Source organism: Mesoplodon bidens (assembly GCF_964165515.1).
Source record: "Mesoplodon bidens genome assembly, chromosome: 16".
Lineage (NCBI taxonomy): Eukaryota > Metazoa > Chordata > Mammalia > Artiodactyla > Ziphiidae > Mesoplodon > Mesoplodon bidens.
Genome location: NC_138173.1, coordinates 77,588,762 through 77,725,357, shown reverse-complemented (window position 1 = coordinate 77,725,357; position 136,596 = coordinate 77,588,762). Strand labels below are relative to the sequence as shown.

General features: G+C 59.5%; 6 protein-coding genes across 12 annotated transcripts; 3 read left to right on the top strand and 3 right to left on the bottom strand.

Moving 5' to 3' along the window:
• Positions 1-8,231: 8,231 nt before the first annotated feature.
• Positions 8,232-11,289, top strand: SCRT1 (scratch family transcriptional repressor 1; the record flags this gene model as incomplete). Its single annotated transcript, XM_081258798.1, has 2 exons — positions 8,232-8,346; positions 10,346-11,289. 2 exons carry the CDS (start codon positions 8,232-8,234, stop codon positions 11,287-11,289), a joined length of 1,059 nt encoding a protein of 352 aa, XP_081114924.1.
• Positions 11,290-17,678: 6,389 nt separating this feature from the next.
• DGAT1 (diacylglycerol O-acyltransferase 1) lies at positions 17,679-27,177 on the top strand. The gene is made up of 17 exons (XM_081258204.1): positions 17,679-17,960; positions 22,147-22,234; positions 24,327-24,367; positions 24,468-24,553; positions 24,636-24,688; positions 24,915-25,020; positions 25,166-25,279; positions 25,383-25,457; positions 25,540-25,643; positions 25,731-25,769; positions 25,872-25,913; positions 25,988-26,032; positions 26,109-26,221; positions 26,306-26,371; positions 26,469-26,556; positions 26,642-26,704; positions 26,798-27,177. Exons 1-17 carry the CDS (start codon positions 17,767-17,769, stop codon positions 26,951-26,953), a joined length of 1,473 nt encoding a protein of 490 aa, XP_081114330.1. The 5' UTR covers positions 17,679-17,766; the 3' UTR covers positions 26,954-27,177.
• Positions 27,178-28,578: 1,401 nt separating this feature from the next.
• On the bottom strand, positions 28,579-48,381 carry HSF1 (heat shock transcription factor 1). Of its 5 annotated transcripts, none has more exons than XM_081214364.1 (14): positions 48,256-48,381; positions 33,856-33,964; positions 33,418-33,554; positions 33,051-33,208; positions 31,672-31,747; positions 31,542-31,603; positions 31,358-31,454; positions 31,136-31,272; positions 30,786-31,055; positions 30,336-30,419; positions 29,499-29,604; positions 29,328-29,393; positions 29,180-29,249; positions 28,579-29,101 (listed from the first exon to the last, which is right to left on the bottom strand). In XM_081214364.1, the coding sequence occupies exons 1-14, from the start codon at positions 48,370-48,372 to the stop codon at positions 28,896-28,898; spliced, it is 1,695 nt and encodes a 564-aa protein (XP_081070490.1). In that variant the 5' UTR covers positions 48,373-48,381; the 3' UTR covers positions 28,579-28,895. The 5 variants fall into 5 exon arrangements, with proteins under 5 accessions (XP_081070490.1, XP_081070491.1, XP_081070492.1 ...); XM_081214365.1 differs by having other exon boundaries at positions 33,051-33,175; XM_081214366.1 differs by lacking the exon at positions 30,336-30,419.
• Positions 48,382-48,505: 124 nt separating this feature from the next.
• Positions 48,506-69,457, top strand: BOP1 (BOP1 ribosomal biogenesis factor; the record flags this gene model as incomplete). The annotated part of the gene is given in 18 exon segments (XM_081214362.1): positions 48,506-48,594; positions 48,596-48,684; positions 48,687-48,784; positions 50,255-50,452; positions 56,196-56,276; positions 66,550-66,704; positions 66,800-66,917; positions 66,998-67,099; positions 67,182-67,394; positions 67,468-67,629; positions 67,730-67,810; positions 67,883-67,952; positions 68,031-68,163; positions 68,242-68,422; positions 68,512-68,800; positions 68,874-68,958; positions 69,032-69,139; positions 69,221-69,457. Coding segments are annotated over 18 exon segments (2,406 nt in total). The 3' UTR covers positions 69,375-69,457.
• On the bottom strand, positions 63,047-65,014 carry SCX (scleraxis bHLH transcription factor). Its single transcript, XM_081258543.1, has 2 exons — positions 64,310-65,014; positions 63,047-63,381 (listed from the first exon to the last, which is right to left on the bottom strand). Exons 1-2 carry the CDS (start codon positions 64,880-64,882, stop codon positions 63,343-63,345), a joined length of 612 nt encoding a protein of 203 aa, XP_081114669.1. The 5' UTR covers positions 64,883-65,014; the 3' UTR covers positions 63,047-63,342.
• A 91-nt stretch (positions 69,458-69,548) lies between the features above and the next one.
• Positions 69,549-136,258, bottom strand: MROH1 (maestro heat like repeat family member 1). 3 transcript variants are annotated; one of them, XM_081214359.1, is made up of 44 exons: positions 136,169-136,236; positions 125,203-125,305; positions 123,715-123,792; positions 122,629-122,774; positions 116,821-116,952; positions 116,242-116,404; positions 115,907-116,005; positions 111,136-111,287; positions 110,603-110,743; positions 110,267-110,359; positions 106,339-106,417; positions 106,001-106,114; positions 101,423-101,496; positions 100,179-100,301; positions 95,059-95,166; positions 94,780-94,924; positions 94,649-94,689; positions 94,194-94,335; positions 93,812-93,864; positions 93,162-93,269; positions 92,369-92,488; positions 92,041-92,163; positions 91,117-91,263; positions 90,998-91,024; positions 89,964-90,086; positions 89,760-89,839; positions 89,568-89,679; positions 89,390-89,485; positions 88,753-88,857; positions 86,749-86,884; positions 86,523-86,635; positions 85,309-85,461; positions 79,484-79,638; positions 76,109-76,274; positions 75,317-75,513; positions 72,443-72,580; positions 71,970-72,084; positions 71,507-71,653; positions 71,136-71,324; positions 70,810-70,965; positions 70,593-70,727; positions 70,410-70,512; positions 70,269-70,334; positions 69,549-69,821 (listed from the first exon to the last, which is right to left on the bottom strand). In XM_081214359.1, exons 3-44 carry the CDS (start codon positions 123,734-123,736, stop codon positions 69,736-69,738), a joined length of 4,923 nt encoding a protein of 1,640 aa, XP_081070485.1. In that variant the 5' UTR covers positions 123,737-123,792; positions 125,203-125,305; positions 136,169-136,236; the 3' UTR covers positions 69,549-69,735. The 3 variants fall into 3 exon arrangements, with proteins under 3 accessions (XP_081070485.1, XP_081070487.1, XP_081070486.1); XM_081214361.1 differs by lacking the exon at positions 125,203-125,305 and having other exon boundaries at positions 136,169-136,258; XM_081214360.1 differs by lacking the exon at positions 90,998-91,024.
• Between the last annotated feature and the right edge of the window lie 338 nt (positions 136,259-136,596).

Here is a 136,596-nt window from a genome sequence, read left to right as displayed (position 1 = left end):
AGAAAGTGGTAAAAAGCTTTGTGGAAAGTGGACCCCAAGAAAAGAGTTCTGTGCATGGTCAGGATTGACTAAGTTTAAAATAAGTTTAATTGAGTAATTGAATTTTAAATGTAAGTGGGTGCAAAACTTGAATTTGGCTTTTCTCTCTCTTAAGAGGACAAGATTTCTTAAAATGTTGAACTGCGTTTGATAACAGATTTCAAGTTTCTTTACCTTTTAAGTGATCTGTTCTGTATTTGCCTTTGAAATCTTTATTGTTACTTTGGCTAAGTGAGTAACTATTGTTTCACAGTGACCTTTCATCCTTCCTGACTGAGTGTTCTAAACCCTTTTAAATTATTTTTGGACAAAACTTCCTAAATCAAATTCTAATGAAGTCCTTTTTTTTACCTCTAGCTAACTTTGGGATGCTTCAAAGGGCCCTTGAAACATCCCAAAGAAAAATATTAAACTAATTAAGTTCATCTGGTATGTTAAGTTACATGGGAAGTATTGTCAAATGAGTAATAAATCTTCTTAGGTTATATTGTATGGTAAATGTTACTAATATAGATATCCTAGACATTATAAGCAGCTCCTAAAATTCTGATATGTCCTGGTAAAATGTTATCAGTCATAAGGCTAGTTATTATCTTAAAGTGTTGTATGTCACAGCAGTAACCAAGTTTCTTTGTCAATTGCATTGTAATCAGATTTAAACGTGCCTTCTTAAGTCTTTTGTCATTATAGACAGTTACCGTTTCACTTGAATGCCTTTGCAAAAGTGCTTCCTCTTCAAGAAGATTTATAGAAAGGACTTTTGGATAAATACAGGTTTCTGACTTTCAGACCATAATGCTGAACTGGGTAAGAAATTGAAGAATTCTAATGAAAAACCTGATGGCTTCATAAAGCTGTTAACAAAAAGGATTAGTTACATAGGACTGAGTGAACTGGTGAATATGGTTATAATTTTTATGGTTTCTATCTGAAAAATTACTGGTTTAAGTCTGTGTTTTCCAGGTATACAGAAACCTTCCCCTCAAACTCATTATGACTTACAGAAATTTGGGAAATTATACTTTTGTAAGCAGAATTGAAACATTTCTCTTTTTCTCTCTAGATAGAGAGAAATCGCTGCTCCCTCCAGCGATTGGAAACTCTTAGGTTCCCAGCAGCTTTGTCAGATAAATTAGGAAGGCTACCTCACTAGCAGGTACAGAAATCCCAAGGTATTTTGGAGACGTCGAAAAGGAAGGAATTCACCTATATTTGTTAGGCAAAAATCTGTGATAAGCCCTTGGCATGACTTTCCCAGCCCTGAGAGGTCTTTTAAAAGTCCAGTCTGAGACTCCTTACAAAAATTTCAGCAAGTCTATATGATCAATTACAGTTATATAAGTCATCAGGCCAAGTATTGAGACCAGACTTATTCTGCAAACAAATTAGTCTTAATTTGGTTACATTTGGTAGAAAAGAGGGTAATTTTAGAGGAAAAAGATGTTTCAATGAATGTTAAATCCCACTTTTGTTAATGGAGATCTGTATTTACTAAGACTCACCTCCCAGATAGTCCTTTGCTGTTATGTTATATTAATGTAAAATTTAATTGAAGGACACTAAGTTTGTTTTTGAAGCATATCTCAGTAATCTATTTTTGGATGAAGATCAGATGCACCACAACCTGCAACCGGGGGATTATGCATACTGGAAAAGATAATTTTAAAAACTCTCTCCAACCTGGACAGAAGGACCCTTATCAGGTACTCTTAACTAGCTCATGTGCAGTGAAACTGAAGGGAACTGACTCGGATTAATTTCCACTCATAAAGGGTCCCTGTACTGGACTGGCCTATAGAGAGGACGGCTGACCTCAAACTCACCTTAAGGGGCTTCCCTGGTGGCACAGTGGTTGAGAATCCGCCTGCCAATGCAAGGGACACGGGTTCGAGCCCTGGTGCAGGAAGATCCCACATGCTGCAGAGCAACTAAGCCCGTGAGTCACAACTACTGAGCCCGCGTGTCACAGTTGCTGAAGCCCGTGCGCCTAGAGCCCGTGCTCTGCAACAAAGAGAAGCCACGGCAATGAGAAGTCTATGCACCGCAACAAAGAGTAGCCCCTGCCCGCCACAACTAGAGAAAGCCCGCAAGCAGCAATGAAGACCCAACACGGTAAAAATAAATAAATTAATTAAAAGAAAAAAAATTCACCTTAAAACAATGCTCAGAGGAGAAACTACACTTACACTAGGACAAGAAGACGACGACATCAGAAATAGACGGACTGCCCAAGATCCTCCACCTGGCTCGTATGATCATTTATAATGTTTTCCTGACTCCTTGGACCCTTGCATATGAATCAAATGTTCTCCTATCACGGGCACGATCCTATGCTAGTTTTAAAAATCAGTCCAATTGTTGGGTTTGTGACCAATTACCTGTGTCTAGTACTTCTGGGTTACCTTGGTGAATTTCTCCACTCCAAGGCCCATTGGTTGGCCCTGAGGAAATTTACTTTATTATTTTTTTAATTTTTAAAAATTTATTTTATTTTTACTTATTTTTATTTTGGGCTGCATTGGGCCTTCGTTGCTGTGTGCGGGCTTTTCTCTGCTGGTGGTGAGCAGGGGCTACTCTTTGTTGTGGTGCGCAGGCTTCTCATTGCGGTGGCTTTCTTGTTGCAGAGCACGGGCTCTAGGCGCGTGGGCTTCAGTAGTTGTGGCACAGGGGCTCAGTAGTTGTGGCTTGTGGGCTCTAGAGTGCAGGCTCAGTAGCTCAGTAGTTGTGGCGCATGGGCTTATTTGCTCTATGGCATGTGGGATCTTCCCAGACCAGGGCTCGAACCCACGTCCCCTGAATTGGCAGGCGGATTCTTAAGCACTGCACCACCAGGGAAACCTGGAAATTTACTTTAAAAGAAAAATTATAGTCATGTTCAGGTAACTATTGATATTACTAGGTAGAATCCCTTCACCTGGCCGGTTACTAATGCCTGCTCTGACCCTGGCCATAAACACGAGTTTTCTTCTGTTACTCAAGCTCATTCAGAGCAACAAGCAGAGTTTCAGCCAAGGAATAAGACCTGCCACAATCATGGGATGCATTTATGTAGTTAACACCAGGCTATGGTAACTTAAGCTTAAAGGCGCCTCTATGTTGGGAACAATTCAATCATACTAAGGACAATCAGTCTAGCTACACTAGGAAACTGGCCTGGGTGCCTTATGGACAATGCCAATATATAACTTCCCTTAAAGATAAGGATTGGTGGGGCGCCCCTGGTGGCGCAGTGGTTGAGAGTCTGCCTGCCAATGCAGGGGACACGGGTGCGTGCCCCGGTCTGGGAAGATCCCACATGCCGCGGAGCGGCTGGGCCCGTGAGCCATGGCCGCTGAGCCTGCGCGTCCGGAGCCTGTGCTCCGCAATGGGAGAGGCCACAGCAGTGAGAAGCCCACGTACCGCATAAAAAAAAAGATAAGGATTGGTACAGAACAGACTAAGTCAGACGACCTGGGATATACTGGGCTGCACCTAATGGAAGTTCTTGACTTATATTCTTGCTTATGACCTTACTAATCTGCTAGCTATATAATTTTTTTATATTGCCTGTTTTACAAAATTGTTGTTTCTTGCATTACCAAGTGTGTGACTGAGACTCTGACAAAATGATAATATATAGTTCCACATAAGATCAATGACGGTGACAGTGTAAGTCTAGATATGGGAAGAAGCAACAAGAGGGAATATTGTCCTGCACCATAAGAGACTAGACTAGACAGGTGGTCCAGAGACTTTTTGGCTACTCGTAAGGCCTAGTCCAATAATAGCAGCACACTGAGTGGCCTATCAGTGAAATCTTCACCTGACCTGGGAATAAGCGTTCCTAGCACCGTGGGATGAAATGGTCATGAAATGCCCCCCAAACCATGCTGAAATTTATGGCCCTGAAGGGGATCTGCCAACTGAAAATTGCCATCTGCCTCTGCAAGGATTAAGTCAATGGCCACTACAGCCACTGAGCTTCAACACCCCCTGAAAGGAATTCAGGGTGGAGATCAGGAATGAGGCACACTGTGCTCTGAGAAAACCTGGCAGGACAGGCCTTCAGATAGTGAGATATTTTCAGGAGAAGATTTTATGAGTCCAAACTCTTGCATTTTCTCATACCTAGAGAAACACTAACATCATTAATGGTGACATCTGCTTTGTCTATGAAGGAGAAAATTACAGTTAAAAGTCAAAATGGGGCTTCCCTGGTGGCGCAGTGGTTGAGAGTCCGCCTGCCGATGCAGGGGACACGGGTTCGTGCCCCGGTCTGGGAAGATCCCACATGCCGCAGAGCGGCTAGGCCCGTGAGCCATGGCTGCTGAGCCTGCGCATCCGGAGCCTGTGCTCTGCAAGGGGAGAGGCCACAACAGTGAGAGGCCCACCTACCGCAAAAAAAAAAAAAAAAAAAAAGTCAAAATGGATTTAAAAAAAAAGTCAAAATGGAGTAGCTATGGTTCAGACATCCAAGGAAATAACTAGGTGACACTATGGGTGTGATTTCAGACAAGTCCTTGTATTGCTGAAAGTCACACATCCTGCAGCCCTCACCCCAAATTTTGATTTGGGGTGACTCTACGAGGCAACTCTACGCCCGCTCTCAGCAGGAAGTAGTTACAGAAGAAAGAGACCTCCGCCCCAATTCCCAAGAATTATCTTGAGTACGAAGTCTCTCAGGGGGGAGTTGTTAGGGGAAACACTGACTGAAACCGCCTGCCCTGGCCAGGCAGAGACGGTAACAATTTGCATGAGTTATTTTACGACAGGAGATCCTGGTAAGGAACAGGGAACTAACAAGCCACCACTAACCGGAAGAATACAGGAAAGGTCAAAAGGAGAGAGGAGACGCCAGTCCACATGTCTTACCGACCTCCCAGAATCCTCCTCGCTGGAATCCATCTTGGCTGAGCGGTTGCATGTGCCACCAGAAAGTTCCCTGATTCAGAATGATCGGCCAGAAACAGCCCAGAAAGTAATCCCATCACCATAAAACCCGAGACTGCGAGCCACGTGGCAGGGCCGTCCTCCTGGGGTCCCTGACCCCCCTGCTCTCCGCCCGGGCGCCCCTTCCCAATAAAGTCTCTTGCTCTGTCAGCACGTGTGTCTCCTCGGACAGTTCATTTCTGAGTGTTAGACAAGAGCCCGCTCTCGGGCCCTGGGAGGGGTCCCCCTTCCTGCAACACAGTGACCTCGACCTCAGGGTGCTTGAAAGGAGGTGGGGTGGAGAGGACTAAGTAATTGCTTCCGGGCCGCATGTGTGCTCCACAACCTGGCCTTTTCGGACTGATGGCCAAGGCCTAGGCCCAGCTGCCCCTCCCCGCTGGGCGCCCCGAGGGGCTGCAGGCTCTACCCCGAGCGAGTGCGAGCGAGGGCGGCCTAAATGATCCCCTTGGGAGCGCCCGGGCCGTAGGACACATGTGTCGGTGCTCTGACGCCCGGTGGGTCAAGAGGGTTGGGAGCCTTGGGGACGGGGAAATTGACAGACAGGCAGGGTCTGGGACAGCGAGCCAGGAATGCAAGAATCGAGAAGCTGGATGAAGGAACAGAAATGAGGGAAAAGCGAAGGGCGATGGAGGAATGGGACTGAGGAAACAGGTGCAGAGGGAGGGACAAAAGACAGGGTAGGGGAGTGGAAGAATGGGGGAAGGGGTGGAGGAGCAAAAGCACACGGACAGAGCGACAGGGCGACGGGATAACGGAGGGGGACAGGGGCGCGGTCCGAGAGCAGTATTGGGGCGGATTGTTCGGGAGGCGGGGAGCCCGGGGTGAAGGGAGTGCGCCTGGCCCGTCCGGCCGGCGCCCCGAGGGTTAGCCCGGTAATTAGGCCTCGGTCCAGATGGGCCCCCCAGTCCCGCAATCAAAATGCTAATTGGGCCCGCGCCTCCGGCTGCGTCTCTGCCTGGCCCCCCTGGGAGGGGGCAGGGACGAGCGGCTCCGCCGAGGGGGATCCCCGTCCCCGCCCCCACTGCGGGCCCCACCGGCTGCGGCTCTGCGATAAGGGGCCAGCCGCGCCCCGCCCCCGCCCCTTGGGAGCAACTGCCACGCAAGATGAATATCCCGCCACTGCCGCGGCCTGGGCCGCCGCCACAAAGCGGGCCTGTGGTCTCCGCCGCGCCCCCGCGCCGGGCTGGCTCGCTCACAGCCACGCTCACTCGGCTCCTGGGCTGAGATGCGGGAGGAACCGGAGAGCCGGGCAGGCGGCGGGGCGCTGAGCTCAGCACGCCCGGCACGCCCCCGAACGCGCGTCCCCGGTGCGGCCCTCCCGCCGCGCGCTCCCGGCAGGTGTCCGCGGGACCGCCGTGCCGCCCCGCACAAGGTCACCGCTCTCTGCGACGGGTGCGCACGCGCTCCCGGCTCGGACGCGCCCGGATACTCCCGGAGCCACCCCTGCGACCTTGGTCCCCAGAGACGGAGGGCCGCGTTGGGGAGCGCTCGGAGCGTGCAGACCCGAACCTCCGGGCGGGGGAGGGTGAGGGGACAATGGCGGCGCCGGGCCCTAATTGGGGACATATGTCCTCGCGCGCGGCCATTGTGCGGCCCGGAACTCCCCGCACCCCCGCGCCAGCCATTGGCTGCTGGGCCTGACGTCATGGGGGCTGCAAACTCGGGGCGGGCGACCGGGGGAAGGGTTATCCGCCTGGTTGCGGAGCCGCGCGGGGGAGCTGCAGGCGCGCGGGAGGGCGGAAAACCACCAGTGAAACCGAATTTCTGGAGCAAGGGCAAAGCAGCCCCTCTCCCCCCTTCACATCCCGTTCGCTGCGTCGCTGCTGCGCTCGACCTCCGACCCTTGGGAGGAAGGCGGGGGTGGAGGAGGCCTCTCCAGCGGGCGCGGGGTCAGCCCGGGTGACCGAGTGGCAGGGAGCCACTGCGGCACAGGGCGCGCGCAGCACTTCCACACTGCACTTTCGCTGCCTCAGCATTCGCTCCTTCGCCTCCCGCCTCCCCCACCTGCCCCCGCAGATCCCTTGCCTCCACACCCGAGAGCTAGACAGGCTGGACCATTCTGGGGTCCGCCCTGCGTTCCTCCCCCAAAGATCCCAAGTCCGGGCTCGCGGGTCCCAGGCCTGTTTCCACCTCTCCCCCCACGCCCCACAATGCTGCGGACAGCTGGGCCTCCGTTCCTGGAGTCTCTCGGGGGAACTCCACACAAGCCGGGCCGCGGCATCCCCAAGACCCCTCCCAGGAGATCCTGGCGGGGGCCCGGCCCAGCGCAGCCATTTCCGCCGTCCTCTCCCCCACTCCTCCCACCCCCTCCCGCAGCTCCTGGGCTTTAAAAGCCGGAGGCTGGGCCGGGCCGCAGGCAGAGGCGGCCGCGGGTGCAGGAGGCCGGGCCCAGGAGCTGTCGGAGGGCCGAGCCCCGCCCCCGGAGTCCCCGTCCCTCCCTCCCACCTCCCCTCGGCCCGCCCTCCCAGCGCACCCCTCCCCCCGAGGACCCCCGCCCGCCGCCCGCCGCCCGCCGCCCGCCGCCCGCCGCCGCCGCCGCCGCCGCCGCCGCTCGCTCCGGCTGCAGAACAATAAAGCAAGCCTCCCAGAGACCCCCGCCGAGGACCCCCGCCCGGCGGCTGAGCCCCCGCGGCCCGCCCCTCGCGGCTCGCGCCGGCTTTACCCGCCCGGTCGCTGGCCGAGGTGCTGGCCGGGCCGGCGCTGGCCGCGGTGCTGAAGCTGCCGGCACTCCCGCCGCCGCCCCGTTCTCCGGGCCCGGCGCCGCCACCTCCGGGGGCATGGGGGGTCGCTGACTGAGGCTCCGCCGCGGTGGCGGGGGGGAGGGGAAGGGGGCCGCGGAGCCGGGCCAGCCCTGCACCCACTCGCAGCCTCCGGGCCCGGGACGGAGCCGCTCCCCCCCCCTCCCCGCCCTCCCAGCCTCCTCCCCCGCCTGTCCAGGGGCGGCACTGCGGGCTGGGAAGCCGGGACCAGAGGAGGAAAGGAAGGAAGGAAGGAAGAGAAGAGAGAAGAGAAGAGGAGAAGAGAGAAGAGGATAGAAGAAGAGAAGGAAGGAAGGAGAAGAAAAGGGATCCCGAGGAGCAGAGGAGGCAACGCAGGACAGGCAGGCGGAGGAGAGGACGGCGCTCGTGCGGCAGCATCCAAAGGCCAGAGTGGGGACCCGCGCTGCTTCGCCGCTCCTCGCATGGTGACGGGGCCCCGCCGCGGCCGCAGCCCCCCCGCGTCCCGGCTCCGCAGGCCCACAGCGCCGGAGCCCCGCAGGAATCATGCCCAGATCCTTCCTGGTCAAGAAGGTCAAACTTGACACGTTCTCCTCGGCAGACCTCGAGAGCTCCTACGGGCGCGCCCGAAGCGACCTCGGCGAGCGACTGCAGGAGAAAGGTGTGAGCTGGGATGAGGCTGGGGCCGGCGAGGGGCCCCGGGCAGGGCCGGAAGGGGCAGAGGGTCAGAGTGTGGGGCTGGAGGGAGCAGGGGCCCCAGGAAATCGACCCAAGGGAACCCGGACCAGCAGGAGGCAGTGGCTGGAGTGGGGCTTGGAGGGGAGGGAGGTGGGGGGTAGGGAGAGGGGAAGGCAGAGGTAGGCCAGAACGGAGCCAAGGCTGGGCAGGGAGAGTGTCAATGCAGGAGAGAGTGTGGGGAACAGGGGTCAGGAACAGGAGGTACCTGAAGGTACCCACACTGACCCACACCCTGACCAACACAGCATGGACACCTGCTGACATGACAGGACGTAGCGATGCATGCAAACCCACACTCAGAAAACTGAGCCTGCTTCAGAGCCCTCTCCTCTTCTTTGGCTACACCTCCAGGACCCCCTGCTAGGCCCATCAGGGAAGTGCTATGAGCTCCAGGGAGTAGCCATGCGGTCCAGTGGGGGCGGCCCACCTGTCAGGGCAAAGGTCCCAGCCGAGGCATCAGCAGTGTCTTCTTCCCTGAATCCAGGGTCAGGGGGAAGGGTGTGTGCAGGGGGGCTGTGGGCAGGGAAGTCCGAGGTGCTGGAGGCAGGGGGAGGCTCTTTGTGTAAGCCGCCCAAATTCAAGGACAACTGTTAGCATGCAGGCAAAGGGGCCTGAGAGTGCCAGCAGCCTGGGGTGGTAAAACAAGTGTGACCTGAAGAAGCATAAGCCTGTGTGCGAGCCTGTGTGTGCCCATGTGACTGCGTGTGGCCATGTGACTGTGTGCGCTTGTGTGTGACCCTGTATGAGTGTGTGCCTGCCTGTGTGCCACTACATGGGACCATGTGACTCTGAGGCTGCTTTGCGCCCATGTGACTGGTGACCCTAGCTGAGAGCGTCTGGGTGGCTCTGGGTGGCTGCGTGTCTGACCCTGCATGAGTAGGTGGCACAGGCCTGGGTTAGCATGCAGCCCACCCTGAGGGGACTCCAGGATTGACAGTGTCTGAGAGGCTGAGTGTAACCCTGAAGAAGCCAGAGCCTGTATTGTGTGGGGTGTGCATTTGTGACTTTGAGGGTGTGAGATCCATCTCATGCCTTGAGAACAGCTGCAGTTACCGGCATGAATAATGCTGCCTGCCTGCAGTTTGTCCCTGTGAAGGTGTCCCCTGGTGGACGCCCTGGCACTGTCTCCAATGCAGCGTCTTCCTGGTCATCTGTCCTGGGGCTGAGGAAGGCCCCCATAAAGGATTAGGGCCTGGGGGAAGAGGGCAATGCGGAACAAGGTAGGACCCAAGGCTGCAGGATGATTGAAGGGAGTGGGGGCAGAAGCAGAGTGGATGGAGGGAGATAGGGCTGGAGCTGAAGGTGGTCAAATCTAGTGAGTAGTGGGAGACCTGGGAGATGAAAGGGAGGTGCTAGAGGGTCTGCGGGAGGTAGAATTCTCCAGGGCTTGTGGGGAGACCTTGAGCACCGGGGAGGGTCAGCATCAAGGCTGGGCGCGGGTTCTCAGCACAGTGGAAAAGCCGCTGGGAGCCATGAGAGCGGGAGCGACGGGGTCCCTGGACAGGCGGTCCTGGCTTTGTGCGCTGCGGGTCTGCAGTGTGTTGCATAATCAGGGAAAACTGCTGAAGTGGGGAGAACCCGAGGGGGAGGGGGAGGGGGAGGAGGGGAAGGAGGGCGAGGCAAGCACCGCCCCTCCCCCCTGACCTTGAAGCTCCGCGGAAGGTGGGGGGGGGCAGCCGCGCCCGAAGATGCGACTCTTTAACTCCTCCTGCGGGGGCGGGGCGGGGCCGGGCCGGGCCCTGTCTCATCTCTCCTCTCCTCTCCTCCCCTCCCTGCCCCGCGGTCCCTCGGCCCCTTATTCTTTGTCCTCCTTGTTCCCTCCTTCCCGGACCCCGCTGTCTCCCGCCGCCCTCCCGTGTGTGTCTCGCCCGCTGCCCGGTTCCCCTCCCGCTGTCTCCCTGTCTGTCCGCCTCGGCCCTTAGGATACCTCAACGACTACGCGGGGCCTGCCTCTGTCTACGATGGCGACGCCGAGGCGGCCCTACTCAAAGGGCCGTCCCCGGAGCCCATGTACGCTGCGGCCGTGCGGGGAGAGCTGGGCCCGGCGGCTGCGGGCTCGGCGCCGCCGCCCACCCCGCGCCCGGAGCTGGCCACAGCCGCGGGTGGCTACATCAACGGCGATGCGGCGGTCAGCGAGGGCTACGCTGCTGACGCCTTCTTCATCACCGACGGGCGCTCCCGCCGCAAGGCGGCCAACGCCAATGCCGCCGCCGCCCCCTCCACGGCCTCGGCGGCGGCCCCCGACGGCGACGGCGGAGGCGGGGTCGGGGCAGGCGCGCGCGGTGCGGGATCGGGGGCCGGGGGTCGGGGCGGCGCGCGCGCGGGGGCGAGCACCGAGGCGCGCGCGGGGCCTGGGGCCGGCAGCGCGGGAGGCCGGCACGCTTGCGGCGAGTGCGGCAAAACGTACGCTACGTCGTCGAACCTGAGCCGCCACAAGCAGACGCACCGCAGCCTGGACAGTCAGCTGGCGCGGCGCTGCCCGACGTGCGGCAAGGTGTACGTGTCCATGCCGGCCATGGCCATGCACCTGCTCACGCACGACCTGCGCCACAAGTGCGGCGTGTGCGGCAAGGCCTTCTCCAGGCCCTGGCTGCTGCAGGGCCACATGCGCTCCCACACCGGCGAGAAACCCTTCGGCTGCGCGCACTGCGGCAAGGCCTTCGCCGACCGCTCCAACCTGCGCGCGCACATGCAGACGCACTCGGCCTTCAAGCACTTCCAGTGCAAGCGCTGCAAGAAGAGCTTCGCGCTCAAGTCCTATCTCAACAAGCACTACGAGTCGGCCTGCTTCAAGGGCGCCGCGGCCGGCGGCCCCCCGGCCCCAGCGCCCGCCGCGTCGCCGCAGCTCAGCCCTGTGCAGGCCTAGGGCGGCGGTGCCTCCGCCAGCCGGGTCGGCTCTCAGCAATACGGGCCCCCAGGGAGGTCTCCGCCGGCGAACAGGCGGAGGGGCCGGAGGGCGGGCCCCTCCTCACAGCAATAGGGGGAGGGGGCCCGGCCCCGCCCCGCCCGCCAGGGGCCTTGCCGGCCCCTTCAAGCAATAGGGTCCCGAGGGGAGACCCACCCCGAGCCCCCTCCCTTCCCCTCCAGGGTGCCCCAGGCTTTTTCCCAGCAATAGGGTCGAGGAGACCCAGAACCGAACCTCATCTCCGAGTTAGGTCTCTGAAGACCGGGGTGGGGTGAGGTAGGGAGCACCCCCTTCCTCCCTCTTCTGCGCCCCTGGATCGTGTCGCAGAGACTCAGGTCTTCCCCACCCCTTCCCAAGCCTTCCAGGGCCAGGCCTGCGGCCTAGACGTCCAGGGAGCCGGTCCTTCCCCAGAAGCAGGCGGGGGAGGAGCAGGATGGGGGGCTGCAGAGGCGTCCCTACTCCTCGGTGTTCGTTGAACCCCAGGAGTGTTAGACGCGTTGGGGATCGGGGAGGGGGGCGGATGGCGGCACCTCTCTCCCTTGGGTTCCTTCTGGGGCCTCAGTCCGAGCCGCTCTCCTACCCTCGCCTCGCATCCCCTGCCAAATCCGAATTCTTCCAGCCCAGCTTCCCGGGCTCTGTCCTCCATAACGAATAATAATGACGCATATCAAATCGCATGGACTTATCCGACCTCCTCAGAACCCGCTCCCGCTCTGCCCCGGGGCCCCCTCCCTTGTACCCGGGCATTCGGTGTTGGAGGACGGATTTCTGGGGCCCGGCAGGCAGGCCTGGGCGCAGCCCTCTACACACCTCTCTGTATTCGCTTTGCGGGTAAAGCCCCCTGGGGGGGGTGTTGCGGATGCGTCGGGTTTCTTTCTGTATTTGTACGTTATATTTATGAACGGATTGCACTCGGGTCAGGGAAGGGGCGCTGCGGCCCCTATCCTTCCCGCCGACGCCAGGGGTTTGGGATGTCCTGGATCATTTTCCCCGCCCCTGAACCCCGCCCCACCCGGGCTCCGCCTCTTGGGAGCCTCAGGCCCCGCCTCTCAGAGGCCGGTGCCCTCCCTGGAACCCCAGGCCCCGCCCTCACTCTGTTGCCAACTTACGCCCGTCTATGCCAAAGCCTCGGCGGCGACACCGCCCCAAGGGCCCGCCCCATTGGCCGCCGCCTTTGTGACGTCACTGCATGCAGCCCCAACCCACCTCCCGTCCCTTCCCGGGGCTGCCCGCTCCCTGTCCCTCTTAGTTAGTCCGAAGCCGACTATAGAGCAATAATGCGCACTGCATGCGAAGCTGCCGCCGCCTCTAGAGTTACTGAGAATCAGGTATCCCCCTGCCCTACCCACCCCATAGGCCCCTAGATCAGGGACACTGCGCGGGGCCGGACGCGCAGACTTTCTTCCCCCTCCTCCTCCCTCCTCCTCCCCCTCCCCCCCACGGCAGAGGCCGGCGGGTGTAATGGTTTCAGGGGCGGGGCGGGGTGGTTGCCCCCCAAGACCCCTCCTTCAGTCGTCCATCACCCACCAATCCTTCATTAGGCACCAACTATGTTCCAGGCCCCCTTCTGAGTCCGCTAGGGACGCGGCGACCTGCGGGAGGGGGGGTGCATGTTTGTGACGGGCCCAAAAGGCTTGGGTGGGCCAGGGATGGCCGCAGGTGCAGAGAGAGAGCCGCGGTCCCTCGAACTAACCGCGGGCCCCTCACTCCTCCCCGCCCCAGCGCCGAGCCAGTGCTGGGGGCAGTGGGGCTCTGCCTTTGACTTGGGCCTGGGTTCTCAGCTCAGGTGGCACAGACCGAGGGCCCCAAGGCCCAGCGCCACCGGGGCCACCCATACCGAATCCCATTCCTTACATCCCCTGGCAATGAGGGCTCCAGGCCAGAAGAAAAGGTGCACGCTGGAGCATTTGACCTGGCTAGCCCCATCCCCGTGGGTACCAAGCCCGGCTGCTATTCAGCTGCTCCTGCAGGGGTGGACCCGGACCCGAGAGGCCAGCACAGCAGAGCCCACGTTCAAGACCCCTACGTCCCAGCTTGCTGTTCACACAGCTCCCAAGCTGGGGCCTGCCCCGCTGGCGCTGGGCACACCCGCATGCACACGCACACACAGGCACTCCACCCTACCCCACATGCCTATCTACCTACCTAAGGAGAAGGCCGGAGGGCTGTGGGCCGGCCAGGGTCTCCCGCTTCTCCCCACACCCCGCCGCCGTGGAAAGCCATGGGCCCCCTCCCGCCCCCATAACTAAGCAGCACAATAACCGACTTAGCGAATTCAGGTAGAAGGAACGTTTAGGTAGCACCTATTTTGTACTGATTCTACGAGTAGGGCCCGAGATGCGGGGGCCCTCGGGTGGGGGCTGCGGCCGCCGGCCCGCCCCGCCCCCACCCCCGCCTGCGCCCCGCCGCCTTGTACATACTCCCACCCGGAACAGGCCGGGATTTTTACTCGGGCCGCGCCCCTCTTCCGCCCCCGTTTGGGGCCGGGCCGGCCGGACAGACGGACGGACGGACAGACCTCCTTCCTAAGCACAATAGCACCAGCTCCCCGGAGCACCGCACCTCCACGAGGAGAATAAATGCCACTCTTGATAGAACTTGGAGTGTCGGGCTGATGTATACAGGGCTGGGCCCGCGCAGCAGGGGGCACTGGGGTCACCTAGGGGGCGTCTTCCGGGTCCTGCCGCTCCTCAGAGGTCGGGCAGGCGCAGGCCCAGTGCTGCGAGTGGCATCCTACCCACGCAGCCTTGGAGTCGCGCCGCTGCCTTTTGCTGGGGTGCGCCCATGTCTTCTTTTGCGAGAAGGCAGTCTTCCACCCTGGAGGGCCGGCTTGTCAGACCCAAGGCAAGAGCACACCCCTGAAGGCAACGCAGTTAGCGTTTCTCCTGTGGCAGGCGAATCCGCTCTGTGCCAGGAACTGGGGGAGGCTACAGTCAGGTCGAGCCCAGGACTGATCTAGAATGGCCAGAGTAGGTACAGCAGGGCCTGTAATCCTGTGGCCTGGGGTAACCCCGCTCTTCCTGTAGGGGCTCCTGCTGTCCCTACAGGCCTGACAGCCACCAGCGAGCCTAACTCGATGCCACTGGAGAAAATGGGGACAGCAGAGGGTGTGGGGTCTGACCCCTTCCTGCAGCCTGCTGTCCACATCCTGACTCCCAGACTCGGGATATGTTCCCACACTGAGGAGCCCTCCAGAGGTAGCTGGGCCAGGCTGGCTCCGGGGAGGAGGTGCCCAGGGGTCATAGGAGTTCCCACAGCCACCCACAGCCCTCGGGCTCTAGACAGGATGTCATGTTGAGGAGATGAGGGGCAGGGCTGTGCTGGGCTCAGAGAGCCCAGGGACATGGACCCCTACCCCAGCAAATGCCCTCGGCACCCAGGTGGGTAGCCATGAGCTGAGAGGTCCCACATCTTTGGAGACATGTGGTCAAACAAGGTCAGCCCAGGGCCAGAGCAGCTGTCTGCACCCTGGCAGGGGACAGGCCCACCCAGACTCCACTGGTATGGACAGCAGGGGAGACTGACCTGCAACAGACCATAGCCTGTGGGCCTGCTGCTCAGGGTGGGGCTCACCTGGAGGTGGGCGCCCCCTTCTGGGGAGCACTATCAGCCTTAACAACCTCAGGAAAGCCCCCAGTGTTGGTAGAAGATAGGTAGGAATCATTGCCTAATTTGCATATGAAGATTCTGAGCCTCAGGGAGAGAAACAACTTGTCCAAGGGCTGCCTTTGACTTAAGCCCTGCCCAATACCCCACCCATCCTAAACTCAGATTCACACCTGGGTGGGCACCAGTGGCAGGGAGGAAGGCTCTTAGAGGTGCACTCCTCCCCAGGGCTCCTCAGCTTTGGGGTCTGGACTGACTGTTTCTGCTTCTCCAAGACTCTAAGGGGCAGTGGGGGTGGAAGGATGCAGGCTGCCTCCCCGGTGCCCGGGACGAGCCCACCCTTGTCTCCACAGGTGTCCATGGACAGAACTTTGCATTCCAGAGAATAGGCAGCACAGGCTGCTGGTCACCATGTCCAGGGTCTTCCCTCACAGGCTTCCTTGGCCTGCCCGCGGTGCCTCCAACCTAGTGTCAGCCCAAGGCCCTTTCTAAAACCAAAAGCCTTCCAGCCCTTTATTCGGCCAGACCTGCAGGTTCCTCACCCCGGGCCAGGTGTAGCTTCCACCAGCAGGGAGACTCGCCACTGAGCTTTCTTCGACAACTCCTCATGCACACATTTGTCCCCAAACGACCTCACCTACCTTGACCTTTTCCCTCTCCCCTGTGGGTCTGGGCCGCACCTCACCCGGGATCCTGAGGTGCTGGGGCTGTGGGCGTGGTTGGTGTAGGCCCCACCCCCTCCTAGAGGTCCCGCCCACTATCAACCACAGGCCTCCGCCTCCCTCAGACAGGCCCTGCACCCCGCTGGTACGGGGGCTCTTCCTTATTGGTGCCTTCACAGCCCATGGCTTCCCATTGGCTCGAGGCCTTGATCTTGCCCTCACCTTCGCTGGTGGAACCCTTGGTTCCCCCACAGCCCCCGGTCAGATCGGTCCTTTCTGGCGGCCTCCAGTCCACCCTGGTCCCCTCACTCCTACTACTTCTTGTCTGCCGACGACTTGGAGCCTGGACGCGGACACAGGCAGCCGCTTCTAACACGGCCCTTCACTCCTCGTTGGCTACTGTGCTCAGCCTCTCTGGGCCTACTGGCAGCCTGAGCCGTCGATCTTCTCCTCTACCAATCAGCGTGCCAGTCCGGGCCGGCCCTCTAGTCTTGGCTCTGTATTGGAGGATGGCATGGCCAGAAGGTGCGCGGAGACACGTGGGCGTGGGTGGGGAGCTTACCACTAGCTGCCTGGGAGAGGGCATGGGGAGGGAGGGGCAGAGCTCCCAGGGCTCACCCCTATGCTGCGGGCTCCCGAGAGGACCCTCTCCTGCGTCCGACCTCCCTTGGGATCAGTACTCAGAAAGGCCTAGCTCCCCCTGGCTCAGGTCTGCCTAGGAACAGAGGAACGTTCTTGGACACTGGATAGGAGACGGGACTGGTCCTGACCCACCGAGGCTGGGCCATGTGGGCACGCGGGAGGGGTTCTGGCGCCCAATGAGGGCGGCCCCGTTAGCAGGCTACTCGAAAACACCTGCAAGGTAGCCTCAGCCTGCCAGGAAGGGACGCCAGGCTGGTATAAGCCGCAAATGGTCCGGTGGCAGAAGAACGTGTCACCAGGGGGCCCAGGTGCCTGTCCATGGAGGTGATGGATCCAGGGCAAGCCCGGCGGGAAGGAGGGCTGACCTCAGGCTGAGCCTCTGGGTTTATTTGCTTTCAGAGGGGTGATCTTCTCAGCCTTGCTTACCTCAGGGGAGTGAGTGGAGTGGGTTCTGCGGCTAGGGGTGTTTTTTGGGTAAACCAGGCCTGAGCCCCCAGTGAACCCTCGCATGCGGAAATTCCAGGATGCTCACACTCCATGCTCTTTGCAAAATGCAGGTCAAGCCAAGTGGGACCGGACTTGCCCGCCCACGGTTCTCACCTTGCAGTTGTTATGGTGTATTAATTGCTTCATTTAACGACTGGATGACTGCAGACTGTGCAATGACACAGAAGCCTCTGGGCCCCCGCAAATTGGCACTTCAGGATCCCCCCGCCCTGGCAAAACTGGCCTGGGTGCGAAACGCGGGAAGCTCTGCAAGTCTGCGGACGAGGGCAGAAGGGGGCCGGGTGGAGAGGCGGGCCGGGCGTGCCCATTGTGGGGGCGAGGGCAGCACCCTTGCCCTTCCCCGTCCTGGGCCTGCAGCGGAGAGGTGCTGCCCTGGGAGTAGGTGGGCCAGGCGGAGGTACCCGGGACGCGGGGCCTGGGGCCTTTCTCTCGCTCCATCCTTTGGCCTGGAGCTTGTCTGAACAACCTAAGCGGAGGAAAAGCGGGGGCCTACGGTAGTAACTAGAGGGCTCGCGGAGCATCAACGCCCTAGGTGTCTCTCTGACAGTAACGCACGAGGCATTTCATAAATAACCTACATCCCCACACCCCGCGCCTGGGCTGAGGCATGACGAAACCCTGTGTTTAAAGAGAGGGACAAGGGTCAGGCAGCAGTCAAGAGGGGCTTCCAGCTGCCAGGAAGCCGCGCGTTTTCCGCCGAGGCCCTCGGGGAGCAGCGTCCGCCCCTGGCTGCGCGCCAGCCTCCGCGCTCTGGCTCGCGCCATGAGACTACAACTCCCAGCATGCCCCGCGCGCCACAAATGGACGCGCGCCGCGGCCACGGGCCAGTTAGCACCTCCGGGAGCGACGCTGCCGCGGGCTCAGGGAGGACCCGGCGGGTGCGCGCTGATTGGCGGCGCGGGCTACGGCGGCCGACAGGGTGGCGGCCTCTGGCCGTGGGTCCGGAGGCGGGGCCTCGGGCCTCGGGCGCTGCGAGCGCGGTGGACTACGTCTCCGCCGCAGCTGGGTGCGGGCTGAGGCCATGGGCGATCGCAGCGGCGCGAGCGGCTCCCGGCGCCGGAGGACGGGGTCGCGGCCCTCGAGCCAGGGCGGCAGCGGGCCCGCGGCGGCGGCGGAAGAGGAGGTACGGGACGTGGGCGCCGCGGGGGAAGCGCCTGCCCCGGAGAAGGACAAGGACGGAGACGTCGACGTGGGCAGCGACCAGTGGGATTTGAGGTAGCGGTGCGCCTGACCCCTAACCTTTGACCCCGACCCGGGGCCTGCGCGACCCTCGTTGTTCCGCCAGGCGTGTCCGCTGCAGCTCGGATTCCGAGCCCGAGAGACTGGCGCTTGGGCTCCGAGTCCGAGAGCCTGGCTTCCGGACTTTGCGTGGACAGGTGTGCCCCTTGGGCCTCCGCGGGGAAACTTAGGGGGAGGTTAGGGGTGGAGGGTCGCCTGACAAGGTCACACAGGTGGGGGCGCCGAGGGGAGCCGGCAGCGGCCCAGCTTCCAGACGCCCCTCCCTCTGCACATCTTTAGGTGGGTCCTGAGGCTCTTTCCCAGGGTGAGCCCAGAGGTGGGCTGGTTCCAGCCACCCATACTATCCTCTTCCTGGAAGGAGATGGATGGCGTCTGGCGGTGTGTGATGAAGGGGGCCCCTCAGGGCTGTGAGGGGTGCCTTGTGGGTAGATAAGGCTCCCAGAGGAGGGTGGGCTGGCTGGGGAGTGGGCCAGCAGGAGCTTGGGACTGCCTGAGGAAAGGGGCAGGGGGCAGTGCGAGAGGGTTTCTCTTTCCTTGCAGACCCTCCCAAGAATGGTCTTCACAAAGGTTCCTCATCCTTTACCCAGTGATTGACTGGCCTGGGGTCCTGCTTGTATTACCAGCACAAATGCCTGCTCTAGGGTCAGAGATGGGTCCTGTATTGGGACTCTCACCCTTGGCTGGGGTACAGGAGAGGGGTTTGAAGTGGGCACATCCACAGGTGGTCTCCCTGCTTAGCTGAAGGACTGATGGGAAGGGGGTGGGGAGCAAGCCGTGGCTGATGGAGAGGACCTGGCCCACCTGGGCATTGGCTAAGTCCTGCAGCTGGCTCCAGCCGATCCCTCTGCCATCCTCCACGCCCCCTCCCCCCACCGTAGCCTTCATCCTGGCCAAGGGGCCCTCGGGGACTCTGGCTTTGGAAGCAGCTCCAGAGCTAGAGATTATCAAGGAGGAAGTGGGCAACCTGTCAGTGGGTTGGCAAGGATTTGCCCTCTCATTAAAGAAGAACCGAGGCTTTCTTCACTGGGTACTGTGGGGAGGGGATGGGCAAGGGCAGCTGTGGTGCAGGCACTGTCCTTGCCCTTGGGGTGCACACGGTTCACCTGGGAGATAAGATAGTCTCAGCACTGAGCAGTGTGAGCAAAGGTCTGGCGCAGAGTCCATGACGGCACCATGGGGAGGAGGGCGGCCCTATGAGGGGTGCTGGCTTCCTGTGGGCCTGAGGTGGGACTGAGGGAGGGTGCCGAGGATAGGAGTGTCCTAGGGTCCCCTCTGCCAACTCCCCACATTATCCTCTCCAGGAGGCAGGGGCGTGGCTGGCTCCATCTCCCTCTGGAGGGGGTGGGATTTGGGGTCATTTTGTATGAGATGGGGGGGTGCCAGCTTTGGGCCAAGCTGTCACCCTGGGTGGGCAGTCACTTTGCTGCTCTACGCAGGCCAGGTGGCCAGAAGCCTCCCCTGTACTCCTGCTAGTTGGGCTGAGTGAGCAGGAGCCCTGACTGCCCACCCTCAAGGTCTGGACCCTTGGGAAGAGGAGCAGGAGGTGGCAGGGACGGGCCACAGCAGTCCCCTCTGGTCTGCAGGACACACAGCCTATGTGTGCTTGTCCCTCATGCCAGACGCCGCAGGGGTCGCGTCTCCTGGGGCAGAACCAGGCCTTGCTGTGTCTGCCCTCCTGGCATCTGGCCTCTGCCGCCGCGTCTCCCCCCTGCTTGTTCCTCCCCCTTCCTCCTCCCTCCCCTCCCAACACTTCCTGCTCACCTTGGCCTGGCGGCTCAGCCAGGCTCTGGGTGGGGCCGGAAGGAGGGCCGCCCCTTTAGCCCTGCCTGTCAGCTCATTCCTTTCAGGTGCACCACACTCCCCTGTGCGCCCTCCAGTCCTTGGTTCATGGGCCCTCCAGGCAGGGCCTTCTTGTCGTGGGGCTCTCCCAGGGGTTTGTCTCTGGGGTGTCCTCTGTTTCTCCCTCTCTAGCAGGGACTGAGGACACGGGGAGCCCACCCAACTGGAGGAAGTGCCAAGGGGGTGGCAGCTGGGAGGCGAGCTGGCACCCTGCCCCCTCCTTGTCCTAACTGGCCCTGGAGCTGGACCGTGTGGTCCTGTGTGTGTGGTCCACACTTGGGTCTGTGCCTCTGGGCAGGCTTTGAACCTCGGTGAGAGCCTCAGTTTCCCCGTGTGCCCGCCTCCCAGTGCTGGTGTGAGGTGGTGAAAGAGGTGATACCTGTGATGAGTTAGAATGGCCCTGCTGGCTGGGTGGGACTTGGGAGCAGGTGGGCGGGCCGCTGGAGGGCACAGAGGCGTGGGCAGCGCCTGCAGTAGGGGAGAGGGTGACAGAGCTCTGGGCAAGGCGGCCAGGCCCCGCGTCCATGCCAACCATGCCTGGTGCCCTCTGGTCCACTGCAGCTGACTGCATCGGCAAGGCTGGACCTCTGGGGGGATTGGTGGGTAGTGGGCTTCCTTCCCTGGGTCGGGCTCTCTGACCTCTTGGGGCACAGAGCTGCCTGGGTTGGGGATGGTCAGAAGGCCGGTGGAGGGACCAGAGGGGCGGGTGTGGGTGGCTTGGGGAAGGCCTTAGGAGCCGGACAGCAGCGATCTGGAAGAGCTTTTGTAATGTTATTTGTCGTCAGGTTTGGAAAACGCCACCCTTCCCCCACCCCCATTTTCATCTTAGAGATTGCTGCACATGAAGTCAGTGTGGTCTTCTCAATGGCCCAAAGCGGGCAGGGGTCACGCTGTTGTGAAACAGTCCCCTGGGCGTGTCGAGCTGGGCGTGGACACGCAGATGGCGGTTGGCAGGTTTTGGCATGAGGTGGCTTCGGGACGCTTCCAGTAAAAGCAAATTAGCCTGAATTTGGGGGAGGGTTCTGGGCAAGCCCGTCCAGTGGAGAGGCCCAGAGACTGTCCTCTCTGGGGAGCTGGGCCTTGGAGCTCTGCTTGCCTCTCCGAAAGGCACGTGCAGAAACTCAGGAAGAAGAGGGCCTGGGGTGGAGCTCACAGCCCCACTGCGTGTGGTCCAGGATGGCGCTCGAGGGCAGGTGCAAGGAGGCCAGGCCTGTGACTGGGAGAGGCGGGTGGGCCAGCTGTGGGCAGACCTCGGTCTGGGAAGGCAGAGGTCAGACCGTCAGCACTGCCCTGGCTGAAGATGCTGAGTGGCGTCGCGTCCTCCCTGGCCCTCCACCTCCTGGGTGCGGCCCTCTGAGTGCCCACCCCAGCCGTAGCCAGGCCTGCCACAGAGGCAGGGCCACCCCCGGAGGCCCCTCTTCTCCTGTGCCCCAGCTGCCTCTTGAGGTGGAGCTGTGTCTACGGGAGGGAAGGGGAGGCCCTGGCTTCACCTCTTACAAAACCGGACGCCTTGCTCAATGCCGTGGACGGCCTCCTGGTGGCAGGGCACTTGGGGGAGGCGGGCCTGCAGCCAAGGACCGGCACCAGGTCTGAGCCTTGCCCCGCCGTGCTGTGGCCCCTCCACCTCTGCCTCGCCCTGAGGATCAGGCAGGGACGTGAGGGTCTGCATCTGTGTCCCCCAACCCCGGAACTGGGTGGGAGCGCTCATGGGTGGGGGGCACTGAAAGTGCCTCTGCTGGCTTCTACTGTAGACCTCCCTGCCATCAGGCGCCCAGCGCCTGGGTGCCGGTGCCCGCTGGGACCTGCGTGGGCCAAATGGAGGAGGCGGTTGGACTGGGGCCCTTGGCTCACTGGGTGGTGGGCTGGGCCGACTGCAAAGGCAGATTCGCCCCCCCCATCTGTCCAGCATTGCCAGATGGGCCCCCGGACCCCTGGGGTGGCCTCTTCCTGTGGGCCCATCACCTCTCCTTAGCCAGCGAGTGTGGCGGCAGCCAGAGGCATCTGCGGAGGGAGGTGGGCTCCCAGCCTGGGGCACTCCGGCCCAGCGTAGCCAGCTCCTGTCTGTGGCGTGCCCCCGCCCACCTGCAGCGTGGAGCGGCAGGCCTCTGGGTGTTCCTGAGAGCTTGGCATGGCCTGGCCCCTCTCTGGTGATAGATGGGGAGTAGGATGTGTGGGCAGATGGGCGTGAGCTGCCCAGAGTGAGGGGCTGGGCCTGGCCAGGTTCCCAGGTGTCTGCCAGGGCTGGGAGGTGTGGGCCTGCTTTTGGCCTTGCCTGCGGTTCTCACTGCCTGGGGCTCTGCGGGTTCCCACTCCTGCTTTCCAGGTGCCACCGCCTGCAGGATTCTCTGTTCAGCTCTGACAGTGGCTTCAACAACTACCGTGGCATCCTGAATTGGTGTGTGGTGATGCTGGTAAGTAGGGTGGCGTCTTGGAGCAGGTGTACCTGTGGCCAGGTGGGGCACGGGCTCTGCCCCCTGGGGCGGGTGGCCAGAGCTTTTATGGCTGGGCCGAGTGCAGAGGGATCGCGGTGGCGGTCCCTGTAGCGGCTGTATACTGGGCTCCCGGAGGGCACACACTCCACCCTTGTCCCTGTGGCATCCCAGGAGACGCCTGCAGGGCTAGCGTGGGAGCCTTTGTGCCGTGGGCTGTATCCGAGGGGCACTGGGGTCTCCTGAGGGGCTTCTCTGGCTTGGCGTGGGGGCAGGAAGTAGATGGGCTGGTGGGCCTTGGGGCTGTGGAAGGGGCGCTGTGGGCGCAGGGCCTCCTGGCAGCACGTGGGATTGGTCCTTCTGTTCCAAATGGCCCTCGTGGGCGTGGAGCCCCCGGGCAGGCCCGGACTTGGGGGAGCAGCGGTGAGAATACGGCTCCTTGGCTCAGCCCTGCAGCCCCGGGCCCCCCTCCCTCAGTCTCAGGCGGGGGAGAGCGAGGAGCCCCGCGCCTGCCTCGCTCTGCGGCCTGGTCGAGGCCACTGCTTCAGGGGCCCTGCTCCCCCGGCATTTGGCGGGGCTGGGCCAGCAGCTCTGGCCCACAGGCAGCTAGAGTCCAGCGCTCCAGGGTACAGCCTTCGGGCGAGGCAGGGGACAGGGGCCTCTCTGGGCCCTGCCCCCGCCACTCAGGGCTGATGTGGCACGACGCCCTTGACCCTCCACCCCACGTGTCTGCCTGTCTTGGGTGTGGCTCCCGCGGCTGCCCGTGTACAAGGGGCTCCCGCACCTTCCCTGTCTGTGGCCCCAGGAGGCTCCCTGGGGAGCTGTGGGGCACCATGCGGCCCGGTGGGTGAGAGGCTGGCTGGGCAAGGGGAGAGTGGGCCGTAGGCCAGCCCAGACCCAGGAGATGATGTGTCCCTGGTCTCTGGAGGCCACTGCCGGCCGAGGCTGGGTTTGTGAAAAGCGGGTCGTGCGGGGCGGGCCCTCAGCTGCCTGGGCGGCACTGTCTGCTCTCCTGCAGCCCCTGGCCCTTTGCTGCCACCCCAAAGCCTCCCCCCTGCTTCTGGTACCTCTGCCACACTCTTCCTGTAGGAGACGCGCATCCCGCGCTGCGTTCCCTCTGCAGCCTGGGCCTCCAGTGCTGCCTGTTTGCAGCTCTGAGCTCTCAGGACAGGCCACCACCAGGTTGGGTGACATTGTAGGACCGCATGTGTCCTGGTAAGCTGGCTGGTCAGGCGTTTGACTGGGAGAGGGTGTGGCAAGTGGCTCCTGCATCTCTGAGCTTGTCACCTCCTCGTGAAACTAGCCAGGTAAGGGACCCCACCAGTGTCCCCTGGAGAAGCATCACTTTTCTGCAGAACCTTCCGTAACCTGCACGGGGCCTGTGCCTTGTGGGGTGGGCGAGCAGGTCCCTGTCCCTGCAGAGGAAAGCCAGGCACCCAGGCACCGGCCAAGGCAAGAGCTTGTTGTGATGGGGGCTCCATCCTCGGCTGCTGGTGCTGCAGGAGTGGCCGAGGCGGGCAGGGGCGTGAGTTACAGTGTGGCGCTCCAGGCCCAGCTTCCCCCAGCCCCTCAGGACTCTGGCCCACTTCTTCCCACCACCCCACACAGGGCGTGGGCACTCCCGGTGGAGCGCCTGCCACACAGACAGGCTCTGCGAGGACTGGCCTGACTGGCAGGGCCGTGCCCTGGGCGTGGGTGGCAGCTCCATCTGGCAGGCTTGGACTTTGGGACTGTTGCTGTGGCCTTGGGGCCCTCACCAGCTCAGTGGGACGGACGCGGGCTGCTGGGCGGCGGGGGTCTCTTTCTGCTGCTGAAGACACAGGCACCTGGGAAGTGCCTGGTGTCGGGGTCGGCTCCTTGTCATCGGCGTGCCGGGGGCAGTGCCGAGGGGCTTCCCATCCCTGCACTGGTGCCCGCGGGGTGGGTTGCGAGTCTCGGAGCTTGGCGTGAGGTCAGACAGGGCTGGGCCTGCAGGATGGAGGCTGCTGCTCGGACCCACGGGTGCCGGGAGGAGCTGGGGTGGGTGTTCCGGGGCCAGAGGTGACAGGGTCGTGTCCCTCTCTCTCTCTTGCAGGTCTTGAGCAATGCACGGTTATTTTTAGAGAACCTCATCAAGTGAGTGGGCCCTGGCCCTGCCCCACCCACTGCCAGCTCAGGCCCCGCCCTCCCCCCCCCCCCCAGCTCAGACCCTCATCCCCCACCTGCCCATCTGCAGGTACGGCATCCTGGTGGATCCCATCCAGGTGGTGTCTCTGTTTCTGAAGGACCCCTACAGCTGGCCCGCTCTGTGCCTGGTTATTGGTGAGCTGAGTGCCCAGGAGGCCTTGGGTGGGGACAGGGCTGACTCGGGCCTGAACCCGCCCTGTGGCGCTTCTGTTCTCAGTGGCCAACGTCTTTGCCGTGGCTGCATTCCAGGTGGAGAAGCGCCTGGCTGTGGTAAGCAGCGCCCTCACGCCCCCCTCGCCCTGCCCGGAGGTCTGCGCCTCACCAGCCAAACTCAGGGCGGGCCAGCAGCGCGTCCCACTGTGTTTCACTCAGGGTTCGGGGCTGTGTGTGGCTTTCCCGGGAGGGGCTGCACCTCGGGCCTGGCAGCCATGCCCTAGGGAGACCCTCTGGCCGGGGAGTGGGGGCCCCAGCTGAGCGCCGTGCTCCCCCCACCCAGGGCGCCCTGGCGGAGCGCGCAGGGCTGCTGCTGCACACGGTCAACCTGGCCGCCGCTCTCTGCTTCCCGGCAGCCGTGGCCTTCCTGCTTCCATCCATCACTCCAGGTGGGCCGCCCATCTCACCCCCGTCCCAACCTGTCTCTGGGGCCCGTAGGAGAGACCTAGGCGAGCCACAGGGGCTGCCCCCGTGGCCGTGGCTCTCCTGTGGGCAGGGTGGGAGGTGCGTGGCCTGAGCTCGCCTCTCCCGCAGTGGGCTCCGTGCTGGCTCTGATGGTGTACACCATCCTGTTCCTCAAGCTGTTCTCCTATCGGGACGTCAACCTGTGGTGCCGAGAACGCAGGGCTAGGGCCAAGGCCAAGGCTGGTGAGGGGCCGCCTGGGGTTGGGGCCACCCGGGGCTGCCACCTGCTGCGTGGCTGGGCCCAGGCAGCATCGCAGCCTCGCCCCGCCCTGCCCCTTGCTCGTAGCTGCTGCGGGTAAGAAGGCCAACGGGGGAGCTGCCCAGTGCACCGTGAGCTACCCTGACAACCTGACCTACCGCGGTGAGAACCCTGCCAGGGCCTGGGAGAGGGGGGCTGCTGGGGGCCGGGGCCTCGGCCTGCTAACCCCACCCTCCCGTTGCAGATTTATACTACTTCCTCTTTGCCCCCACCCTGTGTTACGAGCTCAACTTCCCCCGCTCCACCCGCATCCGAAAGCGTTTCCTGCTGCGGCGGCTCCTTGAGATGGTGAGGCTGGAGGCTAGGGGCCTCGCGGGCTGCGGGGCCACGGGGCACTGGGGGACTCAGCCCGCTGTTCTCTGCTTCCTCCTCCAGCTGTTCCTCACGCAGCTCATGGTGGGGCTGATTCAGCAGGTACGCGGACTGGGCTGGGGGCTGTGCTGCGCGGGGTGGGGGGAGTTGCTGGAGGAGGGTAGCTCGGGCGGCCAGAGAGCTGACCCCCTGCCCTCTTTGCAGTGGATGGTCCCCACCATCCAGAACTCCATGAAGCCCTTCAAGGTAAGCAGGCAGGCCCTCGCGGGGTGGGGTCTGAGGGCGGGACCGAGGGAGCCAGCTGCACCCTGTCTCTGCAGGACATGGACTACTCCCGCATCATCGAGCGCCTCCTGAAGCTGGCGGTGAGCAGCCTGGTGGGTGGGGGCACGTGGGCGGCGGGGGGTGGTGTTCTGGAACCTGGCACACGCCTTCCCGCAGGTCCCCAACCACCTCATCTGGCTCATCTTCTTCTACTGGCTGTTCCACTCCTGCCTGAACGCCGTGGCCGAGCTCATGCACTTCGGAGACCGGGAGTTCTATCGGGACTGGTGGTGGGTGGCCTTGGGTGTGGGGCCGGGGGCTGGGGTGGGGGGGCCATGGTGCAGCCCGGTCACCCGCCGTCTCCCAACCCCCAGGAACTCTGAGTCCGTCACCTACTTTTGGCAGAACTGGAACATCCCCGTACACAAGTGGTGCCTAAGGTGGGTGTGGGCGCTGCAGCCGGCGGGCGGGCGGGCGGGCGGGCGGGCGGCCGGCACATGGCCTGGGCGCCCGCCCCACGGCCTCTCCCTTCTGCAGACACTTCTACAAGCCCATGCTCCGGAGGGGCAGCAGCAAGTGGGCAGCCAGGACGGGGGTGTTCCTGGCCTCGGCCTTCTTCCACGAGGTCAGTGCCCTGTGGGTGTGTCCTGCCCCACCTCAGGCGGGGGTAGCCGAGGGGTAAAAGCTGACGCCCCTCTCCCCCCACCCAGTATCTGGTGAGCATCCCTCTGCGCATGTTCCGCCTCTGGGCCTTCACGGGAATGATGGCTCAGGTGAGTACCCCATGTGGCCTGGCATCCTCCCCGCACCCGGGAGCCAGTCCCGTGGTCGCCGAGGCCTGCTAACTGGGCTCCCCCTGTCCTCAGATCCCACTGGCCTGGATAGTGGGCCGCTTCTTCCGTGGCAACTACGGCAACGCGGCCGTGTGGCTGACGCTCATCATCGGGCAGCCGGTGGCGGTGCTCATGTACGTCCACGACTACTATGTGCTCAACTACGAGGCCCGGGCGGCCGGGGCCTGAGCCGCTCCGGGCCCACCTGCCTTGCCTCGCTGCCCGTGGCTGGAGCCGGCCCCCCCGTGTGCTGGGGAGAGGCTGGCTGGTCGATGCTGCCTCTGTGCCCCTATGGGGCGCCCTCCTGCCCCTCAGGGATGGAGGCCGGGCCCGTGGGAGGTGCCAGCTCTCTGGGAGCTGTGCCGACCCTGCCCGGCATCGGAGCGTTTTGTCAATAAAGTGCTGTCCACAGCGAGCTCCCTCAGCCTCCAGAGCACGGGGCTGCCGGGAGGTGGTGGCCGTCCCAGTCCCGCGGGGGCGACCTCCCTTGGGCTGGACCACGGGAGGGGGGTATGGGTCCCTTCGGCATCCCGGGGCCTGGGGCAGCTGCCCGGCTGTGGCTGGGCTGGAGGGGTGGGAGGGGGCGCGTGGCGCAGGACGCAACCTCCCTGCATCCCAAGACTTCCTGTCCTGCAAGGTGGGGCCTCAGAACTCCCAGGCCCCGTGTGCCTGAGGGCTGCCCAGAAGTGGACTTCAGCTTGGGGTGGGGCCAGAGACCGAGAATCAGGACTGACTCGAGGGGCTAATAGTCTCCAAGGCAATACTGCAGAGGACACAAGCCAAGTCCACAGGCCCCTGGGGAGGGGCAGCCACATGCTGGGGTGCTCACCAGGCCTCTGGGATGAGGCAGGTGGCCTGACCCAACCCTCATCCAGGGCCTCCCTGATACTGCTGGCTTGAGGCCTCCCCGGTCCCTTCCCAGCCCTGCCCTGTTTCCTTGGCACTGACTGGGCTGGATGGTCCACTCGATACATCCTGAGTGTGGCCCTCGGGCTCCCAGAGCTTGCCACTCAGAGCTTGCCAGGGAGGTTGCCAGGGAGGTGGGGGCAGCCCTGGGCTCCTGTTCCCACCTCTGGTGGAACCCCGAAGCTGTGCTGGGTCGGGTGTGCCCTGATGTACAGCCACAGTCCAACAAGGTGGGTGTCTGAGGAGGTGACTGGGTGCTGGTCTCAGAGCCATGCTGCCCCTGCCCCAGCCAGAAGCTGCTCAGCCCCACGTCCTCGCCGCCTCTGGGTCATGGTGGTGGTCTGGGGAGAGGAAGGCCACCTGGGGGTGCCCTTTGAGTCCAAGGGATTACAGGCTGCATCTCCCTGCCCCTGCCTCCTGGGCGGCTGCCAGGAGAATGGTGAGCAGCAAGTGAGCCGGGTGGGGCAGGACATCGGGTGTGCCGCTCTGGCCTGCCCCCTGTACCGCACGCACAGGCTCACCAGTGGCCGCCTGACCCAGGGGCAGGGCTGTGTTCCCACTCCCTCCCTCCTCTGCCAGACCCTGCACCTCTCTTTTGCCAAAGCCAGCCCGGCCCCTCGTGACATGAGCGCAGAGCAGAGGTGGCTCTGCTGGGCAGATACACAACGGCGCACCCACCTGTGTCCCACCTGCTGCAGACCTGGCAGTGGAGTTCCTAGGGGCCCTCTGACCCCTTCCCGGTCCTTTAATAAAGACTTCTGCGTGCACACGGCCCAGTGGAGCCAGGCAGGCTCAGGCTCAGGTGTGCTGTGCCCACTTACCCTCCCTCCAGCCCCTTCTGAGACCCCTGTGCCCCTCCTCACCACCCCCCCACCCACCCCAGGACCCCCACGGGAGGAAACAGAGGGAGGCCACACGCACAGCCCGTCGTTTATAGATCTCTGTCTCGTCTGTCCGTCTGTGTATATGCGTGTATATCTCTACAGAAGGGGAAAGGGGGGACTCGCGTGTAAAAATCCAAAATACAATTCTATGAGCACCCGCGTACCGGTCAGTCCGAGTGTGGCCGTGAAGGCCCCAGCAGGCAGCTGCTCATGGGGCTGGGCCCTCGGTGCTGACTGGGGGCCATGCCCGCCCAGCCGGCCCGGTACTACTGAGACCAGCCCTGCACTGGGGGGTGGGGGGTGGGGGTGTGGGGCGCAGGCCGGCCCTCCTCCTGGGGCCTCTAGGAGACAGTGGGGTCCTTGGCTTTGGGGGGCTCAGAGCCCGTCAGCAGGGAGATGGTGGGGTCGTCTGCGTAGTCATCCCCCTCGGAGAAGTAGGAGCCCTCTCCCAGCTCGAAGAGCACCGGCAGGTCGCTGCCCCCCACGTCCACGGAGCCGGGGTCCAGCAGGAGCAGGGGCTGGGCTGTGTAGTGCACCAGCTGCTTTCCTGGTGGTGGGGGGGGCACCGAGCAGGTCAGGGCGCTGGCGCGAGGGCACGGGGCGGGGGCGGGCACGTTCAGCTCACCTGAGTCAGGGCTGCTGCTCTCTGCTTCAAGAGGCCTGGGGGGCTCCTGGGGAGAGAGGAGCTCCTGGATCTGCTGGGGCGGAGGGACTGTGGTGAGGGTTCCCGGATCCTCTCCCCCACCACCCCGCCACCCCCACGCCCTACGCACGCTGGCCAGGCTGCTGTCCAGGTCGGGCAGGCTCATGTCAGGCACTGTCACCGAAGGGCTGAACAACTGCAGGGAAGGGAGGGCGGTCAGGCCGTGCCTGTGAGCCGGGCGGGCAGGTGCGGGGCAGGGCCAGTGCGGAGTGGGCAGGTGTGGGGCGGGGCCGGGACTCACGTCCAGCAGGGTGCTGGTGTCCACGCTGAAGCCGTGGCTCGTCAGCATGGTCTGCAGGTTGTCCAGGTTGGAGTCCATGGCATCCAGGTGGTCGCTGAGCTCAGTCCTGGCCAGAGGGAGGGAATCGGGTGAAGCGGCACCCTGGGCGTCCCCACCCAGGCGCCTTCCTGCCAGCGCTCACACCCACCTGCCAGAGAAGGGCTCCCCTCGGCCACCACCCACCCTGCTCGGGCTCACGGGAGGCCCTCCAAGGTAGGGCCCCCCTGCGCTGCCAGCCCGGGCCCGGTGGGGCAGCGTGCACGCAGCCAGGATCCTTGGCCACGCCAGGGGAGTGGCTCAGGCCCCGCCGTCACCGGTCACCGTGAGGCCCCGTGAGGCCCCTGGCAGCATTTTAGGCTGGGCCAAGATGGCAGGAGGGCCAAGGAGGAGTTCAGTGCTCAGAATGGGGCGGGCGCCCAGATTTTCTGGCTCGATAAGGTTGGGCCTTTGCAGCAGGAGGCGGCGAGGGGCCGTGCTTGGCGTTGGGTGGGCCAGCCTCTCCCCCGGTGCCTGCCAGGAAAGAGACCGGGCCTGGCGGCTGCGAACAAAAAGGCCCTACCCTCTCTTTAGAGGAGGCCAGTCAGCACAACACCTGGGCCATCCTTTGTCAGTCAGCAACTCGGGGTGCTCGCTTGGGCCCCAGAGCCCGGGGGGCCAGTCCCTGCCACAGAGGGCCCAGGGTGCCCGTTCACCAGGCAGGGCTGAGTGCTCCCAGCCGGGCTGGGGTCTGGTCCACGTCTGGGGAGGGGCCCGAGCTCTGGCAGAGCCCTCCTCCCTCCCCAGTGGGACAGCGCTAACCCTGGCTGGACTCGGCCATGTAGAGAGGAGGAGGGGCAGGGGAAGAGGCGGGCGACCCCAGACATCTGTGGAGCGCGAGCCAAACTGCAAGATAGAAAGACAAGAGCCCCCCGATTGCAGGTGGGGGCCGGGCAGACTCCCAGCCCCCACCCTCGCCTGCCCACCTCTAGGGCTGCAGGACAGACACAGGGACCCAGCAGCCGGCTGCAGGAGAGGGCGGCCTGGCCACATGCCTGGGCTCCTGCGGTGGAAGGGCCGCGGGATCACCTGGTTGGCGTCTGTCTCCCTCCCCAGCCCTGAGCTTTGTGCTCAGGGCCAGGTCCGCGAGCTCATCCCCAGCAAGCCCTCAGCCGCAGGCCTGAGGGCCGCCCGTGTCCAGCCCTGCGGACAGTCCTCGCCAGAGGCCCGGCCGTGCTTCCAGAGGCTGGCGGGTGAGCGGATGGCACTCACTTGTCCAGGCAGGCTACGCTGAGGCACTTCTCGGGGGCCGAGGCAGGCCGGGGCGAGGGGGGACGGCCCCCGGTATCGGTGAGGGCCGGGGCCGAGGCGGCCGGCGCAGGCTCGCTCTCCCGCAGGATGGAATCAATGAGGGCGGTCGGGGACAGGGGCGTCTCCACCACGGAGGGCGGCTGGCTGGGACTGGCATCCTCTGCCTGGGGGCTCCGAGGTGGGCTGGGGGGCTCCTCCTTGACTCGAACCGGGGGGCTGCCGGACAGGGGCCTGCACAGGGGGTGCACGTGTCAGCGGGCGCCTCCGCGAGCCCCACCCGCTCCCGCCTGCTGGGAAGGCGCCAGGCCCACCTCTCGGCTACGCTCCCGCCCGTGGAGGCCAAGGGGCTGCCGGGGGCCAGCTCGGTGATGTCGGAGATGATGGGTCCGGAGCTGGCAACAGCGTCTGGAGGGTAGAGGCTGGAGCCGCTATAGGCCGGGGACGGAGCCTGCCACCAGAGGGAGGTGACCACATGCAGCGCCTGCCGCCAACTCACGCCCCGCCCCGCGCGGCGCCCGCTGCTCGCTGCTCACCGAGTAGGGCCCCGGGCCGTGGATGTGCTCCAGGGAGTACTGCCGGCCGTACTTGGGCATGGAATGCGCGGAGCTGCTGTCGTTCAGCATCAGCGGGCTGTGGGGAGGGGTGGGTCAGCTGCGTCCCGGCCTCGGCGGTCCCCAGGACGCGGCCAACGGGAGGGGGGCATGGCTAGCGCCTCACATCTTTCTCTTCACTCCCAGGATCCGGTTCGACTGCACCAGCGAGATGAGGAACTGGATGAGCTGCAAGGGGAGAGGAGGTCAGCCTGGCTGCGGACAGGGACCCCGTGCCCTGCCGGCCGGCGTCGCACCTTGTTGACGACTTTCTGCTGCTGGGCGTGCTTCTGCCGCAGGCTGGCCACCTCCCGCCACAGGGCCTCGTTCTCACTGCAACAGACCAAGCGCTGTCGGGGGGCTGCGGGGAGCCCTGCGGACACTCCAACCCACCCGGGTAGAAGCAGGGCCGTGGGGGACTGCGTCTCGCCACAAGCCCAGCTGCCGGGCCATCCCCACCTGAGCACAGGCTGTGGGACGGTCTGGGGGCCAGGCCAGGGCCCCGCCCCTCCTTGCGCTGTTGTGCTGCGAGGGGAGGATGCGCGGGGGTGCCGGGTGCGGGGGCAGCGGGGCTGTGGTGGAGACCTGGGCGGGGCCGGCTGGTGCGCCCCAGGATCTGGGCCGAGAGCCCCGGGGCTTTCTCGGTCACAGTCGAGGTGGCAGAGCCTTGAGGGCGGCCCCCCCACCTTGGCCGTCTCTCCCTAGACCGAGGCTGAGAACGGGAGGAGAGTCCAGGGGAAGGGGGCAGTACAGCTTGCAGGCCACAGGGTGGCATGTGGGGGGTTGTCCTGTGCCTTTAGGGGATCAGAGGTGGCCTCGAGGAGCAGAAAGGGCCACCTGAGCGGCCCACGGTCTGCCGCTCCAGGGGGCCAGCCCTGCTCAGCCCCCAGCATGTCTTGTTGATGTGCAAGAGACCCTCCTGGATTCACCCTGAGAGGTGTCCATGTCCTGGAGGCCAAGTTCACCTGGTCCCATCTCCAGGTATCACCCAGCCAGGGGCTTCTGCTGGGCCCTGAAGTGAGTAGTTGGGGCCCAGGAGCATCCTCCATGGTCTGGGGGACAGGACAGCCAGCCCTCTGAGCAGCTTTGAGACCACACCGAGATATGGACAGCCACCCCGGGCTGGGGTTCCTGAGGTCCCCAGGGCCCCAAGTACATGGGAGGAGACCTAAGCCAGCCTCCATAGGGGTCCTGGCTCGGGGGAGCCTAGAGCTGGTTCTGTAGTGGCCACACATGCCCCAGGGGCAGGGGTTCCAGGAAGAACCCAAAGTGTTTCCTGCTTCCCAGGCCTGAGGAGAGGCGACACCCGTGCTGAGTGATCCCAGGCGCGCGCTCAGGGGTTGAGTGAGGAGCCCAAGGGCGTGGCCGCTGCCCCGGGCCCAGCTCTGCTTGCTGCCATGGGAACCGGGTCCAACCCCACCTTCTGGAAACGAGTTCAACCTGGCAGGGTGGGAGGCTGTGCAAGCCTGAACCTAGTTCTGTCTGGAGAGCGGAAGGCCTGAAGCGTCTGTCTCGGAGCCTGCGGGGCAGGACTGGGGGGAGAGGCCCACCGCTGGCGCCCCTCCCCCTCCTCTGCTTGCCCCCCAGGAGGCCTCTTGGTCCCGGCACCTCCCCTGCCCGGCGCCCCAGCACCTACTGCTTCATGGCCAGCAGCTTGGAGTCCATGCTCTCCTGCTTCCCCTTCATCAGCTGCACGTCGGTCAGCAGCTTGGTGACACTGTCCTGGTGAATCTTTATGTCCTCGCTCCTCAGGGTGGACACCTGGGTCCCCAGGGGAGCAGTCACTGAGATGGCCTGGTGGGGGGGCGGGATACAGCAGAAAGGGCCAAGGGGCTGCCGGTCTGGAGGGGCCTTCGCTATGGGGGCTGATGGAGGAGGGGCTGCCAGCAGGAAGAGGGCTCGGTGCAGCCAGGCCAGGCCAGCAGGACAGGGGGTGGATGCTGCTCCTGCTGACGGCCTGGAGCGAGGTCCAAGGATGTGGGGGAGGGAGAAGGGCTACTCACGCTGGTCACTTTCCTCTTGATGTTCTCCAGGAGCTGCTCCTGGCCGCGCAGGAAGCACGGGTGCTGGAACTCGGTGTCGTCCCTCTCCGGCTTGACCAGGCCGCCCTGCTCAATGTGCACCACCTTCCGGAAGCCATCTGCACGCGACGGGGTGGGGCAGTGCTGCCTCAGGGCTGGGGACCCAGCCCCTCACTCCAGCACGGCCACCGCCCCGCTGGAGGACGAGGGAGGCTGGGGGAGTGGGGAAATGCCCAGCACTCTTGGGAGCCCTGCCTGAGGTGGCTGGGTGGTCTCGGTCTCAGGGAGACTCCACACCCCCGACGACACCCCCTCCCCTTGCAGATGCGCTGGCTCCGGGCCATGCCCCTGGCTACCCAGGGGTCGGAGCCTGGGGGCTGCACCACGCCAGCGAGCGGGGCCCCGGGGCAGTGCACTCACACATGTTGAGCTGCCGCACAAAGCTGGCCATGTTGCTGTGCTTGAAGTACTTGGGCAGCACCTCCTTGGCGAACTGGCCCTGGTCCAGCACGTGGAAGCTGTTCCCACTCTGCCAGGAGACGCGGGGGTCACGCAGCAGCCTCCGTGCGAGGGCTGTGCCCCCACCCAGGGTGGAGGTCGCCCTGGGACCCAGCACCCTTGCTGAGGCCCGCTACCCCGGGCTGCAGAGGGCCATTCAGGAAGCACCTCAGAGCACTGCAGGCCCCTTCCTCAGGGGGCCTCGTGCTAGCTTTAATCAGCAAATTTCCCTTAATAACAGCCAAGACCCTAAACGGAGGCAGCCAAGAAAACGGGAACCTGATTTCAGTTACTCTGGAGGAAAACAACAGTCATGTTCAGAAACGCAGCTTTTTCTTTTGGCAACAGAGACAAAAAACAGAGATGAAAAAAACTGCTATGTTGGGCTTCCCTGGTGGCGCAGTGGTTGAGAGTCCGCCTGCCGATGCAGGGGACACGGGTTCGTGCCCCGGTCCAGGAGGATCCCACATGCCGTGGAGCGGTTGGGCCCGTGAGCCATGGCCGCTGAGCCTGCGCGTCCGGAGCCTGTGCTCCACAACGGGAGAGGCCACAACAGTGAGAGGCCCACGTACCGCAAAAAAAAAAACAAACAAACAAAAAAAAAAACTGCTACGCTGCTCTTCCATTTCTTTCCTGCCCTCAGTCCAAAAGCTACTGGGAGGGCGACAAGGCAGCCCTCTGTGCTGGCAGGGCCCGGGAGCGGGCGCAGTCCTCCCCTGGGATGAGGGACAGGGAAGAGCCGGAAGATCCCTGTGGCAGTGACCAGGACGGAGCAACGCTTCTTAACACGGACAAAGACGTGACAATAAACAGATGTAAGTGTGAGGTGAGGAGAAATGGTGGAAGAGAGACCTCTAAAGCTTTTTTCCTCCAAAGAAGCAATAAGAAAACTAGCAAAAAATGTTTAGTCAACTTCTTCAGAACCCTGAAGCTCACCCAAAGGACTGCAGCAACATGGGGAGAATTTATTCAAGACATGGTTGAATCTCAGTAAGATCAGTGAGCTGTGGCATTCAAACTCGCCCTGTTCCCACCTCCCTTCCTGTAGCTGTGAAAACCAACAGCTGAAATTGTGGGGGAACCAGCATTCTGGCAGCCACAGGGTGAGAATAGGGCTGGGGCTCCTTCAAGGCCTGTATGGCAACTCCCTGGAAGGTTCCACTTGCAAGGCTGTTTTTGTTTGATTTGACTGGAAGCTCTCTTAGTATAAAAAGCCTTTCCCTAGGGATGTTTGTTGAAAACATCTAGAGGCAATTTTAAAACTTGTGGCTGCCTAAGACAGTGGATAGCAGACGGGGAAAAACAAGCTAACCAGAAAACTTAAAAGGAAGAGCTGGGGAATGAGATATCAAGAGGAGCTTTGAAAAGCTCCAAAATATTCCAGGGGATCTAGAAGTCACATGCACATGTAGAGCTGTGTGCACGCCTGAGAGAGACCTGAGAAGGCCCTCTCATCTCTGGCTGACTGAGGCTCTGCATAAGCAGGAAGTGGAGGAGAAAGTCAAGGTGTCAACTACCTGGCTGGGAGGTGAAGGCACGCCCAGCACATACAGAGTCCCCTGCAGAGGCTGGGAGGGTTATTGTCTCCAGGCATTGAAGGACATTCCTGCTCCGTTTACTCCCTGACCAATGAGCTAACTGGGCAGAGAACTCAGTGACCACACACAACAAAGAACACAAACTGCCCAGAATTAGTTCAGAAAAGTCACTAAACAAACAAACAGCAATGACAAGAAACAGAGACAAACCCTGGCAAGCGTAGAAAATCTGATACTGAGTTTAACAGATGCCACATTATATTAATGGAAAGTCCAACATTCAACAAAAAATTACGAAATATGCAAAGAAACAAGGTATGATCCATACATGGGAAAAAAGCAACTGAAAGAAACTGTCCCTAAGGAAGCTCTGATGTTGGACTTACTAGACAAAGACTTTAAAATCAGGTATTTGAAATATGTTTGAAGAACAAAACAAAATGGCATCTAAAGAAATAAAGGAAAGCATAAGAATGATATCTCTTAGAACAAAGAATAACAATAAAGATAGAAGTTATAAATATGAACAACAAAAAAATCCTGGAGTTGAAAAGTGTAACAACTCAGATTTAAAATTCACTGGAGGGGGCTTCCCTGGTGGCGCAGTGGTTAAGAGTCCGCCTGCCGATGCAGGGGACATGGGTTCGTGCCCCGGTCCGGGAAGATCCCACATGCCGCGGAGCGGCTGGGCCCGTGAGCCATGGCTGCTGAGCCTGTGCGTCCGGAGCCTGTGCTCCGCAACGGGAGAGGCCACAACAGTGAGAGGCCCGCATACCGAAAAAAATAAAAATAAAAATAAAATTCACTGGAGGGCTCAAGAGCAGATCCAAGCAGGAATAAGAAAGAATCAGAAAATGTAAAGGAAGATATTCAACTGAGATTACCTAGGCTGAGAGACAGAAAGAGAAAAGAATGAAGAAAGTGAACAGGGCTCAGAGGCAATGTGGTACACCACCAAAGACCAACATATGCATAAAGGAGAGGAGAAAAAGGGACAGAAAGAATATCTGAAGAAATAATGGCAGAAAACTTCCCAAATTTCATGAAAAATATCCAAGAAGCTAAACAAATTCCAAGGATAAACTCAAAGAGATTCACATCTAGATATCCATAATCAAACTGAAGAAAGCAAAAGACCAAGGAAGAATCTTGAAAGGAGTAAGAGATAATAGACCCATCATATACAAGGAATCCCTAATAACAGCTAATTTGTCATCAGAAACCATGCAGGCCAGAAGCCAGTGGGATGACATACCCAAAGTGCTGAAAGAAAAAAACCTGTCAGCCAAGAATTCTATATCCAGCAAAACTATCCTTTGAAAATAAAGGCAAGGTTTCTCTGTCTGGGAAGGCAGCTAAGGAGATCCAGCGAACCACTCCAAGGAGAAAAAAAATGAAGCTTATTTAAGTCATCTAAAGTCTCTGGAAATTGTCCTAAAGGCATATAACAAATGAAGAAACATTTATTCAAGAAAACCTAAAACTCAGTAGGAACAGAGTCTGTAGCATTTTAGCCATAACTTACTCCCTCCTCCTCACACCAGTTCACCTGGATTGATATGACACTCTGGGAGGCTATGGCCTAGAGGTGAGGATTCCTCTCCCCTCAGTTTACAACCAAGGCTTTCTGTGTCTTACTGAGGGGCAGGCCACCAGCATTTCTCATCTTGTCCAGCTTGAAGGTGAAGAAGCTAAATTCCTGGTGACTGCAGCCAAGAGGCTGAGGGCCCTCTTCCCCATCTTGCCCCCACCTATAGAATGGAGGCTCTACCCCAGGCGTGGCAGGCTGAGAATACTGGGGCTTCAATTACCCTCACCCCAGTTAGCCTTTAATTTCTTTTTCTTGCCTTAATGTACTGGGTAGGACTTCCAGTACACTATTAGCTAGAACTGGTGAAAACAGACTTTGTGCTTTGTTCTGATCTTATGAGCAAAGCATTCAGTGTCTTACCATTATGTATGATATTAGGTGTAGGATTTTTTTGTGTGTGTTCTGTTTTTTTCTAAAGATCCTTTTGTATCAAGCTGAGGAAAGTCCCTGCTAGCCCTGGTTTTCCTAGTTTCCTGAGGGATTTTTTTTTTTAATATCACGAACGTCAAATTTTGTCAAATGCTTTTTTTGAATCAAATAATATGATCATGTGGTTTCTCTCCTTTAGATTGTTAACATGGTGGATTATATTGATTTAAAAATCTTGAACCATCCTTGCATTCCTGGGATAAGTCCCACTTGTTGTGACATTATTCTTTTTATGTACTGTCAAATTTGATTTGCTAAAATTTTATAGAAGACATTATGAAGGATATTGGTCTGCAATTTTCTTGGACTGTTTTTGTCTAATCATTTGGGCCTGAAAATTCTTTTTAGGAAGGTTTATGACTAGGAATTCTATTTCTTTAATAGACTCAGGACCACTAATAGTTATGTTTCACCTTGGGTGAGTTTTGGCCGTTTGTGCTTTTCAAGGAATTAGTCCATTTTATCAACTTTACATGCATAGAGTTGTTTGTAGTACTTCCTTATTATCCCCTTACCACCTGTGGCGTCTGTAGTGATATGTCCTCTGTGATTCCTGATATTAGTAATTTACCTTTTTTCTTCTGTCAGTCATTCCACAAGTTACCAATCTCAATCTTTTGAAAGATTCAGCTTTTGAATTCATTTATCATGTTTTACTGTTTTCAATTTCATTGATTTTTGTTGTCTTTATTATTTCCTTCCTTCTGCTTGCTTTGGGCTTATTTTGCTCTTTTTTACTTTAACGTGGAAGCTCAGAAGCCATTCTTATTTCCCTTTTAGCACTGCGTTATGTGGATCTCACACATTTTCAGACAGGAAGAGTTTGGTGGACTGCTGGGGAATGTCTGTAGCACAGATGGATATCCTGTCAGATGGAAAATGAGGAAAGAAAACACTCCTCTGGAGGCTGCACTCTTGCGAGTCTTGATGGTGGCATCTGCAGGCTGCCACTGTGCCTCAATCTCCCCATGTGGCATCTACCATTCACCCACACGACCTCAAGCACATCCTGTCTCACCCTAGGCTAGACTGCTTGCTGAGCTCTACCCTTGCTGACTGATTGGGTGTCTCCACCTGGCTGGCCGTCTGGGATGTACCTCCATATCTCTGAAAAGGAACCTATAATCTATATACAGTTTACCATTTTAAATGAATAACTCTCCATTTCTGACACACAGCTATTTACTCGCACAGGCGAGGAACAGAGAACATTTCCATCTACCCCCCAAATCACCCCTACGTCCCCTTGCCGTCAACCCCCTCCCTCATCCCCAGGCAACCACTGATCTTTTGTCCCCATAGTTTTGCCTTTTCTGGAATGTCATGTAAGTGGAATCACAGGGTATGTAGCCTTTTGTGTTTGTACGTAGCCTTTCACTTAGCATAATGCCTTTGAGATGCAGCCATAGTGTTGCAAGGGTAAGCTGTTTGTTCCTCTTAAATGCTGAGTAGTATTCCATTGTAGGGATGTCCCAGAGTTTGTCTTCCACTCACCAGTTAATGGACATTTGGGTTGTGTCCTGTTTTTGGCTATTATAACTAAGTGCTACGAACATTTGTGTCCTGGTTTTTTCCTTCTAGAAGTTATACAGTTTGAGCTCTTATATTTCAATCTATTTAATTTTTGTATATAGTATTAAACACAGGACAGGCTCACATTTGTGCTTGTGGAAGTCCAATTATTCCAGCACCATTTGTTGAAAAGACAGTTCTTCCTCCATTGAATTACAGTGGCATCTTTGTCAAAAATCAAACAACCTTGAATGGGTGGGCCTACTTCTGGACTCTCTAGTCTATTCCACTTATTTGTATGTTTACAGTTATGCCAATATCACTCAGTATTGATTATTATAGCTTTACAGTATGTCTTGATATCGGATAGTGTGAGTCTTCCAACTTTGTTCTCCTTAAAAGAAAAAAAAAAAGGTTGACTATTCTCTGTCCTTTGCTTTTTCATATAAACTGAAGGTTAGTGCACACAAAAATTTCTGCTTGGATTTCACTGGGATTGTGTGGAATCTACTTACGTCTTTTTCTCAGCCATGTTTTATAGTTTTCAATGAATAAATTACACATGTATATATGTGTATGTGTGTGTGTGTGTATATACATACACACATTTTGCAAGATTTACCCCATGATAACTAGCCTACAGATGGCCTCCAAGGATCCCCACCTCCAGGAGTCCACAGCTTGTGCTGTCCCATTCCATGATCTACCAGGAATGTTCTCTATGACCAACAGCATCCAGCAGACATGATGGTATCTGAGAACACATTACAAGCCCACCTTGGGCTCTTGCTCTCAGATTGCTTGCCCTGGGAGAGGCAAGGTGACATGCTGAAAGCAGTAAGGAGAGGTCCACAGGGTGAGGAACTGAGGCTGCCAGCACCCAGCTGAGTCTTTTTTTTTTTAAGATTTTTTTGATGTGGACCATTTTCAAGGTCTTTATTGAATTTGTTACAGTATTAATTCTGTTTTATCTTTTGTTTTTTTGGCTGAGAGGCATGTGGGACCTTGACTCCCCGACCAGGGATCGAACCCGCACCCCCTGCATTGGAAGGCGAAGTCTTAACCACTGGATCACCAGGGAAGTCCCCCCAGCTGAGTCTTGAGATGACTGCACCCTCCCAAGAGATCCTGAGGCAGCCAGCTCATGGCTCTCAGACACTGGGAGATAACAAGCGTTTGTTGTTTTAGGCAGTTAGTTTGGAGGCGACTGGTTACACAGCCACAGATAATACAACCAGTAAGTGTTCTGTGGTTTTTGTAGCACTGTAAATATTTCCATTTTCAACAGTTCGTTACTGGTACATAGAAATATATTCCATTTCTGTATATTGGCCTTGAATCCTGTGACCTCACTAAACTCATTCATTAGTTCTAATAACTTTTCTGTAGATTCTTTGGGATTTGCTAAGTAAACAATAATGTTTTCTATGAATAGAGAGTTTTATTTCTTGCACTTCAATCTTGATGTCTTTTATTTATGTATTTGCCATATTGCCTGAGCAGGGCATCCAATACATATTAAGGAAAAGCAGTAAAAGCAGACATCCTTGCCTTCTTTTCCAGCCTTGGGGAAAGTATTCAGTTTTTCACCATTAAGTATAATGTTAGCAGTAGGATTTTTTTGGTACAAGCTTTTTATGAGATCGATGAATTTCCCTTCCTAGTTTGCTGAGCTTTAAAAAAAAATTTATGTACTTATTTATTTTTGGCTGCATTGGGTCTTCGTTGCTGCATGCGGACTTTCTCTAGTTGTGGCGAGTGAGGGCTACTCTTCGTTGTGCTGCGTGGGATTCTCATTGTGGTGGCTTCTCTTGGTGCGGAGCACGGGCTGTAGGCACGCGGGCTTCAGTAGTTGTGGCTTGCGGGCTCTAGAGCGCAGGCTCAGTAGTTGTGGCACACGGACTTAGCTGCTCTGCAGCATGTGGGATCTTCCCAGATCAGGGATCGAACCCATGTCCCCTGCACTGGCAGGTGGATTCTTAACCACTGAGCCACTCAGGGAAGTCCCTTGCTGAGTTTTTATCATGAAATGGATATTGAATTTTGTCAAATGCTTCTTCTGCCTCTGTTGAGAAGATCGTGTGGCTTTTCTTCCCCATTCTGTTGATGTGGTGAGTTACACTAGGTCTTGAGTGTTGACCCGACTTCCGCCTACAGGGCCCCTTCCAGTCCCAGGCCTCATGCTGTCTCTGATCGGAAGTCAGTCTCATTCTTATCCTATTCTTCCATGTGCAATTTCCTTTCTTTTTCTGGCTGCTTTTAAGATTTTCCCTTCACCACTTGTTTTCAGCAATTTGATTGTGATGTGCATTGGTTATCGTTTTTTTGTGCTTTATCTTCCTTGGGAATCATTGAAATTCTTGGATCTGTGGGTTTACAGCTTTCAAAGAAAAAAAAAACTGGGGAAAATTTCAACCAGTATTTCTAAAATTCTCGTTCCTCCTTTACTCTGGAACTTAAATTGTGTGTCAGACCACGGACATTATCCCCATAAGGCTCTGCTCACTTTTTTCAGTCTTTTTTTCCTCTCTGTGATCACCGTGCATAGTTTCTTTTGCTAGTGTTCAGTGATCTTTTCTTCTGCAGTTTCTAATCTGCTGTTTAATCCCCTCCAGTAACTTATAAAAACAAGCTTTAAATTTTAGAAAGTTAGATTTACAGAAAAGCTAGACAGTACAGAGTTCCCATGTATCCCACGCCCAGTTTCCCTATTATTAACACCCTGCATTAGTGCGTATGCCACAAGTAACGAATCAATATATTGGTAGTTTATTTTTAACCAAAGTCCCCGTTTTGTTCAGATTTCCTTAGTTTTTACCTAATAGGTCTTTCCATTCCGGGACATCATCCGAGACATTACATCACATTCATGTCTTCTTACGTCATTCTTGACAGTCTCAGACTTTCCTGGTTCCTGATGCCCTTGACAGTTTTGAGGAGGACTAGGCTGGTATTGTGTAGAATGTTGCTCAACTTGGATTCGTCTGATGTTTTTCCCTCATGATGAGTTGGGGTTACGTGAAGTTTTTGGAGAGGAAGACCACAGAGGTGGCTTGCACTGCCCATCACAGCACATCAGGGCACACCCATCAACGTGACTCATCACTGCTGGCGGAGGCCTGTCAGGTGTCTCCACCCCCTCCTGTACTCCTCAGAAGGAAGTCTGTGTGCAGCCAACACTGAAGGGTAGGAATTACATGTCACCTCTTTGAAGGGAGTCAACAGAAATAATTTGGAATTCTTCTGCGTGGGACACTTGTTCTGGAGATATTCTGTTCAATTTCCTTCCTTTTTATATCTTCCATTTCTCTGTCTTAATGTTTTCTCTCTACTTCTTTGAGCACACAGAGAATCTTAATAACTCTTTTAATGTCCTTGCTCGCCACTTCCATCACACCTGGATCTGTTACTATGACTCTTCCCTTCTTTGTTACAGGTCACATTCTCATGACAAGTGGATCATCTATTAGTTTTGACTAGATCCTGGAAGAAGAATTTTACTACATTGTGTCTGAGTTTAGTTGTCTTCCTTTCAAGGGCACTGCACCCTCAGTTCTGCAGGAAAGGATCAGCCTGATCCTTTTGTGTGTGTGTGTGTGGTACGCGGGCCTCTCACCGCTGTGGCCTCTCCCGTTGCGGAGCACAGGCTCCAGACACACAGGCCCAGTGGCCATGGCTCATGGGCCCAGCTGCTCCGCGGCATGTGGGATCCTCCCGGACTGGGGCACGAACCCGTGTCCCCTGCATCAGCAGGCTGACTCCCAACCACTGCGCCACCAGGGAAGCCCAGCCTGATCCTTTTAAGGCTTGTTTTTAAGCTTGTTTACACTGCATTTGGGTAGCCTTTTCTCTGGGGCTAATCCAGCCCCACTTTCAAGCCGTGGCTGTTCTGAGGTCCGTGAAAGGCTCTGTATGTTAGAGTGGTCTCTCCACTCTGGCTGTGAGGAATCGGATGACTCGACCAACTCTAGGTGAGCCTGGTGATCGCTCCCCACACGGCTCCTCAGTGGCTGTTCTTTCGCTGGAAGTTCTCGGGCGGCTTCCCAGGCTCCCCACATGGATGGGCAAAGCAGCACTTGACCAAGATCCGCAGGGGCTCACGTGCAGCTCCTCCTCTCTGGTACCAGGTCTTGCAAATTCTGGCTGTCTCAGTTTCTCCAAAGGCCAGGCTCTCAGAGTCTGAACACTGCCTCCAGACAGAAAGCCTATAGGCAGCTGGAGGGCTCACCAGTCCTCCCTGTTTAACTAACCTGAACACTGCTGGTGGGTTGAGTCCATGTTGAATGTGTCCTGCCAGCCTGACCTTTAGGCCTGTTAGAAGGCTGAGAGGGCCTTCTGGTGAGTCCATTGCAGAACCCAACGTCTCCTCCTCCTCTGCTGACCACGTGCCATTCCTGCAGGAAGTCTTGGCTTACCCTTGGATATAACGGAAACCAATGATGGGAAATACGGCAGGACCAGGGAGAAGCTGTTGCCCAGCTGCTGGCTGGCGAGCAATGCCCTTGCCCCTGAGGTGCAGTTCTTAGTAAATATCAAGTCTTACTGTAAATTCAGAGTCTGTGGCCCTATTTCCTACACAACTGTGAACAACTTGAAACGTATACAAAGTTTTGCACGTAAGCACATTTTTACAGAGGGAGGATCTCTGTCTCTGAATATTTTCCCAAAGCGCCCACGACTCAACAGGATTAGCATCCATGGTAATTCCATGAGAGGCCTACCTGTACTTTTCAAGTATATTCCCAGAAGAAAAGGCCCGTTTTAGTCCCCCAGCCAAAGAGACTGGTGTGTGTGATGTGCTCCGGGAGCAGTGGGCATGCAGCTGGCACCCACGTGCAGTGGGAGCACTAGAGCCGCATGGACGCGGCAGCAGAGAAACGCAGCCTGGCGGGAGGACATGGGAGGCACAAGGTGGGGTGCAGAGGGGAGCTCGCTTTCGGTCCCCTCCCCGGCCTTCGTCTTGTCCTAAACCGAGAAGAGGACCATCTGCACTGTCCTCATGTCATTTTCTTACTTCTGCTCAGGGTCGCAGCACAGGCCCCATGACCAGAGCCTCCCCACCCACGTCCAGCCGCCAGCCCCGTGCTTGGGTCTCCAGGCCCAGCTGGACATCTGCACACAGGTGACTTCTGACTCAGTAACTGCCTGGGCCCTCCCAGTGGGAGGGGACTGTGGGGCCGCTGCCAGCACCTCCAGAATCGGGAAACATTCAGGGAGCCGGCCTCCCTCCTTCCACAGCCTGCGAAGCCAGCCCTGCGAGCCCTGCAGATCTCCAGGAAACCCTGCAGCCAAAGGTGCAGCTCTGGGGTCTTTAGCCCGGCACCTGTGGTATCTGACAGGAGCTGACCGCTCATTCCAGGGCGGGTCCTATGGACCCTGCTGACCCCTCTCCGGTCCTTTAATAAAGACTTCTGCGTGCACACGGCCCAGTGGAACCAGGCAGGCTCAGGTTCAGGTGTGCTGTGCCCATCTACCCTCCCTCCAGCCCCTCCGAGACCCCTGTGCCCCTCCTCACCAGCCCCTGCCCACCCCAGGACCGTGAAGGGAGGAAAGAGACAGGAGGCCACACACACAGCCCGCCGTTTATAGATCTCTGCCTGTCTCGTCCATCCATCCATCCATCCATCTATACGCATACCTATATATCTCTACGGAAGGGGAAAGGGGGGATTCTCGTGTGAAAACACAAACTACAATTTTATGAGCACCAAGTACTGGTTAGTCCGAGTGTGGCTGGGGTCAAGCTAAGAAAGCAGGTAGGGACTTCCCTGGTGGCGCAGTGGTTAAGAATCCACCTGCCAATGCAGGGGACACAGATTCGAGCCCTGGTCCGGGAAGATCCCACATGCTGTGGAGCAACTAAACCCATGCACCACAACTACTGAGCCTGCGCTCTAGAGCCCGCGAGCCACAGCTACTGAAGCCCACGTGCCTAGAGCCTATGCTCCCTAACAAGAGAAGCCACAACAATGAGAAGCCCGTGCACCGCAACAGAGTAGCCCCTGCTCGCCACAACTAGAGAAAGACTGCACGCAGCAACGAAGACCCAAGGCAGCCAAAAATAAATAAATAAATGAATGAATAAATAAATTTATTTTGTTTTTTTTAAAAAAGAAAGCAAGGGCTTCCCTGGTGGCGCAGTGGTTGAGAGTCTGCCTGCCGATGCAGGGGGCGCGGGTTCGTGCCCCTGTCCCGGAGGATCCCACATGCCGTGGAGCGGCTGGGCCCGCGAGCCATGGCCGCGGAGCCTGTGTGTCCGGAGCCTGTGCTCCGCAACGGGAGAGGCCACGGCAGTGAGAGGCCCGCGTACAGCAAAAAAAAAAAAAAAAAAAAAAAAAAAAGAAAGCAAGCAGGTGGGGTGGAGCTGGAGCCTGGACCCCACAGGTGGAGGCCTCACGTTGCCCTCTACCCGGGAGACGCAGAGTGTGGCGAGGGCAGGCGTGAGCCAGAGCTGGACGCCTCTGGCTCCAGAGGTGAGCGAGAGACCGTGGACTCCGGGTCCTGCTCAGCCATCCCCCAGCTCTTCGTCTGTTTCCTGATGTCTCTGGGACTCAGTTCCCGTGTCGCTAAAAGGCCGCCTGTCACCTCCACGTGGGGCTGTGGAAGGAGGGGAACCGATACCCGAGGGGCTGGGCCTCCTGCTGCGCAGAGGGACTGGGTAGGGACAGCCATGTCCTGTTCGGCAGGTGCAGGGGGCGCCAGGAGCCTCCAGGCCCCCAGCGCCCCTCACAGCCTGCACCGGGTGTACCTCCGGCCTTTCGGGGCCACTGCCCATCCCCGAGGGCGGGGCGGAGGGCCTGCTGGGGCCCACTTGGCTCCCGGGCCGGGAGGAGGGGCAGCCCTGCCTGTCGTGGGAGCCCCGAAAACGGTCCTTGGCCAGCTCGGACTGGCCAGGTGCGACCAGGACCCTCCTCGAAGGGTCGGTCTCACAGGGAGCTGGCGACCTGACTGCAGGGACTGCTTTCCAGCCAGTCCCTCCAGTGTGACCCTCTGACCGCCGGTGCTCACATGGGCCATCCTAGGCGAAAAAGGCCCTCGCTCTTAGGGCCTCGAAGTGCCTGCAGCCTAAAAAGAAGAGTCTCCTTCACCTATGCACTCCCTCCCCCCATCCCTGTCCCGTGGGAGTGGGGTCAGGAGAGCCGCTGCATTCGCCAGCTTCCCTCCCGAGGGCGGCGGGGCCTCGGGTCCTGCAGGGCAGCCCCGGCCTATTCAGCAGTGGCTCCACACCAAGCACATCGGTAACTGGCAGGGGTTCTGGAAGCGGGGGAGCCAACATGACTCTCTGGGCAGCGACCTGCTGGCCGTCCCCTGGGCTGTGCAGAGAACGCACAACACTGCCGGACTGGCCCCCCGGCCAGAGTTTCTGGGGCCGGAAGCCACCCCTCACCCCCACCCCCATTACTCAGCCTTGAGGGTCAGCCACCCCACCACCGCCTTTCCCTGGTCCCCCGGGTCAAACGCTGGGAGGGTCCTCTTGGCAGAATGGGGAGAAAACTTCCAGCACAAGCGGGAAGGCACCGAGAGCACAGATGCCAGAACCTCCCAAGGTCTCTGGAAGCTGGACTTTGGGCTGCAAGTCTGCAGAAGTCTCCATGAGGACTTTTTGACAGAGGCCCGGGGCTTGTGTGGGCATCACTGAGGCCTCAGGCAGGGGGCTGTCTCCTTTCTCGGGGCTGGGCAGCTCTGCAGCCCCTGCCCAACTCAGAAAAGGGCTCCGTTTCTGTCCTGCCTGGCAGTGCCAGCCCGCCCACTGCCTCCTGCACCAAGCACACCCTGCTCGGCCTGTGGACAGACCAGGGGGGCTCAAGTGCGCAGGCTCCAGCCAGCACCCCTCGACCCCCGGGGAGAAAGTGCCAGCAGGGCCGGCGGATGGTGCAGCCGCTGTGAACGAGGCTGTCTCAGGCTTGATGGTTCCCGCTTTCCTGCTCCAAGGCCTTGCCCAGAGCACAGGCAGTGGGACCTGGAGAACTCGCTGGTGGGGCTTTGCTCGCTGCCTCACGATCTTTAAGCAGAAGCAGCGAGCAGGTCAAAGGTGGGGCGATCACCCCGGTAGGACTAAGCTCGGAACATCCCAAAAGGTCTCTGATGCCCCTCCCCAAACCGGGTAAGAGTGCTGCCTGGGAGTTAAGGGAAAGGGGAAAGAGGAAGAAGGAAGGATAATGACAGAAACATGGGGTCATTTCCTTGGGTCTGCGAAGTTCAAGGCCTGCAACGAAGGGATGGTGGTAACAGGACAGGCTGTAGGAGAGTACGGCCCCCGCCATTACGGAGACAAGCAGTGGGAATGGAGCGCGCCACATGGATGTGTTACTTGGACCAACACAAAGTGTCCCCCACAAGGACGCTGCAGGATTTCTAGTCTCTTTACTCCCTCTCCCCCTCTCGAGGCAGCGCTTCCGCAAACAGACAGCCCAGGAACGAGAGGACCCAGCCTCCAGTTCTGGGCTCGCTTCAGCCCTGACTGTTCTTCGTTCCTAAGGGCTTAAGACTGTGGAAGAGAAGTACTTAGGAGAGTCTGAGAAAGCCAGCGTCCGGGCCCTCAGGACAGCAAGCCCGTCTGGAGGCGCCCAGAGGCTCCGCAGCCCAGGGCGGCCTAGGCCACCCATCTGCCGGCCCTGAGCTATGGCTCCGGCCTTCCCCGGACACGACGTCACAGCCCGGACGTGAAAGGCAGATTCTCAGCCGCAACTCCAGACAGTCTCTGCTGTACCTCTGCAAGCCCGAACTGTCCGGTCTGCAGGGTCAGACCACGGAAACGAGCCTGCTGCCAGGCAACTGGAGGCAGGGACGCGACTGAAGACGTCCCGAGAGGAACGAAAAACAAAGTCGCTCTTGGGAAACCCGGCTCTGGTCTCCGGACACGGGCTCGAGACCCACCGGAACTTTATGACGTTTTGCTTTCTGTTTTCGCTCCTTTTCCTTTTCCACTAGAGTAACTCCCTCCAATTCCTGCGCCAAGTCCTGATTTCTTCCCAAAGGCTGCCGACCCCACCACCCTGGTAACTCATCTGAGAAGCTACGGGGGCCACCTGGGCACAACGCTCACCAGCGAAACTGGGCGCTGCCCTAAGGCCAGACGCGCTTCCGCAGTTGTCCCGCACATAGCCGGCGCGAGACCGAGGAGGAGAGGCCCTTCCTGCCCAGCCCAGGGGAGCGCACGGCAGGAGAGACGAGGGGCGGCCTCGGACGCTCTTTCCCAACGCCCTGCTGCCCGCCCCCCAAAACCCCGGGCCGGCGCGCCCAGCCCCTCACCGGGCTCCAGCAGATAAGCGCGTCCGTGTCCGGGTCGCTCACGAGGGTCCACAGCTTGGTCAGGAAGGCCGGGACGTTGCTGGGCCCCGCCGCGCCCGGGCCCACGGGCAGATCCATAGCGGGCGAGGCGGGAGAAACGGAGGTAGCGATCGCGAGGAAGGGCTGAGGGCCGGGCTAGCGCCGCCGCCGCGTCTCCCGCGCGGGCCGCGCCACCGCCGCTCGCTGCGCACACACGGCCCCAGTCCCTAGCATGGCCGCCGCCATCTTGCGACGGACGCGCTCCCGCCGGCGCCGCCCGCCCGCGTCCCCCCGGCGCGCGCACGCCGGCCCCGCCCCACCCAGGGCCCGCCCCGCGCCCTCTGACCCTGAGGGCCCCGCCCCCAGGCCCACGCGGTAGTGTCGCTGCCGGAAGTGGCGGCGCGGGTCGGGGCTGGCCTGGAGCATGGCGGGCACGCGGGGCGTGGGGCGCGAGGCGGCGGCGGCGGGGGCGCTGCCGGGGAAGCGGCCGCCGGAGCCGGAGCCGGAGGAGGTGACCGCGGGCTGCGCGAGCGGGACGGGGAGGTGCATCTGGCCCGCACGTGGCGGCTCCTCGGCCGTCGGCCCCGGGGAGCCAGGCCAGGGAAAGCGGGGAGGAGGGTCGCCTGTCCGCTGCTGGCGGTGGCCTTGTGGGGGCGTCCTGGGCAGGGAGCACCCCTGCGCGAGGGGTAGCCGGTGTGGGGCTGGGCTGTTCTGCGGTTGGAAGAACGTCTGGGCCGGAGAGAGCTAGGAAGGAGGGCTGGCATCCTGTGCGGCAGCCTCCCGAGCCCTTTGAATTGGGCTTCCTGCGTTAAAGGGATTTGAGTCTGCAGTAACTGCTTGCCTGTTGATGCGTTACTAATATGTCGCATCCGTTGTAAAAGAGGGTACGAGAATAGTAAGGCAGTGCCTGCTGCACTGGATGCATCGTTTCAACTGGACTCATGGCCATTCCTGATTTCCAGCTGGACCCCAGCTGGATCGTGGGGTGTCATCAAATCTCGGTGGTAGGAAGCCGCCGAAGGCTTGTACAGTCGAGCCTCTCTGAGCCGGGACTCCACGCCGCTGCGTTGTCAGGCTGCCCGCTCACTTTGCGACAAGTCCTTTTGGCTCTGTACCCATTAGCAGCCATTTGTACTTGTGCCCAAATCGTTTATGGCATTTTCACTTGCTGTTTTAATTGTGAGGCTTACTAAGTGTTGGAGTAGTTAGTGTGTGTCAGAGTCGTTTCTGTGGAAGCTGAGTTGAGCGCTGCCAAGTAATGGGTGAGTGCAGGCTGTCCAATTAGGTGAGACTTGTTAACAGTTGAAAAGCAGTGAATTCTCCATTCAAATCAATGCTTGCTAAAAGTCTGCAAGTTCTTGTTCCACTTCTAAAAGGTCCACACACTGTGCACTGCGTCCTGTAGACTTAGGGATCGGGGAGTGTCTGGTCAGCAGAGCTCTGCTGGGGGAAGCTCTGGTCCTACCCCTTGAGGGGGTGAATGGAAACACCTGTTTTTAAGTAAAGTTTGTGTAGTTTTTATGTTTTTTCAACCAGCCTTTACAATTTACTGATCAACTTCGGTCCCAATCTGGTTGGATACAGAGTCTTCTGGTTCTGGTGGGAAAAGCCCCTCAGGTTGTGGTCCTCTGCCTGGCCCAGACCCCGCCCTAGTGCCCTCATAGCTCTGGGGCTGTGAGTGCCAGGGTGGGGGGTGTGGAGGATAGGGGGCCGGTGTGGGTGATGTGATGGGAACTGAGCTCCTTGAAAAGTCCTTCCCTTGTGAGATGCTAGGAGTTGAATGTCTCTTCCGAGGGCACGTGGCCTGCTGTCGGCGGAGGTGGGTGGTGAGGGAGGCCTGGGTTGGGTGGGTGGTTTTGGTGGAGGTGGAGGCTTGCGGCCTGAGGGCTGTGGCCTTGGAGGAGGGCCACACGGAGCTGTGGGTCAGCGCAGGGTGCCTGGCGTGCGGGCCGTGCGCTCGTTGACGCCGTGCTTCCTTTAGCCTTGTGTCCTCGGTGCTCCTGCTCTCGGCCCTGGGCCTGGCAGCGATCCTGGCCTCTCCGACAGCGAGGAAAGTGTGTTCTCAGGCCTGGAAGATTCCGGCAGTGACAGTAGTGAGGCCGACACTGCGGCTGAGGAGGAGGACGGGGCCAGCAGCGCTGAGCAGCACGGCAGGACGGAGGAGACCCCCGGGCAGCAGGTGGGTAAGCGAGGAGCCTCCTGGTGGGCTCTCGCCCTGGATGACCATGGCCAGGAAAGTGCCTGCCAGGCATCGGGCTCTCTGGGGGCTCCCGGCAGTGCTTTCTCCCGTTCCTTGGGAACCCCAAGGCCCTCGTCCCTCCTCCGGTGCAGCAGGGCGGAGGAGGGGGTGGGTGTTGCTGGTGGGGGCTGGGTAGGACGCTTACTTGGAGCTGAGGTGCTCTGAGCTCTAGGGCACCAGTTTTCAAGCATAGTCATGTGCTCTGTTCATAGGAACCCCAAAAATCTACCTGCCTGGGCCCCCACCCCCCACCCCGGTGATTCTGATGTCACTTACCCTGAGGCTCAAGCCACTTTGCTAGACTCAACTATAGGCTGGGTTTCCTAGGGGCAAAGCCCAAGGTGGGATTTGTTTGCAGGGGCCTGCCTGGGGGTAGCTGGTGGCCCCGCACTTCTGGGAGCGAGTGGAGCTCCATCCACCTGGCCTGGTCTCGGGGGCGCAGGAACCAGCTGGCCGCCGTGTGAGGCTTTGCCGTCCTGCCTGTTGCTGTGACGATGGGGAAAGGCAAACCCCACTCTTGTCTTAAGTGAGGAAAATGACAGAAAAGCTTAATTTAACTAAAACACAACACTGGTTGTTCAGACCATCCTAGAAACGATCTTGTAACTACTTATACTTTCACTGGCCGTGGTGTCCTGGAGGTTAGGACCGTGATGGAAACCAAAAGCCACACTTATTTGATCTGTTTCCTAGGAAGAAAAGATTTTAAATCAGATTTAAATCCTCTACCCATTCAAGCTTTAATTGTAGCGCTGGTGCACGAAGAGAAGATGGTCCACAGACTGCCTTGCCCGTGGTTTGTGGGCTTATGGGCAGATTTTTCTCCTTTTTAACTTTTATTTTTTTTAAGATTCATTATTTATTTAGTTAGTTAGTTAGTTAGTTACTTATTTTATTTTTGGCTGCGTCGGGTCTTAGTTGCGGCACACGGGCTCTTTCGTTGTGGCACACAGGCTTCTCTCTAGTTGTGCCGTGCGGGTTTTCTCTATCTAGTTGTGGCGTGTGGGCTCCAGAGCGCTGGGCTCTGTAGTTTGCAGCACGTGGGCTTAGTTGCCCTGTGGCACGTGGGAAGTTAGTTCCCTGACCGGGGATCGAACCTGCATACCCTGCATTGGAAGACGGATTCTTTACCACTGGACCACCAGGGAAGTCCCTTAACTTTTGAAATTTACAAAATATTCCCTCCTTGACAAAAAGTTAAATCTTAGATCAACACTGTTCAGTAAAGGACGTTTCCATTCGCTGCCTTCACTCTCCTTGGTGAGCACAGTTCGTGGTTAAATTATCTTCCTGGATCTTTTCCTCCTCTTTTAAAATTAAGGATCCACACGCTTAAGATTTTTCCTTTAAAATAGGATTTTTATCCTCTTTTATAAACAACATTTTAGGAATGATTTTTAAAGCTTAAATAACTTTTTTTTTAATAACTTTTTTTTTTTTTTTTTTTTGCGGTACGCGGGCCTCTCACTGTTGTGGCCTCTCCCGTTGCGGAGCACAGGCTCCGGACGCGCAGGCTCAGCAGCCATGGCTCACGGGCCCAGCCGCTCCGCGGCATGTGGGATCTTCCTGGACCAGGGCACGAACCGGCGTCCCCTGCATCGGCAGGTGGACTCTCAACCACTGCGCCACCAGGGAAGCCCTTTCAATAACTTTTTAACAAAAATAATTTTTAGTTGAAATTCTCTAGGTGAGGTACTGCGTACACGCATCTCGAGGCTGACCACCTGTGCCCCGTGAGCTGCTGGGCTTTTGCTGCTCCGCAGAGGTACCTGTGCTGCCGTCCTGGGTCTGCTGGCGGCCGGCTCAGCGGGTGCCAAGCTGCAGCTCAGGAGAGACTCCATGCCCGCCCTCTCCAGAGGGCGGGGAGCCGTCCTCGCCCCTGGCCCTCGGCCCTCCGGGGTGCCCTCCGAGCCCTCTGTCTGAGGAAGTCGGCCCAGGCCACCTGGGTGGGGACGTCCTCAGAGGGGGTGAGGCTGCCTGTGGCTCTGTGCCCTCTCCAGGTGTCCCCCACTGGCAGCCAGGCCCTCGGGCCCTCCCTTCCGTGCTCCCCTCCCAGCTCATGCGCAGGCCCTTAGGGCCCATCCGCATCTCCTGTGGGTCGTCTTGGAGCCCTGCCAGCTTCCCCGGAACCTGCTTGGCCTGGGCACTCACATCTCTGGCTTCTTCGTGCTGTAGCTGAGGGGTGTTGGAGGACTTTTTTCTAAAGCGGGGACCTCGGTACTGGGTTGGAATTCATCTAGGCCAAGAGAGGGAATTGAGGAGGTGGGCGTGCTCTTGACTCCCGGTGGAAGTCCCCCCATCTCCCCTTTTCTTCCACCCGTTCCTCAAAAGCCATCCACCGCTCCATCTGCTGGGGCTGGCGATTCTCCGCGTCTCCTGTTCACAAACAGGCCAGTCAGGGCTTCCTGCGTGTTCCCCTGTCTCCCCCCGAGCCTGGCTGCACGAGACACCCAGGAGCGGCCCCCGTGACAGCCCTGTCATGCTCTGCATCGGGGCCCCCCGAGTCAGCCTGTCCCTCTCATCCTGCAGCTACTGCAGGGCTGCTAACCTGCAGAACCTTCCTACCACGCTGGGGAGTTCCGCTAGGTCAGGGCCCTCTCGAGGGTCTGCCGACCCACCTTCACCTGCCACAGCCCGTGGCTTGTCCCGTGTCACACCAGGAAGCCCTGCGAGCAAGCTGGAGAGGAGCCGTGGGCCCCGCTCCCACTCCCCCACTGGCTGCCCACGCCCCTCCTGTTTCCACCCTCAGGTGGCGGCTCCGGCCGCGGGGCACCCCCAGTCACCCAGGGCCTCTTGCTTTCCCTGTGTCCCACCAGTAGCACTTGGTGGTGCTTTTGGGTGGGCTTTTCCGGTCCCATGGGTCTCGCGTTGCTGGGCCTCCTCTTGATTTCTCACCTTGAGTGGATTTCGGTGCTGATGGCCATTTCTTCTTTTTTGTGCTTGTTTAGATCCATTTGTTTTCTGCTTGTTCTGTTCGGTTTGGTCCTTTCTCATTTGTGTGGGTTTTCCCGTGTTGTGTCTTCTTGTTTTGTACCGAAGTTCCCGTCTTCACTAGTTCCGTCTGCCTGCCACGGTCAGGAATGTAACTGCAGACCTGGCAGCGATGCCTAATGTGCAGCTAAGCATGTCCCAGATAAGAGTCCGACCTGTACCGGCTGTGCACGGAGCTTGCTGCAAAGCCTTGGGCAGCAGGCGCCCATCTGGGTCTCAGCTCAGCTCTGCGGAGTGGTGGGCAGTGGCTGTGAGTCCCAGGCCTGTGCACTGTGGGGTCTCGGCGTTGGCTCCTGGGGAGGGAGCGGGCCCGGTCAGTGGAGGCCACCTCAGGCGGGACGTGCCTGGGCCTGTCCCACAGAGCCCCGGCCGTGGCCCAGCGCCAGACACTCTTCTTTCTGGGGATCGGAGTTCAGGGCAGGTGGGGTGGCGTCGCATCTGGGGTGACATGATCCGTGGGTTTGGGAGATCCCACAGCCCCCCTCAGCTCTGAAGCACATCAGCTTCTCCTGTACCCTCCCCAGGTTTCTAGTATGTTCTGCCCTCGGAGGGTGGTCACTCAGATCACATCCTGTGTTCTGGGGTTCACTCACACGTCCGGGTGGGGTGGCGTGAGTGACTGGCTCTCACTGGGCATCTCACCTCTGCCCGCCTGTCCCCTCTCGCGGGACTCGGGGCTCCAAGAGCAAGCAAGCCGTGCAGCAGCATCCTGGCTGTGGAGCTGCCAGTCATGATGCGAGCCTGCAGCCCCTCCCAGGAGAGGCCCATCCCGCCTCCCTTGTCCCCTGGTCTGGGGCATTTGCCTACAGAACCCCACTTGCCTCTGGTCCTGCCCGAGGGCCCCCAGCCACCCACATGGACGCGTGGGGAGCCCGCAGCACGTGCTGTTGAGCCCGTCTTGGCGTGGGCGCTGGGGGCTCTGGGCGGCCCCTCGCCACCTGGTGCCTGTGCCTGGGGATGTTGGGGGCCGGGGCTGGGCCGCGTGAGAAAGAGGAGAGAGAGGGCGGCGCTGTGCGAGTTCTCCCTTTTTACGGTGGCCACTGGCCAGCTACAGTGCCTCTAAACTTTGAAGGGGTGGGGTTTGTTAGGTCCTCCAGGTCCCAGGAGCTGGGCCACGCCCCGCATCACGGCAGCCCCCTGGTGGCCACCATCTGCCTTGCAGCGTCACCTCTGGAGGGAGGATGTGGCTGCAGAGCCGTGGGGCCGCGAGGGGGGGCCCTCCTTGCCGGGTGTCCAGCTCTCTTGCCCAGGAACTCACAGCCCCGCTGCTGGGTGTCCCCTCCCCTTGCTGAGGTCCCGCCTGTGTCTGGCTCCCCAGGCATCACTGGGGCTGGCCAGGGCCCCGGGACGGTGGCCTGTCGTGCAGGTGGTTGCGGGGCTCCTGGGGTCCGGTGCCTGGTGGGGGGCATCAGACTGGCTGGCGGTTGGCAGCCTTGGAGCACCGTGGCCTGCACTGCCGACCCTGCTGTGACCAGTGGCCCGTCAGCCATGGGCTGGCATCAGGGGGCTGCTGAGAGACTTGCAAGTGGCCCGGCCAGGGGTCCTGCCAGCCCAGGGCCTGGGGCAGGTGTGTCCGCTCCTGCGGTGACGACGGTGAGGGTGAGGACGGCAGGAAAGCCTTGGGTCCCAGGCTGGCCCTCTGTGCCCCCCCGCTTGCCCCCACCCCCAGGCAGTGCTGACCCACTTTCAGCGGGCAGGGCTCCCGCAGTGCACAGCTCGGGGAGCAAGGGGTGGGAGAGACATGGAAACCAAATCTCGCCTTTTCCTGGCCTGGAAAAAAAGTTACTCTCCCACCCTCCTTACACCGAGGGAAAAACAGGCGGGAGGGAGAGCTGCCTTGCGGGCCTTTGGCTCTTGCCCGGGCAGGGGGAGCGGGGCTCTGGGCGGGGTGCCTGTGCTTGGGGTGGGGGGCCCCTGCTACACTTTACTGCCCCTGGAGCCGGGGGGAGAGACGGGCTGTTCTCCCCATCAATCCCAGTTCCGGTACACCAGGTCCCCCCGCCCCACAAGGGGAGAATCTGTTTTCCAGGTTGGGGTGTGAATGAGCAGTGGCACCCACTCACTGGCCCGGTGGGCGGGGTCAGCCTGGGGCCGGTCCTCCCGGCATTCTGAGAGTGTGGGTGCCTCTCAGGGCCCTTGGCCGGCTGCGCTGAATGTGGCCTCCTCGAGGCAAGGGTCTTGCCCTAGGAGTGGGTCGGCCATGGTCCCTCTGCTGGTGGCCAAGAGCGAGTACCGTGGCCTTCCCCTCGGTGGACCAGTCCTCACCTGCGGCTGCTGAGAGGCCTTGTCCCCTGACCCCAGGCTGGCTCTGGGCTCGGCTGGGCCTTTGGGCCAGGAGCCCTGCAGCCGTTTTTTTCATTAAGGAGTGCGGGGGTGGCTAAGTGCTCCTTTTCCAGGTGTCAGCCCCTCCCTGGGGTCCTCCCCCAGAGCTTGGACGTTATGATGGGTCCAGCCCTTGACAGAGGATGACCCTGGGTGGGACCCCCCTCCCTGAGAGGCCCACTTAGACCTGCGGTGTCCCCAGTCTTGTCCTGGCGCCGGGACCAGGTTGGAGCCGCTTAGAGACTGGGGTGTGGGAACCTAGGCCTCAGCATTGGCAGGAGGGGGCGGGCGTCCTGGACCCACGATCTGCCCTAGGCACAGGGCGTCAGTGTCCTGACGTAACATAATTGCTCTCCCCTTGCCTTCCCAGGCTGGGACCCCTTCCCCGAGGACGGAGGTGGCGAGTGTGCAGTTTGAGGACGAGTACGTGGAGGACAGCTCTGACGAGGAGGTAGGGCTGGGGCCGCGGCCTCCTCGTTTGCAGGGTGGGCTGCACTGCCTGGGCAGAGGGGGGTCAGGCCACAGCGAGGCCTGAGTGGGCGTCCTGGCCTGGGGCCCCAGTCCCTGTCTGGAAGAGCGATTTCAGGGTCGGGGACACGTGACTGCAGGAGTGTGTGTCATCGCGGGGAGGGGAGGGCACTGGGCACCTCGCAGCCAACCCTGGGCCCTGGGGGGTGGGCGGCGGGGCTGACAGGCAGTGTGGGCCCCTATGCTCTGGGCGGGCACCGACAGGCCCGGGGAGGCTTCCCCGACACCAGCCGGCCTGGGCTGGTCCCCGGGGGTGAGGGTGCAGAGACAGGCCCCACGGGCACCTGCGCTGGGCGCTGAGGGCAGGAGACGGGCGGCCCCGGTTCTCTGCCCCTCTCCTCCGTGGCGTCCTGGAGGCCGGGGTCGCCGGGGCCCTCAGTGAATCTGGCCGTCCTTCCCACGTTTACGTTCTCAAGGAGAAAGCTTGCTGCCAGGCTAGGGGTGCTCGGTCTGGCCAGAGGCTGCCGTGGCTCAGCTGCCCGAAGCTGCCCGTGGGTTCTGGGGGGTGCTGGGGCTGAGGAGCCTCCCAGGTAGACGTGGCCGTGCTGCTCGCCCAGCCGCCCCCTCCCTGATGTGTCCTGGCCACCGGGCGGGGCTGCGGCCCCCATGCGCACTGCCCTGGTGTGAGCCCTCCGGGTGTGTGCCTCCTCGGGCTGGGGGGCCCTGCAGAGACAGCGGTCCCCGCCCCCCGGTGGCTCTTCCTGCCGCCTGCCAGGGGCTGTCCCCGGCTGGGGAGACACGCGCCCCCTCCCCTGCACAGCTTCCACCCCCATCCTCTGCTCTCTTGGCAGCGGCTGCAGGAGCCTTGGCTGCCCGCCCGATCCGGTCTCTGTGCGTTCAGAGAACAGAGACAAAACAAAATAAATTGGTTTCCTGGCCGGAGCAGCGGGCGTACTCGGTGAAGGGGGGCCGGTGCAGCGCGGCTCCCGGCCTGTCTCCCCCCCTCCCAGGGGCTCTGGCTGTCGGCAGCCACATCCTGTCGGCTACTTTTTTATATTCGGTATTTTGAGAAATCGATGATGATTGTAAATGGAGTGCAGAGGCCGGGGGAGGGGCTTCGGCCCGCCCGCGGGGAGGCGCTCCTCCTGGCCCGGGCTGTGCTGGAGCCGCCGGGGTGGGGGCTGCTTCCTCCGGCGATGACTATCCCATATGTCGCCTGAGTGACAGGGAGCCGTGCTTCTGCCAGCACAGCCGGCTGTGGCTCGAGGGGGCGGCAGAGCTCGGCTTTCAGGGACCAGGCTGGCCTGACAGATGCTCTCCTCCCTGAGAAGTGCTGCCCCGGCCCCCCCCACCGCCCCCCCCCAACACACACACACACTTGTCGCCGTGTCTCTGCCGTCTGTGCAAAGCAGGGTGGGCTTCAGGGAAGAGGCTTGAGAGGTGGGGTGGCGAGCCGTCCTCTCGGGGGCCCAAGGGGCGAGAGCACGCGAGGGGCGCAGGAGCCTCCCCCCCCCGCCGGGGCTGTGCCCTGGGTGGATGGCACCTGGGAGGGGCCACCGTCCGCGAACACTTGGTCGCATCGTGTCGGGCAGCGCCTCCTCCACGCAGCATCCTTGGAGGTGGCCGGTGGTGCTAGGACTCCACTCAGGCCTTGGCCAGCCTCCAGCAGTGGTGTCCTGACAAGGCGTGCTCCCGGGGGAGAACCTGCGGTGTGGCAGTGCCCGACCTCCCCCTCCCCAGTCCCTGTCCTGCCCACCCCTCAGGCCTGGGCTTGAGGCCCGGGGTTTCTAGGCCCTCTGACCGCCGGCCTCTGCCGTGCCTGGCTTTGGGGGACCCCGGCCCCAGGCACTGATGGGTGAGCGACGGTTCTCCTTCTCGGAAGACCTGGGTCCTGTTTCCATACCTTGGCCTTCTCCGTACCTTCCCCCCAGCTCACATCCCAGGCAGCAACAGGGCTGCAGCCCCTGGACGTGCTGCCAGGCCACGCGTGGCGGGGGTCCTGGCCACCGTGAGCGGGGGGGGGGAGCCCCGCTCCCACAAGTCCACTGCACCCCTCCCCCACAGACGTGATCTCATCCAGCTGCCGCCCCGGGAGGAGGGGCGGGGGCGGGGGGCTGGGCGGCCTTCGCAGCAGCGGGGTCCCCCCACCCTGTCTCTGGCCTGGGAGAAGCTGGGAGAAGTTGAGGCCTTGGGCGGGTGGGGTGGGGGCGGGGCTGCGAGCCCCCGGGGTCCCGGCCCTGCAGGGGTGGGCGGGCGGCGGGCGCATCTGCGTCCGGGCTGCGGTCCTCTCAGCTCTCCCGCCAGGCGCCGCTAATGGCCTCCCGGCTACTGAGCGGCAGCCGCCTCCTCCGGGCTCCGCCCCCGCCCCGGCCCCCGGCGCGGCCCTCGGCCCTCAGCGCTCGCTCGCTGCTGGCAGCGCAGCCGCGGCTCGGGTTTCGAGCTGTTGTGCAGAGCGTGCGTCTCGGCCTCGCGGGCCGCCGGCCTCCCTGGCGGGCCCCCATCCCCGCGGCCAGGCTCCGACAGACCCTCGGGTCGCTCCGGCCGCCTGGCCTGGGAGGGGCCCGATGACACCGTGGCCCGTGGCCTCACAGGTGGCCGTGGGGGGCTGTGGGTGTGGCGGCTGTGACCTCAGGGCGCCCCTGGCTGCTTTTGCCAGGCACCACCTCTCAGCCAGGCCTGCTGCGTTTGGGTGTGTGGGGGGTGCCCCCCCCCCGCGCCAGCGCCGCCCGCCCTGGGTCCACTTGTCACACTTGGGGGACAGGGTTCTCCCTGGGGAGGGCGGAGGGTGTTGGAGGATAGCAGCACGCTCCCTTTCACTGGGGCACCTGGGCGGCGGTAGAGGCCCTGGCCTGCCCTGTGCCCACTGGAGCCAGTTTCCCGGGGCAGGCGGGTGGGAGGGAGGGTGCTGGGCCTGGGGCGGGGCGGGGGTGGGGTGGGTGTCGCCCTAGGGCTGGAGGTGTGGCCGTAGACTGAGGCTGGCTGGGCAGGCTTGTGGGGCGCAAAGTTCTGCAGGAAAGGCGGTTGAGCGGCTGGCTGCTGAGCAGGGCCAGCACGTGTCCCGGCCCAGGCCGGGGCTGCCTCGCTGAGGACAGGGCTCGGGGGGTGGGGGGCTGGCCCTGTGTGGGCAGGGGCTCGCGAGGGGGGGCTGGCCGTGTGTGGTCGGGGGCTCGGGGCGAGTCCTCCTGAACGAGGTCTTGGAGGGGCTGGGGCTGGGATGTGAAGCAGCGTAGTGGGCCTTTGGCACTTAGCAAGGGGGTCCCAAGCCTTTGCCCACCTCCAGCATTCCCAGAGGAGTTTCTGGGAGCCCTTGCCTGCAGGGAGCCGAGATTCGGGTGTCCCACGTGGGAACGCCCACTGGACCCTGGCCAACCCCAGGAGGGGGAGGGGCAGGTGGGTGGGGGTCTTGGGTATCTGAGGACCCAGGAGCAGGGGCAGCTTCGGTGCCCTCTCCCCCTCCCCCATGGACCCCTTGGCGGGGGAGTGGACTTGCTTCCCTCTACCCCAGCAGCCGTGGAGGCACTGGTCAGGGGTCAAGGAGTGGCCTTGGAGGGGCCCTGTGCCCACACACAGTGTCCGACGGTTCAGGGGTGGGTCGGGCCAGCAGCGCTTTTGTGAGGATGGCAACTAGAAGGGACAGTCTGATGGAGGAGGTTTGGGGAGGGGGTTCCGAGTTTCTCGCCCGCCCCACCCTGGCCTGGCTGGCTACAGCTGGTGGGCCCTGCTTCTGACCCCGACCCCTGCCGGGATCCCTTCAGCTGGCTTTGGCCTTTGGGGCAGGAAGAGGCCGAGTGGGACCTGGCTTTCTCCCCTTGGGCCCATCGACCAGGACTCATCCTGCCAGCACCTTGTGTGGGTTCAGCTGCAGCAGGTGGCCTGGGGCACGTGGCCTGTCCTCCTCCCGCCATGGAGCGCAGGAGAGAGGAGGCGCAGGAAGGCGGGGGGCGGGGGGGTGCTCCGTGTCGGGGGAGCTGAGGGAACACTGCCGGCATTGTAATCGGAGAGGGGCAAGGGGAAGAGAGAGCCCGAGCGAGGGCGGCTGACCCCGCGCTCCCCGGGGACAGGTGGGAGAGGCGGAACGAGGAGAGAGTGAAGGATTCCAGAGGTGGGCCGGCTTCCTTTCTCTCAGACAGACACGGGAGGGAGGTGGGCAGCGGGCCAGCGCCGTACCTGCAGTTCCAATCTGCGGTCCTGACAGCTGCAGCCACTTTGGGGAGGGGGAGGGGAGGGGGGGCTCTGCGAGAGCGGAAAACTCCCAGCCGACACATCAGCCGGTGGCCGCCCGCGTCCGGTGCAGCCTGGGGGGTGGGGGACCCCTGCCGCCCGAAGGCTCGTCCTTGGGGCATGGCGGCCCCCAGGGAGAGCGCAGGCTGGGGGCTGTCTGGGCCCTGGAGGGGTCGGCGGGCTCCCGCCCCCACGGGGTCACATGTGCTTCCTGGCAGCCCGCAGGTGCTGCGCAGGGTAGGGTGGGGGCCGGCTGGCCTGCCGGCGCAGGCGGCCTGGCGATGGGTCACGTGGTGCCGCCGGCAACTCGTTCCCCAGGCTGGGGACAGGGAGCTGACAGGCTGGCCCTGATGGCCATCAGAGCGTTTCCAGCCCTGCTTGGCCCGCAGAGGCGGCTGCTGGCCCAGGGTGCGGGCTGGGCCCTCCTTTCGTGCCGCCTCTGTGGGGCACTGGCACACGGAGGCTCGGTGGAGGGGCGAGGCTGGCGTCCTGGGGAGGAAGTGGGGTTTGTGGTGGACGGGGGCCCGGCGGCTGCCGTGAGTAGCTGAGTGGACTCTCGTGGGGCCGCAGGGGCTCGGGCCGGCCCGCCACCCCCAGTCTGGTTTGAATTTCTGGAGCTGTGGAGGGTGACGGCGTGCCCCTCCCCGCCCCCTCCCCTCCCTCTCCTGCTGGCTGGCGGGCCAGGCTCTCAGCCTCTGCTGCTACCGGTGCAGCTCAGGGAGCGACCGGGCCCACTGCCCGGGCCCGAGGCTGGCCAAGCTGCAGCCGCTGTCGGAGTCACAGGCCCAGCAGCCGAGGGCCTGGTCCGCTCGCCCTGTGCCAGGGCCTGCCGGCCCCCGGGGACCGTCCCAGCGGGCTGTCCTCTCCTACCGACTTGGCATCTCCGAGGCTCCCTCAGCCCCTTCTCCTCTCCTGCACCGGCTCCAAGGGTCCCTGACACCCATGCCCCTCCGGCCTCGCCCTGCCTGTCCCCCTCGCCCCGCGCTCTTCTCTCAGGCCTTTGTGCAGGGCATGCGGACCCCGCCCCCTGCCGCCCATCATCTTCGGGAGGATTTGTGAGGGAGGGTGCAGTCCCACCCAGCCCAGGTATGGAGAGGTGAGGCCGGTGGGTGAGCGGCAGGTGGGCCACAGACCGTCCCCACAGAACTGCACCGGTGCCCCGGGGAGCAGGGGAGGCAGGCTGGAGACCCTGGGGCGTCCCTGCTTGCCCGCCCCGCGTGCCCCTCCGCGGGTCGCGTTCTCGCAGTGTCCTCAGTGCCCCGGGGCGGAAGGGGTGCTTTTCTCATCCCCCAGGCAGACCCCCACACTCCTCCTGGGTCCTGGCTCTCCAGGCAGGCGGGCGGGGGTGATGAGCATGCCCTCTCCCCCACTTCGGCCGGCCAGCTGTAGGCTCCTGCAGGATTAAGGAGAGGAAATTTGGGGTTGGGTTTCTCTCTGAGTGGAACCTGCCGTTGTGACTTTTTATCCTGTTATATTTCTATCAGATTGGACACAGCCCCCTTCTAGTCCTTAATGGTTCTGGCTTTGAGAATTTCCTCCAAAATTACACCATCGCTTTCTGTTTCTCGGTTCCCTGGAGCCCGTCTGTTCAGAGGAGGGGGCAGCTCTAGCCCTGCCCTGTTGGGGTGCCCACGTGGGCCTCGGCACCTGCCCTCTCCCGGGGTCCCTGAGCCTGCGCTGAGGGCTAGCAGGGCCCGGGGCCGGCACCTGGCGCTCTTGGCCATTCCCCGCCCGCTGGCCAGAAGTCAGGCTGCTGGCCAGCCTGGGGGTGCTGGGGTGGCCTGCACAGAGCCGCCCCCACCTCTCTTCTCTGCTGTGCCTGTGGAGCTCGCACCACTAGTCTATAATTGTCACCTGCAAGATTTTAATGGTCCGCCAGCTGTGCACAGCTCAGGGAGAGGCCTGAATTGTCCTCCTCGTGGGCAGGTGGGGCCTTTGGGGGAGTTGGGTGGGTGGGTGGGTGGTGGGCAGCCAGGGGTCCTCCCGGTGTAAGCAGTGCTGCCGGGGCCAATTGCAGGGCTGGGGGCAGGGGTGGGCCCCAGGGGTACACACAGGCAGCTGCCACCTGGTCCTGCCCTCAGGCCTGGGGACTCACTCTGCCAGACAGTGCCCCTTGATTACCTTCCCCTACATGCCCACTTCGTGGGGCTCCGTGGGCAGAGGCTCAGGTGCCGAGGCCCTGAAGACCGACCAGAGCAAGCTGCATGCCGCAAGCACTGAGGACCCTTCAGGGCACTGGGACACCTGGCAGGCTCTCGGAGCGGGGGTGGGGCGAGACTGCTTCCGGGCCGGGCTGCCTGTGTCCTGCTCGGTCCCTCGCCCTCCTCTGCCCTCACAGGTCTCCTTCGGACCCCACGCCATAGTTCCCTGGTCGGGGGTGCTGGGCACACCGGCCCTGAGCCCTGGAAAGTGGGGGGCCTTCCCCGAGAAGTGGGTACCTTGGCCCACGGAGCCCTGAGGGGTGGGAGGGTGGGCTCGGGCTCCGGCTCAGGGTGCATTCTGAACTGCTGGAGAGGACAGTGTGCGTCCGTGTTTAGAAGATAATTGTTTCGTTTTTAATTATACAAAGTTTCCAGACTTTATATTATCATATCAAAGACACAAGATGCCAGCACATAGTGACCAGAAGAAAACCAGGTTGGGAGCCAGCACGGAAAGTTCCAGTGGGGCTGGGCAGGTGCTGGGCCAGCTCTGAGTCCCACCGCCTGTCTGTCCATCGGCCCCGCTCACAGCTGGGGCAGGGCTGGCCTGGGGGGTGCCCTCAGGGAGGCCTGTGCCCGAGTCATGTCCATGGGGGCTCTCCGTGGATGGCCCAGCAGCATCCGCCTCTAACTCCGAATCGCCGTCTTTCTGTCTCGGTCCTTGCTCTGCAGAGGGGAGGGCAGTGTCAGGGCCCGCGCAGAGACCAGTGCCAGCCTGCACCTCTGGGCTTCCCCACTGGGTGCTGTCTCGGGTGGTGGGTGCTGAAAGCAACCCCCTTCCACGCTCAGCCCAGCTTCCCCAAGCGGCTTGGGGAGGAGAGTACGCTGCTGCACAGCCGAAATTGTAAAATTAAATTTCCCAGATGTTCAGGCCCCAGGAGCTCGCGCGTGCCGTCTGGAGAGGAAATGGGGATTGGGGAAAGCCGCGCCGTATTTTCTCCTTGCCTGCTCACCCTGCTTTTCCGGTGCCACCAAGCACAGCAGGAGCTGTAAATCACGGCCAGCCAGCGTCTCCCGCAGCGGGGCCTCTCCCCCAGCCCCCAAGTCTCCTGCCCGCTCCTGCCAGCGGGTCCCACAGCTGCACTGGTGTCTGAGTGGGCAGCCCCAGGGGCAGGGGCCAGGGGAGGGCAGGCAGGTGCCCGATAAGCCTTAGGCCAGTGGCAGAGCAAGTGGATCCCACTGCCCTGAGTCTCCTTCCCCTGGGGGCAGGGTGGGTGGCCAGAGTTGCTTGATCCAACCCTGGTTTGGTCCCCTAGCTTCCAAGTTGGTGCCGGCCCTGCCTTGGTCTCTTCCCCCATCTGGCCCTGGGTGCCCTTGTCTGGTCCCCGTGGGAGCCTGTGTCCAGGGAACTCGGGGAGAGAATGTCCAGGGAAGGCCCAGCCCCGCCTGCTCCCGCTGCGCGCTCCTCCTTGTGCTCCTCCCCCGCTGGGCTCGGGGCTGCGCGTGGGTTAACAGGTGCTGCTGGGGAGCTCTGCCTGCCTCTGGCCCCGCCCTCTCTGCCAGGCAGGTGTGGGTCGCACGGGCGGTTTGGAGGTGGGGGGCGCCCCATCCTCCTCGCCGCCCCTTCTGGGGACGACCCGCGGCCAACACTCACCAACTTCCTCTGGTTGCTGAGGCAGAAGGTGCAGATCTGTCTGGGCTGGGCGTTCTCGCCGTCGCGGGCGGGGGGCGGGGGCGGCGGGGGCGGAGGGCTGCCAGGGCGCGCCGCGTGGAAGAAGGCGGGCCCCGAGTGGCAGGGTTGCCCGTCGCCGCAGGCCTCACCCACCAGCAACACGTTGCCCAGGTGCGAGATGTAGCTGGAGGCCAGGCGCAGGGTCTCGATCTTGGAGAGCTTGCGGTCGGCCGGCTCGGTGGGGATGAGCGTGCGCAGCGCCGTGAAGGCCGTGTTCACGCTGTTCGTCCGGTCCCGCTCGCGCGCGTTCGCCGTGTGCCGCTGTCGGGGCTCGCGGCCCGGCCGCCCACCGGGCCCCGGGCCGCCGCCCCCCGCCCGCCGGCCCCCGGCCCGTCTGCGGGCGCCCTGGAGGCCACAGCGCGCCGCGTGCACGCGGCAGGGCTTCTCGTCGGAGCCCGAACTCTCGCTGCCGCGGTCCTCGTCCTCCGACAGCGGGCTCACCTCGGGGTACAGGTAGCGGCCGGGCGGTGCCGAGCGCAGCATCGCGAAGGACATGGGGCCGGCGGCCGCCGTCAGCTCCGCGGCGCGCCGTGCATGCCGCCGCCGCCGCCGCCGCCGCCGCCCAGGCCAGGGGGGCGCGGGGTCTCAGGGCTCCCGCGGTGGCGGCTGCGGCGCCGCGCGCACGTGTGCGTCCCGGGCTGGAGCAGGGCCGCGGGCCGGGCCTTTATAGCCGAGGCGGCCCCTCCCCCGCGCCGGCCCGCCCTCCTCCCCGCCTCCCAGCCCCTGGAGGCCGCTCGGAGCAGGGGCCCTGTGTCCCTCTGCCTTCCCGCGCCACGGTGAAGGGGCCTGGAGCATCGTGCCGTCTTTGGGGGATGCGGGGGAAGTGGGAGCCCCCTTCTGGGTGGTACCAGGGCTGTGCCGCCTCCTCTCCTCCCTCTTTGCGGGGGGCAGGAGGGTCAAGCAGGACCCATGACCCGGGCCTTCTCGCTTGGCATGACCAAGTTAACCCAGCTGCCCTGGCCCCAGCGCCTGGCCACACCCTGTCTGTCTCTCCCTCCCATGTACACTGGGGCCTTCTGTGCCCGGAGGAGGGGGCTGGAGTTCAGCCCCAGCTCCCTCGGCCGCCCCCCGTCAGGTCTGGGCCTGGGGTCGCCTGATGACACAGCCTGTCTCTCCTGCACCTGCCCCCTCCTGGCATCAACCTCCAGGTCTGGCCCAAGCTGTGGGTGCCCTCTTTACCGGCTCCTCCCTGCGCTCCTGCTCTGGAGGACCCCCCACCAGCACCCCGTTCCCCTACTGAGTGCTCCCGTGGGCCTTTTCTCTGAGCCACCGACCCCCCAACCCCAGTCTGTCCAATTCAGGGATGGCTGTGTAGACTTGGGGGTCACAGGAGAAGGCAAGGCATTCCTAGCAGCGGCAGGGACACACGGGGGCACACCTGGAGGATGGGCAAGCTGGGAGAACTGAGGTCGGCGGGTTGGGGGCTGGGGGCAGGTGCAGGGGGCGGCTCCCAGAGGGCCCCGTCCTGCTGTGGGGGGAGGGGTTCCCCGGCTCCCGGCCCTGCTGTCTCATTGGGGCCACTCCTCCCGTGGCTACTGTTGCAGGAAGCGGCCGCCTGGGCAGCAGTCTCCGTGCTGGGTGGAGGGAGGGTGGCGGCTGGCAGGGGCCTCGACCAGGAATGTGTGTCCAGGAATGTGGCTGCTCTGCCCGCTGAGGGTGGGGTGGGGGACAGGGCTTGGGGGCTGGGGAGTCCCTGAACGCTTGCAGGTCACAATGCGGTGGGTTCGGCCTCCCTTTGTAGTGGGTTGGTGGGGTCTTCCCTGAGTCCCTGCCCGTGGCTACCCGGTTTTGCCTAAGGCCCCCCGCCAGGGGAGGGAGCCCACGGGCGATGAGGTCACCCTTGCCTGTGGCTGCCCAGAGCCCTGGCCAAGGAATCCAGGGGGGAGGCTCTGGGGTTGGCACCACTTCAGTGGAAAATGTGAAGGTACAGCTCCGGCGCCTCTGAGGGTCAGGGGGGTGGTGGGGGACAGTGCCGGCCGCCCTGCCACGTCACACCCCAGGGAGGAGGCACGAGTCAGGGTGCCCGGGTGCTGCCCCTGGCTAGCCTTGAAGCCAGTCCCTTTGCTCTCACCTTTCCCCCTCGTCGGTATCTTTTGGGGGGCTTGGAGGGATGGGTGGGCACAGTGGGTGTCCAGTGCCGATACGCTGGCCTCCTGCCCCAGGACATCCGGAACACAGTGGGCAATGTGCCCTTGGAGTGGTACGATGACTTCCCCCACGTGGGCTACGACCTGGACGGCAGGCGCATCTATAAGCCCCTGCGCACCCCTGACGAGCTGGACCAGTTTCTGGACAAGATGGACAACCCTGACTACTGGTGCGGGCGTGGGGCGGAGACTGGGGGGGTGGGACAGGGCCGGTGGGCTGGGGCGGGGTGGGGCAGGGCCTCGGCTCTGACGGGCAGTCCCTTAGGCGCACGGTGCGGGACCGGATGACGGGGCACAGCGTGCAGCTGACAGATGAACAGGTGGCCCTGGTGCGGCGACTGCAGAGGGGCCAGTTTGGGGATGTGAGCTTCAACCCGTACGAGGTAAGGGGCAGCCGCTGGCCCCAGGGTCTGGGGGCACCTGCAGGGCCCGGGCCCACACCCCTCTCTGCTCATCCCCCCAGCCGGCTGTGGACTTCTTCAGTGGGGACCTCATGATCCACCCGGTGACCAACCGGCCTGCTGACAAGCGCAGCTTTATCCCGTCCCTGGTGGAGAAGGAGAAGGTGGGTGCGGCCCCACCCTCCGGTCCGCCCCCGGCCACCCGCCCCCGCCCCCGCCCTCGCCCTGACCCCGCCGCCTCTGCAGGTCTCCCGCATGGTGCACGCCATTAAGATGGGCTGGATCCAGCCCCGCCGCCCTCGGGACTCCACCCCCAGCTTCTATGACCTGTGGGCCCAAGAGGACCCCGATGCGGTGCTGGGCCGCCACAAAATGCACGTGCCTGCACCCAAGCTGGCCCTGCCGGGCCACGCGGAGTCCTACAACCCACCTCCCGAGTACCTGCCCAGCGAGGAGGAGGTGAGCCTGGTGCAGGCTGGGGTCTGCCTGCCCCCGCCCGCCCTGCACTCCGGGCTCACTCCTGCCTTCACAGCGCATGGCCTGGGAGCAGCGGGAGCCCGACGAGAGGAGGCTCAACTTCCTGCCGCACCGGTTCCCGAGCTTGCGGGCTGTGCCCGCGTACGGCCGCTTCATCCAGGAGCGCTTCGAGCGCTGCCTTGACCTCTACCTGTGCCCAAGGCAGCGCAAGATGAGGGTGTGTGGTGGGGAGGAGCTCCCGGGCAGGGGCGGGGAGTGGGGGGGGGCGGGGCGGGGGCGGGGGTGGATGCCGCTGACCCCGCATGCTCCTCTCCCAGGTGAACGTGGACCCTGAGGACCTCATCCCCAGGCTGCCCCGGCCACGCGACCTGCAGCCTTTCCCCACGTGCCAGGCCCTGGTGAGCAGACAGGGCGGGGCGGCCGGGAGCACACAGTTCGGGGCTCCGTCCCTCACCGCCCCTTCTCTGCAGGTCTACAGGGGCCACAGTGACCTCGTCCGCTGCCTCAGTGTCTCCCCGGGTGGCCAGTGGCTGGCATCAGGTGGGCCTCGGGTGGGGCAGACCTGCCCTGGGGGCTGGGCTGGGGGCCGGGTGCTGAGAGCCCATCCGCTGTGCTCAGGCTCAGACGATGGCTCGGTGCGGCTCTGGGAGGTGGCCTCCGCCCGCTGCGTGAGGACTGTGCCCGTCGGGGGCGTGGTGAAGAGTGTCGCCTGGAACCCCTGCCCGACCATCTGCCTGGTGGCCGTGGCAGTGTGAGTATGAGGCCAGGGGTGCCCGCGCCGGTGGGGGTGGTCCTATGCCTGGGGGCCTTCACTGGGCTTTGGCCACAGGGAGGACGCAGTGCTGGTGCTGAACCCGGCCCTGGGGGACCGGCTGGTGGTGGGCAGCACGGACCAGCTGCTGAGCGCCTTCACCCCGCCCGCGGAGCCTGCTGCGCAGCCCGCCCACTGGCTGGAAGCCTCGGAGGAGGAGCGCCGGGGCGGCCTGCGGCTGCGCATCTGCCACGGCAAGGTGTGGGGGCTATGGGGGAGGGCGGGGGGAGGAGGGGGCGGGGGCGGGGCGGGGGAGGGGGCGGCTGAGCCCACCTTGCCTTCCTGCAGCCAGTGACACAGGTGACTTGGCACGGTCGTGGGGACTACATGGCCGTGGTGCTGGCCACCCCGGGCCACACCCAGGTGCTGATGCACCAGTTGAGCCGGCGCCGCAGCCAGAGCCCTTTCCGCCGCGGCCACGGCCAGGTGCAGTGCGTGGCCTTTCACCCCGTGCGGCCCTTTCTGCTCGTGGCTTCCCAGCGCTGCGTCCGCCTCTACCACCTGCTGCGCCAGGAGCTCACCAAGAAGCTGATGCCCAACTGCAAGTGGGTGTCCAGCCTGGCAGTGCACCCGGCAGGTGAGGGGGCGCCCTGGTTGCGGGGGTGCAAGTGAGGGGGCCGCCAGGTCCCTACCACCACGTCTTCCCCCAGGCGACAACGTCATCTGTGGCAGCTATGACAGCAAGCTGGTGTGGTTTGACCTAGACCTCTCCACCAAGCCGTACAGAGTGCTGAGGTGAGGTGCTGGTGGGTGGCGGGCTGCTCCCTACTCGGCCCCCCCACCCCCCTCAACCTGGTCCCCCCCTCAGGCACCACAAGAAGGCCCTCCGGGCCGTGGCCTTCCACCCCCGGTACCCGCTCTTTGCATCTGGCTCCGACGACGGCAGTGTCATCGTCTGCCACGGGATGGTGTACAAGTGAGTGCCGGTGCCCGCCTGCCCGCCCGCACCCCATGGGGACTATGCTGCCCACATCCTGAGCCTCTCCCTTCCCCACAGCGACCTGCTGCAGAACCCGCTGCTGGTGCCTGTGAAGGTGCTCAAGGGGCACAGCCTGACCAAAGGCCTGGGGGTGCTGGACGTGGCCTTCCACCCCAGCCAGCCGTGGGTCTTCTCCGCCGGGGCTGACGGCACCCTCCGCCTCTTCACCTAGGGGGCCCTGCTTCCCGGGAGGGGCACGTGGGGCTGGGCTGTGTGTGTGCTCAGGACACTCAATAGAGGCGTTTCTCCTGCTGGCGTGACCTTCTCTGAGTCAGGATGCCTAACCGGGGAGAGGGCCTGCTGACCTGCCTGGAAGGAGAGGCCACGTCACTGCGGCACCTGCTGAGCAGCAAATGGCTTTATTGGGAAGGGGGGGACAGCGACTTGCCCACCCTCGTGGCCCCAGCCCTCCCTTGCTGTGTGGGCCTGGGGGCTCCCCTCGGGCAGGGGGCTCCTTAGGGCCCCATCTCGGAGGTTCGGTTCGGGCCGGCGAGGCCGGTATTGCGTGTAGGGGCAGCGCTGCCACGGGAGCCTCAGGCGAACTTCACCAGGCGGCCCAGAGTCTCAGCAGCTTTCACGCGCACCGCGGGGGCCGGATCCTTGAGCAGGAGCTGGAGCGCTGGGGGACAGGGAGCCGCTGCTGGGGGCTCCTCTGCGGCCCTCTGAGAGCTGAAAGTCGTCCGAGCCTGTGGTCCCGCCCACACCCCGCTAGCAGCTGTGGCTAAGGCTGAACCCCCCTTTCTTGGCGCGCTGAGCCTGGGGGCCAGGACCCCAAGGCTCACACCCCACCCTGTGCGTGGGGGCTGCCCGCCCACCGCCCTCCTAAGACAGGCCTCTGCCGGGAGGGCTCAGGAGCCAACGGAAAGATAGTTTTTCCTTTTTTAGTGTTTTTTAAGCTCTTGGAACAGTTAAGAAGTTTCCGTGAATTACTAGAGACGATGAGGTCACCAGTGACAGGGAAAAAATCCTTGAAATCCAGGAAAATCACTTAGTCCCCCCTGGTGCCCACAGGGTCAGCGCGGCCCAGCGCGTCGTGGGGGGCGGGGCCCCCAGGACTGGGGCTCACCCGCCAGGAGCTGCTCCAGGTCCACCTGCGGCCGGCGCTCAGCCTCCACGTGCAGCACCAGGAACCCTGCGGGGGTGGGGGTGGGGCCGGGGTCAGAGTCCGCGCGGTGGGGAGCGGGAGGGGGGCCCGGGGCAGCCTCACCTGTGAACATGGGGGCCGCGGCGCGGATGTCCTCCCAGCTGCTCTTGAAGTAGAACAGGCTGGTGCTCAGCAGGCGGCCCAGCAGGTCGGGGAAGTAGTGCATCTGCAGGAGGCCCTGAGTCAGGCTCCGCCCCCGCCCCGCCGCCCCGCCCTGCCGCCCCGCCCTGCCGCCCCGCCCCTCACCAGGTGCTTGCAGGTGGTGTTGAGGAACTCTCCAAAGTGCAGGCCCCGGTCCTCCTGCAGGTGCTTCTGGAAGATGGCTGCCAGCTCCTCACAATCCAGGTTGGGGCCGCACATGCGCAAGGCGAACCTGCAGGCCTGCAGGGCACGGGCCGAGCCCTGAGTCCCTGAGTCCCTGAGTGAGTCCGGCCCGGCCTGCCCATACCCCCTGGCTACTCACAGCAGCCACTGGGGGCTGGGGGTCCTGCAGGTGCAGCAGCAGGGGCGCAAGCCCGGCAACAACCTGCTCCAGGAAGACGTCCTCGCAGTCCCCCTGGCAGGCTTTGTTGAGGTGCCCGAAGAGGCGGATCGACGCAGAACGGAACTCCATCTGTTCCTGGGGGAGGGGGGCGGCAGGTGTCACCCTATGGGGCCCTCCCCAGAACTGCCCACCTGTCGACCCCGGGGCCTGGCCCTGAGGGGGGGGTGGTGACGGCTCGCGGGGCGCGGAGAGGAAGGGGTAGGAGCCAGGTGGGCACGGCCAGGGGCGGGGCTGGCGGGGCCTACACTGTCGAAGAAGGGCCGGATGCGGATGGCAATGTGCAGTAGCACCGAGCGCAGGTCCCAGGCCTCCACCAGGTCCAGCAGCCTCGCGAGGCCCACCATGGCCTCCAGGGCCACCAAGCTGTGCGGGTCGTCACCGTCGTCCAGCCCACTGATCATGGCCGTCAGGAGTTGGGGGCCATGGGCCCGTACCTGGGGATGCCACACACACCTGTGTGCCCAGGTCGTGCCGTGGAATGGCTCAGCCCCCACCCTCCCGGTGCCATCTCCACGCCCATGCCCACCGCCTGCACCGCGTCCACCTGGGTCTCCTCACTGGCCGCAGCTGTGCCGTCTCTCCTGGGGACGGCCCCAGAGGGTGGCCAGCCCCTCACCTTATCCGGGGAGCCCGAGGCAATGTTGGCCAGGCCGCGGAGCACCAGCCTTCGCACACGGGCGCACGGGTCCTTCTGCCGCGCCAGCAGGTTGTCCAGCAGGGACTCCAGGAGCATCAGGTCGTTCACCATGTTGCTGCTAAGCAGCTGGGGGGCAGAGGTGCTCTGACTACCCTTGCCCCACTAACCCCAGGCTTGCCCCGCCCCCTCCCCACCACTACACTGGGCAGCCCTCCCAGTCGCAAGTCACTTTGAGGAGGGGACATGGCAGAGGCCAGCTGAGGCCTGTACGCGAAGCCTGGGCTCCTGGCCTCCCCGGAACTCCTGACCCAGCCCCACCCAGGCCCCCGCTGCCATGGCCTGGGGCAGGTTTTCCAGGAGGAGGCCTGAGCCTGCCTGTCGGGGAGGGCTCCCCGCTGCCCCGCCAGGCCCCTATTCGTGATCCAGAACACGTGGCTCCTACCTCGGCCAGGAAGGCTGTGGAGCTGACCCTCTGGATCTCATACACACTGCTCTGCGTGGCGAACAGCGCCTTCGTCACCAGGGGCAGCCGGGGGCCCGCGAACTTGGCCATGGCACTGGGAAGGAGGCTACACTGGGCAGGGCTGGGGCCGCAGGCCTCCCCAGAGCACGTCCCACTCCCACGTGGGCCTGGGGGCACTTCTGCCTCCCAACCTGCACTGTCTGTGCCCTCCGGCCCGTGAGCCCCCTGCCCGGCTGCCGGGCCCTGCACGTCCTCCCTCTCCAGACGCGCCCCTCCCAGCCCGCCGCGCCTAGAGACCCCAGCTGCCTCCCCGCTGCCCCCACGCACCTGCTCCTCATGCTGGGCCCCCTCCCAGGTGCCACTGGGGGCCCCCGGATGGTACCTGAACAGGACCTGGCCTGTCAGAGCCCAGCCAGCACCAGACCTGGGGTGTGCGGGCCAGGCCTGCTCACCTGGCCAGCCGGGTGACCCCCTCCTCGTGCCCGGCCGAGGTCCTGAGCAGCTGCCAGCCCCCCTCCCGCTCCATGCACTGCACCACGTCGTCGTTGCCACCTCGGAGAAGCACGGCCTGCAGCGCGTCCACCGCGGAGCTGCAAAGACACGGGCGTGGCTGGCAGGGCGCCCAGCTGCGCGCACGCACGCACACACACCTGTGCTGCTGGCAGATGTGTCCCGGGGCCACCCAGCCAGCTCCCTACCAGCAGCATCCTAGGGGGCGCAGGTTCTGGGCTTGCCCCTTCCCCTCATCCAGGCACCACTGTGGACCCTCTGGTCTCAGGCAGACTGCTCCTGTCTCCCCAACCCCCATGAGGGGCAGTTGGGGACTCTGCAGGTAGTGTCCCCAAGGCCCCCTGGAGCAGGCAAGGCCCTCATTAATTTTAGGGTAACAATCAGCTGCTTTTTTCACCTGCCTTAAAGACCTTCGTTTAATTAGAAAAAAAAAAAGATGAAAAAGAAAATGGAGAAAACCCTTCATAAAAATGAACTCAAAAGGCAAATCAGAGTCTGACTCCTGCCTGGGCCAGGCAGCTCCATCTGCCACGCCCAGCTGGCCCTCTCTCTTGTAGGAGGAGCCCAAGGAGGCAGAAACCAGCTGGAACTGCGTGTCTGGCCCCCTCATTTGATGAACCCTTCCCCAGCTCAGGCAGAGGGTGCAGGGCTGCCAGTGAGCAGGCAGCAGGGGCAGGACCTCACAGACAGGATTAGGGACAGCAGTACTGGCCCAATATGGACCTGGCAGAGGCTCACACCAGCCTGCGGCCCAGAGAGACAGCACATCAGGGTCCCCGGGGCCACACAGGGAGGGCCTCAGGGCCGCAGCCCCCACCCCTGTGCTGATCCCCTCTCCTGACATCGATCACCTCACGTCAGTCCCCGCGTGGGCCCTCAGACGTGTGTGTCAACGTAGGGCCGTCCCTGGGGCTCCTGGCCCAAGGGCACATGCCCACCCCCTGGCCAGTGCACTGGACCCTCGACGGGGCGGTCAGGCGTCAGCTGCATGGGGTCTTCCTGTGACCTCGATGGCTCAGCTGCTGGGGTGCAGGGGCAGCCAGGGGCCTAGGCGCTTGGAGCGTGAGGGCCAGGTCTTGCCAGCTGCACAGTACAGGCCTCACATCTGGGGAGGGGCGGGGTGGGTGTCGGGGACTCTGACGCGCTTTTGGAGGCCCCGTGACTGGTCCCGGTCCAGGGGTCCTGGCAGCCCAGGAAGCAGATGCTGGTAGACTCCCCCAAGCCCAGCCGTATGCACACAACCCACTTCCTCCACCTCGGCCCAGCTCCATCCTTATGGTCATCCCCGGGTGGAATTAGGGCTGTGGGGATGCCCCTGGTTGGGGGGAGGGGTCTGGTGTCCACTGACAGCTGGACAGGCTCCCTGGCTGTGCGTCCACAGACTATACCCAGCTGGGTCCCCGCCCCAGGGAAGACACTAGAAGGTGGCTCCCACTGTCCCAGGAGCTCTGCAGTCCCAGCAGAGGCCCAGACATTGGGGGGCCCCTGGATGTGGGGCACCCACACCGACTGCAGGCACAGAAAACCAATCCAGCCACGCGGTCACTGGGCAGATGCCCATGGTGCCCGCCAAGGAGTCCCGCACGGTGTGGGCAGGGCTGGCCCACACCTAGGGCCCAGCAGCTCTGCGCCTGGCTCCACACCCTGCTCCAGGCCTCAAGGCCCAGAAGAGGTGCCACCTGGCTACAGCGAACGGGCAGTGGTGAGAGGGGCAGGTCTGGCCGAGGAGCAGGTCGACAATTCAGATGAGGTGCCTCCCTGTCTGTTCACCCTACTGCCCAGACTTTCTGGGGGTGTGGCGTTTGCAAGGGTCTGACTTGCTGGCTAATGGCCTCCGTCAGAGCCAAGGCCTGTGCCTGGCACTGCACACATCCTGGCTCAGGGGTGGCCCCCCCAGAACCCCTCTTTGGGCCATGGGACTGTAGGCCCCACAGCTCAGACCACGGCGCTGGAGCCGGTGTGCTAGGCCCGGGGTTGCTTGGGCCATGTCTGCTGGGCCGTTCACATTTCCACCCGGTCTGCACAGTCAGGCCAGGCCTCCTGACACACAGCCTTCGCTGGAGTGGATGCGTTAGTTCTGCGGTGGGGCAGCCCCGCAGTGGGGCGGGGCGAACTGACTCTGTCCCTCATGTGTCCCCAGCCAGACCCTGGGGAAGGGTGGGGAGGCGGCCGGCCAGGCTGACAGTCACTCAGGCTCCGGTGGCCCCGGGGCGTCAGCTTCCTCTGCTCATCCTGTGGCCCCAGACAACTGTTTGGAGCCCTGAAGAGCCACCAGGGGGAGCAGGAATGTCCCCAGGAGCTGAAACAGCCCCACCCCGCCGTCCCCAGGCTCCTGCCCCAGGACCCAGGGCCCCAAACCCCAACGAGAGGCAAGGGGAACGTGCCTGCATAGGCCAGTGGCACCAGGGGCCTGGCTCTGAGCCAACCCGGCATCACCCGTGTGGCAGCTGGGCCCTCCCCAACAGGGCTGGGGGCCGGGGCCAACCCAGCTGAGAGGCCACTCAGGGGAGGCAGGGAGGCTGCTGCAGAGTTTCTGTCTGAAGGTGGGGGGCCCCAATCAAGTGTAGGAAGAGCTGGAACTTGGAGCTGAAGACAGGTCGCAAACACAGAGTGGGCTCACGCAGACCCTGCCATACCCAAGCATTCCTCACGCTCCGCCCTCCCAAAGAAGGTGCAGTTCACGACCCATCTGATGTCCCCAGGAAGCCCCGCCCCGACTGTCCCCATCCCTCCTGCAGCCCAGGGAAGCTGCACTCCCAGCAGGGACAGCAGCCCACAGACGAGCGTGCCAGGGGTGCAAGGTGGGGCCCGCTTACCTGCAGGGCTCGAGGCTCCGCGAGGCCAGGCCTGAGCTGGCGCTCTTCCTCTCCTTGGCCTGCAGGTTCCTGGGCAGCTGGACACCCACGGTGCAGCTGACCCGCAGCAGCAGTGCCGCAAACAGCTGGGGGTAGAGCTCCAGCACCGCCGGCCCAGACGCCGGGGCAGACGCTACCTCGTACAGCGCACAGGTGGCCTGGGGACGGGGCCACCTCAGCCTCAGCCCTCCCCACTCCGGGCCAGGTCTAACGAGGCCAGCCACAGCGAAGGCTGGACCCTGCACCCCAGGACCCAAACTGGCCTGAAGCCCCACTTCCTTAGCAGGTACCCCATGTCCCCAGAGGTCTTGGGCCCTGGGAGCAGCAGGAGGCGCCTGAGGGGCGGCCGGGTGGGCAGGACAAGGAGCTTAGCCCTGCCTAGCTGGGCCCTCGGGGGCAGGAGGCAGGCCCAGGGCAGTGTGGCCGCCGGGGGACGGGCTCCCAGCATCTGCTCTCGTGCTTTAGCAGGAGGAGGAGGAAACTCTCACAGCTGCTTTACTGTGGAAACGCTGCCAAGCTGGGTTTATTCTTTTTCCGCAGGGTGAAACAGAGTGCGCTCCCTCGGGGACCGACACCTGCGGGGCCTTTACGAGCGCCTGCTCCGGTGCCCCAGTCAGCCGCCAGGTGCCTGCGGGGTGCCACCCAGGCCCCCCTAGGGGCCCTCCCGCGGCGGCCACGAGGCCCCTTACCAGCCTCCTGGACCGGCAGGGGGGAGGGGGAGGGGCCCGGCGTGCCGCCCCAGAGCTCACTCACCGCAAGGGGCGGCAGGGTGGCCGCGCGGTCGGGCGCGCTGCTCCGCAGGAAGGCCCGGCTCTGCTTGAACGGCACGTCCCTGTTCATCTTCTCCAGGAGCAGCCCCAGGACCTGCGTGGCGAGGCTGGGCTCCACGGCCAGCGCCCTCCACAGGGTGCAGGTGTGGCTGGAGCGGGGCAGGAGGACGGTCACCCCGAGGCCGCTGCTGGCCCCTGTCGTGCCCACCAGCCTCAGCTCCAGCCAGGCCACGAGCGGCACCCTGACCTCAGACCCCAACTCACCCCTTCCTCTGACCCAGTGGCCTGCAATCAGGCGGCCCGGGGGGCGAGCAGAGCTGGCAAAAAGGGCAGAAGATCTCACTGGTACGGGGGCGGGGAGAGGAGGCGTCCCCTGGGAGCTGCCAGAAGCAGACACTGGACTTCCTTGGAGGGGGCAGCACCACCCCAGGCCTCGGGGGCACCTACAAGTCACCCTTCCCGCAATGAGCAGCACGTGGCCAAGGAAGGCAGGCATGTGAGTGAGGTCAGGCGGAGGCCGCAGGAGGCCCGAGCAGCCTGCAGACCCCGGGTGCTCAGACACGCGGGGAGGCGGCTGTGCGTCACACGTTTACGGAGAGAAGAGACAGACTCCAGATACCTAACTGGACCCGGAAATTCTAAACATAGAGCACGTCTGGAAGCCAACCAACAGCTCTTTAGAAGTGAGACACAGGGACTTCCCTGGCGGTCCAGTGGTCAAGACCCTGCGCTCCCAGTGCAGGGGGCCCGGGTTCGATTCTTGGTCGGGGGACTAGATCCCACACGCTACGCGGTGTGGCCAAAAAGACAAAACAAACAAACAAAAAGAATTGAGACACCTAACCCTGCACTCAGTGACATATTTGGCACCAGCCTGGATACAGCAGGAGAGAGAAACAATGAAGTGGAAGGTAAACGGAGGGAGTTACCCAGAAGCCAGCAGAGAACAATCACGGCGGAAATTCAGAGCCAGACGTGTAGGGGGTGGGACGAAAAGGTCTGGCAGACATTTGAGAGAGTGTCTGAAGAGGGGGGCTGAAAACCGGTCAGAGCTGAGGACAGACACCAACTCACAGGCTCAGGAAGCCCGGCAGCCGCCTGGCGGAACAAGGAATGGACACCCACGCCCCCCACCCCCAAAGAAGCAGAGTGCCATAGACAAGGGGCACCTGGTGCGTGTCCCTCACGACCTCGGCACCACCTGGACTCACAGGAGCCAGAAAAGGACACGTCCTCTTACTCAGACTCAAAGAAAGCACGTGCCCAGCTCGAGTCCCAAACTCTGGCAAATAACCTCCGAGAAGGACAGCTGAATAAATGCACGTTCAGACGCACAGAAGTGGGGCTTCTCGCCCCCAGGAGCCGCACGGGGCTCTGGAGGGTGCACTCCAGCGGGAGGGCGCCAGGGCCCTTCGCCGCCCAGTCTCTTCACTCCAGGCAGCTCTGCTGTGACGCGGCGACGGCAGCCACGGGCACGGACAAGGAAACGAAGGTGTGCTCGCTCCCGGAACGCCACCACGGACACGGACATTCCAGTTGCATATGACTTTCCGGACATGAAATATAATTCTTTTTTTTTTTTTTTTTTTTTTTTTTTTTGCGGTACGCGGGCCACTCACTGTTGTGGCCTCTCCCGTTGCGGAGCACAGGCTCCGGATGCACAGGCTCAGCGGCCATGGCTCACGGGCCTGAATGCTCCGCGGCATGTGGGATCTTCCCAGACCGGGGCACGAACCCATGTCCCCTGCATCGGCAGGCGGACCCTCAACCACTGCGCCACCAGGGAAGCCCGAAATATAATTCTTTTGACTTTTCCCCAACCGTTTACAAGTGTAAAGCCCATCGTTGGCTCAGAGGCAGCGGGTGGTGGGCAGATTCGGCCCTGGCCGCACTGTGCCCACCCTGCCCTGACGACCCCGCTCCTATGAACACGCAAAGCACTGGCACAGCAGGAAAGGAGGGACAGCAGCACCCTGCACCCCGAGGACAGCAAAAGAAGCAGGAGAACGTCCAGAGGGCTCCACTGACGCCACGTTCAAGATCAGGCAAAACACACCTCTGGCAACAGCAGTCAGACAGCAGCGACCTTTCAGGGAGTTTCGACTGAGCAGGCACAGAGCCTAGTAGGGGCTGGATGCCTGCCCCGTCTCCCTCTGCGCGCGGCTGAGGCCCCCCAGGGCCTGTGGCAGTGTCCGTGCTCTTCTGCATGAGCCGCACCCATGAAAGGCAGGGACGCCGAGCCGAGGGGCGGGTGCGTGAGCAGACACACTGCCTGCACAGGGCAGCCACGACAAGGACGGGCAGGGCGGGGGGCCGCCCCTGCAGAGGCCTGCACTGCCCGGGGACGCTGGAGAACACAGAGTGTGCAACTTCCAAACTAACTGAGTGGAAGACGAAATTGTAAAAAAGACCCTGCCAATCTAAAAAGGACAATGAAGAAGATACAGAAAAAAGACCAAGAGAAGACAAAACATAAGACAGTGGGTTTAACCCCAACTACCTCAGCAACCAAGAGCGTCTATTTACCCTGGAAAAGGAACACGCCTAAACTGCGAAGGCAAAGAAAGGCTGACAGTGACGGGCCGGGAGAGGCAACAGCGGCAGACGCTGACAGACGTGACCCGGGGAGAAGCCGCACACACTGGGACCGGGGGCCCCGAGCGGCGCCGGCACCTAAGTGAGAGCAAAGCAGGCAGCGCGCGCGCACGTCTTGACGGCAGGTGCAGGCGCGTCCGGCCACCGGGGCCATGGCCGCGGGGAGGGGCTGTGCTGCCTCCCCACACAGGGGCCTCCAGGAGGCCTCCACCCACGCCGTGGACAGCAAACAAAGACAGGAGCAGCGGGCCCTGAGCTCTGGAAGCACTGGGACCACAGCAACGGCCACCTGGAGGCCTCGGTGCAGGAGGGGAGGGGACCCCAGGGGCTGTGGTACACAGATAGGGCTGGGCACAGGCCCTGGCGTGGAGAAGTCCTGCCCTGAGAGCCCGAGGATGGCAACCTGAGGGTCGCCGATGGGAGCTCGGGGATTGGGGTGCGAGCGGGGAACGGGTCGGAGCTCCCATACTTCGCCCCGCCCCTGGCAACCACGAGTTCCCCCCTTCCTGGCTCAAGGAGGGGGCCCCAGGGGTCTGCTCACAGATGATGGTGGACGCCCTCCAGAGAACCAGCCCTGAGGACTGGCCAGCACAGCCCATGAGAGTGAGCCTGTCTCCACCCAGTCCAGGGTCGGGGTCTCCAGGCTCCCACGCAGAGGGGCTGGGGCCCGTGAACGCCACACCAGGGTGGGAGTGACCCTGGAATGTGGAGCCCAGGTGGCTGGAGCCCCACCCGCCCCCACAGGCTAGTGGGCACCACGTACCTGTCAAAGGGCAGGGGGCTGCCCAGAAGGCTGGACACCACGGCGGCGTGGTGCCGGGCCGCCAGGACGTACACGCTGTGCTGTGCGGCCTGCAGCACGTGCTCCCCGCGGGTCTCCTGCAGCTTGGAGCGCAGCACGCTCACGATCTCGGGCACCTGTGGGCGGGCACGCAAGCGCGGTTAGGCCTGCAGCGGGGACACGCCCACACCAGGGGCCCGTCCCCCATGGCCAGGGTGCAGGGGCCCCGGGGAGGCTGGCTGGCCGAGGGGAGGGGAGGGAAGTCCTGTGAGCTCAGAGCTCCCTGCTGCCGGTGCCCAATGGACAGCAGGATCGCAGAGCCCTCGGGGCCGATCCCACACTCCACACGGGAAGCAGGAAGCGACGGGACCCAAGAGGGGCCTGCTGGGAGGAGGTACTGAGACACACACAGGCGTGCGCAGGGCAGAGCGAGAGGGGAAGGCCACCGCGGTGAGCGCTGAGGCTGACGGGGTGACCCAGCCTGTCCCTGGAGGCAGGTCACACACGGGCTGCGCTGCCCCACACCACCTCCCGTGCGGCGTACTGGAACAGGGACAGCGACGTGCAGCCCTGTGCCCAGACTGAGGCCACAGCTGGGTTGGGAGAGGGCCGGCAGCCTCAGGCAGGCTTCATGGGCTGCAGCTGCTGCAGAGGCCACAGATGGGCAACCAGGGCACGGTCACCATCGTGGGCCCCGCGCCACGGGGGTGCTGCCCACGACGGTCTGGGCTGCACAGCTGGGAAGCACCCCGGTGCAAGGTGAGAGCTGATGACAGAGCACTGGACACGGCCCCAGGGACGTGGTCCCTGGGACGGGGAGCTGGCAGGCCGTGGGCTCCGCCAACCCTGGGCTCCTGGGCAGGGCTGGCTGAGGAACCCGCCCGGGGGCCTGGGCCGCAGGAGCAGCGGGAAGGGACCGGCGCGGGGGCACGGGGCGTGGTCCTCGGCAGGGGAGGCAGTGCTGCATGTCCAGTGCTGCCTGGGCCGGGCCAGAGCCCCTGCCTGGGCCTCAGGGAGAGGCCCTGCCGCCGCCATTTCTCAAAGGACTTGTAAGCATGACGAGGCTGTTTTCTTTTTATGACCTCGAGCCCAGAAGGTTGAGGACCCGACTCACAGGCATCCGCACCTCCTTCTAAAGACCTGAACCTCTTTGCTTTGCTCCCACCCGCCTGCCCAGACCCTCGACTGGTCCAGCTGCGTCTCCCTGACAAGACAGGCCGCCACACTAAATAGCCTCCCCGTGTTCCTGCCCGGGGACCTGGGCGGGAAGGTGGTGCTTTAGTGGAGCAGCCTTCGCAGCCGCTGGGCCGGTGCCACCCGTTAGCCGTGGGCGCAGCGACGTTCGCAGACAGCTGCACTGGGACCTTCCAGTCCACGGCCGCCGCTGCAACAGGCCAGACCGTCTCCGGGGCGAGGGGCACGGCTCCTCTCCAGTCTCCTGGGCTCTTTCTTGGCCACGAGGGGCACTGGTCCCCTGAAGATGTGCAGGCCTGGCGGACTCAGGCACTCGTGTGGTTCCCGCACAGACGCAGGTGAGGGCGGCCTTCCTGCAGAAGCCTGTCCCTGTCACCCCAGGTTCTCAAGTGCATTGGAATAGAGTTGCCCATATATATGCTTCATGGTATGTCGAATCTCTTATGTATACGTTTTCCCCTTTTCTCACTTTGCTTTCTTGGATGTTGGCTCTCTTTCTGTGGCTTGTCTTGGCAGAGCTTTATTCCTAATTGTTTCACTGGGCTTATCTATCTTCTTCTCTAATGTCCTCTTTGCTGTTGCATATTCTTTTCAGCAGCCGTACCCATGGGCGCCTGTGAGCAGCTTGAATCTGCTTCCTGTGAACCGTGATGGCAGCGCCCAGGCGCTCAGGCGTGGCGGGCTCTGGGGCTGCATCGGCACCGGGTTCTCAGCTTCCCAGGACTGGTGAGCAGGGGCTGCACCCTAGGCCTGCAGGGCTGCTCCAGACGTACCTTCACCAGCCCTGCTCCCGCGCCTCTTGGTGGCAAGCCCCGCGGGGGCCCTTTAACCTCCCCTCACACCTGGTCTAGGCTGTCTCCTCACAGTAGCCTCACGGAGCTATAATTGCGCACCACATACTTCACCCATTTTAAGTGTACAAGTCAGTGGTTTTTCGTGTATTCACAGGGTTGTGCAGCCATCAATTTTAGAATATTTCTATTACCCGAAAAGAAACCTCATTTCCACGAGCAGTCGCTCCCGGGTTCCCCCGCCCCACCCCCGGCGACCACGAATCCACTTTCCGTGTCTGGATTTGCCTCTTCTGAGCATTTCAGAGAAATGGAATCACACTCTGTGGGGCCTTCTGTGACCAGTGCCTCACACTTCGCCGAGCATTTTCCGGGCTCCTCCAGGCGCTGCGGCGGGAATCGGCCCGTCACTCCTTCCAGCTGCTGACGAGTGTTTCACTGAACGGACACATCCAGCGACTAACTGGTGGGCGTCTGCGTCGTTGCCATGGTTGGGCTGCCAGGCGCATGTCCGTACAGGTTCCCATGGGCATGGGCCCGCTGCTCCCGGGTACACGCCTAGGAGTGGAACTGCCGGGTTGGGCGGCGCCTCCGTGTTTAACGCCTGCCGGGCATCTCTGCAGCAGCGGCTTCACTTCCCATGCCCGCTGTTCTTTCCCGGCATGTCTGTCCCGCCCTCCACCTGACCAGCCTGGCTTGCTGGCGGAGGGGCTCAGCCCGGTCACGGGTCACCTGCTAGGACCACTTTTTCTGATTTAGTGTCAGAGAAACTCAAAGTCCAACAGTGTCCAGGTGTCTCTACGGGGTCCCCCTGCCAGGCTCTCAGGGTAGGAAAGAAAACGGTGGCCCGCCACGGCCCCCATGGGTACTGATGCCAGTGGCCATGTCACATGAGACAGAGGTGGCACGTTGCAGACAAGCTGAAGGTGTAAGTCAGGAACACAGCACCCGGGGTAGGTGTGCTGAGTATGTCTGGGAGCCTGAGCCAGGAGGAGGCAGCCCAGCAGCTCCCTGAGAGGCCAGAAGCAGCCTCGGTGTGCTGGGCCCAGGGAGAGGCACCTGGATTTATCAAGGACGGGTGGGACCTGGAACTATTAAGGGACTCCTAGAAGAAAACGGGGAAATTTTCAGGACATTAGGTTTGGCAATGATTTCTTGGATGTGATGCCCAAAGCACAGGCAACAAAAGGAAACGCAGGCATGTGGAACTATATCAAACTTTAAAACTTTTATGCATCAAAGGACACAGTCATGAGTGTGAAAAGACAACCTATGGAATGGGAAAAATATCTGCCAATCATATATCCGATAATGGGTTAATGTCCAGAATATATAAAGAACTCCTACAATTCAACAACAACAACAAAAAAATCAAATAATCTGATTTAAAAATGGGCAAAGGATGCAAACTTCCCCAAAGAAGACATACAAATGGCCAACAAGCATATCACAAGATGCTCAACAAAGCTAATTACGTGGGATGTGCAAATCAAAACCAACATGACAAACCACCTCACACCCGTCGGGGTGGAGACTATCAAAAACACAGGTATTTAAAGGAAACCATGATTAGAGAAACAGAGTACAAGTTAACATAGAGACACCTGATATACACAAATATTAAATGAAAAAATATTACCAATATTAATAATTATAGATGTCTGTTAATTTCTTCTTTTAGCTAATTAAAATAATATGCCATATTGTACTTCTGAGGCTTAGGGGAAAATGTCCATTCCTGAAGAACTTTCGTTATGTAAAATATATATGTATATACATATAAAACATTAAAAAAAAGAAAACAGGTATTAACAGGTACTGGTGAGGATGTGGAGAAACTGGAACCCCTGTGTGCTGTTGGTGGAAACGTAAACTGGTGCAGCCACTAAGGAAAACAGTATGGCAGCTCCTCAAAGCATTCAGAATAGAAACGACCACATGATCCTGCAAACCCACTTCTGGGTGTTTACCCAAAAGAAAACAGGGTCTTGAAGAGAGATGTATCACGCCCATATTCACAGCAGATTATTCGCAGTAGCCAAGAGATGAACGCAGCCCACGTGTCCACCCACAGAGGAACAAGCAAACAAAGTGGGCCGGGACCACCCGTGGCCACTGCCTGCGGCCTGGTCTGTCCCCACCCCCCCACAGAGCCACCAGGGCACCTTGCTACCACTCCAGTCTGACCTGGAAGCCCCACGGAATGCGAAATAAGATCCAAACCTTGGCCCATCAAACCCCGACTAGGACTCACAGCTGTGCCTGTGCCGCCCTCCTCCTCCCCCAGCCCACTTCCACTCCCAGAAGGAGTGCGCCACGAGGGCACGCGTTCCCCTCCAGGCGCCACACCTTGCACTGCGGCCCCTCCGCCAGCAACTCCTGCTCCTCCCCGCCTCCCTGGGATGGTATTTGTTATGTATCCATCCAGTACAGGACCGGTATCCAGAATATACAAAGTGCTTCTGCAAATCAATAAGAAAAGCACAGACAACCCAGAAGAAAAGTGGGCAAGACTGGTGTCCTCACAGAAGAGGATGTCCGAATAGCCAGGAAATGTGCAAAAGTGTTCCACTTCATAAGCCACCAGAGAAACGCAAACAAAACTCGACCATGAAGCTGTTACACACTCACTAGAAAGGACAGAAATGGCGCGTTGGCAGGGGCGTGGCATGCGGGAGCTGCAGGCGGCGCTGGTGGAAGCTGAATGGCCTGGAGCGCCATCTGACAGCCCTGGGACAGCTGCACGGGGGCCTCTCCTTCAGGCCCCGGTCGCTCTCCTGGGTGTGTCTCCAACCAAAATGTACCCTCAGGTCCAAAGGACCCACAGTCTGGCAGCACTCTCGGTGCTCAGACTGGGAACTGCCCAAGCGCTCACGGAGGTGGGTGGGTGGGTGGGGGACGTGGCCCTCACAGCGGGAAGGAGCAGTGCTCGGGCCAGGCCGGGAGACGTGCCGTCTCGCAGGCTACCGCCATGTGGGGCAGACATGAGGCCCCTGTACATGAGGTGCACGCCGAGGCATGCTCTGTGCTGCAGGGCGTCTGCTGGGCTATAAGGGACTCGAGTTGGTAGGACCTGTGCTCCGGCCTGAGCGAGCCCCCAAGGCCATGCACTTAGGACAAACCCTCTTTTCTGTTGCTATGCTTCACTTTAATGGGGAGCCTAACTCTCCCTCTAGACACAGGGGACCCCACCTGCCAGGCCATCGGCTCTCCAGGATTCACAGACACGCGTTCTAGAAATCCCGATCCTTGGAGCCTGCCTCAGACACGAGGACCTGGGCGCGTCTGTCATGGTGGCTGCCAATGCATGTCTGGGAACTCTGTGGAAAGCCACGTGAGCTCACGGCCAGAAGGACTCAGAGGCGATGGGCAGGACAGCACCTGAGCGTCCCGGGCACCTCTGCTCTGGGCCAGACCCGCCGCGGAACCCTCTGTGCAGGCACCTGGGGACCCTCCGGACCTGCGCCTTCACCGGCAAAGTGAGCAGGGAGCTCAGCCAGTGCTGGCTGGTGCCAGGTGATAGCCCCTAGCACTGGCATTTCCCTCTCAATTGCCTTTTCCGCCCTTAAGTTCTCCGCAGTTACTTTCACTTAATTCTGTCTTCAAAGAGAAGAGAAAGATCTGTCCAACTCAGGCCCACAGGGAAAATGAGCAGAGCGCTGAGGGCCGAACCTCCAGAGAGCAGGAGCTGGGCCTGAGGGAGTGGGGCGGGGCGCCCCAAGGTACCCAGCCCCGCCCACCCACGCTCTGGGCATGTCCCAGACAAGACCACGCCCCCACCCGGCCCTCGCCAATCCGCGCCCCAGCCTCGACCGGCCCCACCTTCTCCAGGAGCACGTTGACCCGCTCCTTCAACAGGCAGTTGATCATCACCGTAGCGGCTCGGGAGCAGTTCTTGTCGGGGTCTCCCAGGCCCTCAAACAGGGTTAGCAAGAGGCTGATGAGCTGATCTGGCGGGAGGCGCTTGCCAATAATCTAGGAGGGCAGTGGCGTCAGGAAGGCTGAGAGCACAGGGTCAGCACACCTTCCCGGCGGAACATCCCAGGGGCTCGAGTTTCCCGGGAAGGGCTGACAACATTTCCGCCTCTCAGTTCCCTCCTCCAGCCTTTCCCACCCTCTTACAAGCCCTGTCTGTAAGGCTTCGGGAGCTCCTGCCAGTGCAAGGGTGGGGTGGCCCATGCACGGGAGCCCCCATCCCCAGACTGAAGCCTGGCCAGGTCCAGGAGACAGCCTCCAGGGCCTCCAGGCCCAGGCCCCTGGAAGGGGGTCCCTGGGCAGCTGCAGGGCCCAGGTCAGTGTGCCCTCCCTGAGGCTCCTCCTGACCAGTGGGGTGGGCTGGGAGTGGCCCTGGTGGTGCAGCCTCTCTAGAACTCTCTAGAATACACAGAGTCAAAGGCAGGTGGTGGCATGTTCCACCCTGGATGGCCCGGCCACCGAGACTCTGCGGACCTTCAGCTCCCCCTGCAGCCCCTGCCCTTCCCTCCACAGAAGAGAGCAACCAGGAGTTAAAGCAGATAAACTTTGTACAAAGAAGAAATAAAAGTGGTCGAATATCCAAGAAGTCTGATCCCAAACATACAGTTCCCCTCTGCCTGGACTCGCCCAGGGCAGGGTCTTTGCTTCCCAGTGTCTGAGCAGCCCCCCTCCCCCTCCCCCCGCCACCCCCTTCCCTTCCTTCTTCGGCAGGAGAGAAAGCCTCCTGACCCCTGAGGGCCATTTCCATCACCAAATGGAACAACAGCACCGCCCTGGCTTGGGGGCTCACGGGGTGGGCTAGGGGCAGCTTTCTCAACCCTTTGGAGCCGGGGCTGGGCTCCTGCCCACACCCTCCCCGCTGGGCCTCGGAGGGAGGGGGGACCCCAGCAAGCACAGGAGGGGGCGGGAGGTGGTGCTGGACACCGAACTCTCTGAGTGAGACCCGTCCGCGTGCCCGGCCCGGCACCCATGGAGCCCGTGCGCGAGAGGAGCTGCCGCAGAGGCGCCCTGGGCCCTGACCGTGCAGCCCCTCCTTCCGTTGCAGGGGCCCTGGCAGGTACCTGGGCTACGCTGTGGCAGGTGTGGAACAGGATGGCGGGGTCAGGGTGCACCAGGCCGTCCTGGAGGCTGAGGAGCTGCTCAACCGCATCATCCCGGTAATCGCGGGAGAAGCCTGCTGCGGCGGGAGGGAGTGCAGGGCTGGGTGGAGGCCTCCGCTGGCCTCCAGAGGCCCCCACTCTGCTCCCTCACCACACCCCCTGCACCGCGGCCCAGCCAGGGGCTCACCCTCGTAGCCCAGCTGGAGGTAGAGCAGGGAGTAGACACAGCTCACAGCCTCCTGGCGGGTGGCAGGCCATAGGTCCGCGCACCGTGGGGAGAAGAGGCCGAGGAGGAGGCCCAGGTTGTGGAAGGGCACCAGGGCCTGGAGAGGCAGATGTGCGGGTGCTGTAGGGCCACGGGGGCAGATGGCCAGAGATGGGGGCTGGAGCTCAGGAGATGCTGCGGTGGGCAGGTGCCGCCTGCACCCAGATATGGGAGCCCCTGTCCACCCCTGTGGCCAGCAGGGCCCCTTGTGCAGCTCCTCCTCCTGCATGGCGACCCTCAGCCCCCACGTGCAGGTCCCTGAGAGGGGAGGAGGGCCGGGCGAGTGGGTGTGTGTGCTGCTTCAGCAGACACGTGGCACGTCCCCGCCCCAGAAGGCAAACCCGCCCCAGAAGGCAAACCTGCACGAGACCCCGCTCCTCCTAACTCGGTCCCGGTCCCACCTTTCAGAGCCTTTCCTGCTCTCCTCAAATACGAAGCCTTCCTGACCCTGCTCTTAGCAAAGGGCCTTGCCTCCTACGCCCTGGACCTGGGGACATCAACTACCGCCCCCGCCAACACGCAGCCCTCAGCCTTCCTGGCTCCACCACCCTGCTGTCAGCCTCCCCAGGGAAGCACCGCGCCCCGCCCCTGCCCTGCACAGGCTCCTTAAGGACGTGTAGGGCTCCCGGGCTGCTGCTCCTCCCAGAAGTCACCAGAGGGGACTCCGGAAGGCGGGAGGGCTGGAGTGCTGGACAGAGGACCACCAGCTGCTGTTCCTCTCAGTGAGGGCAGAGCTGTGTCTCCTCACGAACAAACGTGAACTCTGGTTGGACCAGTGTTACATGAAAAACAGGCCACAGGAGAACCTGGGTGGGAAAAGCCGTCTAAGCGAGCAAACAGACAGATGCTTCCGGAACACGACGAAAAATAAATACTGCCAACCAGATCAAGCATCGCTCTTAAGAGTGAGACCGTAAAGGCTTGGGGCTGCCGCCAGCTTTCATCTTCCCTCCAACGGCAGCACGAACTAACGTGCATCAATATTGGGGGAGAAAGGCCAAACTCGCGGCATTTGTAAACTATGATGACTGTATCTGAAGAGCACAGAGAATTAATCAAAACTTCAATAGAAAAAACAGCGGAATCTTATAAACTACCCAGTTCCTAAATAGCCAATAATCCATCGTTTTCCTGCCTACCAGCAATAAGCAAATTATTAAACACAGTGGGAGAGAAAGTTATGCTGACAACGGCAACAGAACCTGCGACCCAGAACCTGCCTCTGAGGGGCCCAGAGGGACCTGGATGGAAAGACCCATTATTAAAAGATGTTACTGCTCAACACACGAAAATGTGGGGTTCGTGCCCCCATAGAGCCGCGCTGGGAGCATTTGAGGACCCTAAAACCACTTGATTAATGGTCTTGAAAGAACTGTGAAACTCTGAAAACGTGAAAAGGAGCTGCTTACTCTTAGCAAATATTAAAATGCATAATAACCGCGCGGTCCTTGGACAAAGCTCCTTCCCACCCACTCCAACCACTGAATAATACTTGCCTTTTCTGCAGCATTTCGTGGGTTCAGGCCCCCCTGCCTTTGCCCAAACTGTTGCTTCTGCCGCGAACGCCCTCCTGCTCTCCTTTCACACCCAGGTCCCCATCACCCTTTCCCTCCTCTGGGGAGCACATCAGGCGCCAGTCCCGGCCCATGATCCCGCTCCCGAGGACGAGGGTGCCCATCAGGTTGACACTGAGCGGCCAGCCCTGAGGACAGTTCCTGGCCCTCATGGTCCTCCGTCCACGGCCAGAAAGAGGACGGTGGCACTCACTGGGATGCGGGATGAGCCCAGGCAGCAGCTGGGCAAAGGGCAGAGAGCGTGCTGGCACTCAGAGACACAAGGGCCCCAGGCAGTGGTCCCCAAGCCGAGGGGCCAGGAATAAGGACAGGGCAAGGAAGTGGCCATGCAGGTCGCCACCTGGGTACTCACGCTGATGTGCAGGTGCTTCAGGAAGTACTGCAGCAGGTAGGCGCTCAGGCCAAGCGCTCGCACCCGCTCGTGGCCCCTCGGGGACTTGATCCATGGGCTCAGGTGCTGGGGAAGAGGGGGGCTTCATATAGGTGCCCTGCCTACAGCCACCCTTCTGGGTGTGGAGGCCAGTGTGCCAGGTCAGAGCAAGCCCCTTGTGCAGCGCACCCCGCCCCGTCACTCCGTCCTGCTGGCCTGGCTCACGGCCACGGCCACCCAGAGCAAGCCAGGCATACAGAGGGACAGGGTGTTCCTAGGAGTGGGTTGGTCCCGCCCCAGCCCACTGCAGTGCTGCAAAGGGCAGGAAGCCATGCTGTAGGCCACCGCAGGCCAGTCTGCCATCGCGATGGCCCCAGAAGGTCAGGAGTGCATGTCTGGGGTACCTCAGGGTCTCTCCATCCCGGCACCATGTGATTGAGAGGAGGGGAGAACCAGCTCGGGGCCCCCATCTGGGTCGGGGACCGCACCCATCTGCATACCCGCCCAGGCAGGAGGGGGTCCCCCCGCCGCTCACAGACCACCCCCCACCTCCTTGCATAGCATACCACACTGTCCCCACAGTGCCCCCGCCCTGGTGAAGCGCACACCCACCACACACCTCCACCATGACCTGCAGGCCCTGGGGGGTCATGTTTCGCTGAAGGAGGCTTGTCAGTAAGTCCTTGAGGGCCTGCATGGTGTCCAGGTACAGGGGCTGGAACGAGAGAAGCGGCCGGTCCCACCGTGACCCTGCCACCCGCGCATGGGCATCCGTGCGGCCAGGGCCATGCTCATACCTCCTGGTGGCCGTCCACCCCCTCGGGCTCAGGCAGCACGGCCATAACGCCGTGCAGGCAGCTGTGGATCAGGTCCGCCTGCGCCTGCCCCTCCAGCGCCGGCTCCAGGGAGCTGAGCCTCGAGTTAAGGGCCCAGCACTCACGCAGAGGGGCCCCCCGGCCGGGGCCCCCAGCCCCCGGAGGAAAGGATACGCCAGGTAAGTGCAGGCGAGCATGGCCTTCCTCCGCATGGGCGTCCTCAGGGAGTCCGAGGGCTCGGCCTTGATGAACTCCTGGGGGAGCAGCCGCGGGATGGCCCTTGGCCACAGCACCGGCCTGCCTCCCAGCCTCCCAGCCAGCGCCGCCCCTCACCCACTGGGGCACTCAGGCCCCTCCCCAGGCCCCGCCAGCGCTCACCATCATCTGCGCCACCAGCTCCGGCTTCCTCAAGAGCTGGAAGGAGCTGCCGTGGGAGCTGCTGCAGATGGCCTGGCTGGCCATGCAAACGCTCTGCGCGAGGCACAGCCTCAGGACCAGGTCCTGCGGGGACGCTGGGCTGCAGGTAGGCACCAAGGCCCGAGGCAGCAGCCGTGCCCTCTAGGCCCCTGGTGCTGAGCCGGGGTGGGGGCCGCCCACAGCAGCGAGACCAGACCACCGGCCCGCTCCTCCCGCCAAAGCCAGAAACGCTCCCCTCCACTCTGGGGCTCTTGGCCAGCCCCCGCCGTGGGCCACGGGGAGTCTGTGAGGGAACCCGGGGCCCTCGGCTGTCTGCCCGGCCTGGGCCTGGAGGGCCCCGGGTCACGGCCCCAGGCAGACGCCGAAGGCAGACGCCCGCTCCATCCACCAGTGGGGTGGCTGGAGGCGCTCCCAAGGTGGAGGGGAAGCCTGCTGCCCAAGAAGAGCCCCGGCAGAGGGGGACTGCCCCCCACTCAGTCAGAGAGACCACTCTCAGCACAGCCCCACCGCCCGGCCGACTGCAGGGGACCCGGGGTGGAGGGTCTGCTCTTTAAGGGGAGACCCAGCCGCTCCAGAAGGGGCTTCCAGGTTAGTGCCAGAAAGTCCAGAGGGAAACATGTTAGTGAGGCCAGAGGCCACTGTCACTGGCTGCAGAACCCACCCCTCCCCGGTGCTGGCCAAGAGGGCAGCCGTGGGCGTCAGGGGGCAGAGCCAGGAGAGGGGCTGCGGCCGAGGCCCCGTGCCCAGCCTGCGAGCCCTCACCTCCCCCTCCTTCCCACCCACCGTCCAGGGCCTGGGCCAGTGAAGGAGCTCCTGGGCCCCCATTCTGCTCCGAGGCGGTGGCGACAGGCCCCGGAGGGATGTCCCGAATGCTCTGCCCTTGGACTGGGACCAGGAAGCCCCAGTGAGCAACCCGGCTGCCGCCCCGGCAGCTCACGGCCCAGCCTGGAGAAGAGAGAAAAGCAGAGCCCCCACTCCACTCCTGCACACTGTACCTTGGTCTCTACCTTTATCCCCAGAACCTGAACGACAGAGGTGACATGAGTTAGCACGTGAGGCCCCAGTGGCGGCACCCCTCCCTCTCTCCCTCCCCGCGACACGGCCGGGCACCCACCTTGGTGCTGAAGCACTGGGACATGTTCCGGAAGATGTCTGACTCCACCCTGGCCAGCAGCAGCTCGCGGGGGGCCCGCGCTGCCACGTGCCCATAACACAGGATCAGTGTGCTCTTCACTTTCTCCACCTCGTTCTCACTCCGATCCTGAGAGGCCGGAAGAATCAGCAGGGCTCTGTGACACGAACACCCCCCCAACCCCCCGCAGCAACCGAGCGCTCCAACCCCACGTGCACAGGAAGAAGGGCACAGCTGGGCGGGAGGAAGGCACCACCCAACGCAGAGAGCCCCAAGGTCGGGAACAGCAGGACAGGATAGGACTGGGCAGGCTCGGGCCTGCTGGGGACCAAGGTGGGAGGGGCACGCAGGAGGAAGAGCCGGCGGGCTGAGAGCAACGGAAGGGCCAGAGGTGGGGTCCCTGCCTTCGCTTGGTGGCTGCCCAGGAGCCCCCCTCCATCCTCAGGGCCTGTTCACACTACACAGCCCTGAGATTCTGTCACTGGCTGACCCAGGCACAGGGAGACTGAAAACCTAGGGACAAGGGCTGGGGTGTAGGCCCACAGCGGGGGTCCAGCCCCCCATGGGGCTTCAGCGAGCACGCAGCCTCCACTGGCCACCAGGGGGCAGAGGACGCACAGATAGGCGGTGGGACAGGAAGGTGGCCGCCCCTAGCCCTGCTGCCCAGAGCCCCTCTCATTGCCCCAGTCACCAGCTGGGAGGGAGCCCTCATTTGCCAGCCCCGCCCACGACCGGATGCCAGCTCCCTGACCCACCCCCAACGTGTGAGGCACCAAAGCCCAGGAAGCGCCAGGACCAACCCTCCACCCCACAGAATCTCAAAATGCAGGGTACCACGGCTAAGACAAAATCACAGGCCAGGCCCACCCCAGACCTCCCCTTCAGTGGTCAGCCTGACCTTTGTACCTTAAAAATGTTGAAAATGCCGGCGGATTTTCTGAACACATCTGACTTTACAAAGTCCTCCAGCTGGGCCAGGGTGTCATCCAGGTGGGAGCTGGCACAGATCCCAAAGCAACAGGCAAGGCCCTGGGGAGGTACACAGGTGCACTCACACCTGGGCAGGGTCGGGGACGGAGAGGAGTACACATGCATGCGCACACCATCCAGTGCATCTGTGCACACCACACACACACACACAGGTACACACGCTGGCTACACGCCTGAGAGGACAGAGTGGGCACTGCCAGCAAGCCTGCGGGCACCCGGGCTTCCCGTGGGGAGGGCCAGCCACCTCACGCTCGCTCTCCTCCTGGTATCTGGCCGTTTCCAGCAGCTCCTGCAGATGCTTTCTCACCACCTCCTTACTTGAAGCAGCACCCAGGGTGGTTCCTATGCATTTATACAGGAAGTTCTGCAACAAAGTCAGAGAACAGCGCTGCGCCTCCCGAGCAGAGGGATGGCCGGCACTCCCGCAGCGCTGCCCCGGCGGTGTTCGCGCTGCCAGCGGACGTGGGAACCCAGGACACCGAGCGCTGCAAGGACCAGATGAGTTCTGGGCAGTGTCTGAGGAGTAGGAGGTGGGTGCGGAGCCCCTGCATCTCCCAGCCATCAGCCGCTACCAGGAGGCTCCCAGGCCTTCCTGTCCAGCCTCTGCCTGGACCACAGGGGCCACCAGAGACAGGCTCAGGCAGCAAGTGACAGAGAACCAAGGAACAGGGACTGAGGACCAGGCCCACAAGAGCCCGGCAGGTTATCCTCCCACACCTCCTCCTGGGGCGTCCCCCCTCCCCCTGCACCTCCTCCTGGGGCGTCCCCCCTCCCCCTGCACCTCCTCCTGGGGCGTCCCCCCTCCCCCTGCACCTCCTCCTGGGGCGTCCCCCCTCCCCCTGCACCTCCTCCTGGGGCGTCCCCCCTCCCCCTGCACCTTCTCCTGGGGCGTCCCCCCTCCCCCTGCACCTCCTCCTGGGGCGTCCCCCCTCCCCCTGCACCTCCTCCTGGGGCGTCCCCCCTCCCCCTGCACCTTCTCCTGGGGCGTCCCCCCTCCCCCTGCACCTTCTCCTGGGGCGTCCCCCCTCCCCCTGCACCTTCTCCTGGGGCGTCCCGTTGTAGTTGGGTAGCTGCTTGCACATCTCCAGGCTCAGCTGGCAAATCCATGTGTTGTCAGACACAGCAGCCAGAGTGTCCCGAAGGAACTGTGGGCAGGAGCTCTACCAATGAGGGGCCAGAGCTCGGCCTTTCACTGGGCTGGCTGGGGAGGGACCCAATGCCTGGGGGTGTCCCAGGCAGGGACCTCAGGGTCCTGTGCCATGGCTCTGAAGGGTTGTAGATCACTTTAGAGCCCAGACAAAACAAATTCTGGGTGGTCAGGCACGCAGCACACAGGGGCACAGACAGCTCTGAGCCAGGCAGGGGAGAGGAGAGAAGGCTCCAGCGGCCAGAGCAGCTCGAAGCCCCTGTGATTTGACTCCATCACAGCAGGGTGACAATCTGTGAGGTCAGTAGGCAGTGCTCACCCCCAGAGACACCCACCTGTCCCTCTGCTCCTCCCCCAGCCACACCGTTAGGTCAAGGCAAACATCACAACCCTGGGAAGGTACAGTTCCCCTAGCATTGGCTGCCCCAAGCTCTCCCCGCCCAGGCCAGAAAAGGCCCCTGGGTCCAATCCCCGCCCAGGCCAGAAAAGGCCCCTGGGTCCAAGACAGGCTACACTCTCGCCTCCTCTCCCTTCTCTCACCATCAGCAGCTTCTCCTCCCATTCCTTCCGCGACAGGGTTTCCTCCGTATATCCTGAAACGACCAGTCATCCACTCAGCCCAGCAGACAGACCCATGCCCACGGGCAGGAGTGCAGGGCTCAGAGCACCGCCCCCTGCCTGGCCCCATCAACTCTAGCACAGAGGAAGAAAGGGCTGCGCGTGCCCACATCCAGTGTGCTCCCAGGTGACAACCAGCAGGGAGCATCTTTTCAGCACCACTGTCCAGGCCCTTTCCTGAACCACAGCAGAGGCCATTTCTTCCAACTTTCAAAACCCTGGTCCCCACTGGCCAGGCTTGGTGCCGACTGGCTGAAAAAACGGGATCAGAGGAGGAGCGGCGCCGCCCACCTCTGGGCCTCACCGTCCAGGTGCTCCAGCAGCAGGGGGATGGCGGTCGCCCAGCACGGACCCAGCGCAGGATGGATGTCCCGGTGAAGGACGCTCAGGAGGCGCAGCGAGGCCGCCCCGCGGCCGCCCCCCAGGCAGGGGCTGGAAGACACGGCCTGGAGGAGCCGGAAGTGAGCTCTCCACCGGCGCCCAGGGCCACAGCGCCCCAGCGCCCCACACGAGGCCGAGCACGGCCTCCCAGGTGGGGCAAGAAGCCCCCAGAGACGCAGCTCCCCAAAACCCCGCCTGGAGCACCCGACAGTCCCCACTGCGAGACAGTGTCCTTCTCACAGCAAGGACAGGGTGAGGACGGGGACAAAGGAGCGAGCCCACTCCTCCCCACCATCCCCGGAGTGCGCGGCCGCCCAGCGGTCACCTGCCAGGGGAGGTGATGCTTCTGGGAAAGCAAGCCCCCAGTGCACTGCTTACCAGGAGCCTGGTGGTCATGGCATAGGGAGACGGAAGGGTCACTGCAGGGGAGACAGACATGCAACACTCAGGGCCGCCCGCGCCCTGGGGTCAAGGTGGGCTGGGGGGCCGGGCCAGGGCCGGGGGCGCACCGTTGCCGTTGTACTGAATGAGGAGGGCGTGGGCCCCCGCCTCCTGCTTCTTCTGGGCCAGGTGCACGAGGCTCCTGCAGAGCGGGGTCAGCGCCCCGGTGAACCGCACGGGGATGAGGAACTTGAGCAGGTATGGCCAGAGGACCTGGGGACAGCAGCAGGGGGGTCTGCAGGCACGTGCAGCCTCCCTGCAACCGCTCCCGGGTGGGCGGGCAGCAGACCCCTGGGCCGAGGGGTCAGGAGGGGTGCGGTGGGTCCCGGGGGGTGAGTGGCACTCACGTCGCCCATCCTGTCCACGGTGGTGCTGACCAGGTAGAGGGTGCTGACACTGATGGCCCGCACGCTGTCTGCCGCCAGGGCCTCGTTGTCGGCGCCCAGCTTCTGAGCCTGCAGGAGGGGAGGGCGGAGTGTGTGCTCTCTGCTCTCCAGGTTACACCATCGTGGGCTCCGGCCCTGAGGACACGGCCTGAGCGAAGCAGGACAGACCCTGCCCAGCCCCCACTGAGGGGATGCCCATGTCACCTGTCACGGGCAGGAAGCTCACTCTGCACTAAAATCGCCCAAGGAAGCTGGCTCACCAGGCTTGGTTCAGCCACCAGAACAGAGGGAACCTTGACTCCGCCCTGGTGGGCAATGCCAATGTCCACAGAAACCGGAGGCCCTTTGTGGACCTGATAATAGGCTGAGAAAATGGCATTTTCTACGAAGAACAGAGACAAGCTCCGGAACCCGATGGGCCAGTGGCTTCTCTCAGACCTGAGGAGACAGTGCTCCAGGGCCCGGCTCCCTGGGAACCTTCCATGCGGAAAAGGACTCTGTTCTCCAAACACTCTGAGTCTTCAGCTCATGCTTTGAAATACCGAAAAGCAAGCACTGAAAACCAAGAGAAACTGGGAAAACTGCAATGACTGTAGGAGACAATTAACACCTCTCCCTGAGAAATCAAAGATGGAGTAGAAAAAACAGAGGTATTTAATAGGGTCTAAATAGCAATTTTTAAAGCATGCTCTAAAAATATAGATAAATCTTAATACCAAATACACACAAACAACTTTGAAAGTCTGACCATCTATTAGGCTAAAAAGAAGATCTCAACAAACTCTTAGAAGCAAAAATAAACCTGGCCAGATTCAATGTAGAGAACGCAATAAAATTACAAACCCACAGTAGCCACGAAAAGCTAATCACCTAGAAAACTTTAAACATCCTAAAAGAAACTTTGGGTTAATAAAGAATCCACACAGAAACTGCAAACTATCCAATAGTGAACACTGAGGACACATACAAAGCCCAACAAAAGCAGAACTATCAGGACCCATAGACCAAGAACATAAACTTAACCTGAAAAACATACTATAGGTGAGAAAATATTAATATGAACCAAGAACAAGAAAAACATGTGAAAGAGTCTAACAGTTAAATACAGAATTTGATTCAAGAAATTAATAGTGAAATGGTTGCTGTTAATAAAGAAATTACTGACTTGGAAGAACAGATTGAAGACCAAGGAAACGAAAAAGAAAGATATTAAAGAAGTGCTAACATTCAGATAACAGAAGTGCTGGAATGAGAGAGAAATAAAAATGGAGAGCAAGAAAAAATTCAAGAGATAAAGGAGACAAATTCCCCCCAGAAATAAAAGATAAAAAGAGCTTAGCTGAAAAGTGTCCATAGAGCTAGAGGTAAGGACAGGTCAGGTGAGCCTGGAACATCTTCTTGTGCCAGGAAACAAGGAGAGGCTTTACTCAAAAAAAGATGGAGACGTGCCCTGCCTCCAGGACACAGGAGCCCGCTCCGTGGGGACTCTCACAGGCCAAACTCAGAACGATTGGACCACCAAAACCAACGAGAGAAATGCATGAAATAGTAACCCATGAATCCACACTGAGATATTATATATGAACATAAAAAGAGCAAAAAGCTCTTTGTCACAACAGAAGGCCAAAAAAATAAGTATAGAAAATTAATGGAGTTAGAAAATGAACAACTGATGCTAAAACTAGTAGGGAAAACTTTAATCAGCAAGAGATCAAAGTTTACACATGTTGTAACATGTGTCCAAATCTCCTTCCTTTTTTTTTTTTTTTTTTTCCCGATACGCAGGCCTCTCACCGCTGTGGCCTCTCCCATCGCGGAGCACAGGCTCCGGACGCGCAGGCTCAGCGGCCATGGCTCACGGTCCCAGCCGCTCCGCGGCATGTGGGATCTTCCCGGACCAGGGCACGAACCCGCGTCCCCTGCATCAGCAGGCAGACTCTCAACCACTGCGCCACCAGGGAAGCCCCCTCCTTCCTTTTTAAGGTTGAGTAACATTCTACTATACAGCTAGAGCAGACCGTGCTTAGCCAGTCACCCCTTCATGGACACTTGGGCTGCTTCTACCTCTTGGCTATCGTGAATGACGCTGCTACAAACATGGGCGTGCAAGTATCTCTTCAAGATCCCGCTTTCATTTCTTTTGGGTAAATACCCAGAAGTGGAATTGCTGGATCATATGGTAATTCTGTTTTTAATTGTTTGAAGACCTGCCATACTCTCTTCCACAGCACCTGAAACATTTTACATCCAGGAACTCGTCTTTTGAAACTTCCCTAAGTGAGAAGTAAGACTGTTTTGGCTGCCTAAGCGCTGAACACGGGCTCCCCTGGGAGTCTGGCATTTTGCTGGCTGTGGCAGAAGGTGCCTACCTCCAGTAACAACCTGGACTCAGGCTGTCAGATGGGCTTCCCTGGGCTGCATCCCTCTGATGCGGGAGGGAGTGTGCTCCGTGTGGCCCCTCCTGGGAGCACACAGGAAACCTGCACATGGATTTTAGCTACGAGGACAGTTACCTCTGAGTCCTACAAGCCCTTCTGGTGAACCACCAAGCATGTAGGTGGTCTTAGGACCCTTTACCCAGAGACAAACCACCAAAGCTTGCTCAAGAAAACAGATAACCCAAATAGTTCTTTGTCTAGGAAACAATTCATGGTTAAAAGCTTTATAACAAAGAAACCTCCAGGCCTACGTAGTTCCACTGAGGGATCCTACCAAAGACTTAAGGAAAAAATACCAAATCTTCACAAACTCTTCCATAAGTTAGAAGAGAAGGGGACATGTCCAAACTCACCTAATGAAGGATCACCAGAGAGCGACATTACAGGAAAGTATAGGCCAATAACCCTCTTGAAGAGGTGCAAAATCTCTCAACAAAGTATCAGGAAATCAAGTCCTGCAATATATTAAAAGCATTATAAATCATGACCAAGTGTGGTTTATCTTGGCACTGCAAGGGATTCAATACCTAAAAAGCAATCATTTATGTCCATTTCAAATTCCAAAGAATTGAAAGCAGAATCTTTAATGTTAAAAGACTGAACGTGTTCCCCTTAGAATGGAGACAAAGTAAGGGTGTCTGCGCTCATCACTTGTATTCAGCATTGTAATGGAGATTCTAACCAAGGCAATAAGGCCAGAAAAAGAAATAAAAGGCATTCAGACTGGAAAAGATTGAGCTGTCTATTGGAAAACATGACGTTCCATGTAGAAGATCTCAAAGAATCGATGAAAAGTAAGGCCACAGGATACAAGGTCAATATGTAAAAATCAACTATTTCTACACACTAGCAATGAACGACTGGAAACGGAAATTAACAAAACTATACTATTACAATAGCACTAAAAACTTAGTTACAAATCTAACAAAATATGTGCAGAATCTATATGCTTAAAATTATGAAGTACTGACGAAAGAAATCAAAGATGACCTAAGTAAATGTAATGCACCATTTTCATAGATGGGAAGACAACATCAATTCATCAAAAGATAGCAATTCTTCCCGAAGAGTCTACAGATTCAACACAATCCCAGTCAAAATTATAATAGGTGGGCTTCCGTGGCGGCACAGTGGTTAAGAATCCGCCTGCCAATGCAGGAGACACAGGTTCGAGCCCTGGTCCAGGAAGATCCCACATGCCGCGGAGCAACTAAGCCCGTGTGGCACAACTACAGAGCCTGCGCTTTAGAGCCTGTGAGCCACAACTCCTGAGCCCGTGAGCCACAACCACTGAAGCCTGCGTGCTTAGAGCCCACGCTCTGCAACAAGAGAAGCCACTGCAATGAGAAGCCCACGCACGGCAACGAAGAGTAGCCCCCACTCGCCGCAACTAGAAAAGCCCGCGTGCAGCAATGAAGACCCAACGCAGTCAAAAATAAAAACAAATAAATAAACAAATAAATAAAATTCTAATAGGTTTATTTTTGTAGAAATCAACAAGATGATTCTAAAATTTATATGGATAAGTGAAGGAACTATAATAGCCAAATGAATTAGAAAAGAAGACTGAAGTTAGAGGACTCATGCTACTTTGCTCCAGAATTTACTGTAAAGCCTCAGGCAAGACAGTGTGGTCCTGACAAAAGGACAGACGCAGACCAGTGGAGCAAAACAGAGTCCACAGTCACTTGATTTTGACAAAGGTGCAAAGGCAACTCATCCACGTGGAAAGAAAAGTCTTTTCAGCAGATGGTGCTAGGATACCTGGACATCCACGTGCAAAATAATGAGCCTTAACAACCACACCTCACACTAAACAAAATTAACTCAAAATGGATCACAAATCTATATGTAAAACCTCGAAGTTAAAACTTCCAGAAGAAAACATCGGAGAACATCTTTGTGACCTTGGGTTAAGAGAGGATTTACTAGCTAGAACCAAAAGCAAGAGCGATAAATAAACACCTGATAAAGTGGACTTCTAAAATATTAAAACATCCGCCTTCTGAAAGACATTGTTAAGAAAATAAAAAGATAAGTATGACGCAACAGACTTGTCAGAAAATATTTACAAACCATAAATCTGATAAAGGACTTGCATCCAAAATATATAAAGAACACTCTGTATTCAATAATAAGAAAGTAAACAACTCAAGAATAGGCAAAAGCTGTGAACAGACACTTAAGGAAGACATGGGGATGGCAAACATTGGTCGTTGGTGAGATGCCAGCCTGTCAGGACAGCTTGAGAAACAAACAGCCCGGACCCGAGCCTGCAAGTGCCCACAGGGCCTCTCATCCGCTGCTGCTGGGGCCGTGAGATGGCACAGCCGCTTCAGAAAACCGTTTGGAAATTTCTTATGAAATTAAATGCACACTTTCCATTCGTGCTTACCCAGGTGTGCAAACGCATGCTCCCACAGAAACCTGTACCCACACGGTCACAGTGGCTTTTCTCGTAACTGCCGCACTGCAAACAGCTGGAGTCTCCTTCCTCTAGAGAGTGGTTAACAGACTAGCACGTCCGTACCACGGAATGCTACTCAGCAGTAAGACAACGAATCACTGGCACATGTGACAACACCCCCGACAGACGTGGGGAATCAGGGGCCCAGGAGCAGGAGGGTGGGGCCGCACCCTTACCTCCGCCTCGGGGGGCAGCGCGCACTGCTGCACGATGTACTCGATCATGGCCTCGCCTCCGGGCTGCTCCAGGTAGCCGTGATGGGCCATGGCACTGATCACCTGCACCACGGCCCGCTTCACCTGCCCGGACCAAGGGAGAGTGGCAAGGGCCTCAGAGGAGCGCCAGACAGCACGACGGCCCAGCTGGGCGACAGAACCTCACCCTTCCCTCTGCCTGCGCCTGTACCTGCCCCCACCTTCTCCCCAGACCCCTGCTACGAAGGCCAGCCTGCGGCCACGCTCACATCCCCAGGGGGAGGCCTCTTCCTCCTCTTTCCCCCAGCCCCTCCCCTCCCAGGAGCCAGCCCTGCTGCTCTCTGGCTCCCGACGCAGCCGGCACCTCCCTGGGTGTCTCCTGACCCCGTTTTGCCCTCTGGGCCAGGTCCCTGCTCTGCACTTGTCACTCAAACACTCCTGAGAGTTCTGAGTGTCCTGCTGTCCAGCCCCTTCGGTAACTCTGTCTGGTGGCTCCAAGGAACGGCTGGGCCGTCGTGGCCGGAAGCAGCACCCTCTTCCCAGGACAGAGCTGAGGGGCCCTGCTGCCGCTGAGCCCAAGGAGGGAGGATCAGCCCTGCCCTCGGCTCTGGGCGTCGCCCCCAAGCCCTTGGATGTCCCACCTGAGCCCCGGGTCCTCGTTTCCCTGAGGCTTCGGCCACGCTGAATCACCTAACCATGTGATGGTTGAGGGCGGGGGCTTCGGGCCAGGAGGGGCTGGACTCTGAGGTCTCCACGACGGAGGACCGACAGAGACCCCAGACACAAGGCTGGGGGCTTCCCTGGGGGGCAGCCGGCACAGCACTGCCAGGGAGCCCAGGCTGCCCACGGCTCCACAGGGAGAGGGCAGTGGGGCTCCGACTTTAGACCCTCCTGGGCCAGCCCCTCGTGCCTCTTCTGTGGCTGATGTCAGCCTGTGTCTTCTTGGTGTAATAAACCATAATGTGGGTATGACGACTCTTCTGAGTTTGGGGGTTCTTCTCGAGAACGACTGAACCCCAAGGTGGTTTTGGAGACCGCTTCCTAACTTCATACTTGGTTAACTGCATCAGGAGGAAGCTGGGGGTCCCAGACACACAGCTTGGCAGATGCCCAGGCCTGCACGCACCCACTGAGGTCTGGCCTGGCTGAGAGGCGGCTGCCGGGTCAATGGTGGCCACACGGCCCGCAGCTGCTCACGGCGGAGCCAGGGCTGCCCGCTGACTTACCTTGCTATTGGTATCCAGAAGAGGAGACTTCATGGAGGAGAGAATAAAGGGTTGCTTGACTTCCATCTGAGCAGCTGCAGGAAACAGAGAGATGGCTCAGTCTGCTCCCCACCACAAGGCCCAAGGCCACACTGCCGGGGTTCTGGCCTCAGTGTGGCCCTCCACGTGGCAGGAGGAGGGGACTGCATATGCACAAGCCCACCCATTTCTCTCCAGCGGGCGGGAGGGGGAAATGACCTTTTTCAGCAAATAACATTATTTCACCCAATTAAAAATTTAGGAGGTTTGTAGTTTAGGGCAGCAGAGAAAGAGCGGGCTGAGTAGGTATCCCAGTTCAAGTGCAAGAGTCAGGGGGTCTCCTGAGGCATCAGAATCACAGCAGGCTCGTTAGGCATCACCAGTCGCTGTCCCCTCTCCCCACTCCAACCTGCAGGCCCGGGTGGGCTCAGGCGTTCACTTCTCACACATTCCCAGGTGAGCTGGCGCTAAGGACCCCACTTTGAGAACCAGCAGTACAACCCTTCCTTTCCTGATATTTATTTATTTTAATTTTTTTTTGGGGGGGGGCCCGCACCACGCCGCATGTGGGATCTTAGTTCCCCGACCAGGGATCAAACCTGGACCCTCGGCAGTGAGACCGCAGAGTCCTAACCACTGGACCGCCGGGGAAGTTGCATTCTGATATTTAAATGGGGGTAAAAAGTGAATATCAAGAAGTGGTCATGAGATTAATAAAAATAAAAACAAAGAGGGACCTCCCTGGCCCAGGTTTGATCCCTGGTTGGGAACTAAGATCCTGCAAGCCACATGGCGTGGCCAAAAAAAATTTTTTTTAATGAAAACAGAGACTGGGAGCACAGTGATGGTGCTGCCATTCCAAGGACAGCCCCAGGGGAGGGGTGTGTCATGCTCCCACCTCACACGGGAACTGGAGGCCTCATGGCCTGGAATGGCTGATTCCAGGTCTGGGGCAAGAAATATACACGATGAGCTTAGTTCATCATCAAAGGACTCAGAACCTGAAGAAGTCTCCCCCACTGCCCGGAGGTGCCACAATTTGAGCTCCAATAATGGTAATAACTATAGATAACAAATAAGGACCTACTGTCTAGCACAGGGAACTCTACTCAGTGCTCTGTGATGATCTAGATGGGAATATAATCTAAAAAATAGGGGATATACGGATACGTGTAGCTGATTCACTTTGCTGTACAGCAGAATCTAAAATGACACTGTAAATCAACTATATTCCAATAAAAATTAATTTAAAAAATAATGGTGATAACTGCAATGAACTGAAATTTCTCAAATATGTTTGAATTCATGAGTCCCTGTGATATTTTTAAAGAGCAACGGTTGGGCCTCCCTGGTGGCGCAGTGGTTGAGAGTCCGCCTGCCGATGCAGGGGATACGGGTTCGTGCCCCGGTCTGGGAGGATCCCATATGCCGCGGAGCGGCTGGGCCCGTGAGCCATGGCCGCTGGGCCTGCGCATCCGGAGCCTGTGCTCCGCAACGGGAGAGGCCACAACAGTGAGAGGCCCGCGTACCGCAAAAAGAAAAAAAAAAAAAAAAAAGAGCAACGGTCACCTTTAGCAGGTGACAGGGGACCAGTGTATTAGCTTGAAAACTGACAAAACAAAGCAGCCAACAGCTGAGCCTGCAGTTCCTACATGAGCCACACTTCTGCGTGGCTGAGTGGCAGATGAAGAGCATCTCTTCGTCAAGGCACCCGGCGAACCGGCGCAGCACCAGCCGTGCCCCAGGCGGCGAGCGTCAGTGCCGCCGAGGCCGCCGGGTACACACTGTGCCCCCTACAGTCTTGCCAAAGGGACTCGACTGGAGTCTGAGTTCTTGCCAACTTGCAAGAATCCAGACGGACGAGTAAACCTCAATCTGCACCTCAAGAACACAGCCCGCCAAGCTGACCGTGTGAAACTCCACAGGTCCAATGGCCCAGGCTCTTCCACGGATAAATTACAAGGGAAAGAAAAGAGCACAGGAAACCTGCGGTTTAAAAGGGACTGAAATGTGGGGAGTGTTGTTTACTGGGGACACAGTTTCAGGTTTGCAGGATGAAAAGCGTCCTGGAGGTGGCTGCACAGCAATGTGAATGTACTAAACGCTGCTGAGTGTACACCTACGACGAGGAGCATGGAAAATTTTATGTTATGTGTATTTTACCACAATTGTAAACAAGCAAATTAAACCGAGGGCCAAGCCCCCCAAAAGGGAGAGATTTATATATATATATATACATAATTTAAAAAATTTTTACTTTTTTACTGAAGTAGAGTTTACTTACAGTGTTGCTGGTGTTCAGCAAAGTGATTCAGTTATACATATACGTATCTATTCTTTTTTGTTTTTTTTTTTGACTGCATTGCATTCGTTGCTGCGCGCAGGCTTTCTCTAGCTGTGGTGATCAGGGGCTACCTTTCCCTGAGGTGCACGGGTTTCTCACTGCGGTGGCTTCTCTTGTTGTGGAGCACGGGCTCTAGGTGTGTGGGCTCAGTAGTTGTGGCTCGTGGATTCTAGAGTGCAGGCTCAGTAGTTGTGGCGCACGGGCTCAGTTGCTCCACGGCATGTGGGATCTTCCTGGACCGGGGCTCGAACCCGTGTCCCCTGCATCGGCAGGCGGGTTCTTAACCACTGTGCCACCAAGGAAGCCCTATGTATCTATTCTTTTTCAGACTGTTTTCCATTATAGTTTATTACAAGATACTGAGTATAGTTCCTGTCCTATACAGTAGGACCTTGTTGTTTATCTATTTTATATATAGTAGTGTGTACCTGTTAATCCCAAACTCCTAATTTATCTCTTCCCCCCAATTTTCCCCTTTGGTAACAAGTTTATTTTCTGTCTGTATATTTCTATTTTGTAAATAAGTTCATTTCTGTCATATTTTAGATTCCACATAAAAGTGATATATTGGGTTTCCCTGGTGGTGCAGTGGTTGAGAGTCCGCCTGCCGATGCAGGGGACGTGGGTTCGTGCCCCGGTCCGGGAAGATCCCACATGCCGCGGAGCGGCTGGGCCCGTGAGCCATGGCTGCTGAGCCTGTGTGTCTGGAGCCTGTGCTCCGCAACGGGAGAGGCCACAACAGTGAGAAGCCCACGTACCGCAAAAAAAAAATAATAATAAAATAAAATAAAAATAATAAATAAATAAATAAATAAAAGTGATATATTGTATATGTCTTCTTTCTGACTTACTTCACTTACTATGATAATCTCTAGGTCCATCCATGTTGCTGCAATGGCATTATTTCATTCTTTTTATGGCCAAGCAGCATTCTATTTTTTATATGTACCACATCTTTCTTTTGGCCATGCCACGTGGCTTGCAGGATCTTAGTTCCCTGAGCAGGGATTGAACCCGGGGCCTGGGCAGTGAGAGCACCGAGTCCTAACCATATATACGTATATACACTTATGGCCAGAGAAAGAACTTAAAGGAAAAAATGAAAGACAAGTGGATACGAAGTGACTTTGGAACATCATCGCGAGAGAAGAATTAACAAAGGAAAGGCAAGCGAGGCTAAGCGCGTAGAAAACGTTCAGTGCCGCTAATGACCATAAACAGCAGGTCAGAGAGGAAGCAAAGGCCCGGCCGAGGCCCAGACGAGGCCCACAGGCGCCTGGGCTCCCGAGGGCGTTGTGGCTCAGGTGAGGCCTTGCTCTCTGTCCCAGCACCACCCTTCCCCAGGGAGCCGGCAGGCCACCAGCCACGTGCTCCTGGGCTCACGGCAGGACCCGGCCCTGCCCGCCAAGTGCTGCCCCCTCAGTCCCCAAACCCGAGAGCTGCCAAGTCCACAGGCGCCATCTGGCCCACATGCTTGTTCCACAGAGGGTCAGACAGAGAACACTTAGGCTTCCAGGGCCACAAGTGGGCTCCATCACATATTCTCTTTGTTTGCTTGTACAACCCGTTGCCATGTGAAAACCACCCTCAGCTCACGGGCTGTACAAAAGCAGGCTGTAGCCCTGATGTGGCCCACGGCCACGGCCACGGCCACAGCCACTGTTTAGCAACCAAGGCTCACCGGAGAAAAACAGACTTAAGTGTGAAGACTGTTCAAGCTTATTGCTGATTAAATTAGCCTTAAAAGCAAGAAACCTGAATTCTTCCATCCAGTTGTGAGGAAATCATCAGACACATGGAAATTGAGGGACTGTCTACAGAACTGGCCTCAACTCTTCTCAAAGGTCCACGTCTAAGACACAACTAAGCAACATATGCCCGTGCGCAGACCCCACACTGAGGGGCAGCTGCGGCAGACAGCGTGACGGGGCAGCGGGACTGAGCCAACAGACCAGCGGGTATGTGGCAGCTGCTGGGCCCAGGGTCAGGGGCACTGTGTCCCACTGTCTGCAGCCAGCTGTCAAGGGCAAATGTCAGTGATGGACACCTGCTGGGAGGCAGATGATCACTCTTGCTGCAACTTTTCAAAAAGTTTGGAATTTTGCAAAATAGAAAGTTGGGGAAATATTCAAAGAATTCAAAGCAAGATGTTCCTTTTCACCTAAAAGCTGGACAATGTCGGCCTTTTCCATCTCTGCGCCACAAAGGGCACTTACCGGCCGAGTTGATGATGTGCCTCAGGACCTGGAGGGTGCCCACACGGGTCCTCTCGTTGCTGGTGTCCAGCTTGGGCAGCAGGAAGGCCAGCAGGCGGTCAGGCGAGCAGCAGGCTGCAGGGCGAGTGCTCGTCAAAAAACTGTAACAAGCTGTCCTTTGCTCCCTGCTGGCGGTCTGCACCTCCAAGACAAGCAAGGCCTGGCGGCCAGGGAGGCTGGACGCTCGGGGCTGCGGCCCAGCCAGGCCTTGGCTGTATGCTCCCTAGAGACACAGGCGGGCAGCACACTAGACAAAGGGCCCCCCGCCCCCCAGAGCAGCCAGGCCGCCGGCCTCGTACCCAGCACCGTGAAGCAGCGCAGCACCTCCTTCTGGTTGCTCATCACCAGAGGGCTCGAGGACTCCACGGGCACGCAGATCTGCTCCAGGAACAGAGGGCACGGTCACAGGGGCCCAGCAAGGCCACGGGAGGGACAGGTCCCGTGAAGATGCTGGGCCCAGGTTCCACCTCAACCACCACAGAGGGGCAGGTCCCTCAGGCGCTCTCTCACCTGGGTGCAGGAGCCCCTCACCTGTGACTGGAAGCGCCCTGGGGACCTCAGCCCACACCGTACAGCTGGCCCTCTCAAGGGAAAAGAGTCCTGCTCCTTCTATACCCCACCCTTCCCACCACCAGCCAGGAAAACAAATTCCCAAGACACATTCCTTGATGAGAAAGGAGACAGTTTCCCACTTTCCTGGGCATGACATCCTGGGCTGGAAACCACGGACCCCTAGAATACAGAAAGCACTGGAAACCAAAATACCTAGAGTCCATTCGTTCAAAACTGTATAAGAAAAAGAAGCTGCACTAGTAAAAGTAAAAACAGAGGGGCTCCCCTGGTGGCGCAGTGGTTGAGAGTCCGCCTGCCGATGCAGGGGACGTGGGTTCACGCCCCGGTCTGGGAGGATCCCACATGCCGCGGAGCGGCTGGGCCCGTGAGCCATGGCCGCTGAGCCTGAGCGTCCTGAGCCTGTGCTCCGCAATGGGAGAGGCCACAGCAGAGAGGCCCGCGTACCACAAAAAAAACCCCAAAACCAGAGGCTGTTGGCAGATGTGTCTCTGAGCTCCACTGCACCTCAGCGGGTGACATTCACCGGGGGCTGAGCTCTGGGTGGCACCCCAGCCCCCACTCAACCCCTCAAGGTCACAACAAAGGACACCCGCAGGGCCTCCGGGCACAGGGCTCTAAGGTGAGAAGTGACCAGCAGTGGCGGCCGGGTTCTGCTCCAGGCCCCCAGGGTGCTCCTTGTCACTTCCACTGCAAAGACCTAACCTGGCCATAAGAGGCACCACGGCTTCCTACCTGCTCCCGGGCTCACTCAGCCGCTCAAGCAGCCCAGGAGCAGGGAGCCGGCTTGGAAGCAGAACCCCCGCCCCACGGGGAGCCTTTGGAAGATGTGTGACGGTGACCACGCGGGAGCCTGAGCTGCTCAGGACTCCGTAGTGACTTGGAGAGAGTAAACCGCTGCTGTTTCCACGTGCTAAGTTTTGGAGTGATCGGTCAAAGGGCAATAGATAACTAGTGCAAATGGGTAGTCATCCAGAAAAAAGATAAAACTAGATTCTCACTCTTTCCCTAAAGCAGACTCCAGACGGATTAAACAGTAAAAGTATAGGGGAAAATGAGAGAAGCTAAAAATTAATTGCAGAACTCGAAAGCCTTTTCCAAGTATAGCAAAAGCTGAACTGTAACACAAAAGATGGATAAATGATGGTGTAAAAACTAAATAATTTTGCATGGCAAAAAATACCATAAACAGAGCCACAGATAACGGACAAAGTAGAAACAAACATTTATACCTACATGATATGAGACTATAAATAACTGCTACAGATCAATATGAAAAAAACCCCTAAAAACCAATAGAAAAACAAAAGACATGAATGGAAAGCTCTAAGAAAAGGAAATATCACATTTTTTCTGCCTTTTCAGCTTTTATATATTTATATTTCCCGTTTAAACCCCACCCCCATCCCATAGATAATCATTGTTTGTTTTTACAGTTTTATGCAATCACTTTTATATTAAGTAAATGATATTGTACCATATCTCTCTTTTTTTTTCCTCACTTTTTTCAGAGCTGTAAACTTTTTCTCCATAGAGATCTCAGGCATTCTTCGTTAGGTGAATTCCCAGACACTTTACGAGAAGTTTCTGTCGCTGTTGTAAATGGTCATTTGTTTGTACTTTCTAGTTGGTCACTACTGACGGAGAAGAATGCTCCTGACTTTTACAGGGTGGTCTTGTAACCGGCAAGCTTGCTGAACTCAGTTCTAGTATTTGTGAACCGATTCGGTTCATATATGAGCGCCTTTCTGGATGAAGAAATCAACCACCCATAAGACAAACGTCTACTGAGTGCTCACGAGTAACAGGCACCGGTGCTGGGACAGCAGGGACAGAACGGAGCAAACCCTCCCCCTCACACCTGTGCCTTCTCGCTGCGGAGGCCCGAGTGGCGACCCACCCGCTGCCGAGTGTATTAAGAGGAGCCCGGGGACCGGGACGGAGGGTGGGTGGCCGGGAGGAGAGGAACGACAGGTCTAGCCCCGCTCCCCCCATTCCTGTTCCTTTCCCCATTCACACTGAGAGCGGGGCTCCTCCCTGCTGCTGACACTAGAGGAAACGTTCCTGCCCCCCACTCACCAGGACGTATGCGGAGGGTTTGGGTATTTAAACTTCGTCAAGTTAGAGAAGTTCCTTTCTGATCCTGGTTGCTAAGAGCTTTAATGACAAATAGGTGTTGAACTTTAACAAAAGCTTTTTCTGCATTGATTGATATCAGAGAATATTTTCGGGAATCTCATTCCATGATGAGGTGAGCTGACTGGCCTCAGCGCTGTGCAGCCCCCTGGCTGGGCCCTACACCCCTCGTGTACTGGGAGTGCAGTGCTGAGGGTGCACAGTGCTGAGGGTACAGTGCTGAGGGCGCAGTGCTGAGGGTGCAGTGTTGGGAGCACAGTGCTGAGGGTGCAGTGCTGAGGGTACAGTGCTGGGAGCACAGTGCTGAGGGTGCAGTGCTGAGGGTACAGTGCTGAGGGCGCAGTGCTGGGAGCACAGTGCTGAGGGTGCAGTGCTGAGGGTGCAGTGCTGGGAGCACAGTGCTGAGGGCGCAGTGCTGAGGGCACAGTGCTGGGAGCGCAGTGCTGAGGGTGCAGTGCCAGGAGCACAGTGTAGGGTAACTCCCTTCACTGAGCACACGATCCTCACATCTAGCCTCACAGTAGTAGACCTAGATTTTTCTGTGTGGTCCTGACTTGGATTTGGAATCAAGACCAGCCTCAGAGAATCTAACAGGCAGCTCTGGATCCTTTTCTCATTTCCAAGCCCACCTGTGTAGAGTGGAAATTAGCCGTCCCTCAAAAGTTTGGAAGAACGCAACCTTCAAACCACGTGGGTCCTGGGTTTGCTTTCAGAAAGGAAGGGCTTGGAATGTTGTTTCCATTTCTTTACTGGTTTAGTCAAGTTTTCTATTTTTTCTCTGCCAATTTTGACATTTTTAAGATTTTTCTAGGAATCTATCCACTTCATACAGTTTTTCAGGTTCATTACCATTGCTCACACACTAAAATTACTATTTAATCTCTCTACCATAGCCCGACCCCCGGCCCTCACTGGGCGCCGACCGTGTGTGTGGCAGGTGAGGGCTCAGGCCGGCGGGTCCGGGAGGCCAGGCTGGCATCCCAGCAGGTGTGGGAGTGGAGTATGCCCAGAGATGCCCCAGGGGGTGGGGGGAGCAAGGAAGTCCACTCTCCCTGCTTCTCTTTCTCAAAGAGCCGCCTGCCCACACTCTCTCTAGTTTTCCGGCCCTCTTCTCTCCCACTCAGAAAGTCCCATGGACGCAACGTCCCCCCAGAGCTCCCCGTGACCTCCATGCCCCTCATCTGACCTGGGGGGGCAGGGTGTGCACGGCTGCGGAGCCTCCTCGAAGCCCTTTCTCCATCAGAGCCTTCAGGACCCCTGGAGGGGGTCTCCATCTGAGCCTGGGCCCTCGGGACGCACGGCCAGTGCAGATGACCCAGAGCTGCCCCTGGCCTGCTGGCTGCCCGCTCCGGCCCCCACACACCGGGGCTGTGCTGTGTCGCGCGGCCCGAGCCCCAGCGCTGGGCAGACGGCGGGCTGTAGCCCCGAGGGAAGCCCACGTTTCAGCCCCGCCTCCTGCTCCCTGACCCTCAGCAGGCACCTCCCAGCGTGCTCCCACCCCTCCCTGGGCCCCCAGCCCACCTGAGCGTGCAGGGCAGCCAGGAGTGAGTCAAGCTGGACGTCCAGCGTGCGGCTGCCCATGCTCGCGGCCGCCTCGAGGATCTGGCCCAGGCTCTGCTCGAGGAGGGAGGAGAGGGGCCGTCAGGGCCTCCTCCTGCCCCAGCCCCACCCCTGCCAGCTGCGGGAGGCTCCCAGCCCTCTGCCCTAGCGCTCGTAGGGGAGGGCCGGGAAGGGGGCGCGCGGTGAGGCCAGGTGGGCCCGGCTCCCCGGCTCCCGTCCACGCCCCCCGCTGAGGCTGGCTGCCTCCAGGGCTTCCCCCTGACCCCGCGCCCCTTGCAGCTGAACTCCTGAACGCACCCTGGACACGTGGACGGTCTCAGCGTGCTTCTTGTAGAGGCCGAGGACTCCAGGCAGCAGCTTGGGGAGCTGCTCCTCCAGCTTCTCGCTGGGCAGCAGGTGGCTCATGGGCCCCAGGGCCTCCACCACAGCGAGCCGCAGCTGGGGGGACACAGGGACAGGCGCTCGCGTGCAGACCGGCCGGCAACGCCCGTCAGCCCGGGGCAGAGATGTGCAAAGAGCCCTTCCCCAAGGACCCCACAGCCGGACTCGAAGACCCGGGTTACGGCGAGCGGGGGTCCTAAAGGGGCAGAGGGAGTGGGCCCAGGGGGAGAGGTCCAGCGCTGGGGCCCCAGGAAACTAGCCCTACTCTGTGAGGATCTGCGGGGCGGGGGAGGGAGGGGCACGTGTAGACAGATCTCCCCCGCGCTCCCCCCCGAGAACCCACAGGACCCCAGAAGAGGCCCAGGTGACTGGAGCAGTACCTCCAGGCTAGGGGGTGGGAGAGGAAAGCCAGCTAGGCAAGGTCACAGGTCCCTACGGGCCACACATACCTTGGCTTCCCGGCTCTGCAGCCAGTGGTGAAAGAGGATGTCGTAGGCGCTGGAGATGTCAGTGGCGAAGGCGTCCTTCCTGACCGTGGGGTCGGGGGCCTGGTCCAGGTTGGCCAGGTACTCCAGGGTGCCCTCGCTGAAGCGCTGCAGAGCTGTGGCGACCCACGCGGTAAGCGGCGGCCGGCCCATGGCCGCACAGGTTCCGCGCGACTCCTGCCCCTTCTAACATGCCACGCTGCCTGCGAGACACCCTCCAGAGCACCCGGCCAAGCTCGGGACCAAAGCGCTGTGCAGGCGTGAAGGGGCCCCCAACTCATGTGCTTCGCAGAAGCTCAGAATGTGACCTTTTTCGGAAATAGGGTCTTTGCAGATGCAATGAGTCAAGATGAGGTCACAGTTGGTGGGGGGCAACTCCAACAGGGCCGTGTCCTCCCAAGAAGAGAGACAGACGCGCGGGGACCACGGAGGCGGAGCTGCACTGCTGCAGCCTCGAGCCAACGCGCCAGGATGCACGGGCACCTCCAGACGCCAGGGGCCTGGAAGGTTTCTCTCCAGAGCCGCACAGGGCGCACGGCCCTGCCAACACCCTGCCCTCGGAATCCTGGCCTCCTGAGCCGTAGAGAACACGTTTCTGTTGTTTTAACCCCCCCAACTTGTGGTCCTTCGTTAAGGTGGTCCAAGGAAACCAGTACAGGCACCAACCTCCCCAAAACGCCCCCAGGCCACCATGCCTGGCCCACTCCAGTCTGCTGTGCCCACCTCCCCCCTCACAGAGACGCGTGCCACGTGCTTCCAAGGGCCGCTGTGCTGGGCAGGCGTGGGCCCCCCAGGACATGTGTAGGAAGAAGACCTGGGGGCACAGTGGCAGGGTGCCGAGAGTGGGGAGCGCTGGCCTGGGGTCTGTGTCCGTGGAAGGGACTGTGCTGTGGACACCAGGCGGGTAAGCCTGGGGACTCGCTTTGGTGCAGACCTGCGAGTGGCCAGCAGGACCTGGACCCTGGATCACAGGAGACGATGGGGCCACAAAGGAGAGTCGGAGGCCACGACCTGGCCACAGGGCCTGGGCAGTGGAGGGGGAGATGATGGAATGGCCCGGAGAGGCGGCGGCTCCCGGCCAGGCCTCCCGAGGGCAGAGCCCGGCACCCAGGCAGGGGCTGCAGCAGCTGCCCCGGGGGTCTTTACTTGCCCCAGCTCACAACCTCAAACCTGGCCCACTTATAAGGCTAATTTCTTAGCTTGGGCTTTGCAGCCCAGCAGAAAGACTAAACCTAACCCTCCATCTACAGGAGGGCAGCCATGTTCACATGTGCTCAAGAGAGAACATAAAGAAATTCTGAAAGAAAACTACCTCCTGGGGGAAGGTTTCTGTGTCACGGGCAGCCCTTCCACTGAGGATAGGCCCCTGGAGGGTCTGGCGAGGTGGGCTCTGGTCCCCTCCCTGCCACGTGGCTGCTAAAACCGGGGCTGCAGGTGCCCCGAGAACCCTCAGCTCCTCTCTCAACCCCCCGCTCCTCCACGGCCCCTTCGTCCCCCCACTCTTTTGCCTCCTTGAGCTGTTCAGTCAGGCTGTTGGTCAAACTGATCAGGGATCCTAGGTATTTTGCATGGGAAGGTCTTTCAGGGTAACAGGCTACTATATGGCCAGAAGCAGAAACCCACCCCCGGATCTGTTACTAGGTTTGAGGTTTTCATCAGGTACACACACAGGCATAAGGTAGAAGAGCAATTCTCACCCACCGTCCGCCAGCCCAATTCCCTTTCTCCAGAAGCAAACATGGGGTTTGGATCTATCTCTCGATAAATAACGCGTCCACGACGTTCCTCACCTACTCCCCGCAAGGCCGGGGCCAGTCCCTTCCATCCATCCCTCCAGACCCGCGCTGCCAGAGCCCCCCCACTCCCTCCATGAGCAGCTCTGTTGCCCAGAGGAACCGACCGCCTGCGGTTCGAGTCTCCCTGGCTCTCCAGGCACGGGTCACTAAGGCGACCTCCACATCTCTTGCCGCACGCACACCCTGGGGCCCCCTCGGCCCGCCGACCGCATCCTTCCTGATCCTGGCTTCTCCAAAAGAGCCTTTACCTCCTGCTCAAGGAGCATCTGGGCAGGGTGCTGATTCTCAGAGGGTGCCTTCCACTGCAGCTTTCTGGCGCCCTCCCTTGAGCGAGAGAAGGCAAGGCCACCCTCTTTCCTCAGCCTCCCCTTGGACCATCCCTGCCCCACCCCCCGCAAAGTCTTCCCGGTGCGGTGCCTGGAGGGCCTCTCCACCAGGATCAGCTCCTGCTGCAGGGCAGGCTCAGGGATTACTGCACGACTCCCCCACTCCACTCTCTCCGTTTGTTCTTTCCAGGGTGTCTTATTCCAATGCTGGCTTCATGGCCTAGCCTGCTAATTCTTTTTTTTCTCTCCTATTTTCCATATATTTGCATTTTTGCTCTATTTTCTGGAGGATTTCCTCAACTTTCTCTTCGATTTCTGCCTTCCATTTTCATCATGTTTTTAATTCCCAGAAGCTTAATTTTATTCTCCGAATGTAGCTTCCTCACAGCAACATGCTCCTGCTTCCTGAATGCATCTTCTCTGAACTCCCTGAGGATATTAACCTCAGATTTCCTTTCCTGCCTGTTTTCTCCGCCCTGAACTGTCTGCTTTCCCCAAGTCTCGGTTTCTGTTATTTTGCTGCCACCTTTCCTATCAGAGACTTGCCTTGTGGGCAGTGATTTTTGGCCGCCTATCGGTGCTGGACAGTGTGGCCAGGCCAGCCGTGCACCCTGCTGTCTGGGACACGTCAACACGGTCTCTGGGGCTCCCTCCCCACTCTTCCCCTGCCTGGCCACAGCGTCCTGCCAACTGGACAAGAACCTTCAAGTGTGCACGTGCTCCTGTTCTTGGCCCAGCGCCACTGCCCACTTGTGCCGCCTTCTGGCAGTGGACACAGACATCTGCCCAGAACCAGAGGCTGTCCGGAAGGACAGGAGGCCCCAGCCCTCTCGGGGCCCACCCAGGCCACTGACGGGCTGTTGTGGACCCTCCTGGCCCGACTGGGGCCACTCCAGCAGGCAGGACCACCCTTCCCTCCAACTGCAGACCCTGAACGTTCTATCTGTGTCGAGGAGTGCGCACCTCAGCAGGAGGGCGGCCTGCGGGCAGGTCTCTTGGCCCACGCACTTGCTTCAGACACGACATACTGACAAGGTGAGAACCGCAGGGGCCTTTGGCCTGTGAACGGCAGGGACCAGAGCTCTTGAGAACTGCGAGTCAGCTCTCCGTGCAGGGCCCTGCACTTCCAGAGTGAGGCCAGTACTTCCCAGAGGAGCTGCCCAGGGCCCGCAACTAAGCCCTCGGCTCCGACATAGGCTCTTCGTGCTCCCCCAGCGGCCTGGACGCGTGCTGCCCTAGGCTGGTCTTCTACCCGTTTGCAGCACACCCGAGGTACAGCCCCAGCCCCTCAGCTCGGCCTCGGCCCCTTCTGTGTCCTGCTCCTGCATTCCCAGCTCAGCGGTGATTCCCGGCCCAGCTGCTCGGGGATCCTGTCACAAATTCCCTTTCCAGCCAAAACCAGGTCAAGGAGGGTTTCCGCCCTTCAGCCCAGGCAGCCTGCCAATCACACACAGGTGGGAGGAGCCTACAAGAGGCACCACAGAGACCACGGCAGGGAATGGAGAGAATGGGGAACGCGGGGGGCTGTGAGGAGGGCTGGCAGGGGCTGAAGCCCCTCCTAGGGCCCCCTGAAAGCAGGGGAACCCTGAACCCAAAGCCACTGCGAACAGGGAGGGCTGGGGCCCACAGCTCTAGGCCCTGGCTAGGAAAGTCCCCAGGTGTGTGCAAGATACGCAGCTTCCCTAGGAACCCTCCCCAAACACGTCCTCTAGCTACCAGCCCCCAACCCCAACCCTGAGCCCTGCCCAGTGTGGCCACGCCCTCACCACATGCTCCCTAGCCAGCAGCCTGGGGTGGAAGCCCAGCACCTGCTAACAGGCTGGGCTGTGGATTAAAAAGGGTCCTGTCCTAATAGGGGCCTCAGATGGCCCAGGTGCTCCCTCTCCCTCCCCTCAGTACCAGCCAGCAGTCTTCCTGAGACTGGTGGGGACACTAGGAACACCAGGAAGCTAAAGGACAAGGGCAACGTGGTGGCTGCTAGAAGAGGCCCAGGCCCCCTCAGCCCCCGTGTCTCAGGACCCTCTGCTTCCCTCCCACACGAGTGCCCCCCCCTATCAAGAGTCATGCCACGAGGCACCGTCCCCTGCCCAGGCACGCAGAGGGCCGCACACAGAAGGTGGGAGAGTGATTACCCCATCCCAAGATGCCCAGGGAATGGTCACTCTCCCAGCACGGAGCAGGGAGAGAAATGGGAAGCAGCTGCCGCTTTGGGTGAGTCTCTTCCCGCCTCGCATCAAGCGTCCAGGGCTCAGGGATTGCAGGGTAAAGTCCTGGGCAAGGGGGTCCCCAGCAGCAGAGAAAAGCAGTCAGACGGCAGAGGCCAGGTCTCTACCTGCAGCAGCGTCCACCCAGCCCACGCCTGCAGTCACCCTTCCTCTAAATGTTCCACCCTCCTCCTGCAGCCTGGAGGACCCACAGCCCCACAAAGGGGCACTGGAGACAAAAGGTCCAGGAGTGGACAGGCTGCGCCCAGCCCCTGCCCCGCAGAGGCCCACCTGCCCCACAGAGACCCACCTGCCCGCAGAGACCCACCTGCCCCGCAGAGACCCACCTGCCCGCAGAGGCCCACCTGCCCCGCAGAGGCCCACCTGCCCCGCAGAGGCCCCGTCTTACCACAGCAGAAGACCACCCTCATCGAGTCCGTCTTGGCTGCGCTCAGCATGGGCAGCATGGTGTTCAGGATGGACGTCAGGAAGGGCACCATGCCGAACACTGCAAGAGGGGTACGTCACGGGGCCCCCACTGCCATCCCCACCCAGCCTGTCCTTCCCTCGGGCCCTGTGCCCCAGGGGAGGCAGGGGGCACCCCGGCCACACGCCTTGAGCTCCTTCTGCACAGCCTGGGGCTCATGGTGGGACTGCTGGGACACAGGGAAGCGAGGCCGGGGGGCTCCCAGAGATCTTCACGACCGCTGAGCACGGGTCAAACGGGGCCGGGCCGCCACCTACCATTGGAAACTGAGAGGTTGGCGAGCGTCTGCACGACAAAATGGTGCGGCAGGACCCCGGGCTGGAACTTGCTCAGCATCTCCTCCATCACGCTGCGGATGAAGCGCTTCCCCACCGCCACCAGGACGGTGCTGGCGGCCTGCTGCCAGTCACAAACCAATTCCTACCCCCCAAGAGGTCTGAACTGGCACCCAGACCGAAGGAGGCAGACCTCACCCTGAAGCCGCCCAGGAAGCGAAATGAGACACTCTGCCCTCAGTCACGCCAGGGGACAGGCTGCCCGTCTTCGGGACGTGCTGCTGCTGCGAGCAGGGCCCCCGGCTGAGCCCAGCGCCTACACACACCGGGCCCCACTGCCCCTACATTTGCCCTGAGGGTTTGGGAAGTTTGCTCTCTGCTTCAGTTTCCATTGGAGATTGTGGGGTGACCCTCCCCACCCCAGGAGGGCGGTCAGTGCACAGGACCCAGAGGCCAAGCCCGAGGCAGCCGGACACAAACTCACACCCTTAAGGCACTTGGGAGGAAAGGCCTCGGAAAGCAGCTTCCCTCCCAAGCCAGGGCCTGGTCAGCCCCACAGACCTTCACTTTGGTCATCTCGCTGGAGGCCAGGAGGATGCTGGCCCTGGCCAAGTCCTTGTCCAGCTCGCCAATGTGACGGTTCACAACCGTCTCCACGACCCTCAGGATCATCGTCCGGTACGGAGGCGCCAGCTGAGGAGAGAACCGTGGAGGGAGGACCAGGACTGGCTCGTCTCTCACGGCTCCTCCCTGAGCTTAAGAGCGAGCCCTGGTGTCCTGACAGCGTCGCTCTGGGTGGCCCGCCTGCTGGGGAGCTCTCCGGGTGTCCTGCAGCGCCCCCGTCCAGCACGCGTCGTCCTCGCCTTCACTGAGGACACGCAGACCACAGCGGAGGCTGTGACAGGTGGAGGGCACGTCACGGTGACGACAGAAAACCCCACGACACGAGCAGAGCCCAGCCAAGGGAAGGGCTTCATCCTGCCGGAGTCCCAGGCGTCACGGAGACCGGCGGTGAGGGCAGGAAATACTCGGGGAGCCAGGAAAGACCAAGACCCGCCGCTTCCTGAGGACCCTCCCCCTTCCCCCCGGGGATGGAGCGTCCAGACAGGGGGTGCAGACCAGGGGGCACAACCTCAGCGCAGCTGGAGTGCCCAGGCCACGTGACGGGAGGAAAGAGGGCAAGAAAGGGTGCGACTCAGGCTGGCTGCACTCCGCAGGGCTGCTCAGGCCTGGGAAAAGGTGCTCGTGACCCTCGGGCGAGAGCCCCCCCACGACGTCCCCACCAGGCTCCCTCTGCAGAGGCTGCGAGCAGCCCTCACGGGGGTGGCCCACACTACCCGGTCACTCAGCCCTACAGGCGAGAGAGGAGGGCAGGAGCCCCTATATTTCAAGTAGAAACAGACAGCTTATACCTGGGTAAAGTACCAACGTCCTGCTGATGGGGTCATTCACAGCTGCTGGCATGTATGTATGTATGTTTGTATGTATGTATGTATGTATTTATGTTTGGTCGTGTTGGGTCTTTGCTGCTGCGCGCGGGCTTTCTCTTGTTGCGGCGAGCGGGGGCTACTCTTCGTTGCAGTGCATGGGCTTCTCACTGTGGTGGCTCCTCTTGTTGCAGAGCACGGGCTCTAGGCGCGTGGGCTTCAGTAGTTGTGGCACACGGGCTTCAGTAGTTGTGGCTCGCGGGCTCTAGAGCGCAGGCTCAGCAGTTGTGGCGCACGGGCTTAGTTGCTCCGCGGCATGTGGGATCTTCCTGGACCAGGGCTCGAACCCGTGTCCCCTGCATTGGCAGGCGGATTCTCAACCACTGTGCCACCAGGGAAGCCCTACTGGTTTGTTTTGTTCTGTTTTTCGTTTTTTTAAATTGTGTTAAAATACACATAGCAAAGTTTACCATCTTAACCGTTCTCAAGCATACAGCACAGTGGTATTAAACACATTCAGCTGGTGTGTGGCCGTCAGCACCACCCCTGCCCATAGCTCTTTCCACCTTATAAAGCTGAAACCCTGTCCCCATTAAACCCTAAGTCTCCATTCCCATCCCCCCAGCCCCTGCCACCCACCTTTCTACGTTCTGTATCTGAATTTGACTATTCTAGACACTTCATATAAGTAGAAGTATACAGTATTTGTCCTTTTGTGACTGGCTTATTTCACTGAGCAAAATGTCCCCAAGGAGGTTCATCCAGGGGCTTCCCTGGTGGCGCAGTGGTTGGGAATCCGCCTGCCAATGCAGGGGACACTGGTTCAAGCCCTGGTCCGGGAAGATCCCACATGCCACGGAGCACCTAAGCCCGTGTGCCATAACTACTGAGCCTGCGCTCTAGAGCCCACAAGCCACAACTACTGAAGCCCGCGTGCCTAGAGCCCAGGCTCTGCAACAAGAGAAGCCACCGCAATGAGAAGCCCCGCGCACCGCAACGAAGAGTAGCCCCCACTCGCCACAACTAGAGAAAGCCCGCACACAGCAACGAAGACCCAACGTAGCCAAAAACAATAAATAAAATAAATTTATTTCTTAAAAGTCCTATGTATCCCAAGATAAAAATATTTTTTTAAAAAAAGAGGTTCATCCATGTTGTAGCACATGTCAGAATTCCCTTTTTTTTTTGGCAGCACCACGGCTTGTGGGATCTTAGTTCCCCAACCAGGGATTGAACCTGGGCCCTTGGCAGTGACAGGGCTGAGTCCTAACCACAGGACCGCCAGGGAATTTCCAGAATTCACTTCAAGGCTGAGTATTCCGTTGTGTGGATAGACCACGTCTGGCTTATCCATCATCCACTGATGGGCACTTGGGTTGCCTCTACCTTTTGACTAATGTGATTAATGCTGCTGTGAACAAAGGTGTGCAAATATCTCTTTGAGACTCTGCTTTCAATCTTTTGGGTATATACCCAGAAGTGGAACTGCTGGGTCATATGAAAATTCTATTTTTATTTTTTGAGGAACCTCCATAATGTCTTCCATAGCCACTGCACCATTTAACACTCCCACCACCACTGCACAAGGTTTCCAGTTTCTCCACATTTTCACCAACACTTGTTATTTTCTCTTTTTTTGATAGTATCCGTTGTAATGGATGTGAGGTGGTATTTCACTGTAGTTTTGACTTGCATTTCCCTAATGATTAGTGATGCTGACCATCTTTTCATGTTCTTATTCGCCATTTGTATATCTTTTCTGGAGAAATGTCTATGCAAGTCCTTTGCCTATTTTTGAATTGAGTAGTTTGGTATTTTGTTGTTCAGTTTTCAGAGTTCTCTATATATCCTGGATATTAATTCCTTATTGGATATATGATTTGCAAACATTTTCTCCCATGCTGTGGGTTGCCTTTTTACTCTGTGGATAGTGTCTTTTGATGTACAAATTATTAAAATTTTCATGAAGTCCAATTTGTCTATTTTTTCTTCTGGTTGCCTGTTCCTTTGGTGTCATATCCAAGAAATCATTGCCAAGTCCAATGCCCAGGAGCTTCTGTCCTATGTTTTCTTCTAAGAGTTTTACAGTTTTAGGTTTTACGTTTAGGTCTCTGACCCCTTGAGTTAATTTTTGTGTATGATGTGAGGTAGGGGTCCAACTTCATTCTTTTGTAAATGGATATCCAGTTTTCCCAGCATCATTTGTTGAAAAGACTATCCTTTCCACATTCAATTATCTTGGCACCCCTGTTGAAAATCATTTGACCATATATGTGAGAGTTTATTTCTAGGCTCTATTCTACTCCATTGGTCCATGTGTCTGTCTCTATGCCAGTGCCACACTGGCTTGATTATTGTAGCTTTCTAGTAAATTTTGAAATCAGGAATTGTGAGTCCTCCAGCTTTGTTCTTCTTTTTTTAGGAATGTTTTGCCTATTCAGGATCCCTTGAGATTCCCTAGGAATTTTAGGATGGGTTCTTCTACTTCTACGAAGTTGCAACAGCTGCTTATTTTTTAAGACTTTATTTCCACTTTATGCTGCTCCTGAGAGTTCAATGAGCAGAACAGTAACCACATCACAAGACGATGTGGGGCACTCCCTCCAAGGGAGGGGCTTTTCGCCCAGGCCCTCATGCAGGATGATGTAGCCACAGCCCCCTGTCAGGTAGCACATCGGGAAAGGAATGGGGTGGGGTGGGGGGGAAGCTTGCCGATGATACCTGCCCTTGGCAGGTGTGTGTGAGATTTCAGGCTCAACCGTTCTGATGTGTTGGTGGGTGGCCAATGAGCCCATCACCCCTGCGGCCCTTCCCCCACCCCCAGAACCGACTGAGTCCACTAAATGGATGAACTGGATGACTAGGCTACCTGCGCACAGGAGGACGTTAGGAGGCAGGGCCTTTGGGATGTGATTAGGCCACGAGGGTGGAGCCCTCATGAGTGGAGTTTGCGCCCCTATAAAGGATACCCCAGGGAGCTCCCTCATCCCTTCTGCCAGGCGAGGACAAAGGCAGGAAACATCCGTCTATAAACCAAGAAGCAAGCGCTCACCAGGCACTGAATCTGCCAGCACCTTGATCTTAAGACCTCCAGCCTCCCAACTGTGGGAGACACAAGTCTGTTGTCTAAAAGCCACCCAGTCTGTGGCATTTTGTCATAGGAGCCAGAGGGGACGAAGACAACTATTTTTGCCTCTCTGCCCCAAATCACTTCCCTGCCCACTGGCCTGACAGCCCTTGTGAAGGAGCCTGCTTGTCCCTGTGTTCACCTTTCCTATGCTGAGACTTGGCCAACAGGAAGGAGACTGGATCTGTCTAAAGCTGTGCGGCCCACCGCCGTCCAGGAACACAGACCAGGACCAGCTGGTGGAGCAGCAAACATGCCCCAGCGCCCCAGGCACACTGAAGCCTCTAGAAGCTGATATCTACAGAGTATCGCACGCATCTCAAAACGCTGCCTTGACCTACGATGATCAGATAGTGCTCCACACCTGTCTTCTGCTACCCCACATCTTTCTGGAGAGAGAATCAAAGGGATTCGAAATGTACATGCTAAGATGCAGCCCAATAAAGTCTGATTGTGAAGAAACACGAGTGAGTGGCACAGAGTTGCTGGCAGCAGGGTGTGGACGAGGCAGTGGTGGCGGCTGGGGGTGGGGAGCCACCAGGAAGGGCTCCCCTGAGGGGGACGGAGCTTCCAGCTTCAGACACGCTCACTGTAAAGGGCCACTGTGAAGGAAGTTGGTTTTTAAAGTTGGTTGAAGAAACTAAAAAGGCTAGAAAGGGGGTGAAATCATAAATGAGCTAGAAAATGACAAGTATGAAGCACACTTAAATTTTGCTATGAACTGTTAAAAATAACAAAGGCTTTTTAGCTACCTTTAGTACTCTTTGGCCATTTCTTCAAATAGCCAGGGCAGCCCTAATCTTTGTCTAACAATCAGATGCTGAATTCAGCAGGTCACGATGATGGAGCCTTTCAGCCACAAAGAGAAGGGCCGTGACACCCAGCACGCATGCACCGTGAAGCTCCATGAGCCGAAGAGCCTGGGTAGACACACATGTGCCCAAGCACAAGGGTGCCCTTCCCGTCCTACCTACCCCCAGTCCCAACAGCAGTCCATGAACACGTAAAAGGCCCAGAACAGCTAGGACAGCCGGGCGGGGGCAGGGGACCCTCCCCACGAGAGGAGAGGTCATCAAGCCGCAGCACAAGCCGCTCAGCAGCCACTCAGCAGGACGCGGCTATTTCCCCCAGGAAACGGCAGTTGACAGATGAGAGAGAAATAACTCATATTGTATAGGGATCCCCTTTTACTGATCAAATGTCAAAAACAAAAAGAAAAATGGTCGTTTGAGACCGAAAGTCTAACTCCCAGGAATGAGCCTAAAACACGCACTGGGGAAAACTGAAATAATTTCCCACCACAGGGAGCTGAGAGCGTCAGAGAACCGTGGAGCAGAGACACAGGAGAGGGGGAGCTGGCAGAGCCCCTTCTGTTGTAGTTGGCGGGCCTTGAGCCATCTCTGCAGAGTCCAGTCGGCACGCCCACCCAGCCACAGCCCCTCTCCGAGGCCCGTCCACGTGTTCCCGTTAATGCGGTGGACGCGAGCTGCCCTCTCTCATTGGCGAGGACAGCTGTCCAGGCTTCAGCGGGTCAGCGAAAGGGGATGGCGGCACTGGGCCTGCGAGCGAGCGGCTGGACGCTGCAGTGCTTACCACCCGGACCCTCCACGACAGGACCAACCCACAGGCCACGAGGCAAAGAGGGTCATCTATGCTGGACTTGCCTGCCTCGAGGGGGCTTGGACTTGCAGGGATGATTTTCTACCCACAGCAGCACGGCTCTGCACTCCGGACCCAGCCAGCCGGCAGACCCCTGGCGCAGACCCCGCCCCTCAGGCCCCGCCCCACAGCCCGGCCAGGCAGGAGCAGCAATACCTTCTCGTGCAGCCGCAGGTGCTCCTCGCAGGCGCGGAGAGCCTCCTCAGGCTGCGACTCTCCGAGGGTGCACAGGGCGCCACACACCTGCTCCTGTACCTGAGGGTCCGTGTCGGTGACAGCGTCCAGCAGAATGGTGAACAGCCCTGCCGTGACAAAGCCCAGTGGCGTAGTTAGGCCTGGCCCCGACCCCACCATCGCTACGCTCAGCCTCTGAGGACTCGGCCCCACAGCTGGAGGAGACCGCCGCACCGGCCTGGCCGCTTTGCAGCTTCCACTGCGCTGGCCAGGATCTCCGGGACCCACTGGCCGCCTGCTCTGAGGTCACTCCAGCCACCTGTACCCCGACCTTCCAGCCCAGGCCATGTCTGCTCCACGTCTCCGGCCCCACTGGGTCCGAGCTCCTATGAAAGGCAGGCGGCGCAGGCTCAGGGCCCCTTCGGGAGCTGCCCCAGGTGGCCCTCCGGCCCACACCCTGCCCTGTGCTTGCCAGGTGGCACCCCAGTCCCACCAGCTGCTTTCGCAGACTCCTCACCCTGGCAACACCCCACACCCAGATCCAGGCCTCCGCCCCATGGACAGGACCCCCCATCCTCGGCGCCCCGAGAGCTCCGGGTGTGTGCCTGCCAGCAGTTCGCAGACCCTCACCCTGGGGATGGAACCTGTGGGGCAGGAACACCATTCCCAGCCTCTGCCCCGCCCTGGGCCATGCCCTCAGCAAACAGCTGGCCCTGGCTGCAAGCAGAGTAGCCAGCCAGAGTGGATGCTGGCCCTGGGGCTTTTGTAAGAAGGGACGAAGGCACAGGGACCCTCCCACATGGAGCACGAAGCCCCCTGTGCCAGGCAAACGCAGTCCCCCACACCAGACTGAGCCTGTGGCCAAATCTGGACCTCTGCGTCAGCATCTGCAGAGACAAGAGCTTTGTTTTCTTTATTTTTTTTTTAAACGAAAACTTAGAGAAAGTGTGTTCGTGCAAGCGTCATTCCTTCCAAGCACATTTACTCAATGCCACGGGCTCCTCTGTGTCCCAAGCTCAGAAACCGCAGGCATGACATGGAGACCTGCCAAGAGCCCCACATACTCACTCTTCACGTATGACTCGCTCATTGCTGTGGCCGTGGCTTCCTCTCGCCCCGTGTGAACGTGGACAGCTCTCTTCAAACCTGGAGCAACCAGATGTGCAACATTTAAGTCATAAGCCTCCTCAGTTTACTAGCAGTTACTGTGTTTGTGTAAAACACAAGATTTAAACAATTTCGTCCTGGGGGCACTGTCTCTGCCACAGTTCGGCTGAAAGGCGTGCAAAGGACAGGAGGCACCGTCCCCTCAATGGTCACCGGCTCTCCTCCACCCCAGCAGCTGTCAGCCCCACCGACGCATGGCCGGCCCACCAGGGCTGGTCCTGATTGGCCCACGGTGGCCTGGGCAAGCATGTTACCACCTCCAGCTACAGCATCTCCCTTCACTGTGTGCGTGTCAGGCCTGGCGTCGCTGGCAGTCTGTGCGGAGCAGGGACCCCCTCCCTGAGAGCCAAGAGCAACTGCCTTGGTGGCTGCGGAGCCGGGACTCCCCATGCCTGAGACCCTATAGCACGATGTTAAATGAGCCTCCTGCTGGCCGAGAGACTGGGCAGGCAGCACAGGGATCTGGTGGGCTCCCTGGCGCCTGAAACCAACCATCCAAACAGCACACGGGATCCAAACGCCACACGCCTCGAAGCGCCACTTGCAACGGCTGGACCCAAAGGATAAAGCCCATGAAATACGCGAGCGGCTCCCCACTTCACCACGTGGTCACACGCTCTGCCCTATGGCACTCTCTCCGAGGACCTGTACGGTGCTGCTTCCTCACACTAGTGTCCTCGATTTGCTGGTCACCACCCTTCATTCCCCAGTCACCACCCGTCCAGAAAAGGGTGAAGGTGGAGGTAGCAAAGGAGAGATGCCTTGACTTGCCCCCAAGCGTGGAGGATATGCTCATTTGGCTGTGGCCACACAGGAAGGGGGCAGTGAGAAGTCACCTAATGTGGGGACAGGGTTAGGGGGTGGAATTAAAAATAAGTGAGAATTCTAGAGCTTCTCTGGTGGCGCAGTGGTTAAGAATCTGCCTGCCAATGAGGGGACACGGGTTCGATCCCTGGTCTGGGAAGATCCCACATGCTGCAGAGCAACTAAGCCTGTGCGCCACAACTACTGAGCCTGCGCTCTAGAGCCCGTAAGCCACAACTACTGAGCCCGCATGCTGCAACTACTGAGCCTGTGCGCCTAGAGCCCGTGCTCCGCAAGCAGAGAAGCCACTACAAGGAGAAGCCCATGCACCACAATGAAGAGTAGCCCCTGCTCTCTGCAACTAGAGAAATCCCGTGCACAGCAACGAAGACCCAACGCAACCAAAAATTAATTAATTAATTAATTTTTAAAAAATAAGTGAGAATTCTAGATCAAGAAGGCACACCGGTCCTAAGCATTCACCCATCCCACCAAAACTTCAGTGAAATGACAGAAAAGATGCATGTTTTAAAAGGACAAACCCACAAGAGCACTAGAAAACAAGAAAAGATAAAGTTAGCAGACCAGAAGCTTCCAGGAATCCCAGGCAGACAGAAAGCAGGTGGAGAGGATTGGTTTGAAGCTGGTGGCATCAGCAAGGTGTTTCCCCTTTCCTCCTGGAAAGCATCTGAAAGTAACAAGGAAAACAAGAAATAAAAACACATATTCCACTGGCAGCAGAGCAAGAAGGTGGCAGAAAAACCCCACACCCTGAAAAGTTGAAAGGCGGAAAGTGCCACAGCTGGCAGGCAGGTATGAGGTGCACTGGCCACAGGCTTCAGAAAGCCCACAGGACACTTCTCAGAGGCAGGCACCCCCGCACATGGAATCCACATCCTGAGTTCCCAGAACCGGTCTGAGTTTACAAGGCAAGCAGCCAGTTCCTGGGGCAGAGGCTTTGCCCTGTGAAAAGCTACAGCTGTCTATGTCCACGCCTCAGAGAAAAGGGGCTAACCAGCTCCAGCTGGAACATCCTTCACACAAGTGCAGACAGCTGGGCTCACTCGACTCAAGTGGCAGCAAACGCAAACAAGCATAAGAGACGTCAGTCCCCAGCCCACCTGGGAGGGATGGACCAGTTTGCCATCTCAACCAAAACAACTAAGAAACTGAACAAAACACGTGAAGCCATAGTTCTCAGGCTGCTGGTCAACAGGAAACGAAGGGCATGAAGCCCTGAGATCACTCCAGCTCATCACCTATAGGGCACATCCAGCTGAGGACACTCAGGAAGGCCCAGAGTTAGGACAGGGAGCATCTCGGGAGGCCTGAGTCTTGCTGGAGTTTGGAGGGTCTAGTACCAGAGAGAAGTCCAGAGACCTGCAGAGGGTCTCCTGGTCACTCAGCTGACTTACTAGCCAGCACAGGGGCAACAGAATAATGTCCCCAAAGATGCCCATGCCCTCATCCCCAGAATGTGAATATGTTACCTTATCTGGCAAAGGGACTTAGCAGATGGGATTAAGGGTACAGACCTTGAGGTGGTGAAATTACCCTGGATTATGTGGGTGAGACCAGCCTAAGCTCTTAAAAGCAGAGAACCTTTCCCAGCTGTGTCAGAGAGATGAGATGGAAAAAGGGGGAGAAAATCAAAGCATGGGAAGAAAACCCACCATGGCTGGCTTTGAAGATGGAGGAAGGAGGCTCTGAGCCAATGAATGTGGGCACCTATAGAAGCTGGGAACAACCCTCAGCTTACAGTCAGCAAGAAGACACGGACTTTGGTCCTACAGCCATAAAGAACCAAATTCTGCCAACAATCTGAAACAGCAGGAAAGAGATCCTCCCCAGAGTCCCCGGAAAGGAGCACAGCCCTAGCAACCCAATTTTAGCCCCATGAGATCCAAGTCAGCCTTCTGATCTTAAGAACTTTAAGATAATGAATATGTGCTGTTTGAGCCACTAAGTTTGTAGTAATTTGTTACAACAGCAATAGAAAACCAATACAAGCACGATGTTTAAGAAGAAATTACAGGGGCTTCCCTGGTGGCACAGTGGTTAAGAATCCGCCTGCCAGTGCAGGGCACACGGGTTCGAGCCCTGGTCTGGGAAGATCCCACATGCCATGGAGCAACTATGCCCGTGCGCCGCAACTACTGAGCCTGTGCTCTAGAGCCCGCGAGCCACAACTACTGGGCCCGCGTGCCACAACTACTAAAGCCCACGTGCCTAGAGCCCGAGCTCTGCAACAAGAAAACCCACCACAATGAGAAGCCTGCGCACTGCAAGGAAGAGTAGCCCCCGCTCGCCTCAACTAGAGAAAGCTGCACGCAGCAACGAAGACCCAATGCAGCCAAAAATAAATAAATAAATTTATTTTTTAAAAAAAGAAGAAGAAGAAGAAGAAGAAGAAATTACGCAAGGCCAGGAAAAGAGCCACCCAAAAGGATTAGCAGCAAATAATCCCTGGGGCTCACAGTGAGGCAGGAACGGGCCTGCTCCCAGCAATCAGGGGAAACATCACAACTCACAGGGTTCTGGGAGCGGCACTAAAAAGGATTTCAGCTCAGTAAAGAAGTAAAATTAGGGAGTTCCTTGATGGCCTGGTGATTAGGATTCCAGGCTTTCACTGCTATGGCCTGGGTTCAACCCCTGGTCGGGGAACTGAGATCCGGCAAGCTGTGCCACGCAGCCAAAAAAAGACAAAGAAAAAAAAGAAGTAAAATTAGCCCGACGCTAAAGGCCATTCTGGTTTCACCTAACAAAGCTAAAAGCAAGACCTGAAAGGATCAAACTGTTCCCAAATAACTTAGCCACAACCCAGAACAAAGCTTGAGAATAATAATAGGAACACAAAAACATCTAGCCTAACAAAGTAAAATTACAGTGTCTGTCATCCAATCAAAAATTACCAGGCAGGGACTTCCCTGGTGGTGCAGTGGTTAAGAATCTGCCTGCCAATGCAGGGGACATGGGTTCGATCCCTGGTCCGGGAAGATCCCACATGCCACAGAGCAGCTAAGCCGGTGCGCCACAACTACTGAGCCTGCATGCCACAACTACTGAAGCCTGTATGCCTAGAGCCTGTGCTCCGCAACAAGAGAAGCCACCGCAATGAGAAGCCTGTGCACTGCAACGAAGAGTAGCCCCCACTCGCCGCAACTTGAGAAAGCCTGCGTAGAGCAACGCAGACCCAATGCAGCCAAAAGTAAATAAATAAATAAATTTATTTAAAAAAAGAAATTACCAGACATGCAAACAGGCAAGAAAACTCAACCCATAATGAGGATGAATCAATCAATAGACACTGACCCAGAAATGATGCAGAGGAAAGAACTACTAGTTAAGGACATTTAGATTATAATTGTATTTCATATATTCAAGAAACCACAGGAAACACTGAATATGTTAACATAAAGAGGCTAAAGTAAAAGAATGGGAAAAGAAAAACAAGGCTGACAACTAGTCATAAAAAAGCCAGAGTGACTATATTAATATTAGACAAAGTGGATTACAGAGACATAACAATTCTAAACATTTATGCACCTAATAACAGAGCTTCAAAATACACAAAATCAAACCTAATAAAAATGCAAGGAGAAATAGACAAATCCAAAATATAGTAGAAATTCAGCACCCCTCTGTCTGTAATTGTTAGAACAAGTGTACAGAAAATTGCTAAAGGTACAGAAGACCTGAACAATACCGTCAACCAACTTAAGTAGTATTTATAGAACACTCTATTCATTAACAGTAGAATATGTATTTTTTCCAAAATCACATGAAACATTTACCAAGACTGACCATATTCTGAGCAATAAAACAAGTCTCGGGCAGCTAAGCCTGTGCACCACAACTACTGAGCCTGCGCTCTAGAGCCCACGAGCCACAACTACTGAGCCCGCACACCACAACTACTGAAGCCCACGCACCTAGGGCCCGTGCTCTGCAACAAGAGAAGCCACCACAATGAGAAGCCCACGCACCGCAACAAAGAGTAGCCCCTGCTCGCCGCAACTAGAGAAAAGCCCACGCCCAGCAACAAAGACTCAATGCAGCCAAAACTAAATAAAAACACTTACCAACTGATTCTCTGAGGCCAGCATAACTCTGATAACAAAACCAGACACAGATACTACAAATAATGAAAACTATAGACCAATATCCCTCATAGACACAAAATTTCTTGACAGTATTTTATCAAATCGTATCCAACATGTAAAAAGGATAATACATCATGACTAAATTGGGTTTATCCTATGAATGCAAGGTTGGCTGAGTATTTTTAAGTGCAGCCAATGTAAGTCACATTAACAGACCAAAAAATAAAAACCATATAATCATCTCAATAAATGCAGAGAAAGCATTTGCCACAATCCAACATCCACTTATAATAAAAATTATCAACAAACAGGAATAGAAGGGAACTTCCACAACCTGACAAACAGCACCTAAGGGAAACCTATAAGAACATCCTTAATGGTAAAAGACTAAATGCAATCCCTGTAAGATGGGGGACAAGGCAAGAATGTCTGCTCTCACCCATTCTTTTCACTATCATACTGGAGGCTTTAGCCTATGCAATAAGGCAAGGAAAAAAAATAATATAAGGCATCCAAACTGAAAAAGAAGTAAAACTGTTTTTTTTTTTTTTTTTTTTTTTTTTTTTTTTTTTTGCGGTAGGCGGGCCTCTCACTGCTGTGGCCTCTCCCCCTGCAGAGCACAGGCTCCGGACGCGCAGGCTCAGCAGCCATGGCTCACGGGCCCAGCCGCTCTGCGGCATGTGGGATCTTCCCAGACCGGGGCACGAACCCGTGTCCCCTGCATCGGCAGGCGGACTCTCAACCACTGCGCCACCAGGGAAGCCCGTAAAACTGTTTTTATATACAGATGATGTGGCCATCTATGCAGAAAATCCTACAGAATCTACAAGTGGAACCAGATCAATAAGTCAGCTAGCAAGATCACAAGATATAAAATTAACATTAAAAAAGCAACTTATGGGGCTTCCTTGGTGGCGCAGTGGTTAAGAATCCACCTGCCAATGCAGGGGACACAGGTTCAATCCCTGGTCCGGGAAGATCCCACATGCCACAGAGTAACTAAGCCTGTGCACCACAACTACTGAGCCTGCACTCTAGAGTCCACTAGCCACAACTACTGAGCCCACAAGCCACAACTACTGAGCCCACGTGCCACAACTACTGAAGCCCGCACACCTAGAGCCCGTGCTCCACAACAAGAGAAGCCACCACAGTGAGGAGCCCGCGCACCGTAATGAAGAGTAGCACCCACTCGCCTCAACTAGAGAAAGCCCATGCACAGCAACGAAGACCCAACACAGCCAAAAATAAATAAAGTTTTAAAAAATTAACAATAAAAACACAACTGGGGCCTCCCTGGTGGTGCAGTGGTTGAGAGTCCGCCTGCCGATGCAGGGGATACGGGTTCGTGCCCCGGTCTGGGAGGATCCCATATGCCGCGGAGCGGCTGGGCCCGTGAGCCATGGCCGCTAAGCCTGTGCGTCCGGAGCCTGTGCTCCGCAACGGGAGAGGCCACAACAGTGAGAGGCCCGCATACCGCAAAAAAAAAAAAAAAAAAAAAAAAAAAAAAAAAAAAAAAAACACAACTGTATTTCCATATAATAACAATAAACAAAAATTGAAAAAGCCACATCATTTGCCACTGAGCAAAAATTATATGAAATATTTAGGGATACATTTGACAAAAGATGGACCTGCTGAGGGCTTCCCTGGTGGCGCAGTGGTTGAGAGTCCGCCTGCCGATGCAGGGGACACGGGTTCGTGCCCCTATCCCGGAAGATCCCACATGCCGCGGAGCGGCTGGGCCCGCGAGCCATGGCCGCGGAGCCTGTGTGTCCGGAGCCTGTGCTCCGCAACGGGAGAGGCCACAGCAGTGAGAGGCCCGCGTACAGCAAAAAAAAAACAAAAACAAAAAAAAAAAAAAAAAAAAAAAAAAAAAACAAAAAGATGGACCTGCTGAGAGATATTAAAGAAAACTTAAATAAATGGAGAGAAATACAGTACAAGGATATCAATTTTTTGCAAATGGATCTACGGATTGAAGGCATTCCCAATCAAATCAAATCAAAAAGAATGTTTTTTGTAGAAACTGACAAACTGATTCAAAACTCATGTGGAAATGCAAAGGACCTAGAATGGCCAAGACAACTCTGAAAAAAAAACAAAACAAAACAAAATTGGAGAACTTACACTACCTGACTTCAGGACTTATATGTCCAGTTTCTTGTTTTTTTGTTTTTTTTCCGTACGTGGGCCTCTCACTGCTGTGGCCTCTCCTGTTGCGGAGCACAGGCTCCGGACGCACAGGCTCAGCGGCCATGGCTCACGGGCCCAGCCGCTCCGCGGCATGTGGGATCTTCCTGGACCGGGGCGCAAACCCGTGTCCCCTGCATCAGCAGGCGGACTCTCAACCACTGCGCCACCAGGGAAGCCCATATGTCCAGTTTTCAACAAAGGTACAAAGGCAACTGAGTGGAGAAGAGATAGTCTTTCAACAAACAGTACTGAACAACTGGACACCCACATACAATAAGTAAACTCCAATCTATACCTCACACCACACACAAAAACTCCAAATGACCCACAGACCTAAATGTGAAACTTAAAACTATGAAACTTCTGGGCTTCCCTGGTGGCGCAGTGGTTGAGAGTCCGCCTGCCGATGCAGGGGACACGGGTTCGTCCCCGGTCCGGGAAGATCCCACATGCCGCAGAGCGGCTGGACCCGTGAGCCATGGCCGCTGAGCCTGCGCGTCCGGAGCCTGTGCTCCGCAACAGGAGAGGCCACAGCAGTGAGAGGCCCGCATACCACAAAAAAATAAAAAAATAAAATGAAGTGTGGAGGACTTTAAAAACAAAACAAAACAAAACTATGAAACTTCTGGAAAGAAACATAGAAGAAAATATCCATGACTGACACCAAAAGCAAAATCTATAAAAGAAAAACTTGATAAACTGAAATTTGTCCAAGCACTGCTCTTTGAATATGCTGCTAAGGGAGTGGCAACTGAATGAGCGAACACCTCTAAGGCCACCACGCAGTGACAGACATGCCATGACCAACGTCAGCGCCCCCCCAACCTCCTCACTCCACCCCCACCCTGCACATCAGACAGCAGGTGCCCTGCTCCTTCTCTGAGAGCTGATCCCTGGTGGCTGCCTCACCTAACCCTGCCTTTGGCCACTTCCTCCACGCTGAGTGCTGGTCTTTGTCAAACGCAGGTCACATCACGTCACATCGCTTCTCACTGATCCTCACCGTTGCCCACAGAATCAAACCAACACCTTCAACGAGGGCTGTCGCAACCTAGACCCAAGCCCCTCTCTGCTTCTCTCTCGCCCATCACGCTGCAGGCGTCCAGCACCTGAACGCCCTGGGCCAGGGCTTCGGCTCTCGCACCTCTGCTTCTGTTGGTCCCTACAAGGACCCTGCCCCGCCCTGCCCCCTCCACCCCGGGAAACCCACTCATTCCTCAAGGGCCAGTCCCTTAGCGCACCCCTCCAGCGGGTGACCCAGTGTTCCTGCAGCCCTGGCTCCTACGGGGACTGTGGCATCGGTTCCAAACAGTGACAGCTGTGTGTGCCAGTCTGCTCCAGCGCACTGTGATTGGGGAGAAAAGTTGTGGTTTATATCCTTAGTATGCACGCAATTTCAAAACACAAACAAAAGCTGTTCATTGAAGGAAAAGACCCAAAATCCTCCCATAAGACTCAATATTATAAAACTGTCAATTTTCCTTCATCTACAAATATGTGAATCGGGCTACTGGAGGGTACTTGATAAAATCGTTCCAAAGTTCATATGGAAGAATCAACGTACAAAAGTAGCCAAATAAATTTTGAGAAGTATGTGAAAAGGATTTGTCCTATGTTATGTTAAAACGTATTAAAAGGCTACCGTAATTAAAACTATGCTATTGTTCTAAGAAGAGGTGCACAAATCAACAGAATTGTATAGAAAGTCCAGAAATAAACACCAATAAGGAAGAAAAAGAAAGGGAGGATTTTAAATAATGAAGACAGATTAGCCAATAGTGTTGCAACAGCTAGTTAGGCACTTAGGGAAAAAAAATTAGTCTTCCCTACATCTTTCCTTACCCCAAAATTAATGCTAGATGGATACAAGCGTTACATGTAAAAATGAAATGTAAGTCCTAAGTAGAAAATACAAGTACACATTTTATAGTCTTGGAGTAGGAAAGGATTTTCTAAGCCAGACACAAAAACCCACACACCTTGATGAATGTTGTTCAGTTGGACTATATAAATTTTTTTAATTTCTGAAAGTCAAAAACACACATACACCTATGCCCACAACCGTACACTCTCACAACTCACGCCATCCTCAGTGGAGCATAAAGGAAATAAAAGACAAAGCAGGTCAAACCATTCATAACAGGTATGACAAGAGGCTAATCTGTCTAATACGAACACGCAAAGGAGCTCATCCGCATCAACAAGGCAAACAAGAAGGAGGGCGGCGTGCAGACGGCCAGTCCAGGACCGGGCTCTCCCCGCGTCACGAGTGAGCGGCTGGGAGCGAGGCCTGCACACCGCTGCACTCTGCCAGCACCAGATGTTGTCACTGCCGTGGCCACCACACAGGTGCGGACGACCAGCAGAGCCTGTGGAGGGTCCCCCACAAGCCCAAACTGCCGCACTGCGTGACGGGATCATCCACCTCTCGACATCCGTCTACAGAAGCCCTCCCGTGAGTACAGAGTGTTAGAAAACACACATGTGTCAATCAGGGATCTGGTTAGACTTTTTAAAAAACAAGCACTGGAAAAAGGTGGTAGTCAAGTAAGTATCAACTACCTGGCTGGTGGAAGAGCCGGGCTTGACCGGTTTTGTAAATTTCTACCTGCTGCCCCTGCCCCAGGCCAGGAGGTCTGTGGAGCAGACAGACCTGTGAGCACAGCGCTGATGGCAAATCAAGGTGAACACGCTGCAGAGACAGGGACGGGTCTGGGAGGCTCCCTGCGTCCCACAGGATGCACCGAAGAGGCACCATCTCCGTTAACCTGCACGGCCAAGCAGGTCTGCGAGGGACGTGCTGTCAGCAGCTGGTCAGCAATGGGGCGAGACTCCGCCAGGACTGGCTCCTGCACTGCCCTCCACAGCTGCCCAGATGCTCCCAGCACAGGGCACGGAGCAGGGCCAACAGGGTCCTCCTTCCCATGCTGGACACGCTGTGGGTGAGCGCAGAAGCAGCTCCCTCCTCCCTCTCCCACCCCTCCTCCTCGCTCACCTGTACTCAGCATCCATTCAATGGCATTTAGTAATGCCCACCAGGTGCTGCCCCCACCCACAGAGCCCCTGGCCTGAAAGATGCCCACTTGTATTATGGCTGCCACATGCACTGGCACACGCTAACAGAGGTGCTGGGCCAACTTTGCTGAGCCGGAGGGGGGTCAGAAGTGGGTATGGGAGGCGAAGGAGGCCACACACAGCCCAGCCCAGAGGCAGCCAGGAGCTGGTCTGGAGGGTAGGTGTGTGAGGGGAGACTGGGAAGTCAGGAGGCCCTGGGGGGTCACGGGAACTCCCCACCCCCACCCACGCACAAGGCCCAGGGTCTTCCCCTCTTAGCACAGGAGCTAGAGAAGCAATCAACTTCCAGAGTCACCGACAAGAACCTGGGCAGATGACCCAGGAAACACAGTCCCTTGAGAACACCGCTTCTCAACATAAGCCACGCCAAGCCGTCTCACCCCCAAAACTGGGTGGCCCTCCAGCTCAGTGGAGAAAGCACATTTCTCATGACATCCAGTAGCCAACGTTCCTTGAGCACTGAGCAGGAGCTTTCCTGGGGCCCGACCTCAAGAAGGTCAAGTAACTCAGCTCCATGAAGGGGCTCACGAGACCTGGGGCTGCTGAACACAGACAAGCAGCGACCCGGCTGTCCACCTGGGCCTTGGTGGACCCTGGGTCTGAAATAAGCACAGACACCTGCTTCCAGGCACAGGCGACAGCTGTGAAGGTGAGGGAGCAGGCAAGCACCCACGGGTTCCACCTCTGACCCACTGAGGGTCCTCAGCAGGCAGCAAACAGCCTTGGAGGAGTGAAAAACAGCAAGACGCAGGTCCAAACAATCCACCGCAGTGTGGACGTCGGTTTCAAGGTAACCAAGACAGCTCAACTCCAGGTGATCCTATTCTGACACCAAAGAGAGACGAGAGACACGTGCTCACTTGAGCCATGATGGCCGAAGAGCCTGCTGACAACAGCCTCCCCAGGCCCTTTGGCTGCCAGGGCCATAGGGGCAGCCATGTCACAGTCATGCCACCGCTCAAGTGTCCCACACTGATGATTCCCGCATGGGTCTCCTGGGGCCCAGCGCCTGCTGGCCATCTCCATCTGGACCACCATCGCCACGCACGCTCAACAGCTCTAACACCAGCGTCACCCCGACTTCTCCCCGACCCCCACCTCACCTGCCTCTTTTCCTGCGTCATCGTGCACTCAGCTACGTGGGTCAGAGGTCAGCATCGCCCCCTCCTGTTCCTCCATCTCCCTCCCCACACCCTACAGTGACTCACTGAGCACCTTCTTCCCCACCTCTACCACCATCCCTTTCCAGAGTGGTCCCCACAAGCCAGCCTCCACCCCAACCCCACCTGCCCCCCCACCAGGCAGCCACTCCCGCTTACACCCCACACAGGCCGCCTCTGCCCCCCACACCCCTTTGTGCCTCACTGCCCTTGAGCTCACCAGTCGGCCCCGCCCCCACCCCGGCTGGGCCAGCAAAGGGGAACCTCAGGCCGTAGCTGTGCTGGCGCTCCAGGAAAACCAGAACCCAAACTGGGGCCTAGGAGCCCAGGGACTGGGAGCCAGCCCTGGCCTAGCACCACGCAGCTCTCACCTGGATTGAGAGCGGGACGTCCTGCAGCCCTCTGGCTTCACGCCTACCTTACGTGACCACTAATCCTCAGGACTGTGGACAAAGTACCTCCCTGCTCTACAGTCAACGAGAAAATGGAACGGATACAGCGGCCCCTGCGCGTTGGGACTCTCGGGTTTAGGCTTAGCTTCCCATAGAGAGGACCCCGTTTTCCCCCTGGGGAAGCGAGGACGTGGACCACACGCCTCCGGAGTGACAGGCGCCAGGACTGGGGACCGAGCGCCCCCCAGGGAGGAGACGGGCACAGAGACCAGGTACCCCGAGCCCCGCCCTGGGAGGGGACGGGCACGGGGGCCGGGCTCCCCATGCCGTTGCGAGGAAGAATGTGAGCGGCTCGGCTCCCAGGGCACTCTTCCGGGTTGTGACGCGGCAAATCCGGCTCCGCGCGGGGCTGGGCGCACCTGAGGCCGGGGAAGCGGGTGGGCTCGGCCCCGCGACGCCCGGGACCCTTTCCGCGCTCGCCCGGTGACCTTGGAGAGGCGCCCCCTGACTCGGTTTACCACGGCGGCCTGGCCAAGGGGGCGGCCCGAGAGTCCGCAGCCCCGGCTTCCCCGAGGGGCGCCTCGCCGAGTTACCGCCGCCAGCCCCGATCCCCGGCCCCGTTTACCTGAGGAGCCGCGGCAGCCGCGGCCCGGGCACCGCCCTCCCGCCTGCCGCTGACCGGAGTGGGCGGGGCCACGCCGCGAGCCCACCGCCCCCCCCACCAACCGTGGCCTAGCGCGCGGCGGCCCGGCCCCGCCCCCAAGCGATCTCTGCGCTCACTGGTCGCAGGGGCGTCCCTCTCGCCCTCTCCACCGGGTCTCCCGAACCCCAGAGAGTCAGAGTGCGCAAACTCCGCCTCGCGCTCGGCCCCGCCCCCGGCCGCCCCGTGACCTCCACACCTGACTGCTGGGCGCCAGTAGGGCCGCCCCGTCGGCCTCAAGGCGTGCGGCCGGCCACTGCGCAGGCGCAGGAAGCGGCTCCCGTCCCACTCCGCTGTGTCCTCGTACGACATTTACACCGCGATGATCCCGGCACACAGGCACCGCCCCACAT

Bases quoted from the DNA above. Each gene is read 5' to 3' on its own strand.
- DGAT1 (XM_081258204.1), top strand. From the start codon at position 17,767: ATGGGCGATCGCAGCGGCGCGAGCGGCTCCCGGCGCCGGAGGACGGGG. The intron at 25,021-25,165 runs GTGGGCCGCCCA...CCTCTCCCGCAG, and splicing joins GCTTCCATCCATCACTCCAG to TGGGCTCCGTGCTGGCTCTG. The intron at 25,644-25,730 runs GTGAGGCTGGAG...TTCCTCCTCCAG, and splicing joins TGCGGCGGCTCCTTGAGATG to CTGTTCCTCACGCAGCTCAT.
- HSF1 (XM_081214363.1), bottom strand. From the start codon at position 48,372: ATGGATCTGCCCGTGGGCCCGGGCGCGGCGGGGCCCAGCAACGTCCCG. The intron at 31,604-31,671 runs GTGCGACGCCGG...CTCCCCTTGCAG, and splicing joins AGCAGAAAGTCGTCAACAAG to CTCATCCAGTTCCTCATCTC. The intron at 29,102-29,179 runs GTGAGCTGAACG...CCCCACCACCAG, and splicing joins GAGCAGCAGCCCTGACTCAG to GAAAGCAGCTGGTGCACTAC.
- SCX (XM_081258543.1), bottom strand. From the start codon at position 64,882: ATGTCCTTCGCGATGCTGCGCTCGGCACCGCCCGGCCGCTACCTGTAC. The intron at 63,382-64,309 runs GTGAGTGTTGGC...TCCCCTCTGCAG, and splicing joins TCAGCAACCAGAGGAAGTTG to AGCAAGGACCGAGACAGAAA.
- MROH1 (XM_081214361.1), bottom strand. From the start codon at position 123,736: ATGAGCGAGTCATACGTGAAGA. The intron at 106,418-110,266 runs GTGGGCTGGGGG...TTCCTGGAGCAG, and splicing joins TGGCTGCCCTGCACGCTCAG to ATCTGCGTGCCCGTGGAGTC. The intron at 70,335-70,409 runs GTGAGGCTGCCC...CCACCCCCGCAG, and splicing joins CGCGGCCCCCATGTTCACAG to GGTTCCTGGTGCTGCACGTG.